This window comes from Furipterus horrens, unplaced genomic scaffold, assembly GCF_987537825.1.
Source record: "Furipterus horrens unplaced genomic scaffold, mFurHor1.1.pri manual_scaffold_5, whole genome shotgun sequence".
NCBI classification, from domain to species: Eukaryota; Metazoa; Chordata; class Mammalia; order Chiroptera; family Furipteridae; genus Furipterus; species Furipterus horrens.
Genome location: NW_028327175.1, coordinates 198,216,625 through 198,346,404, shown reverse-complemented (window position 1 = coordinate 198,346,404; position 129,780 = coordinate 198,216,625). Strand labels below are relative to the sequence as shown.

Here is a 129,780-nt window from a genome sequence, read left to right as displayed (position 1 = left end):
GTTAAATCCAAGGGGGATAAGCCCGCCGGAGCCGCCTCCTCTGGCTGGATCCAGAGCTGGCAAACACCAAGCCTGGGCTCCTGCCTTCTGTCCTGCTGCCATGGCACTCCTCCAGGCCGGGGTCCCTGAGCGGAGGGCTTTCCTCTGACCAGCTCTCCGAGTTCCTTGGTTGACCTTTGCTGGTTTTTCCCAGGGATGACGGATATCCTTCACTGGGAGGCACAGAGAGAAACAAATCTAAGCCGCCTTTTGTGCGCCTGGGGCCTCCTCATTTAATGTGACTGGGTTCTGGGTATGAGTCCTTCAAATCACACACACCTGGCTAACCAAGTGCCCTCTAAACAGCGGTCCCTAACCTTTTGGCACCAGGGGCAGTTTCATGGAAGACGATTTTCCCACGAGTCGGGAGGGGGATGGCTTCAGGACGATTCAAGTGCATGACATTCAAGCTCACCTCCTGCTGTGCGGCCCCGTTTCTCACAGGCCCAGACCGGTCCAGGTCCGCGGCCCGGGGACTGGGGACCCTCGCTATACGGCTTTCATTTTTGTAACCCTTCCATCTTAACTGCTGTGAAAATTAAGAAACTTAGACTGAAACTGAAGTCAGGAGGGTCTGTAAAAGGGGCTCGCACGCCCTACCGCCCCTCTTCTGTTGCAGCAAGACATCAGTTACACAGCCCGACAGGAAGAGGCGAACCTTTAACTTCCAAACGGGAAGTGCGGCTACTTGACTGCCCCAGGAGGAAAAAGGAGGATTTTCCTCTGACCCAGCAACAAGCCTATCCAATGGCCATTCTGCGGCTCAGCCAATCAGAAGGTGCGATCGCCTGGACTCTTCTTTATTCTAATGACCTTTCATTTTTCTCTTGCTGATGACTTCCTTGCCCCACCTTCCTTTCTATAAAAGCTTTCCATATTTTTTTCTAAATTTATTTTTCAATTATAATTGATATACAATATTATGTTAGTTTCAGGTGTACAACATGGTGATTAGACACTTGAAAACCTTACACAGGGATCACCTCGGTAAGTGGAGGACCCGTCTGGACCATACATGGTTATGTATTAACTATATTCATTATGCTTTATATCCCTGTGACTATTTTTATAATTTGTACTTCTTAATCCCTTTCGTTCTTTTCATCCATCCCTGTCCCATCTGGCAACCATCGGTTCTCTGTATATATGTTTGTTTTGTTTTTTGTATTCCACATATAAGTGAAATTACATGGTATTTGTTTTTCTCTGACTTATTTCCCTTAGCATGACACCCCCTAGGTCCCCCTACATTGTTGTAAATGGCAAGATTTTATTCTTTTTTATCAAAAACCATCTTAAGCCCTGGCTGGTGTGGCTCAGTGGATTGAGCCCCTGTCTGCAAACCAAAAGGTCACAGGTTCGATTCCCAGTCAGGGCACATGCGTGGGTTGCAGTCCGGGTCCCCAGTTGAAGGCGCGCGAGAAGCAACTGATTGATGTCTCTCTCACACACCAATGTTTCTCTCCCTCTCTTTCTCCCTCTCTTCCCTTCTCTCTAAAAATAAATTCAAAAAAATTGTTTAAAAAACCATCTTGAATACTCCCTCAAAGTGTACCTCTACTTGCTAGATGAGATGCCACCCAATTCCTGAGTCATTTAAGAAAGCTAATAAAATCTTCAGATTAATTTACTCCGTTAAATTTTGTCCATGAACACCTTTTATAAAGTGAAAATCTTCCAATGTCAATGAAAGGCTTAAATCTTAGTAAATGGCTCCCCACTAGTTCATTATGTAGCTACAACATAAAGTCTAAACAGTCTTCCATGATCTTGTAAGTGTAAGAGCATTTGAGCCTCCCCACATTCCCTTTGTTAATTTTAAAATTGTCATCTTCAACTTGCTTTTGACTAGTAGTCCAATTTGGAAACGTAGAGGGGAGGAAGACCTGAAAAGGTGGAGACTTAGACTTAAGTCATCCAAAATCGTACCTGTTTCGTGGGGGCTAAAGTCTAAGCACGAATGGAACAGAATTCAGAACTCCGTGAAGGCGCTGCTGTTGGGGGTGGGGGGTGATGTCACACAGCCCACGGGGCGGAGGGCGGGGCTGGGCGGTGGCAGTGCTGCCTCCACAGCGAGCTCTTGGATCTTGGACCCTAATTCCTCCTAACAAGGCTAATGAGATCCCTCTTTCTCAAATGACAGGTTTGATCCAATATCCTGTTCCCTAAAGTTTTTTAAAGACTTGTTGTTGTTGGCCTGCATCCGGATCTGGATGGGTTAACGGCAGGGAGTATGCTTGGCAGTCATGTTGTTGATTCTTCTTCCCTGGCTTATGGTTCTCCAGGTTCAGAGTGTTAACTAAGCAAAGGGATTATTCCAGACAAATCGGATTTCCTGGGAAGATTTAGGAGGAAAAATGGCAGAAAGGCCTATGGTCTCTTAGAGACAGAATGAGGGACAAGGACTCCTAGATTCTGCTTAAACCATGAGATGGATGACAGTTGTCACAGGAGAGTTAAAAACCTTTTTTCCTTAAACATATCACTTAAAAATGGGTCCGTTTATTCTCAGTGTTGGACAACCCGGCGCTTGGAAAACATTTATTTTCTTACTTATGTTCTTAAAATATTTTTAAATTCGATGAACAGCAAGGGGTCTCAATCCTGACTCTCAGTGAATACATTTCACGAGACCGGGTGTTTGGGAATAAAACCATCTGCTGAAGTGCAGGCGTTTTATACTTACAGATGCATGTTACTGCCCATGAAGGAGAAAAGATTCTTCCCAAATCTTTGCTGTTCCTTCCTCTGACTTCGCATTTCAGTCCCTTGTCATCCACGAATCAACCCCTGACCCATGCTGGGTCAGCTTAGGCTCCGAGGCCTCCCTGGGAGACCCCTCCCTGGTTTACACGCAGGAGGCTCCGTGGTCTGGGGTTCGTTCTTCCTCCACTGGAGGGGGCATGCTGAGGTCGCTGCATGGTGGGGTGGGGAAGGGAGCCACATTCACTGCAGCCTGCATTTCTCTGCCCGCAGGTGCGACATGTCCAGGATGTATGACATCAAGATTATGACTGCCATTGGTGTTGCCATACTGATTGCCATATTTGTGCTGATGTCCTGTGTCACCAATCTTCTATACAAATTGATGGGCATATTAAAGTGAGTGACATGGGTGGAAGTAAATAATGAGAGGGACTAAGACCCCTCATAGGAGACGCCTCGGGCCGCCCCCTGGCTGAGGTCAGGACCAGGGGCAGGCTTGAAAAGGCACACAGGCAGGTGAGTGCAGACTCCTGGCTTCTCCGCCTCCTGGCTGGGGGCTGTGAGCCCACAAGTGAGTGTCTCAGCCGGCAGCTCTGGGGGTCCCCGCCTTCTGCTGTCACCTGACCTCAGGGAGTTTGCCCTCCGCTGGCTGGCGGACTCAGCACAGCGGCTGGGCCCTGCCGGTGTCCCAGGCCCTGCAGACGGAAGACTGCGGGCCAGGCTGCATCCGCGCGTCTCCCCCTCAGGCTCACTCAGGGGAGCAGGCTGAATCGATCTCCCCTTGCCTGAGCTGGGGGCTCTCCAGGCATTCCCTTCTCGTTGCCCACGGCCTTGGGGACAGTGCGGTGGGCCTGTAAGACTGTGGGGAGGCTGAGCTGGGTGAAGATCCTGGGGACACCTGAAAAGCAGTGTCGATCAGACAAGAGGTAATTAGGTTTGGGGGAGAGGATCCTTCAGACACGGGAGAGACGCGTTGTCGGAAGTGATGTTCCCATTCCGGGGAAGGGAAGCCCGTCGCCTGTGAGCTAGAAGGGCCATTCCAGGACCTGGGCAACAGCTGACCGTGGCACCTTCCAGTCACGCTCTGCATCTAGCGGGCCCGCACTTATCAGCTGGGCGAGCCACCCTGGCAACCCACTGCCCCCTAACTGCTGTAACCCGAGTGTGCATTTCTGGCATCTAAGGAGGAGGAGAAATTAGCCAGGAACCTGGGACCGGGCAGAGAGCTTTCGTCTCAGGCTGATGCCATGTGTTTGGTGGCTCCAGCCCTAACTTCCCAGATACCCCTGGCAATTGGAACAAGTGGACCGAGGAGACGTTTCTAATCCCGTGTGTGTGTCTGTCTTTACTTCAGGTCTCCAAAGCCACCTGCTTGTTTGGCCTCAAAAACTGACCCACTCATGGTCACCCAGGACAAGGTGACCCCAGCCGCCACATCGTTAGCTGCTGGGACCTATCGCAACTTCTACTACTGCAAGGAATGCAACTTCTGTGATGAGCGTGAGTCCCTGCCATTATGCTACCATGATGCATACGAGGGTCTCTGACTTGCTGGCACAAATATCTTCATGAGCAAGACGTATATCTTTCGTAGTAGAATTCTTTTTTATTCAAGTATCTTGTTTATATTATGTACTATGTAATACACTTACATAACAGAAATAAATGTGCTCTTGAAGCTAATCTTCTGTGCCTCTGGTATTTTTGCTGTTGGTCGTTAGAAATGTACTTAACTCTGTGTGTCACCCGCTTTGGGACGTGGCAGCCAGCGTGTAACATTCCGTTCCAACACAAGGAGACGGGGGGTGGGGGGGTAGAAAATGGAGACCTGGAGCGCATCTCTAGCCCCAGAAGGGAAATAGGTGTTGATCTTCGAGTGTTTGCAGCTCCAGACCCAGCTGACCTTCCCAAGCTGGAGCAGTTCGTTCAGGCTCTGTCCTTCTGGGGCTTCATCCACTGTCAGCTCCCGGACGGCGGACGGTTACGCTCCATCGTCCCGAAGGGGAACCCCATGTACCCGGGAGGCAGAGAGGACAGCCATTTGGGACGTGTCTGTGGTTAGGTTACCTGATCTATGATGATGGGGTTGAGCTCAGTGGCGTCAGAGGACATTTGGAGAACCTGAGATTCCTCCTGTGGACGTCCTCCGGATCCTCAGAGTTCCTCCTCCTCCTCCTCGGATTGGTTTTCAACACAGACTTTTGCTGACTCATCTGTCAATGTCTTTAACTGCTAATAGGAACCTTCGCTGAATATCAGAGCCCAGAATTCTTGGTCCCAGCACTAGGCAGGGGGCCCACCCCTGTTGACCTCTGCTCTTTCCACTGGGCCTTCTGGGCGCCCCTCTGATTGCAGGCTCCCCGTCCATAAGCACAGTAAGCGCATCCTCTGGTTAACAGAACCTTGTGAGCGGCCATGTTGTACTGAATGGAAAGAGTTAACCAGTCACAGGTAGCTCCCAGTGAAAGGGGTGAGAAGGACTGGAACTGAGGAAGGAAACCCCTGCTGCCTCCAGGCTGACAGGGAGTGGGGGACGACTGAGATGAGCTGTGGGAGCGGCACCTCCCGGCTGAGAGTCAGCTCCCCCAGCAGAGGGCTGGCTGGTGCGGGGTGGTCAGCGCTTAGTGAGGCGCAATCTGCCGGAAGGGCAGTGGGAGTGGAGCTGCTTCCCCAGAACAGTCCCAGGACACGTTTTAAGGGACAGATTCAAGGCCACATCTTCCCTGAAGCCTGCCGTGAGCTCTTCCAGCTGAATGACCGTCTGTGAGTTCCCGGGGCGCTTTCTCCCTCTCCTGGGGTCTCCTGGTTCCACCGCCTTGTCTTAGGGCTGATGTCAGCTTCGGTTTCCCCGCCTCACCAGCGGGCTCCTGAGAGGAGCTGGGTAAGTACGTGCTCAGTGTCCCAGCTCCTTGAGAACACAGCTTCTCAGTGTCGCAGGTACTGGCTTTGCCACTGCATCACTGGGCATGGGCCCAACACCTGGGCCAGGAACCCAACCTGGAATGGGTCCCCCCGGGTCATGCTGTAGGCCGGGGCCCTTCCCATCCCCAATATCCTAGAGCCCGGGGAGGGGTTCTGGGCGTGAGGCAGTTAGTACATCAAGGAAGGGTTGACAGCAACTAGGACGGGGTTCAGCCTAGAGGACCCAGTCTGTACTTCCCTTTACCGTCACAGGTGTGTGGGGGAGATTCTTTACAAATCGGTCATGTTCCTGCTCAAAAGCGCTAACTTAAAATAAGACCCACGCTTCTCATCTGACCTACAAGGTCTTCACCATTTGACCATGACCTGTCTCTCCTTTTCACCATCATCCCCCACCTTCCTCCCGTTCACTCACATGCAGCACACTGGCCGGACCGCCCTTATCCTGCAGATGTGCCCAGCTGGCTCCTGCCTCAGGGCCTTCCTTGGTTGGCACTTGCTGTTCTGTGTCTCGATGCCCCTCTTAAGTCCATATCACGCATGTGTATCTGCGTATGCTCAAAATTTCACTTAATATTGCCTCATTTGTCACTATTTGTAATTTACTTCTGATTGTCGTCTTCCCCACTTAGAGAATAAGTCCCATGAGGTCAGGGACTGTGTGTCTCGTGTAGCGAACGCATAGTTGTTGAGTGCGTGAGTGAGTGAGTGAGTGAGTGAATGAGTGGGTGAGTGAGTGAGTGAGTGAGTGAATGAGTGGGTGAGTGAGTGAGTGAGTGAGTGAGGCCACGGGTGCGGGACCTCCGCTGCGGGGCTGGTCTCACGTGGACACCAGGATTCCTGTCATCTGGGAAACACAGCGCCTGCGGGACTGGAATTCACCTGCTTCGGGCTTTCTGGACGTAACCGGCTAGAAGTGCCTGGAGGCTGAACCTGGACCTGGACTTCCTTTTTCCTCCCCATCCTGTGCCACCTCCTCCTCTCCCTCGGTGGCAGCCACCTGGCAGGCGTCACAGTGACCTGGCTGCACCTGGAGTAGGCCCAGGTGTCACCCCCCAACTTGATTCTTTGGCCCCCACCCCAAAGGCTTTCATGTTTAGGTAAGAGCGGTGAAGGCTCCCGGTGCCAATGATGTTCCCCCCTTGGTGGTCTGAACAAATCACACACAGGGCAAAGGCCCAAGTCCAAACAGTGCCACCGTGTACCAGGCGTTGGAGGTCCCCGGGAAGAGCGGTAGCTGGGTCCTACCCAAAGGGCTTCGGGGAGTCATCTGAGAAGAGCAAACACTGAAGGGTTGCCGATAATAAACTGGTCACAGCTGCCACACTCTCACACCAATCTACCCGCACGTGGTCAGACCGACACACTTCCCTGAAGGTCACCAGGGAGCTTATGAAACCAGGCAGGCGTGAGAGAGGAGTATAAGGGCCTGCTAGCCCCTCAGGCTGGCTGTGCTCCCCGTGCCAAGATGGGGGCCGCAAGGAGGCTCATCCCCTTGGCCCTTTTAATTGGGTCATGTTTGGCAGAGTTTAATGCGACCAAGTCTGAAGGTAAGGAAATGAGACTTTTTTTTTTTTTCAGTTGAAATAGGGGAGACCTCCTTTCAAGAGACCTCTGCCCAAATTTTAAGCATCTAATATCTGCTGTTTACACCAAAACGGAATATCTACACCTATGCTCTTGATGGGATTTTGAGTCAGGACTAACTTTTTTTTCAGGCCCATATGACATGAAACAGAAAAAAGCACAAAAAAGTTTACCAGGTAATGTCACTACTAAGGATTAATATTTAGGAAACAATTGTGTAAGTGCCCAAACGTATGTGATGTAATCGTAGCAAGCAATGGAAATTTCCACCATTTACTCTGCAAGGCACGGTACACGCACACAGAGGAATAACCTGCGATTCCTAAAAGTTAAGACAGATAGGAGAAAGGTGCCCAGCATGTCCTTTAGGAGAAAAAAAAGCCTACTTGAACTTTGTAAAATAGAACGGTGCTTATGTTTAAAAGATACACATTTGAGTATCAAAAAATTAGCAGGTAGAAGAGAAAATGAGAGGGCCTTGATGTATGTGCGAGAAGTTTTTAATTATATTTGTTTCTGGGTGGATGGGATTATTCTCTAATTGTCTTTGCTTTCTAATTTCTTTATTAATAAACAATATTAATAGTTACTGTTAGGGAAAACTAAACAAAAACTATTGTTATAAGGATATCACTCATCTCTCATGGGTAAAACAGAATAAAAACCGTTGATTCTAACTGGAGTTTTTAACCATTGATCAGGTTCCCTTATGAAGTATGGGATTGTTTTTGTTCACATTCAATTATAGCTGTCGCTGCTCCTCCTCTTCCTCCTCCTCCTCTTGTTTAGTAACGGCTTCATTGAGACATAATTCATATACCATAAAATCCAGCCTTCTAACGTGTGCCACTCAGTGGTTTTTAGTATATACACCGTCCTGTGCACCCATCACCACTAATTCGAGAATATTTTATCCCCCCCAAAAAGAAACTGTACCAATTAACAGTCACTCTCCATTTCCCCCAAGTCCCCAGCCCAGGACAACCACTAATCTGTCTCTACAGATGTACCTGTTCTGGACATTTCATATGAATGGAATCATTCAATATGTTTACAAGGCTCATCTACGCTGTACCATGTATCAGCACCTCATTCCTTCCTCTCACCAAGTAATATTCCGCTGTATGGATAACGCCACGTTCTATTTATTCATCAGTTGATGGTCATTTGGGTTGTTTCCTCTTATTGTTGTTTTGAGTAGTGATGCTACAAACTTGAGAGTACAAGTTTCTGTGTGGAGACACATTTTCATTTCCTTTGGGGATATATGCCTAGAAGTGCAATGGCTGGGCTGTAATTCCAGACCGTTCCCCAGCAGCCGTCCCATCTTACATTCCCGTGAGCAGTGCCAAAGGGTCCCTCCCACCTCCTCCCCATCCTTGTTATTTTCTGCTTGGATGCCAGTTTTTGTTTCAGATCCTCATGTGTGTGAAGTGGGACCTCACTGTGATTTGGATTTGCATTTCCCTGTTGACTAATGATGTTGCGTATCTCTTCATGTGTTTATTGGCCATTTATATCTTTGGAGAAATATCCATTTTGGTTCTTTGTCCATTTTTAATTGGGATGTGCTTTAATTATTGAGTTGTAAGAGTCCTTTACATATCCTAGATATAAAGCTTCTTTTGAAAATCACCTTTTGCCCTGGCTGGTGTGGCTCAGTGGACCGTGTGCCCTGTCAGGGCACAGGCCTGGGTTGCAGGCAGTCCCTGGCCGGGGGTGCACAAGAGGCAGCCGATGAGCTGTCTCTCACACATCGATGTTTCCCTCCCTCTCTTTCTCCCTCCCGTCTCCTCTCTCTGAAAAATAAATAAATAAAATCTTTATAAAAAAATTAAATCATCTTTTTTCAGGCCCTAATATATACTTTATTCTTTTATGCACTGTAGTTAGGGATATCATGAATTCTTGCTCCGCAAGGGCTCACGAAGGGGAACTCGGTATAATAACTGGTGGCTTACTTCGGAATGAGCTCCATTCCATCCATAATTACCAGCATGCTGGTGTGCCTATTCCACGTGGGGGGCAGATTCCCAGGCCCCAGAGGAGGGCAGGGGCCACCAATCCTTCTCAGTGCCACCTCTGTGGCCTCCGACAGGCCAATCCAGCTGCAGGGCCAGCGTGGGAGGCTCCAGCCAGTCGGAGGTGCACAAATCCGTGATCCTGCAGCTCAGTCCCCACGAGAACTGCACCTGGACCCTAGAAAGGCCAGAAAACAGAAGCATGCGGGTCGTCTTCTCCCACGTGCAGTAAGTAGCAGCTCCGGGTTCTAAAGAGGGTGGCTGAGCTCTGGCCACACCAGGGCGCCTATGGGAAGGGACCTGAGGCTCCTCGAGGTGGCGGTGACCCATGACCACGATGTGGGGGGTGATGGCTGACAGTCACCGGCGGAGGGCCTGTGCCCCGGGCTCTGGTCACAGCGGTTCTGTGAGGTCAGTACAAGGACGGCAGCCATGGGGAGGTGGGGAGATCGTCTCAGGTCCTCCAGCCAGTAAATGGGATGCCTGGGGTGGGCCCAGCTCGTCTAGTTCCAGATTCTCGGCCCCAAAACACTGAGCTCATGGTTCCCAACTTGGCTGTGCGTTAGAATCAGCAGGGGAGCGTCTGCAGACTCAGATTCCCAGGCTGCACCCTATGGATCACAGTTCTGGGAGTGGGTCCCAGGCATCATGTTTTCTTCTTGAACTTTAAACTTTTTATTTTGAAATAAATATATACTCACAAGCATTTGGTAAGTGCCCAGGTGATGGCAGTGTGAGGTCAGCCTGAGAGAGGTGCTGCCCTGCCAGATTTCTGGGCTTCGTGAGTACCGCCCCAGGTGGCCCTCTCCACAGCCCTCTGGGGCAGATGCCGTCTGATTCCCACTCAAGAGAAGTCTCTTGACCATCCCCAAAGTCCCATTCTAATAAAAGTGGGGGAGGACGCGCATCCTAGCCACCTGGTTCCAGAGTCAAACACTTAGCTTCTAGGTCTCATTACCAGACTTTCTCCTTGACTGTCAGCTTGGATTCTTCTTCATAATCATTTCGAGCCCACGTGTCTGTAGGCTCCACTAATAACAAGCACTAATGACAGTGAGTCTTTACTGAATGTCGTTAATAGTTTCTGTGACTAAGCAGACTGACGTATAACGAAACCAATGTTACTAAGACTAATTGACATAAAAAGTGATGATGAAACCATGTTGAATGACACATTATTCTAGGACCTGCTGTATGCTCACCCTCTCCCAGTGGTTCTAAAATTAGCGAGTATCAGGGTTTCATAAACCACGACGGCCGGGTGCCACCCCAGATTCCCTGATTCAGATGGGGTGGGTGGGGCCCGAGAATTCCCGCAAGTGACAAGTTCCCAGGTGCTGCTGCTGCGGGCCACGGTGCCACACTCTGACAGGCGTGGTCCTGTACCACTGAGACGGGAATGGGCTTCTGTGTGGCCCTCCAAGAAATGAAAGGGAAGGGGACCTTTCAAGTTTCCTGGAATGGAAGAGCTGTTAGGAAACACATACACTAGTTTTGCTGTGTTAGAAGAGAGGAGAAGCGAGAACAGAAGCGTGGGCAGTGGGAAATGAACATATCACTTTTAGGGGACACGTTCTGTGTGCCAGGCATGTGCTAGGTACTTCCGGTTCAGTATATTATAAACCTCCTCTGCAGTATGAAGGTGGCTGAGATAGTCCCACTTTACAGACCAGGAAACTGAAATCCAGAAAGGGTCAGTCTCTCATCCAAAGTTCCACAGCAGGTAACTAAGGTGGAAGAAAACTTCGGGTTGTCTCCCTTGTGGTTTCTCCTTTAGGTCACCTTGGAAAGGTGTCCCCTAAGGGCATTAAGAGGAACCCTGTCAGAACGGGCAGAGGACAGTCACCCTGGGCTGCACCCTCCGATGCAGGACACGGGGCTGTGTGATGAAGGGGTGATGTGAGGGAAGGAAGGGGCGACCAGGAAGATGCTCTGGTTGCTTTCCCGCGAGAGAGGTGGCCGTTTCCAAAAAAATGGCTCCACCTCAACAGCCTGGGATTTCCGATGACAAAGGACATTCATTTTGAATAAGAAGGTTCTCCACCCAGCAGTCCTGTGGGCATGGGGACCAGGAGAGCTGGAAATCGGGGAAAGGAGAGCGATCCCGGGTTCCAGGCCCACCTTCCTCCCGTCCGCGATGTAAGGCGTGGGCTGAGCGGGTCAGCTTCCCGGGCCGGTGGGGAGGGCTGGGGCTCTCGGTGCTGACCGAGGGCTGCCCCTGGGTGCCGGGCGGCGATTCCGGGCTGAGCAGCGGACGCCCGTGGCCGGCGCGCCCCGGGCAGGGCGGCTCTCTAAGCGCAGGTGCGCGCGGTCCGCAGGCTGGATCCACGCGGGAGCTGTGAGCGCGAGAGCCTGCAGGTGTTCGAGGGCCGCTCCACCCGGGGGGCGTTGCTGGGGAAAGTCTGCAGCAGAAAGGACCACGTTCCGGTGTTTGAGTCGTCCTCCAGCCCGCTGACGTTTCAGATACTCACCGACGCGGCTGCGGTTCCCAGGACCGTCTTCATTTCCTACTATTTCTTCTCTCCCGGCCCCTGTGAGTCCTCATGTAACCCCGCCAGGCGCGCTGCCCGCGGGCACGGGGGCTCCGCTGTCCCGCTGGGTCCCGGGGTCTGAGTGTGGCCCTTCCCAGACGGCTGTGGGTGAGGACCCCCTGGAGGGCCTGGGAGGCGGGCTCCGGGGGCCCCCATGGAGCTCCCGACTGGTGGGGCCTGCACTGGAGCCCATGAACTTCCTTATAACGAGCTCAGGGGTGAGACAGACGGATGAGGCTGATCTGATGGCCGCCTGTGCAGCGCTGCTGCGTTAGAGACCGAGCAATTCTCCAGGTTCAGCCTGTTCAATAATAAACACCCTGAGACCTTCTAACTGCTGGTCCCGGGGGTGCTCCTCCCTCTGGTATGACCCACTAGGTCTGGGTGGGGCTGTAGAGTCCTCGTGCTTAACAAGCTTCCCAGGTGACCCCCGATAAAGACCATCCGGGAGCACATGCTGAGAACCTCGGCCCTCGCCTGGGAACCTAAGGCTACGGAAAGCGGGGGCGCCCAGGACATGGCTTTGCATTCCCAGCGCCTAGATGCCATTGCAACCCCAAAGCAGGGGGCCAGGCTGTCCCGTGGACGGTCCGCAAGCAAAGCTCCGCTCTGGTCTCCTTGCGGAGGCCCAGGGCTGATCGTGTCCCTCTCGTGCTTAAACAGCGGGGGCCTCGGTGCTAACGAGCCTCTGGAGAGGGGCAGCCGCGCTCTCGCCACCTGCACAGGGGCACCTTCTCAGCCTTACCTCCGGCCCCTACCTGACGTGTGTCCTGGGCGTCAGCCAACTGAAAGCATTTACGTCCCCTTCGAAAGAGCCCTCGGTGTCGCTTCGCGGTGTTTCTGGGGAGGGGAGGACCGAGTGGCTTCATGAAGGCTGCATCTGAGCGGAGCTTGGGCCGTGGTGGGACTAGGGGCGGGAGAGGTGGGAACCAGTGAGGGAGGACTCCTGTCTGCTGGGCCCAGCAGCCCGAGGGGACGTGGGAGGGAAGGACAGGCTGGCCCAGCGGGTCCCGTGGTGGCGGCCGGTGAGACTGGAAAGCGAGGCTGGGGCTGAGTGCGAAAGGGCCTTCCGTGCTGGTCCTCAGAGTGTGACTTCAGTTGCTGTGGCTCAGTCCAGGGAATGGAGGGTCCCTACAGCTGGGACAGATCTCACAGTGAGGCTGGAAGAGTATTTTTTTCGGCAACAGCGCATGCAGCCTTATCTGTGTGCCCTGGGCTCATGGGCAGACCCTCCGGCAAGGGAGCAGGATGCACATCTCAATGTGCTGCCGGTCGCAAGAGGGGGATGGAGTAAGACTCCGGGGAGGTGAATGGAGCTCCCACTAATACACAGCCCAGAAATTAAAAGAAGTCTCCATCTTGATTTACATTCCTGGTCACCCCCACGCCCCTTTCATCTCCTCCAGACTGTGGTGGTTACCTGGACACCCCCGAAGGTTCCTTTACCAGCCCCAATTACCCAAAGCCACATCCCGCGATGGCCTATTGCGTGTGGCACATACAAGTGGAGGAAGGTTACAAGATAAAATTGAACTTCAAAGAGATTTTGTAAGTACTGTGGTCCATTTCTTCTGCTGGAGCAAATGCAGGGAGCCCACCTGGCAGGGGTGTGGGCCTGGGGAAGAGAAATTACCACTTGCACCTCCCCCCATAGATGGTGCTTTTCAAAGAACAGGAAATTTAAAGAAACGCCAATACAGTATTCCCTCACTTATCACGGGCATTACGTTCTAGACCCCCCTGCGATAGGTGAAAATCCGCAAAGTAGGAACCTTACATTTATTTTAGTATTTATATGTATTTTAAGGCTTTATAAACCCTTCCCACTCACTTATAAACCATTCCCAGTCCCGTATTAACCTCTCCCACACTTTTATAAACACTACTTATGTTCTTAAACATATTCTACACTCTTAAACCTATGTAACTCAAACAACATACGTATACGGTACCACAAAATCCCATGATATAGCGAAAAATCTGCGATATTAATTAAATATAATAATTTTTAAAATCCCGCGATACAGTGAGGCCGCAATAAGTGAACCGCGATATAGAGAGGGACTCCTGTGCTATTGCATTGAACTAGGTTGACTGTTTTTCTGAAGGTTCTGAGCTCACATCAGGGACTGGCCAAGCCCTAGTCTATCATCATAACTCTGAGGTGCCATTGCAGGGCAAAGATCTTCATCACTTAAGATAGGGATGGTTGGGATTATGGGAAATAGAACTGATTTGGTTTGCAAGCCCTTGACCCACGGCCCTGCCTCTCCAGCATAGAAGCGGACGAGCACTGCCGATTCGACTTTGTTGCTGTCTACGATGGCTCCTCCACCACCTCCGGCCTGATCGGACAGGTGTGTGGCCGGGTGACGCCCACCTTCGAGTCCTCGTCCAACTCGTTGACCGTCGTGCTATCTACAGATTACGCCAACTCCTACCGGGGCTTTTCTGCTTCCTACTCTTCGATTTATGCAGAAAACGTCAACACGAGTAAGTCCCATTCCTTAGCTATTTTGAGCTCTCTTGAAGGTTGGGTACCTAGTAACTGCTCCTTCATCTTCTGGTATGAATGGCTGCCCTGGTTTCCAAGCCTGGGACATGCGCCAAGGGATACACCAGGGTCACATGTACAGGGGAATATGTTCATAATCTGAAGCTGGAGGATCAGTTCTGTGCATTGCTTAATGCAAGAGGAAATTAATGGTTTTATTACCTGAAAAAGATTGTTGCAGGAAATATGGACTGTTTTCTTAAATGCCTTCTGCAAAGCACAATTAAAAATGTTAGATTTATAGATTTTAGCTGTAAACAAGGTCACAGTGAACATTGAAAAATGGCTGAGCAAGTGCTCTGTTATCTCAGGCTTCTGATTCCAGTTTGGGGCAAAATGGGTTTTGCGTTTTTATATATGCTCCTGCACACACGGTTTTTTAAGATCCAGCGCTCCTGGCTGACACACACATGACCATCAACCCCCCTTTCTTTGGACAGCATCCTTAATTTGCTCCTCTGACAAGATGAGAGCCATCATAAGCAAATCCTACCTGGAGTCACTTAAATACAATGAGCATAACTTACAGCTAAATGACCCAACTTGCAGACCCAAAGTATCAAACGTGGTGGAGTTTTCTATCCCTCTTGATGGATGTGGCACAGTCAAAAAGGTAAAGTAGATATTTCTTAAATATTATTTTTATTTTAGTCTATTTCTTTTCTTTAAAGTGAAATATCGATCGCTGGGTGGTGTCAAATGCCAAAGGCAGGTTTGGTGATGCGGGCAGCGTAACGGTCGCTGGCGGCCAGAATGGACTCCTTCCACACCTTCGTGGTTTGGCACATGGTAAACATGTGTGGACATAGAAGTGCACACACTAATTTGTACACAGATGCCAAATGAGTGCCTCCGTTATCAGGGACACTAGAGGGGGCTTATCTTTCCCAAAAGGTAAAGACCTCTGAAAACTCACTGGAGAGAGTGGGAACACTGCAGGGTCAGTAGCTGAACAGCAATACTTGCCTAGAAGATGTTTATGTCTCATATTTAGCAAAACTCTAGCTGTCGCTTTATGACGTTCCTCTTTCTCCTGTAGAGATGGAAGATAAAAACCTTATTTTTATTTTAAACGTGATTTGTTCTACATTTTCTAGAACTTCAAGATATCAAACATTTTCAACTTGTTGGGATACACAGCCTAAAACTTTTCTCTTGTCATGAAAAGACAGGAATCGATAAGGATGGACGTAAACCATTACGACTCTAATTTTTGTCCAAAATGAACACCTGAGCTAGTGCAGTGTGACCTGCTAGGGAACGCAGCTTGGACAGAACTTCCTCCAGGTGCTCTGTCTGCAGCCATCTGGGCCCCTTCCCTGTTGGCCACACTAATGTCGTGCTACCCGTGGGACGCAGTGTGCTATTGGGTCCGGTCCTTATAGGGCTGGAAATTCACCTTCAAAATGGTTTTTGATGTAGCGGAAAAAATTCTGTCCAATTCTTCAGGGCTTTCTAGTCCAAGCTGTACCGCTCGTCACCCACCTTCTCCTCCTGCCCAGACTGTTTCTTAAATCAAACACATTTAATTAACATTTATAGAATTCTGACATGAGAGCCGCTATCTCATGACTTAAGAAAATTATGTCCCTGCCTGCGAGTGTTATTCGTATCTAGGCTCCAAAATATTACTGGACCTAAAATAATGTTTGAATTCCACTTTGTTCTGCAGGTAGAAGATCATTCGATTACTTACACCAATATAATCACCTTCTCCACCTCCCCGACTTCCGAAGTGATCACGCGCCAGAAACACCTGCAGATCATCGTGAAGTGCGAAATGGAGCACAACTCCACGGTGGAGATGGTGTACGTAACGGAAGACGACGTGATACAGAACCAGCGCGCGTCGGGCAGATACGACACCACCATGGCTCTGTTCGAGTCCAGTTCATTCGAAAAGCCGATATTGGAGTCACCGTATTATGTAGAGTTGAACCAAAGTCTTTTTGTTCAAGTCAGTCTGCACACCTCCGACCCACGGCTGCTGGTGTTTCTTGACACCTGCAGCGCCTCGCCCACGTCGGACTTTGCACCTCCAACCTACGGCCTGATCGAGAGCGGGTGTGTGCTGACGCGGGGCAGTCCTTCCTGAGGGTCCCTTTAAGGAAGTCATAGTGTGTGTGTGTGTGTGTGTGTGTGTGTGGTGTGTGTGTGCGTGTGCGCATAATTCATACATATCTTTCTAGTACTACTACCATGGAATTTAATCCATTTAATCACTTTATGGAATAGTTACTGTGCATTGGTTACAATTGATTTAAGTTAAAACATCTCTGTAGCCAGAGCTCATCTCCACTAGAATTTTAAGTGCATTTACAAAATATTTGTTGATAGATAAAAACTTATTTTTTGTCAGGAAGGCTTTATTTGTATTTTTGCTTTTTTTTTTTTTAACCTTTTGGTTATTTTCAACAAAGCCCCAGAACATTATTTCGTGTGTTCCAGGTTTAGAACGTAATATAATGTATTCAGTAAAGTTTATGTGGCATTCTTTAAAAAAAAAAAGAAAGCTCTTTTTTAGAGGGGAAAGTTTTCCTTTTTTTCTATAAGCTGATGGACTTTAACTACGGCAGCCATCCTGCACGTTCATAGGAAGCAGGTAAAGTAAGGGGGCTGAGTTCTGATAAGGTGGGCTTGGTTTTCTAACTAATTCCCATGGACTCGGAAGCTGACAGCGGGAGGGAACCTGATCTTACCCAGAAATCAGACCCCCAGTCCTAGTCACTGTATGTAGTGAGGTAAAGACGTTGCCTATCTAGAAAGACTTCTGGATCCACAAATTAGCTCAAAAAAAACTCTGTCTCATTTTTCAACATTGAAAAGACTGACCTTCTGTAAACTTTCTGACGGTGCCGTGACCTCTGTCCCAGGTGTCCTCGAGATGACACGTGTGAGGTGTATCCCGTGTCCTTCCACTACGGAAGGTTCCAGTTCAACGCGTTTAAATTCCTGAGAAGCCTGGGCTCCGTGTACCTGCGCTGTAAGGTGCTCATATGCGACAGTGGTGACGGGCAGTCCCGCTGCAGGCAGGGCTGCGTCTCTAGAAGGAAGCGAGACACCTCGTCGTCCACGTGGAGGACGGAGGCCGTCCTCGGTCCCATTCGTCTGAAAGGGGATCGCCGTGCAGGTGGAAACCCCGGTAAGAAACCGCCTTTTCATGCCCGGAGAACACATATGGCGCATAAATGTCTGCTCGCATGTAGCCCTTCCCAAACGTGGGCAGGGTAGGGATTTAGGGTAGTTTTAGCAAAGTCCTAAACCAGCTGTGAGTTTTAAGCGCACAAGATGAATTTTTCTTTCCCTTAGCGACAATGCGGAAACCATGTAGAGTTTAAGCGTATCGCACGCTGATCACTTAGCATTATTCTTATGGCTTTTGAGTAAAAATGTAATGTCCTCACTTCTAAACACAACACTCTTCCTTAGCTTCCTGGTTCCTTATTACAAATACTATTGGCAGATAAACAAATGAAAAACAATGCATTTTCACTCCTAAATGAGTATGATAAGATGACCAGCATCCCACACTGTCACCTATTTGGAAAGGATCTATTTTTTAAAAAACAGTGAAAATATTGTATTTTTAAGACAGCCCTGCTTCTTCTTCAAGGAGGTGGCATGGGAAAGAAGCAACAGAAAACCCTCAAGGCTAAGCCGTCATTAAATGGTCTAAGATAAGCCATAATTATATAAAAACTGCTCATAAGAGTTTATCTGATGTGGAGATGATCTTGGCATGAAAGAATCCTCTGCTCTCTTCTTTATTATTTGAATGGATTATGAAAAGAGCATGATTCTGGTTTGTGAAAATATTTCTATGACAAAAACAAAAGAACACAAACAAAATCAAATTCAGTGATTTTATAAACGTATTCACTAAAACTATGGGCAATAGTGAGCACTTGTAAATGAACCTGCCTTTCTATTTAACTCTTTTGCTTGAATTTCACAAGTTTGCACCTTATGTCAGGGAACGAAACCGAGTTAACTATTTAAACAAATAAAAGAATATTTTATCTTTGAAATTAAATATAAACATAGATGATTCCAATATTTGATAATAGTTTGTTTATGTTGTATTGATAACATTTCCTGTATGTTGGGTTAGCAGTACATATTACACATTAATTGATGCATAAGATTTATAGACTACGTAGAGATATAAATTTATGGAAAGTTTGTATTGCCAAGCAATACTTTTCTTTAACTGGTTTTTATCTTGTTTCCAATCGCAGGATTTCAGACCCAAGTGCACGGGGAAGTCCCTCAGAGCCAACCGTTCAGCACCCTCCACCTGTTATCCTTCACGGTCCTTTCTCTGAATGCTGTGATCGTGGCTGTCGTCACCGTGAGGCACTTTGTGACTCAGAGGACAGACTTCCGCTACCAGAGGGTTCAGGACAGTTAACGGAAGGCTTCAGCCCGCGTGAGACCCATTCCTTCCAAATGTAGAAGGAAAGGCGGCCTGACGGCTCCGTGCACCGTGAATAAATGGGGGGCGGGCAGCGCGGAGCTCGTCAGAGCTATAGACAGGTCCCCCTTCCTGTTCTGGTGGTCAGGGTGTGTGTCTCTGCGGGGTGACCGCGGTGAACAAGTATTATCTGTTAGCGCTCATATTCCAAACAAAAGCCACCAAACTATTTAACAAGTTTTAAAAATGTTTTATGTTTATGAAAAAGGATGTTAGCTATGCATTAGGTGATAAGAAAATGGTTGTTGTCACTTAAGAAAAGTAGTCTTCAGTATTAGATGCAACTATGCTCCCTTTTGAAGCGTGTACAGCGGTTATAACTTCTGAAACTAAAGGGTGACAGAGAGAGCTGCCATCTCTGATTTAATGCAGGGTCTCAGCATTTCATGAAGAAGCAGCTCAGAAAGGGCTCTGGCAGGAAGAACCTGACTATCAAAGGAGAGACTTCTGTATATCCCTGGGTGAATAAGATGAAACAATTCTCTCCCCTTTTATCATTAAACAACTGAAACCAAAAGTAGTAGTCCTAACCGGGAGTAGTCTGGCTTACCCTCTCCTGTCTACCGCGGCTGAACAAATATCACTAAAGGCCTCAAGGGGAGCTGATGGTACATGGGTCCCACGTGACACCTAATTTGTTGTCTTGGGTGAACAGCACAGCTCTCTACCTCCTCACCTAACAACACTCATGGTCTCGGGTTCTAACACACGTCCAAACAGTCAGCCCAGGCGCCCGAAGGTGTTCTCCGTTCCCCGTGCACCTGTATTGGGCATACTGTGTGCAGGGGAGATGCACAGTGGGTACAATAGCGCCCCCACCCCCACAGACCATGTCCTTATGGGTTCAATTGCTTTCCAGCTCCAAAGCAAAACAGCTGCCCCCACTTTCTTTTTAATATTTCCGCACGGATCTTCCAAACAGCTCCCCGGGCAGCCACGTGCTTGAGTCTCTTCTGCGTTCATCCGTGGAACCGAAACTAAACAGGCTTCTTCTTCTGATCTCATGTGAGAACACCTGAGAACTTGGCGAGACTAGTCCACCCCTCCATCAGGAAGGGGCTGATGTTTCTGGTGGCCAGGCGCGGGCGTAGTCAGAGGTTCGCCGGGCACCACAGGGTCGTCCCAAGAAAACTGCCGAGCACTGGGTCTCCCTAGGGAGTGGAAAGTCGTACCACCAGGACTCAGAACCCCCTCCAGCGGCCCTGTTGGGCTATCCCAGCACGTTATCGGTATGTTGTATTGCTATGTCATATTATCTTTTTTTTTTCTTTAGTCAAAACTACATTGCAGTGAGTAAAGGTCCTGGATCTGGAGTTGGTGGCCGGGGGTTGTAGTTCTCTTGCTTACCTGGTGGGCTTCCTCGGCCAGATCACCTTCGGCCTTGACCTCCCCCATTTAGAGATGGTAGGCGCCGCTGGGAGTGTAGCATGAGAGAACGCGTCGTGGTCGGGGGAAGAGCAGCCTTTTCAGAGCACGTCACAAACCAAGTCTGACTCTGCTGTATTCAGGAGACATGCTGACCCAAGTGTTTCAGGGGGAAAAAAAAGACAGGCAATGTAATGCCAGCACTTGCAAACAAGATGGGGAGGTCACCACCTCCCCGCTGAGCAGGGTGGCCTGTGCTGCTCCCTCCTGCCACGAAGGTGGAGGTGCCTCTGGGTGCGGCTGGAAGTCCAGGCTCCCTCCCTGGTCTCTTCCCGACATGGGGGGTGCGGGGCAGGCCCTGGGCACCACACGGAGATGGTAAAAGTTCCAGCTCTCCACTCTGCCTCCTCTGACACCACCCAGGGTGGCGAGAGGGAAGGGGCCGGGGGCAGGCCAAAGTCTCGGCTCCCCACTTCCCCTCTGCCGGCTGCGAGGGTGCAGGGCTGCAGTCTCACCTGCCGTGCGTGGACCAGGGCAGGGCTGTCTGACAGCTTCCTGTCCTCCGTGGCTGTGCCGTTGCCGGTCCTTTGACCACAGAGAGCAGGCTTCTCCTGGGGCTTTTTGCCTGAACCCACGGGCGTTTCTGGGTGCCAGGCTTCTCCCCATCAAGTGTGTTTGGTCTCCTGGGGCAGGGGATGCCGGATCGTGGCCGTGGCGTTCACACTTCCGCGTTCCTGAGACTCACCTGGGGGCTTAGGGAAAGGGCACCCCCCCGGCTCCCACGCGTTGATCAACACCCAGAGAACCTGACCTGGAAGCTCATTGGATGCCCCTTTATTTATTCTTAAAATTCAGCCCTTTCATTGTCAATACTTTTCCCATGAGGGGTTTGTTGAAATCCACCAAATGCTCAATTTGGAAGCTGGCAGCCTGCCCCCTCCCTACCACGGGCTGGAGAGGCAGCTACTAGGCAGGCGGACCTTTGGAAGCAGAAACTCTAGCCACTCCAGGTTCCGGGGAAAAGCTAACATGGTCACGTGAAGCCCTTGCGTGCAATAGATGGCAAATGCTAACATTATTATTTCCTGTGACTGAAGGCGAAACGACTTAACTTTTGCTTTAAAGATGCCGCGTTCTTCACACTGCCCAGGAGTTCCGTTCCATCAGCTTTTACTCTGCGTAGCAGGGCACTTCATCAAAATAAACGCCAGTATTTTACTTTTTACCAAGACAGTAGTGAATGAAGGCCAGGTTTGCATGAAACTGAGTTGGTCCCCTCTCGGCCTCGTCTGTCCTCGGGTCACTTGTCCAATTTCCGTCCCTCAGGACTCCAGGGTTTGCTCCCAGGCTCCACCACACACTGCCCGCCCTGCGCCCCGGGGGACCTGACCATCCTGTGTTCTTCTGTCACATGCTAGTCCTTGAAGACGAGAACAATTTCTGGGTGTTGAGGACTCGTATTTTAAATATTACTACTGAGTATTTCTCCACAAGCAAACAAGAAATGTATGTTCAAGTCTGTTTCTTTAAGACAACCGTGAAGGTACTGAGCCTGGCGCAGGCCTTGGTCCATTAAGACAGAAGGAAAGATGCGGTGGGGTGGCCGCTGCCCCCTCTGGGGAGGATGTGGGCACCTGCGCATGTTCTCTCGTCCACAGGTTCCCTAGTGCGTGTGCACCTCAGAAAGCAGCCACGGGGGTTCTCGGGATTTCCTTTCGGAACCTAATTAGCAAACCGCAACGCGAACCCAGCAAAGCCTGGGTCCAACTCATTTCCTTTGAAATAAACAAAACTGGTGTTGAGTGAATGATGCATTTATGTGATTCAGGTGAACAGTTATTAGAGTTTTTTGTTTCTTTTTCTTAATTTTTAAGAGTAGGGGCTTCCTGACTGATGCTTAATTTATTTTCCATAAGATTTTTGGCAAGACCTGAAAATAAATTCTCCCAGCACCAGAGGAATAGAAACAAAAAGACCCACCAGGAGACAGTTAAGGAGACAAGGAGACAATTTTTAAAAATCTTCAAGTTGTTAATGCGTTATAGAGAAATAGCGCTGCTCTTTATAACACTCTGTGAGGTCTGAGACCACGACCAAGTCCTGGACCGTGAAGAACGGGAAATGCAACGTTTCTAGCCTCAAGGAGAGCAACTGCGTTAGAACTCGAGTAATCATGGGGTGGTGAACGCACAATACGATGTTCGGATGATGAATTATAGAACTGTACACCTGAAACTTATATAATTTTATTAACCAATTTCATCCCAATAAATTCCATACATAAAAAGGAGAAGTTTAGTAATCAGAAAAGATTTATTAGCAACAAAGCGCAGACAGGACCGGTTTAGCTGTTCTTTCTTTACACCTCTCTCCATGTGGACAATCTCTGATTTATCAAACCTGTTATACTATTGAAGAGAAATAAACTTTGAACACGTTTATATTTTAGAGGCAAATACATCGCCCTTCAGCACAGACGCGATAGTTGTAACTTCTGGAGATGAAGCCCGCCTGCGAGAACTGCCGGCCCCTTGAGTCCCGGGTCTCACTCCTCCGACGCGGGGCCCCAGCGTCCCGCTCCGACAGCCCGGGGAAGGGCTCGGGGAAGGAGCACCTGACCAGCTCAGAAAAGGGGCGTCCCTTATTCTTTCTGGGTTAGTTGACATAAAACAAGGTAACTCCTCTTGCTTTACATCAAACACTAAATCTAAAGTGATAACCCTAAGAAGCAACAGGCTGGCCCCGACTCTTCCTTCCTATTTCCTGCTCTACTCTACGGAAAACAGATGCTATAACAGTCCCAGTGCGAATGAAGAGGTGCCCAACACTGCAGCTTCTTACCTGAGATAAACAATACAAAAGGTAAACTATAGCGATGTGAATTGAAGGTTCCACATCTTAAGTATCCAATTTTCCAAGAATAATTGGGAAAAAAAATGATCAAATACTCTAAGCATTTTTCATTCTTCTAAGACAATGAAATAAGGTCTTTTTATAAATAAAAATATACTTCTATCAAACACATTGCATTAGAAATCCTTAAAAATTTTAAACAACACAGAAGTACACATAAATTTCTGTAATATTGGAAACAAAGCGACTTAGGACCCAGCCGTGTTCGCCCGCAGAGTACAGTACTAGATTTACAATAACGAGTAGAGCTGAAACGAACGTGGAGGTCACTTTACGTGAGGAGGAGGAGGAGGAACCTCCAATGACATTAAATACTTGCTCTGCACATTTGTGTTCAGGCTCGGTAATAAATACGGAATAAATATCTGCAGCGCGCGGCGCATGCGGAGCACTTATCTTTCTCCGTTTGAAAGCCTGTCTTCAGAGTCGTAACGTCTCAGAGGCCGCCCGGGGCGCGGGCAGCTGGGACTCTGCAGCAAGTCCATCAGCAAAGCGACCTTATTATCTATGTGCTCCTGGAGTTTATAGATCCGCTGGTCAATGTGGTCTGTAAGTTTCTTTTCCATCAGTTCCATATTTTTAGAAAGAATCTTTTCCAGGTAGGCGCAAACACGTTGCTCACCCGTTCTAAAAATAAATTTAAAAACAATATAACAATTATCTCTAATATTGAAACAAAAACCACCAACTATACAACAAGCAGCTAATATACAGCTTTAGGTTTTACATTTAAGTCTATGATCACTTCTCTTTTTTTAATTTATATTTTTAGAGAGAGGGGAAGGGAGAAAGAGAGAGAGAGAAACATCGCCGTGTGGCTGCCTCTCGCACGCCCAAATGGCGGGGACCTGGCCAGCAACCCAGGCACGAGCCCTGACTAAGAATCAAACCGACGACCGTTTGGTTTGCAGGCTGGCACTCAATCCACTCAGCCACACCAGTCATGGCCATCATCACTTTTGAGGATGAGTTAATTTTGGTACAAGGCATGCGGTTTCGATCAGGGCTCCTTCTCACCCACTGGGTATCCAGTTTCTCCAGCACCATGTGTCACAGACTATCCTAGCCTCGCTGAATTGCTGTCGCCCTTTGTCAGACATCAGCTGAGCATATTTGTCTGGGTCCATTTCTGGGCCCTCTAATGGGTTCCACTGATCTGTGCATCTCTGGCAGGACTCAACAGTCTCGAATATTCTCACTAGGTAAGACTTGACAGTGGGAAGAGTGATTTCTCCATTTTATCATCTTTTCAAAGTTGTTTTAGCTCTTTCATCTCTTTTAACTTTTCTTACAATTTTACAAATAATTTTGTCTATGTCTACAAAAAATTGTGGTGGGATTTTCATATGCACTATATTAATTAAGCCTCTATATTAATGGGGAGAACTGACAACTTTACTATATTAGAAACTGAATTTTTAATTAAAAAGTTTCCAAGAAAGAAACATCTAGGCCCATTGGTTTCTCTACACAATCTCTTCTAAAACACAGAATTCATTTTACGAGGCCGGTATTACCCTGACAGAAAGCCAGACAAAGACAGGATAAAGAAAAATAGAGCCCAATATCTCTCCTGAATTAGGTGCAAGAATACTAAATAAAATTTTAACATCTCAAATCCAGCAATGCATAAAAAGGATTCTTCCCTGGGACCAGTGGGATTTATCCTAGACATGCAAGGCTGGTTCAGTGTTGAAAATTAATGTACTTCCCATTGCAAACTGTAGATGAGATCGGGGGATAAGAGCCTGTACACCATAAACAATTAAAAGGTTAACAACGTTTTGATGACTCTGTGGTTCATGGGAACAGCGAGGCCGAATCTGTACTGATGATGCTTCCCACGGCTGCCCCCGGTCACACAGGGGGCCCACCGCGCCCTGCCCGACGCCGGCACCCCTTCCCACGGCTGCCCCCGGTCACACAGGGGGCCCACTGCGCCCTGCCCGACGCCGGCACCCCTCCCCACGGCTGCCCCCGGTCACACAGGGGCCCCACGGCGCCCTGCCTGACGCCGGCACCCCTCCACACGGCTGCCCCCGGTCACACAGGGGCCCCACGGAGCCCTGCCTGACGCCGGCACCCCTCCCCACGGCTGCCCCCGGTCACACAGGGGCCCCACGGCGCCCTGCCTGACGCCGGCACCCCTTCCCACGGCGGCCCCCGGTCACACACGGGGCCCACTGCGCCCTGCCCGACGCCGTCACCCCTTCCCACGGCTTTTACCGCTGGGACCGTTCCCAGCCGGTGGTTACTGACATGAGCACGTTAGCCCAGTGGGCGCTCCCGCCCACCCAGGCTAAGCCCCACGTGTGTGTGAAATACTCACGCGGCGCCGGCGACGCCCTCCCTGGGCTGGGGGACGCTTCCCGGCCGCGCGGGGCTCTGTCCCACGCGGAGCCCGTTCGCCTGGCCACACAGACTCTGGAGAAGAGGCAGCAGCTCCGAGGGCGCCACACTGGAGCTGTCGCCTCTCTTTGGTGAGAAGGGGCACACGGCATTCCTGAGGTCCCTCCCAGGAAGGGAATGGTTCCGTGGCCCAGCGGGGCTCTCCCCGCGGTCTGTGAGGTCTCCTCCGCCGGCTGGCTCGGTGCTTCCGTCAACGCGAGCTTCTGGGTCCTCAGCCCCGTTCCCGGGAGTCAGTCTGGTTCTACACGGGGACGGAGTGGACGGGGCCCTGTCCAAGGCTCCCGAAGTAGACGACGACCACAGGTCAATCACCCGCTTGCACGCAGGACTTCCCAGAACCGCGCGAAGCTGCTCCGCGGGGGGCGCGCCGTTCTAGGCAGAGTAAGTACACGCACGTTACCGATGCTGTTACTGACCCTGACCGCTGGCGTGGGAGTAACTTAGGATCACGCAATGTGAGGTCTTTCATTTGATCTCCAAACGGCCCCATGAAATGTGATACCAACTCTCTAATATTGAGTTGACGAGGCCAAGGTGAAAGGGAACTTGGCCAAGGTCACACACCTGGTGACGGGCTAGAACCAGGCCACCTAACTCGAGTCACGGCTTTTAATCATTTGACTGTAGTTTTTCCTAAAGAAAATGTTACAATAAATATTAACATACGTAGTAAAATTGCATTAGCATAGTTCAATATTTCCACTGCAAGAACAGTCTTGATTTATGGCGGTAAAATGTAGTACTTTCAATTTAGTCACAATAGTTGCTGTTTTTCATAGCATTAAACATTACCTGTCAACTTCACATGTAGTAAGCCAACTAAGGACACCTTTGGGAACTACTTTTTCATGGAGGAAACACCGAATAGTTAAATAATTAAAAGTTTCATGTTCTATGGGTAAATGTGTGACATTCCAATGACTAAAATGAGCTACCTTTGGGCTATGTCTGCATTAGTAATTTGTAGGATAATAGATTATGAATATATTTTCTTTGGGAAAACAGGGCCCTCATTCAATGACATTAAATCACAACTATATGCTAGGCACTTTGATATAGATTCCTATTCAACTTTTCTAAATTGCTAAAGCCAAAACAAAGCCTGCAGATTTGAACTCCAAATGCAGGAAAGGCAATCAATGAAACCTCAGGAAAACAAGCAACCCCAGGCCCAGGGAAGCAGGGAGCGGGCTGGGACTGCTAAGCCAGCTTCCTGGGTCCCTGCGCCCCCCTTCGGGACAGGCCCTGCCCACACTGACAGAGGAAGGTTCTCAGCTGCCTGTGTGGATCCACCCCCCCCCCACCCTCCCCCGCACCGCAGCAGTGGTTCTGGTCAGGAAACATTCCCGTTTTATGCTCAGATAGTTAAATGACTGACATGACATTTTCCAGGGAGACATTCCACAGACTGCTGGTTTGTTGAACAATAAACAACCCTAGAGAACCAGGTGTGTCCTGTAAGGATCATTCCATAAATAGAGCCTGCCCACTTGAAGGTCTTTTATTAGCATGTTTAACAGAAGATTTAATGGGGTCACAACAGGAAGGGACTGACTGTGGGAGGGGGGAGGGGCAGGGGAGAGCAAGGGGGGAAAGATGGGGCAAATGTAATAGAACAATAAAAAACTGGGGGAACAAAAGAAAAATTTACTCTGTCCTTCTGAATTGATTGAAATGCCTAGCAAAGAAACCATTTAATGTTAGGAATTAAATTTAAAAAACTCAAACATTAAAAACATAGAAAAAATAATCTATTCATTTTATTCTTTTTTCCAAAGTCAAGTTTTCAAAACATAACTTGTTGCTTGTATTCAGTAAATCAGTGCATGGACTGATTTTAATTCAGGAACCCCTCTAAGACTTCCAAAATCTCCCCAAAAAATAATTCCTTCTGGTTTTCACACTTTCAGTCTCCACCTCCCTCCACTGGACCCTTCCGCTTGAGCTCAGCGGTCGCGTCCTCGGGCCCCCCCGTGTCCGCCATCACAGCCTGGCGTCCTGCTCCCCTGCCCCACGCCAGACCCCCGGGAGCGCTCGCGGGCGTGGGAGACACTGGCAGCCGCGCTCCTCCTTGTAGCCCCACTACGCACGGCCCCCTCTTCTCTGCGGGCTCACCCTACACACAGCGGGGACTGCCGTTTCCTGACGATGCAGTTCAAACCCTGCAAACTTAAAAGCAGCCGCAAAGCCTGCTCTGACCCAGCCCCGGTCTACGTTACACTTCCCGTCACGTCTCTGCTCCAAGGAAATGCACTTCTGTTCACTTCCAAGCTCATCTGTTCCTTTCGGCATTGAAGACTCAATCCTCACTGTTTTCTGTCTGTGACGCTGCATCCCTCCTAATGCACGTGCCTGACCCAAGCCTTCTTCTTTAGAGGCCTAGGAACGTAAGACCACAAAGGCCCTTCAAGACAGGACACAGGAAATCGACCTTCCATCTGCTGAAGAGCTCACGAGCGCCCGGGAAGGGGCGTCACAGACACTTGCTGAGTGGGTGAGGGCCTAAGTTTATGAAGAGTTGTGAGGATCTTTAACAAAAATAGTTTGTAAGATGTTAGGTGTTCAAAATGTGATGGTTTTGTGGGGAACTGCTCCTTGTGGTTTTGGGAATTGTAGCCCCAGTCGTGAGCCAGGCTGCCCCCTCCCGCCCGGGGAAGCCTTTAAGTCTCAACAGAAAGCCGGAAAGCGGGGCAGACAAGACCGAAGGCCGCTCAGGGGGTTCCCGTGGGAACTGGGTTGAAAGAATGCTTATTATGCCTTAGAGCTTGCCCTGCTTTTCTTATCTCTGAGTTACCTGTAAACAGTCTCTGGCAAGGAATGTACAAAGCTTTGCACCTAATGCCAGTGTGGCCTCAAGATTTAGCAGAGCCTGACACAGACTGGTCACTGTGCCCTCTATATTGGTATCTGTAATCAGTAACTGTCAGCTATAACCCAAGTGCCTAAAAGCTATTGATGATTTATGAACTTTGACCCCGTGTCTCCCATGCACACCCTTCTCAATGAAAAGCATGAGGGACGGAGGTCTTGCGCTTTCTCCACCAGAGGGAACAGCCGCCTCCTTTCCCCCCAGACAAAATACAGCGTCCTGGATAAGTCTGTTCCGCCACGGTCGTCAAACCTCTGCTGGACAGAGCAGTTTCCCACCGAGCCGGGGCGTTAGAGGCAGCTCTGCCTCATCTGACGCCCAAACAGGGACAGCTCAGCCTCATCTGGCGCCGCAACGTGGGACAGACCAGCCTCATCTGATGCCCAACGTGGGGCAGAGCAGCCTCATCTGATGCCCAATGTGGGGCAGAGCAGCCTCATCTGATGCCCAACGTGGGACAGACCAGCCTCATCTGATGCCCAACGTGGGGCAGAGCAGCCTCAATTTTTAACTAAAGGAAATAGATACCAGGCAAATCAGTAATAAAAGTTCTAAGAAAAAAACTTAAGTCAGTATATATTATAAAAAGCCATTAATTTTGAAATTGTTTGGTATCTAGAAAAAGAAATTCCTTTCTACTCACCTGCTGCTGGAATCTAACCATGCTCATCAGCTGCTGAGCCCCAGGGGACAGCTTTGCCCCCAGGGACCCCATGATGGCTTGGACCCTCTCGAGGTCTATCCCCGCTCCTCCTGCAGGAGGGCGTGAAGAATTTGCTGAAGCCGGTCTCACGTGTACCACGACTTTACTGACGAACACACACTGCTTTTCACCAAAGGAGAGCAACTATTATAAAACAAAAACGTTACAGGAAATAATAATAAACAGTAATCACTATTTAAAGTCACTTATTTTTTTGTACAAACTAGCAATAGTGAAGTACTTGGGAAAGCAATATAAACGTTAAATCCATTTTCATTTTAAAGTTCTCCCTAAAATTGTAAAGGTGAGCACTTTTCATTTATTATGAGGATCAGAAGAACTATTTATGTAAAAGAATGTCACTTTCAAACGGGAACGATATAGAATATGCAAAAGGGACTAACATAAAGTTTCATTTTCTTCATGTAAGGAATAAAAATAAACTTTATCAAATGATAACACACCACAGGTACCTATAATTTAACACAAAATAAGGCTATTCATAATGTATTCAATACATTGCAAAGCATGTATTAAAATCCTAAATATAAGTCACTCTTTAGGATATAGGATTTTACGTGAAACTCAGGATGGTCTAACAGTACCTGCTGGTGCACAGGTGAAAAAGATGAGGTCAAGGGTGATTTTCTAATTTGTCAAAGGGTTACCCACTGAGCAGAGGTCAAGCTCGGAACTTAGCTCTTCCGGCTTCTCGAGCAGTGTTCCAATGTGCGTCAGGAACTTATTTTTAACTTCCATTTCCTACTGCCCCAGAACCAGCTTTAGCAGATTTAGAATTTCCCTAAGTGAAATGACTCTGCGCTCCCATGTACTTTCACAGAACGGTTACAAAACTCTTAGTACCTTCAGAGACACATACAGAACCAACCGTATGTAACATGAAGACATAGGTCAAACCATATCCATGATCCAAAAACTCTGAGTATGATACCAAAGAGGTGACTGTCCTCAATAATTAAGGACCCTCCCCATTAAATTTATACTCCTAGCTCCCAACCTCCCTGCTATCCCCTTTCTGCTTTTTAACCTCCGTATCTTTCCTTCCCACTGAATACTGTCCATGTTTTACTCTTGAGTCGCCTGTTGTCTGTCTCTCCCACTAAGCGACATGAGTTTATCATGTGCCCTGTTTATTATGTGGCTGCTAACTACTATGTGCTGCTACAATATCTGTTGTCAGTAGGCATTCAAATGTCTTTTGAATGAATATTTCATGTTAAATGAATGAGTCACTTTATTTAAATAAATTTGGAAGCTATGACTATATTCTCTCTAAAACAATATCTTGGCATAATCAGTTCTGCAAATCTACTACCTGCCTGCTTTTACTGAGATATATTAGAGTTCACAGTTTAGTCCAGGAGGATATTCACAGAGTTGTGTAACCATCACCACAATTTCAGGACATCACCCCGAAGGCAGCCCTACACCACTGGCATTCACTCCCCACTCCCCCGAGCCCCTGACTCCCACCCCCCCAGCCCTTGAAAACAGCTCACTGACTTTCAGTCTCTTATGGATTTGCTTATTCTGGCCGTTTCGTATATAAATGGAATCATACAACATGTGGTCCTTTGTGACCGACTTATTTTATTTCCAAGGTCCAGCCGTGTTTGTGGTACGCATCAGCGGTGCACTGCTTCTTCACGACTGAATACTTTTCCATTGTATGGGTATATCATGTTTTGTTTACCCATTCGTTAGGCGATGGATATTTGGGCTGTGTCTACCTTTTGGCTATTAGAAACGACGATGCCATGAACAGTCATGTACACAGGAAGGGTTTATTTATTTCTTTTTTAGCATTCTTAATTTATCCATGAGTTGGTTCCAAAGAGATAAAGAGATCTGCCCATGGTCACTCAGCTAGTATGCAACCCAGCAGAATTAATATTCTGGGCTTATGACGGCCAGCTCCGGGCCCTTTCGCTAGGTGTCAGGCCCATCAGAAAAGTTAACCTCTACATATTTTTTATAGTCAACACACCAGTCCAAATTCTTTTAACTTCTAGACACTCTTCTCTATAACTTCTCTAATTCCTTTCCATTTTTTATAATATAATGCGGCCAAAACTGCTTGTAGTTATCTTGACAGTATAATTTTATATAAAGATAACCAGGACAAAGCTGGACTATTACCAAACCAAAAGAAAATAAGTACAAATCATACAAAAACATTCGTAGCTGTCAGATTAGTTAAAATTTAGTGATGACTTACCTTGATTTTACAGGCAAGAGTGGAGGGCTCCAACTTTAAATACTTTTTATAGAAAATAGTTTCATGTTCACTAAAAATAAAACAGAATTTAAATGATTTTTACTTTCATTACCACTTTTAATAGCTACATTTGAAAATGAACTGTTCCTAGAACATTACTCAAACCCTGAGACTCAGTTTGTCTGGCAGGGGACAAAGAGGTGTGTGTGTGTGGGGGGGTGTCCCTTCCCAAGTGACTTGGTAACAAACACTGTTTCTCCTCTTTGCACTTTAGTGAGAAAAGTAAATGATACAATGTATATAAAACCATGTAGCACAGCGCATATACAAAAGCTCAGTGAACGTATCTGTTATTTCCAATACGCACAATATGTAAACTAGTCCATGTCTTGAGTTACGCTAAGGAGAGGTTAGGGCAGAATCTTTGTAAAAGAGGCTAAAGAATAAGTCAAATGGCAACAGGATGAATTATGGATTTAACGGGCTGACGTGGCACCGTCTTGGGCCTGGGCAACATGTCATGTCCTCCTTCCAACAAAACAGAACAGAACAGCGGTCAGGGCTGCAGACCGACTGCCAAGCCAACTTCCGGAAAACAGAGCGTGTGCGCTCGGGGGAGGCCGAGAGCGGCCGTGGGGGCCGCCCCGGGTGTGGTGCGCACAGGTCGGGTGACCCCCACAGGCCGGGTGACCCCCACAGGCCGAGTGACCCCCACAGGCCGGGTGACCCCCACAGGCCGAGTGACCCCCACAGGCCGGGTGACCCCCACAGGCCGGGTGACCCGCACAGGCCGGGTGACCGCACAGGCCGGGTGACCCCCACAGGCCGAGTGACCCCCACAGGCCGGGTGACCCCCACAGGCCGAGTGACCCCCACAGGCCGAGTGACCCGCACAGGCCGAGTGACCCGCACAGGCCGGGTGACCCCCACAGGCCGGGTGACCCGCACAGGCCGAGTGACCCCCACAGGCCGAGTGACCCGCACAGGCCGGGTGACCCGCACAGGCCGGGTGACCCGCACAGGCCGGGTGACCCCCACAGGCCGAGTGACCCGCACAGGCCGGGTGACCCGCACAGGCCGAGTGACCCCCACAGGCCGAGTGACCCGCACAGGCCGGGTGACCCCCACAGGCCGGGTGACCCCCACAGGCCGGGTGACCCCCACAGGCCGAGTGACCCGCACAGGCCGAGTGACCCCCACAGGCCGGTGACCCGCACAGGCCGGGTGACCCCCACAGGCCGGGTGACCCGCACAGGCCGGGTGACCGCACAGGCCGGGTGACCCCCACAGGCCGAGTGACCCCCACAGGCCGGGTGACCCCCACAGGCCGAGTGACCCCCACAGGCCGAGTGACCCGCACAGGCCGAGTGACCCGCACAGGCCGGGTGACCCCCACAGGCCGGGTGACCCGCACAGGCCGAGTGACCCCCACAGGCCGAGTGACCCGCACAGGCCGAGTGACCCGCACAGGCCGGGTGACCCGCACAGGCCGGGTGACCCGCACAGGCCGGGTGACCCCCACAGGCCGAGTGACCCGCACAGGCCGGGTGACCCGCACAGGCCGAGTGACCCCCACAGGCCGAGTGACCCGCACAGGCCGGGTGACCCCCACAGGCCGGGTGACCCCCACAGGCCGGGTGACCCCCACAGGCCGAGTGACCCGCACAGGCCGAGTGACCCCCACAGGCCGGTGACCCGCACAGGCCGGTGACCCCCACAGGCCGAGTGACCCCCACAGGCCGAGTGACCCGCACAGGCCGGGTGACCCGCACAGGCCGAGTGACCCCCACAGGCCGGGTGACCCCCACAGGCCGAGTGACCCCCACAGGCCGAGTGACCCGCACAGGCCGGGTGACCCGCACAGGCCGAGTGACCCCCACAGGCCGGGTGACCGCACAGGCCGGGTGACCCCCACAGGCCGAGTGACCCCCACAGGCCGGGTGACCCCCACAGGCCGAGTGACCCCCACAGGCCGAGTGACCCGCACAGGCCGAGTGACCCGCACAGGCCGGGTGACCCGCACAGGCCGGGTGACCCGCACAGGCCGAGTGACCCCCACAGGCCGAGTGACCCGCACAGGCCGGGTGACCCCCACAGGCCGGGTGACCCCCACAGGCCGGGTGACCCGCACAGGCCGAGTGACCCCCACAGGCCGGTGACCCGCACAGGCCGGTGACCCCCACAGGCCGAGTGACCCCCACAGGCCGAGTGACCCGCACAGGCCGGGTGACCCGCACAGGCCGAGTGACCCCCACAGGCCGGGTGACCCCCACAGGCCGAGTGACCCCCACAGGCCGAGTGACCCGCACAGGCCGGGTGACCCGCACAGGCCGAGTGACCCCCACAGGCCGGGTGACCGCACAGCCGTCCCGGCCCGTCCCTCTGTCGGCGCTCAGTGTCCCCATTCCTGACAACGGGGCTGACCCAGCCTGTCCTGAGATCCCCGAAGGTGTAACCGCCGTGCCATCTGGGACGTTTTACCTTCTGCCTCCAAGGCCCGGCACCAACGTCGGAGAACCAACCCACCCGCCCGGCACAAGCCCCGGGGAGGAAAACCACGGCCGCGCGCGCGCGCGCACGGGCGGATCCCACGCACCTGTTCCCCGGCGCTTGGCCCGCGGCCCGGCCCCTGCTGGTTCCCCGGTACTCGTCCCCGAGGTAGACTTCCATGTTTCTGGCCGAACTTAACACGCCAACCGAGGCGATCTCCTCCCCGCCGTCGGGGTCACAGCGCAGGTGAAGGAAGCAGGGCTTTTCCCCTTGGCTGTTCGGGCCCCTCTGCAGAATCGCCGGGTCCTGGCTGAAAGCAGCACCGAGAACACATGGCACCGCGCTCTCAGCACGGCGGCCAACCCACTCCCCAGGCCGCGAGCGTTTCTTGTGTTCACTCGCATTCGCCTCGGGGGTCCCGCGCCTTCCCACGCACCCACCACACGCGCTGCACAGGGTCACCGAGAAACATCCATTCGGACACCACGGCTTCCCCCTGATCATCGGCACCTTACTCCATCCCCCGTAACCCTCATTTAACTGAAAGGTCCCCTGTTCCGTGCGTAAGCGTAGGAAGCACAATGTGATAACAGACAGAATGTGTCTTTTCCAAAATTAAGAGGATGGAGGTTCTCAACTGTTGGACCTTTTTTTACGACCCTTTTGGTTGCCAGGTCTGCGGGCGCGTCCGCTTTGCGAGGGGACAGAGGCGCACCCCGGTTGTCACAGGCGCCCTCAAGGGCTGAGCTGAGGGGCCTAAGGCGGGTGTGAGTCCCCAGGTCACCCGTCTGTCCCCAACGCCTGCGCCCGACAATCCCGCCGCGCAGTCGCCCCGCCCTCCTGCCCCCCGTGCTCCGCCCCCCGCCGGCTCGGCCCGGGCTCCCCGCACTGACCGCTCACCAGCTCCGCCCCATGATCCCGGGCCCAGACCCTCGCCCCTCACGGCCCTCGCGTCCCCTCCCGACGCCCCCAGCAGCGCGGCTGCCACGGAGCAGCCACCCCGTCCCCGCGGGTCAGCGCACCCCGCGGCAGGCGGCGCCAGCAGCTCCTCCCAGTCCGAGTCCCGGGCGCCGAGACCAGCTCCGGTGACGACGAGGAGGCTCTGGCCCAGGGCCCCGCATGTTGCATCCCAGGAAGAAGCCAGCGACGGGCGGCGGTCCAACCGCCCGTCCTCAGCCTCGGTCTCCATTCGGCCGCCTGCAGGCCCGGGCAGCCCCGGAACCTGTGTCCCGGAGCTGGGGTTTCCGCCCGGGCGGAGGGAGGTGGTAACGCCGAGCAACTTCCGGCTCGTCCTGCTTCCTACCTCCCCCGCGCCGCTCGCTCCCGTCCGGAGAGACCTAAGCACGGGAGCGACGCATGCACGTGCGGCCGGATTCAGCAACGCGGCTGCAAACCTGCCGGGAGGCCCCGTCGGTGGCGCGTGCGCACTGAGCGCCTTGTCCGACCGCGGGAGCGGCGCGCAGGCGCGGCGCGGTGCGCACAGGAGCAGGTGGGCGTCTCGCCGTTGCCCGCAGAGAAAAGGCAGGTGTCGGGTGACGGTCGCCGGCGGTCCGGGAGGGCGGACCCAACAAGGAGAGTGTGTCACCGAGCAGGCGTGTTGTCGTCCCCCCACTCGACCCGAAGGACCTCCCCCAGACCCTCCGGAGTGGACGCGGCGCTTTCCCGACGGCGCCTGGAGCGCGCGGCGGCCCGGGCCCGGGCGCGGAGCCGGCGTTTTCTTGTTACTCGTCCTTCCCTGCGCGGGCGCGTGCCCCCTTCGGACGGGGGAGCGGTGGCGCTGGCGGTGTGGGGCTCCCAGGCGGGGGCCTGAACGGAGCCGGAGGCGGCACCGGGGCGGCGGTGTCCGTGGAAGCTTTGGGGCGCGCCGAGTCCCCGCGGCGTCTCCGTCCTCGCTGACGGCGGCCCGGGCCGGGGCGCAGGCGGGATGGAGCCCCGTGCCCTGGGGCCGGGAACCCGGCGGCCCGGAGTGGAAGGGCGGCCGCACCGCGGGACCTGCGCCCCTGGCCTCGGCACGAGCGAGCAGAACGGGGCTGGGGTCTCCGGTGAAGCAGCCCCGAGCTGGGCCGGGAAGGGTCTTGGACAGGAGAGCAGATGGGACTTCGCAGATCCCCGCGGGGAGGCGCGTAAATGGGGCCTCACCACCTCCACCCTTCCTCTTTCTGAGGACGTTTGTGCAAGTGAGGTTTTCATCTTTTCAATGAAAAAGAAAGGGTGTAGAAAAGTGGGATGTCAGAGTTTAAAGCCCTTAATTGTAAAGGCCCTAGTTTGCTAAGTTTTTTTAAAAACTACTCCACTCATTCTAGGTTCTCTAGGTCAGCAATTCTGTCCTATATGTTCTGCTTCCTGTGGTTATAAATTATTTCATTCTTATTAACATATTTGGACGGTCCAAAGAGAAATAGTCTCTTCTTCAGAAATACCAGTCTGCAGTTGGTGCAGTGAGATCAGTACTCTCAGCTGGATTTTGACGTTTTTAATATAAGGCTGACTGACCAGAAGTCAGAAATCTAAAGACTCCGACGGTTCCCCTATTCTTTAATTTCCCCCACAGCCAATAAATCACCAAGTGTGAGGTAGGTAGGAACCACATAACCCTGTCTGGTTGCTGTGTTCAATAATAATTCTTCAACATTTTTGTTTCAGGACCCCTTTCTACTCTTTATTTATTTATTTTTTTTTTAGAGAAAAAATTTTTTTTAATTTTGACTTTAGAGGAAGAGTGTTGCATTTAATATTTGTGGAAAGAGACGCTGAGATTAAGTCCAGCAAGCAGGATGAGTGGCCAGCAACGAACGGAGGGCTATAACTTTCTCTGGTTATCAGCGATTGTTCACAGCCCGACCATTCCTTTTATTGGGTTGCAGAAAAGACTTTTTAAAAGTAAAACTAAATAGAAACTAAAACGGCTTATATAGTAACAAACATTCTTCCACCAAAAGGGATGTACATCAACCTATAGAGCTACAGAACTAAAAGGTTTACGTGATCCCACTAAGAGGGATAAACATTAACCTATAGGGCTATAGAGCAAAGCGCTAAATCACAAAGGTCCAAGGGTCTGTTCCACATCTGATATAGTCGCTAGGGGAGAGAGGAGACACTAATTTTCAAGCTTCTTTGTTCTTAGAGACTTGTAAACCGGCCCCCAAGAATTGTGTGCAGGTAAGGATCCAAGGGTCTGCACCGTGTCGTCGGCAGCCGTCCGTCTCGAGAGACGATGGTGTAGCTTCTTAAGAGTCTATCTGCACCGCCGAGAATGGCTGTGCAGTCCGACTCGGGAGTGACACGGTATCTGTCTCCTCCCGTGTTGAATCGACATCTTGCGATGAAGCTACAGAGCCTGGGCAGGGTGATATGGAGGGTCTGCTGTTGCCCATGCAGCAGACCCCCCCTCTCTTCGCAGCTGAAGGATCCAAGGGAAAGACAGAGTCAATACAGCTTGGCCTCAGGTGCGGCGCAGGAGTTGCCGGTGTTGACTACAACGTCAAACCGCCTTAGGGACTCCGGCTCCGGATTTTCTGTCGGGGTTTACTCCCTTAGCCTTTCCCCTGAAGAGGTATGCCGCAAGGCAGCGGAGGTTTTTTGGAATCAGAGTTTTCCTTCTCTGAAGGGTCTGCACCACAGCCGATGTTATCACTATGGAAAGAGGCTTAGGTCTTCAGCCCCCTTTGTTCCCTGGATCCCTGACTCAGCCACCAGGAGCCGCGTGCAGCTGCTGGCGTCAGCAAGACTTGCTTGCAAGTTCTTGCAGGCTGAGATCGCAGGACACCTGGGTAGGGGGGCCCGCTTGCAGGCCCCCCAGCAGAGGGCTTGTGACTTTCGCCTACAAAGAGAGAAACACTGATTTATTGTTCCACTCATTTATGCAATCATTGGTTGATTCTTGTACGTGCCCTGACCAGGGATGGAACCTGCAACTTTGGAGTATTGGGACAGCGCTCTAACCAACTGAGCTACCTGGCCAGGACCTTTACACCTTTATTTTATTTAAAATTGCAAACAGCTTTTGTAGATATAAACCAGGTTTTACCTTCTTAATCTAAAAAATCAACAACCTTGTTCAGCTTGGATCTACAGTAACGTACACTAATATGAATCAGTAAAAAAGAGTCGATTGAAAAGGTAACCGGCGTGAATCATATCTGGAAACAGCCAGCTTCAGAATACCTGGCTTAAAATAAATTTTTATAATGGACCCATTTCATGGAATTCTTTTATTCTGCAGTCTCGGAATCTTGGCAGTAACTTAAGATTGTTTACCTTTAAGATCTAAGTGAACCAACTCTTATTTTGGTAAGTTAATAATGAAGGCAAGTAGCAGTCAAGCCAAATCAGCTATAGGATGTTATTTTTTGTTACATTTTTATGATTCTTGCATATTCTGGAGAAATAACCCATCAAATTCAACAAAATATGCTCATAGCACCTTTTGAATAGTGCACATTTCCTACAAAAATTATGTTTATGCAAAATTATAGAAACTTGAGGTATGTTTATTAATGTCCTTCCAGGGGTCAGTTGCACTATCGGATTGCAGGGTAAGGGAAAGCTTTAAAATCCCTTTCTACCAATCTTACTTTTGATAGATCTGCTTTTATATAGAACATAATATAAACAGCTGGTGTAAATTTCCTTAATTTTAGTAAAATCTTAATTATTTATATATGGTGTGGATATTTTGCTTTTCTCACTTTCCTCAAATAAAATGAGCTTTTTGTTTTTTGTTTTTTATCACCATGAGATGTCTTTATGTGTGACTCCCCAGCACTTACTACAGTATCTGATAAATATCAAGTGAATATTGAATAAATAACTTTCACAGTGTTAAAACACAAGCCTTGTTGATTAGATTGTTGAAGGGGTTGATTGTTTTAAACATCTTTGTAATTATTTTAAACATATAATACAATGTTGGGAAGTAAGGAAACAGAGGCTCATTGGAAATCTCTAGGAATTACTTTCTTCAAAGAAAGTTGTTTTGGAAGCGTAAGAAACGAAAGAATTCAAATCTGTCTCATCATTGTTGCTATAAGCAGAGGCTGGTGACATTAGGATCCTCCTTTATGTTAGTAAAACTGCTTTGACCTTTCCTCAGACATTCTGGTGGTTCTTAGGATTAGTGAGATTGATGATTATTCTGGGTCTTGGTACCCACGCTCAACACATTTATGTAACTTACGTTCTCAGCCTCACAATACAGGGAGCAGAGTAGTCTTTGGGAATGCAGAAAGACACTAAAAAAAAAAAAAAAAATAGAGAAAGAAAAGAAAAACTAGGTAGTATAAAGACAGTTCAAGATCTGGTAACATCTGAGTACCTGGCTCACAGTTTAGGATAACTCTGTTGTTTGAAAACTCAGCAGGAAGACTGGTAACTTGCAGATGATTCAACTGGAAATTCTAAGAATTTACTGAAGATATCAAATATAGATAGACAGATAGATAGACACCCCCCCCCCCCAAGATTATTCATCAGAATTGTTTGTAATTTTAAAATGTTGGAAACCTAAATGTCCATACATAGGCGAGTACTGAATAAAATATGGTACATCCGTACAATAGAGTCCTATGCTGCCACAGAAAAAGAATGAAGTGATGTAGTGGTTTCCAAGATATATTGTTAATTAAGCAGGAAAAAAGCAAAATACAAAGGAGAATTTCTACTATGCCACCTTTTGTAGAAGAGAGGAGGGGAAATAAACTACAAATGTACCATTTTTTGCAAAAAGAAATGCAGGAAAGATAAACGTGACTGGTCACCTACAGGAACTGGGTGGGAATGGAGTAGACAGGATCTGGGAGAACCATGTTAAAGTTTGGTGTACTCAAAAATATAACAGAAATCAAGGATTAGGGGGAAACTCATCCAAGCAACTTCTGAAAGCAATATTTTGGCTGTATATCCTTATACTGAAGATGAAAGAGCTATATTAACCTTTGATAGGTTTTGCTCAGTGGCATGGAAAAGTGATTTGAATGTGATTCTGTATTCCAGAATTGAGCAAATAAGTACATATTTTGAGGATAATAAGAACTAGGTTTCTCACTGATAGACAAAGGAGTTACAAAGACGGAAAAGAGAACCTCTAAAATGAATACTGTGGTGGTGCCCTGGTATTGAAGGTATCGTGGGAACTCATGATGGCTGGCTGGCTGGATAATAAAGACTTCCCAGCTCTCTCTGAATAAGCAATGACGCATCAGTAACACTGAGCACACTTAGTGCCTAGGTCTTGATTTCTGAGTACCAATCTCCACTGAAAAACAAACCACCCAGAGCTTCTTGGAGAAATGGCTGCTTCCAGAGTAAGGACAGGGAAAGGACAAGATGGACCTGGAACATAATGGAGTGCCATAAAATAAGGAAATGATCAAAAGAATGATGGGGCCCTGACGACTGTGGCTCCGTTGGTGGGGTGTTGTTCCGCAAAGCAAAAGATTGCTGGTGAATTCCCGGTCAGGGCACATGCGTGGGTTGCAGGTTTGGTCCCTGGTTGGGGTACATACGAGAGGCAGCTGATCGATGTTTCTCTCCCTTTCTCCCTCCCTCCCTCCCTCTCTCCCTAAAAATAAAATCTTAAAAAAAAAAAAAATGATGGTAACATAAGGACACAAAAGTTAGCTTGAAGGGCTTCCCACTTTGCAACTCTGAGACAATTTGAGCACCAAATATTTATAGATTCGAACCCATTCAATAAAATCTATAAATTCATTCTGATAAAAATGATTAAATAAAACGTCTTACTTTCAGTAGAACCCTGATAAATGTAGAAGGACAGAGTTATTTAATCACCACTTGAAGATCATCATAGCCATAACTGATCAGATGAGAAAGTAGTGAAAGTTTTGTAGGAAACAGGATATTCTCATAGTTTCCAAGTAGCTCTTAAAATATTAATTTCAAGGGGAAAAACAGGAAGTTGGTTGTATGACAGTGGAGAAACCTGGAAGACACCACCTTAATCAACTGGCGAACATTAGCATCACCAATAGTGGGGAAAACCAACATTCTGCATTTCGTTTGAGAATGTATCACTGAGAAAATACATAACCTAAATCTGATCATGAAGAAACATCAGATACACTCAAAATGAGAGACGCTCTACAAAATAACTGGCCTGTACAAATAATAAGAAACGCTAGCAAGGCATCAGGACATTAGATTAACATAGAAAAGTCAGTGATATTTCTTTCCAAGAGCAGGAAACATAGAAAACATAATTAGTGAGAATACGATTTACAATATTATCAGAGAATACTAAGTAGGAATTAAGTTAAAAGATACCTATATAGAGCATCTATAGGAGAAATTGTAAATTTTTATTAGGAGATAAGTAATTGGACCTAAATGTTGTAAACAGAGTGAGTTACGGGGTCAATAAAATTCCAATCAGAATCCCAAAGAGATTTTAATGAAACTTGATTCTGAAAAAGACAAGATTCATGAAAAATAATTTGTGAGCTGGACTTCTGCTCTGAGAAAGACATTCTCAAGAGAATGAGAAGACAGGCTACACACTGGGAGAAAATATTTGCAAAAGATGTATCTTCTAAAGAACTTATTAAAATATATAAAGAATTCTTGCCCTGGCTGGTGTGGCTCAGTGGATTGAGTACTGGCCTGAGAACCAAGGGATCACCAGTTCAATTCCCAGTCAGGGCACATGCCTGGGTTGCAGGCCAGGTCCCTAGTGGGGGTGCATGAGAGGCAACCACACATTGGTGTTTCTCTCCCTCTTTCTCTCTCTCTTCTCCTCTCTCTAAAAATAAATAAAATCTTAAAAAATAAAATAAAATATATAAAGAATTCTTAAAACAGCAATAAGAAAATGAACCCACTTTAAAAATGGGCAAAAGATATGAAGACACCTCACCTAAAAAAAAAAAAAAAAAAGAGGTACAGATGGCAAATAAACACAAAAAGATACGTATTAGGGAATTTCAAATATAAATAACGAGATACTACTCCGCAACTATTAGAACGCTTAAAATCTAAAACTGGCAACCCCAAGTGCCGACAAGGATGTGAAGCAACAGGAACTCTCACTGCTGGTGGGAATGCAAAGCGGTACAGCACTTTGGGAGACAGTTTGCAGTTTCTTACAAAGCTAAACACGTGCTTTCCGTAAGACGCAGCAAGCAGGCCCCTTGGTATGTACCCACGTAAGCTGAAAACTTACATACACATTAAAATCTGCACAGGTGTTTATAGCGGTGTTACCCGTAATTGGCCAAAAGTTGCAAACAACCAGGATGTCCTTCAGGTGAACAGATAAACTGTGGTTTATGCAGACAATGGAATATTATTCAGCCCGAAAAAGATGTGCGCTCCCAAGTGATGACAAGAAACGGAGGCATCTTCAGTGCGTATTATTAATATGCACTAACGGTCAAAGAAACCAACCGGAGCAGGCTGTCTGACCCCAACCACATGCTTCAGCATTGAGTTATTGGTTGTATGTCCCCCCCCCCCCGTATACGTGACATTTTAACCTCGCTCGTTCGCATTTTGAACATACCATAAAGTATGGTGAAAGCTAGAACCTGAATTGTATTTTCCTACCCTGTATCCCTACACAAGAATTTGTTTCACGTCTCTCTGCAGCTTAGTATTTACTTAACACGAACTACCCACTGTCCTCTGCATGGATGCATTGGAATCGAGGTCTGGGGGTGTTCCTAAGATCCTGACACCTGCTGCCCCGCTCGTGACGCTGGAGAACGGACAGTCACTTCAACCTTCCACCCACCAATCACATCAGAAGGGGCAGCGGAGCCCGCTCGTCGCACTGTTCGTTTCCCCGCCTATTCTTTGGTTTCCAGTAATTGACCTTCCAAAGACCGCTGGTGTGGGGAGAGGTTCAAAGTCTCCTCTGTGATGTCCCTGCGCAGGGGACTCGATCGTAACCAACTAAAGGCACGGATCCTAATGTCTTGCAAGACGATTCTAACTGAGGATTAAAGTCAACTCCCTGACCCTTTAGAAAAACGTCCTGGGGCCGGGAAACGCACCGCCGCGGTCTCCCCCGCCTGAAGGATTAGCCTCACAGCGGGGTCGGCGCCGCGCTTCAGGTGACCCGAGAATCCTTTCGGATTCAAAGGCACGCCCATGCCTCCAAGGCGGCGGCAGGCGGCGCAGGCGGCGGGAGGACTGTGCGCGTGCGCGCGCGAGCGCGGGTGGAGGACGGTTCCGGAGGCCACGTTCCCAGTGGCCTTCGGTGCCTCCCGGGCAACATGAAGGCCGGCAGAGAGGCCCGAGGAGCGCGCGGCGAGGGGCCGCGAAAGCTAGGGCTCTGCGTCCTCTGCGGCCTCCCCGCGGCAGGAAAATCGACCTTCGCGCGGGCGCTCAGCCGCCGGCTACGGCGAGAGCGGGGCTGGGCCGTCGGCGTCGTCTCGTATGATGACGTCATGCCGGACGCGTTCCTGGAGGAGGCGGGCGCACGGCCATTGGTCAGTCCGGAGGGGCGGGGCCTAGGCTGCAACCGCGGAAGGGGTTGGACGGGCTCCGCTGGGTCCCGGGCGACGCCTGGCGTGGGACGCGGGGCCCGGGCGGGGAGGAGAGACTGGAGTCCGAGGCTGGTGGGACTTGTTTACCGGAGAGTTGACTCCATGTTGGAGTGATTCACTGCAGAGCTCTGTGTGCATACATGGGGCATGTGTGCATTGTGTGTCCTGTACAGGGGAGTCTGCCAGGAGAGCGTGAGGTGCCGAAGCCCGCGTGCAAGGCGGGACTCCCCGCAGGCAGGTGTGCTCTTGAACATCCTTTGGGAAGGCTGTCCTCGCAGGAGCTCCCACACGGCCTGTTTAGCATCCGGCCCAGGGCTAATCCAGGTTTTGTGGGGCTTAACGTTGATACACTTGCGGGAACCCCTGTAAAGAAAAAGAGTACAAAACGGGTAGCCGCAGAATCGCGAGGGTCCCTCCCACGCTGCTGAAGAGGCCGCAGAAGTGAAGGGCCCGAAGGCCAATCGTCGTTCATCTCCAGGTAGACCTGGCCCTGCCCGCACTGGACAAGATGGCTGTGTCTTAGTCGGCCACCCGCTGAAGCAATGGGCCTGCGTTTAGGGACTAACGTGTCAAGTACATACTTCTCTTTGAACCCTCAAAGCCCACTCAGCGCGGCGAGGTGCATCCCCTTGGAGACGCACGTGGAAACAGACCTCTGGGGGTGGGGGGAGAGTAGATTCCTGCCTCCCATCTCATGCCCACCGGAGGGCAAATACCCTTCGGTGGAAATATTCGGAAGAATTTAAATACTTATTTTTGTCGTTTGGTGCCCGAGTGTCGATGAATTCACCGTCCGTTTATATGCAAAAGTACAGCCCGTCTGGTGGAGGGGCACGTTTTGGACCGCTGCAGCGAAGTTACATAGTTCCCCATTCTTGGTTAATGATGAGGTGAATGCAGAATCAGGTCCCCGGCAGAACCAGGTGCGCTTAGGTAGTATTGCCACCACTCGGGAGCAAGCTGACAGTTGTCGGTCGTGACTGTTGGATCTGCTGGGCCACTCTTCTGCGGACAAAGGCCATGGAACTCATCGGGTCCCACGGAAGGAAATCTCACCTTTTTTAACGGGCTTCCTTTTTAGTGAGTTTTGCTGACGGATCTGTTGTATGTACTGTAATCTCAGTGACGTGGTAAGGCGTGGACAGGCGGGAGAGGGTCCCTGACCTCCCATCCTTGTCTGTGACCTCCTAACTATGTCAGTGCTCCCCTCAGCCTTTGAGCAGCACAAGGTCACCTGTATTTTCAAGCTACTTACTCTGTTCCCCTCAATCTGCTTCCTCTATCTTTTCTCACCCCATTTCCACCCTGTTGTTGGCCTCTCTTTCTTATCGACCCAGGGACCTTTCAGCTGGTCCTTTTTTCTGGCCACACCTTTTCTCATGTCAGAGGCAAACCAACATTGCTATATCATAGCCAGGCTTACTTATTTTGGCAGGGTACTGATTTTGGCTTCTTGTTTCTCCTGGCTGGTAACAGCGTTTCATTCATTCACTCGCTCATTCAGTTATTCAGTTATTTCTGGAGCACCTGTTGGTGCCAGACCCTCTGCGGGAGGCTGCGGTGCATAGCTCCAGCAGGGACAGAGCTGAGCAAACAAATGTCTAAACAGTGTGAACCCTGCTAGAGTGGAGACCCAACGTGTACAGAACAAGGTGTCAGGATAGCCAAGGGAGCGTCTGAGCTGCCCTCTGCAAGGTGGACACTGAGAAGCCTTCACAGAGGACTAAGACCACTGAGGAGTTTCATAGGAGTACATGGCGACATGAAAAAATCAGGGTTAGGGACTGCCAAACGGTTCAGTATTGCAGGTGGAAATTTTCACGTGGGGCCAGGCGGCAATTAGGCACGGCCACCTTAGCCTGCTCTAAATTGCAATTCTCCAATCTTTTGCAGCCGTCCCAGTGGAAATCGCTTCGACAGGAACTGCTGAAGTACTTAGAGTACTTCTTGCTGGCTGTCGTGAACGGGTGTCAGATGTCTGCCCCAGCCAGCAGGACCGAAGCCATGTGGGACAGTTTTATAGCCTGCTTGAAGGATCAAGAGCTGATCTCTCCTGCAGCCCTCGAGGCCTCGTCCAGCTACCTCTTAACGAAGACTGCTGTTTCTGGACCTTTGCTTTTGATTTTAGATGACAACTTCTATTATCCAAGTATGAGATATGAAGTCTACCAGCTGGCTCGGAAATGTAATTAAAACATTTTTTCTTACACACCCACACATTTATTTTCACATCAAAATCATTATTGTCTTCAGTGAGAATTTGATTGGGTTAGGAGGTTTCTATGACTTTACTTAATTTTATTATTTTTTCTTTTTCTTTTTTAAGTGAGTGAAGTTTTTATTCACTCTCCAAGAAAGGAGAGGGGCACGCACGGTATGGAGAGATACACCAGCACTGAGGGGTGGGGGCTTTGGGCTTTTATTGGATTGTCATTGGACTAAAAAAGGGTGGGGGTTGCTCTTGTGAGGCCCCTGGGCTGTTGGGGCGCAGTGACAAGAGGCTGCAGTTTCTTCCAATGTTCCCTTCTGCCTGTGGCTGTAGGGAGCAGCGAGTCACATTGTGTTCTTGCTTTCCAGCAATCTCCAGTCTCATTAAGAGTTGCTGAATCCTGGGGGGATTAGGTAGAGAGGAAAATATAAATGTTTCGATATCGCTTATGAGGGTATAATTTATAAATTGTTCTAGGGGAAAACGTTCCCTTATATCGATCGCTGGGGGTGAAGTTGGGTGAGGAGGAGGCTGTCTGCAGAGTCTGAAAAGATGGAGGATTAGAATCCTCCCTCCAGACCTCACAGAGACAGGGTTGGGGGGTTAGCCTTGGTCGAGCTTTCGCTGCCCACTGCTCTCCCAGTCATGAGTCTCAGGAGGCCAGAGGAGAGGGAGTAGTAATAAAGAACGTCCCCATACAGGCCACCAAATGTTAGGGTGGTTGGTAACGCGGGCCATGAAAGAATTGACAAAGAGAAGAAAGCGTAAAGTGCTTCTTCACTCTCCAAGGAAGGAGAGAGGCCCTGGTGTGGAGAGAGAGACCAGCCACTTAGTTTTCAAAGCTAGATGCTCAGTTCCTCGAACGGCTTTCCCTCCCGCAGCTGGGATCATTTGTCTGATACGTTTGTGTCACGTTTTGTAAAGTTGTACGCCAGTAAGTGTTGTGGTTTTTCATTGTTTTCAGATTCATTAGGCTTTTGCCAGCTGTTTTTAGATTGTTCTCTCGAGACCTGTTTACAGAGGAATGGCCAGAGACCCCGGGCACTGCCTGCTGAGACCATCCACCTGATGGCGAGAAAGATAGAGGGGCCGAACCCCGAGAAGAACGCTTGGGAACTCAACAGCCTCACAGTTCAGAGTCCAGCATGTTCTTCTGAGGCCAGGTATCCTCCTCAAAGCCAGCCCCCACCCCCCACCCCCTCCCGGGTGTCTCCCTGAGGCAGGCAAAGTGCTGAACGCTTTACCTCTATCCACTTGGTCGATCCTCACACAGGCCTTGGAGAGAGGTTGTCATTTCCCCCTTTGTGTCGAAGAGGAAACGGAGCGAGCCCGGTTAGTTTGTTCAGAGTCACCGAGCTTGGGACAGCTGAGGTTTGAACCCAAGTTTGTTTGCAGACGTGTGCCCTGGTTAAGATTCTGGGCTCTGGGAGGTCAGAGCAGGGATTCAGAGGAGGACGCATCTTGGATACCCTTGCCAAAATGGCAGACTTAAGCAAAATAGATTGCCCAGTAGTTAAGTTTTCCTATAGAAAGAAAAAGAGTGGAGTGGATACTGAACCCTAAGTTTGCCTTCAGCCTCGCTCTAACTTTACTGCTCGTGTGTAGGTAAGGCTTGTGGCTGCGTCAGCTAACGCATTTCATTCATAATCCATGTCTTGAGAGTTCCAGCACAGTGCGTCTAATAGAAATTTCAGTTTCCCTGATGAAATGTTCTGCCTTTCCGCTGTCCAGTGTGGCAGCTGCCAGCCACGTGTGACCATTGAGCAGATGAAATACAGCCAGTGCAACGGGTGACCTGGATTTTAAATTTTAATTACCTTCAACTTAAGTAGGCTCATGGGGCTAGTGGTTCTCCTACCAGACGGTGCAGTCCTAGAGGCATATCGTCCACACTTCCTTAGCTCCCGCCTGTGGCCCGGAGGGGGTCAGCGATTTTTAAAGGCGAATTTTTTTACAACTCATTCTTCAAACTGTTGAGTTCCCAGGATGCAGTTGCCATGTGTTTCATAATATATCCTTTAACATGGTAAAAATTTGGATTTAACTGACTGCTGTTCACGGGGCCTGTAAAAGAAGCTCTCGCGGAGGTTTCTGACTTGAATGTCTCACAAGCGCCTGACACTCTGAGCGGGCGCATTAGCCAGGTGCTCGCCCCTCGTTGGGGAAGAGTTCAGGTTGTCCCTTTGGAAGCGGGTGGCTGGTGGAGACGCTGAGATGCCCCACGGGAGCAGCCTAAGGAGAGCATCAGTGCTTCCAGCTCTCATCGGTTCCTGCTGGAAGCAGGAGGAGGGTCGGCTTCTCCGCTGCCCGTCCAGCCCTCCGCACAATCTGCAGTTTGGACTCGGGTCTTAAGAACCTGGTCACCTGTTCTCACACGTCCAACGCAGTCACAGCGTAACTGAACAGGACGGTTGAAGCCTGGTGGCCCTCTTATTAGAAGGGTGATCCGACAGATGTTCCTTGCCCAGGCTTCTGTGAAATCCTGCTGCTACTCTGGCAGCAACAGTAACTGAGCAGAGACATGTTCTGAGCACAGTTTATGTATAATCTCATTTAATCCTCACAACAAGCCTTCGAGGGTCCATCCAGTTCTCTCCCTTTTATAGATGGGCTAGCGGAGGCCGAGGCAGGCACACTAGCACGTCCGTGCAGTGCGTGGCAGAGCCAGAGCCCCCTCGCTCTAGAACCTGGGCTCTTTTCAGTGAGAAAAGTCCTCTTGAGAGAAGAGATTTAACTCAGTGAGTTCACTGCCCTATATTTTTTCCGTGCTAACCTTTGCACTCTGAGTAAAATCCAGACTCCTTATCAGAACCTACATGTTCTGACCCTGATTAACTCCCCAGCCTCCCATCCTGCCTCTTCCTTTGTGACTTTGTAACCAACCCAGCCACCTCTGTTGCACGGACACCAGCTTGTTCTGGCCTCGGGAACTCTGTTACCTGTTAGCTGCTGTTACCTCCACCCTTCCACGTGTTTATGTTAGCCGGCTCCCCGACCACCCCAACTAGCCACGACACCGTGTGTATCTTTAAGTCAGCACTTGTCACTGTCTGACTGTGTTTTTGGCTTAATTTATTATGCCTCTCTCCTTTACACTGTCTTGGAGAGGGTGGGAATCTTGCCTCACCCCGCTTAGCGGTTTCACAGACATGGTGGTACGGTATTTTTCATATATTATGCCCCATTGATATTTGTTAAATGAATGAATGAATGAATTGACCCTCCATGGGCCGTGGACAAGTAAGGACCGTGGCTGGTCCACGTGCAGTAAATGAGCAGAAGTCAGAAAGTAAGTAGGCAGAAGTCACAGAGTGTCTTTCTTTGGGGAATAAAATCGAGTTCTGGTAGCCGCAAGGTCAACACTTAATGAGGGAAGAGAGAGTCTCTTTCCAAAGCGTATTGATTGGTATGTCTTAAGACATTAATATTTTTTTAAATGAGGGGCTTTGGGGGACTTATGATTTAAGCATCTACATTTGGATTTTGCAAGTGGAAGGCAGCTTGTAAGTCATTTTTTCCCCCTTTTGTTTAGGATCTTAGATTACAGCACTTATTCCTTTAGAATTCAATTTGGTGTTCATAAACACACGTTCTTTAAAAACAGGTGTTTGCTGGAATGATTTCTTCTTCCCCGCCTTCTCTTACAGCCCAGCGCTGACTGATTTATTGCTTACTGCTCTGGAAAATCCAGTAAAATATGCTGAGGACAACGCGGAACAGAAGGTAGGTCTTCCGGTGTTAGTATAAATGAGAAGGAACAACTTTTCGTGGGAAGACCTTTTGAGCCGAGGGGACCACAGGAGCACCCCGTGAAAGGTGCTTCGGCACTGATGTGGCGTCGCATGGCACTGAGCTCCTGACCCCTGGCGGCAGCCGCACTGACATACGTTTTCAGAGGTGCTGGACCTTGGGGCTGACAGCCTGAGACGGGCAAGGACGAGGCTAGTTACCACAGAGACCGACACACACTAGCTGGAGAGCCCATTACTGGACACTTACCAGCATCCCTCTGCCCACATGGGGCCCAGTCACAACTGGATGTATTTCCTTTAAACCCCTCTATGTAACTGTTCTAAAACCTGCATCTGCGTTACACAGGAAACAGACAGAGTTATCTGTTCGGCTAACCTTCTCCATCAAGCTGATCAGACGCTGCGAAGAACTGTCTCTCAGACGATGAAAAAAGCAAAAGGTATGTTGGGTAGGTTCTGTGAACACACGCTTAGCCGTCAGGGACATGCCAGTCAAAAGCAGAGATGCCACCGCACCCCACTAGGACACCGGGAGTCAGAAAGTGGACGTGTTGCTGAGGAGGTGGAATGAAAGCCCTCGCACACCGCTGGGGGGCGACCTAAGATGGCGCAGCTGCTTCGGAAAAGCCTGGCCGCGCAGGGTTACATGGGCCCAGCAGGTCCACTCCTGGGTACATACTCAGGAGAAGGGAAGCATGTTCATACAAAAATCTGTACACAGATGTTTATAGCAGCATTATTCATAGTAGCCAAAAGGTGGAGGCAACCCAAATGCCCTTCAGGGATGTGGTATTACACACAGCGTGGGTTATACGGCCACGGAAAGGGATGACATCAAGGGTCAACATGGATGAACCTTGAAAATTACACAAAGTGGGAGAAGCCCATCAGAACGGCCACATGAGCCCAGTCGTGTGAAATGCCAGAACAGGGGCGTCTAGAGACAAAGCAGATCAGTGGTTGCTTAGGGACTGGGAAGGTCGGGGGTGTGTAGAAGGTGACAGACAGCTGAAGACTATGAAATGTGCTAGAATTGTGGTGATAGGGGCAGATTGTCTGAATCTACTAAAACCAGCGAGTTGTACTTTAAAGGCATAAATTGTATGGTACGTGAATTATGTCTCAAGAAAGCTGTTTAACAAGAAAATTCAGTGCCAGTCACAGCACCACACTGTGACTGGTGGCTGCTGGATTGACCAGGGTAGACACAGAACACTCTCGTGGCCACAGGAAGTTACACTGGACGACTGTGGTAGCTCATATTCCAGGTTCAAAACCAAATCGTCAGGTTCTGTGTTTTTGCCTCACTACCTGTTAGTTCAGAAAGAATGTTGAGTCGATGTCTTGTCAACAAAAAAAAATTCCTTTCAGGCTTGTCTTTGTTGTGCAGGAATTTCATAGCAGGTTATTTCAGTGATTTGCTGTGTCACATTAATGTGATGTTTTGTCCATATATTCTACCAACTCAATTGTGATTATTTATATAAGAATCTGATTGGTTTGTCCAAAGGAATCAAATTAATTGCCTGATGTCATTAGACAGCCCAACTTGATTTAATTTACACAAATAATTTGAGAATATCTTGATTTTAGAAGAACAGGTGCCTCCTTACCACTTGAAGCTTCTAGCAGAAGAACTTAACAAGCTCAAAGCAGAGTTTCTGGAAGACCTAAGACAAGGAAACAAAAAATATCTGTGCTTTCAACAAACCGCTGAATTACCAGATGTGATTTCTTTTTTTCATTATGAGAAAGATAGAGTTGTGCAGAAGTATTTTAAAAAGCAGCATTTAGACTTCTGAATTTCCAATCAAAGGACTGATTTGGGTTAAGATTTGATTACAACAACTTTGTGTTACTGGATGTTTTCTACGCCAAGGAAGTGAATTGCCAGATTTATGAGTCATTCTAAAAGATTCATTTGCTGTAACATTACTTTAGTCAGTCACTTGTCGGCTGCAATGTGAATAATGAAGCATCCATCAGAGGCCGGCTTACGTGCCAAAACCCTTCGGGCTGCGGGGGCCAGAGTCACGGGGCGTGGACCTTAAAGCAGAGAATCTAGAGAAAAGGAGACAATGTGGATGTATGGGGCTGATTTTAACTCCCGTGACACATCTGCCTTCTCACGGGGAAGGCATTCTGCAAATTCAAACAACTGTCACCAATAAAACCTTTTCTCTTAATGTTTTACATACTGGAAAGTTACTTAAAAAAAAAAAAATTGGATCCTAGTTCTCAAAAAAAAAAATCAAAATCATTAGAAAGTGTTATGTCTTTATTCATGTATTACAAAAATGAAGCATCTTTCACAATAGGAACTATTACTAGGTATGGTCATTTCAGCATGGAATCTCTTCCTGGAATCCCTAAACAATATAGTTTTTGCAACCATACTTGATTTGTTTTGCATACAAAATACGTTCTTTACATCAAAGTACATATAAACAAAAACAAGTTCTAGAAATCATATACCCTCTAAGACTATTTAAATGAAAAAAATATCCGTAGCAGGGAATTTTAAAAAAATAATACGTTCATTTGATAAATATTTTTGTAGAACTTAAAATGAGATTTACCTCTGAACATTTTTTTAGCAATATTCCCTTTGTCAAGTTATTCTGCAGATGAATGACAAACACTTATTTCTAAAATGAAATAGCACTGGAAAATAGCCAATGGAATTTTTTCAAAGTAAAAGTGTAGCCTTTACTTGAATTTCAGGAAGTTGTGGCTACATACATTAGTAAAATCTGAAATAAAGTTATTCCGTATTAATGTCTTCACAGTTTCTTAAAAAATATATTAGTGGAGATAAATTATCTACCAACTTTAAAATCTAAACTTATGTTCACTGAACAAAAATAAATTTAGTTTCAGAACATTGCCTGTTAACAGCAAAATACTATAAATATTGCATGTTAAACTCTTCCCAACAACTCAGTTCTATAAAATAGTTGACTAAAAATAAAATTGGATAAATATATTCAATACTTAATGGAAGATACATTTAACTCACAGAAGATTTAAGTAAAATCCTAAATCTTTTTAAAAATACAATAAAAATGTTTCTAAGGTAGATTTGCTTCAAAAACTTTAGTGCATTTGCAAGTGTAGCTTTCAAACATCAACACCTTTGGAATACCAACTGTGCTCTTTAAGTTGTAAGAAAATTAGAATTATACATTCTAGTTTGTAATTATGAGAAAAAAATTGTGTTTAAATTAAAATGCACCTTCAAAATACCTCCATTTAGTTGTCAGGAAAAAATGTATCTGTCACCACTTGGCCCAGAACATAAACTGGTTTTAACAAGAGTTCTTTTGTTTAATGAAAACTTTCGGTTTCTATTTTGGGTATTGCTTTTATTTGAAAAATAAAATAGAGAGGGGGAAAAGTAGAAGCTTCCAAATGACAGCAGCCTCTTTCTGGCAATAAGGTAAATACTGGGCCCCAGCTACACATTTGAAAATGGCTGCACACAACCCGATCTGAGCAGTGAGCAATTCAAGCAACAGTGAAACAGGATTGTAGAATTTTAGCTGCAAAAGCCTCGGCTTTGGCAGGAACGAGGTATAGTCTGGAGAGACTCTGAGATCCTGCTTCTTTGAACAATGCAATTGAGGTTAGGTTGGATATTAAACCACAAGACCTCATTTTAATGGCTTTCTAGCCTTTGGGAAGGCAGACCCACTAACTTGTACTTGGGGGTTTTTGTGTACATATGCCACCAATATTTCTCTTTTATTTACTCTAAGAATAGTGGTCGTTTCTGGTTAATAAATGCTCGATCTTAGGGCATTCTCTTTACAAAGCCAATTCAAAACACTTTCAGACTTTGAACCAAATTAAAAAAATTTTTTCAAAGTACACGGAAACGAACAGTTAGTAACAATATATTTTATTGTTTGACCAAGCTCTGTTCAGAGTAAGCTAGTTATTACACAATATATAAACAATAGCCTCCTATTCAAAATTACTCTAGATTTATTTAGCAAGTCTTATTTTTGTAAACAAGTATCAAAATGTTTAAATGTATTTTATGTCTATTTTGACATTTTGAAGTCCTTTCCTACCAAGGTGACGACTCGGGCAGTTTCCCTGTAGTTTTGTCCCTGTGCGGGGAAGTCGGGAAAACGGCAAAGAGGCGTCACAGCTTCAACTCACCCGAAGAATCTCAAAAGGCCAATTCCGAAGCAGAGACCAGAATTCGTTTTGGATCTGTGTTCTCAGTGTTAAAAATATGACTTCACCATCACATTTTCCCATGTGTTTCTATACCCACCTTTGGGGGTGGGGTGGGGGTGGTAATTATGGACAACAAATGGATACAAAGCAGGAAGAGGAAACGTGGGAGATTCTTCCTTAAGGGCTGCATTTCCTAGGAGTCAAAAGGCTGATTTCCATGGCAGCTCTTTGGTCATCAAAGGAATAGGAAGAGCAACAGATTCTTGGTATCATTATCAACCTCCCCTGACGTCAGTAATAACATCAGAATGAAGAATTTAAATATAAGGTTCAAATTAAAAGAACAAAAAAGGTGTTTTCAAAGATAACCTTCTGATACTTCTAGCGTTCTCATGTATTTACCTGTCATTTAAAAAATAAACTAGAAGTATAAAAAGAAATCAAGTGGAAAACTGACATATCTTTAAACTAGAAATTGAATAAACCGGTTTTTAAATATTAAATTCCATTTTCAATGTAAAGCCTGGTTTCATTTCTTTTCAGGACTTTTCTCTCATATTTTTGTAACTTTAATTTTAAAAGAATTAACTGTTTTTACATTTCTCCTTATGGAAAAAAAAGAAAGGTTTACTATACACTGAAATAGCTTTACCATTGTAAATTGAAATGAAACTACTAATTCAACTTAAACTATGTGAACTAAATAGTATTTCAACTAAGAGCAATTTTAAAGGCTATTCCTCTACTAAACACTGAAATAAGTTGTAATAAATTTTGTGAGAAAGTAATTGGTTCTACTATTTTGAAATATAGTAAAAATAACATCCAGCTGCAACATACATATTGAAACATCAAGAGTATCAATAAGCTTTGACGTTTATATGGACCATATCTGTGGGAAGTTTAAACGAACACCTTTAAGATCAAGATTGCACTTCAATTCTCAAATGTCTAAATGAAAGCAAAAAACAGACACCAATGTGTCTAACTGTTCTAATATATAAATGACCCTGACCAGACTGTTATGGAAAAAAAAAAACACTTTGTTTCCATTGTCAAATTTGTTTTCTATAAATATAATGTATAAACTTTAAATTATTATACACGTTATTAGGGATGGATCGCTCCCCCCACCACAAAAAAAGAAAGATGACGAAAATGACACAATGCAAATGGCAAAACCAAAGCAAGCAGCATGTGATTGCTTCCCATCAGTGCTGGTTATGCTGCCCTCTTGCAAAATGACAGGCAAAATCATACTTGTTTTTACATTTGCATCCACATATGTTACACTGAAAAGGATTTTCATACCCATGACATCCCATGTGAATAGTGAAAAGGATGTTGTCAGCGAAGTACATGTCGCAGTGCTGGCAGTGGTGCAGCAGCTGCGGGTCTTGCGCCGGCAGGGTCGGCGCGGGGGTGCTGGGCTGGCTGTTTCCTATGCTGGGCGTGCTCGTGTGGGCGCTCGGCTCACTGCTCGGGCCTGCCACCGGGCTGTAGTTCCTCTGACTCAGTGGCGGCCGAGGGTCGGGGCTCGTGGGGGCGGAGCTCTGAGGGACACTTGCTGTCACGGCCGGAACCACCGCAGGGCCGGAGGGCTGCTGCAGCAGGAAAGGCTTCTCGTCCGGGCAGGGCACGACATCGGGGGAGGCAGGGTTTTGGTTGTCAGGTGGCAGACTGGACAGCTGTCCTGCCAGAGTGGAGAGCTGATTTAAAGGGTTGTCAACGAGGAGTTCTTGGGGGTCTCTTGGCAGGCCACCGGCTGAAGTGGTTTTCGCCATACTTTCATAGGAGTCAGTCTGCATGTTTGAGATTTCATGGGTAAAATCATTCAGGTAGTCTGGCTTCTGCACCACCATGGAAGGCGGGCTTAGGTTGATTAGTGCTCTTTTACTGTAGCCCAGATTGCTCGTTTTCTTCTGTAAAACCCCCCACATTTTCTTGCTGCTTAAGGAAGACCTGGTACCTTTAATTGGTACCATTTTATGTTTGCGCCTTCGATGATGGGACAGGTTACTCCGATCACTGCAGCGGAAGGAACATAACTCACATTTATATGGTTTTTCTCCTGTATGGGAGCGCATGTGGGCTTCCAGGTGACGCTCATAAGCGGATGCAAAGGGACATACGTGACATCTATGAGGTTTTTCACCTGTAAAAAGAATAGGAGAGAAACTGAAAGAGGAGCTCATTTATGGAATGTTTCATGTTTTGTCCATTCATTAGACTTGAAATTGATCAAAAATAAAATGCTTTTCAGAAATTCACATTTGCACAAAAGATTATTAAAATTTGTCAAGAAACCTGCAAACAAAGCTTCAGGACTCATCAGCAACAAGTTCTGAGATATACAGAAATAATCTATTAGTCAATATAGTGTAAAAATTATGGCTTCAGCTGACATTTGAAGAAAGAACAGCACAACTGATAATATTCCCTACATGATAATGATTTTACCAAAAGTATGCCCGAGTCACATGTTCATGTATGTATCTATACATGACCCTTATTCATACATATTTACACACAAACACAACCATTCCTCAGGGAAAAAAATACCCCTTCCTCAGGGAAAAAAATAAAAAACACCTTTAAGATGTCCTTAGAGCCAACAGGAAGTTCAGAACTGAGCCGGGCTTGTTAGTCCAAGTGTGAGTTATGTAAAGCGTCCCCGGGATATGAGCTCGGTGTCATTCATTTAAGCACGCGTACCAGCAGATGCTCTGTGGGGCTCTGGGGGCACAAAAACGTCACTACACAGCCCCTGTCCTCACGGGGTCTTCAGGCCACCACACCAGGTGGGAAGCCAGTGGGGCACACAGGAAGAACATCTGATCTGGTCTTGGGCCAGGACACGGGGTAGTCGGGAGGGCTTTGCAGCAGAAGGCGTCGCTAAGGTGGGATGTGAGGGTTAGCAGTGCAGTCTGCGACCACAGAGAAACGTTCTCCTGGGTCTGCAGTCCGAAGGTACTTAGTGAGGGTAAAGATAAAAACACCCTATCACTTCATATTGCCTTCAGCACTGACCTGCCCAGTCTGAGCAGCAGACGGATGTTGAGATTATTCAGATCAAGGAGAAAGATGGCTAAGGAAAGGGGGCCCCACTTCCTCTCTGTATGTTGTAATGCTGCTGCTTTGTAAACACGCAGTAACTCCCCCATTTACTCAGACCTCGTGTCACCCTTTAGTTTTAGAACTATCAGAACTGCTCATGAGACAGACGCACCACCCTCCTGGGCCCCGCCCCTGCCCGCAGAGGCCCTCCGGCCCTCTCGGTCACCTGTGTGGATTCTGATGTGCTCGATCAGCCGGGCCGTCCCCTTGCTGGCGTAGTTGCAATACCGACACTTGAGCTTCCCATCGAAGGTCCTTTCGAATCCGTCCACTAACACTCCTGAGTTTTCATCCAGGGAGACTTCGACAGATGGGTGATCCAGTCCATTCTGATCGCCATCTGTTCCAGCTGTAAAAGAAGTATAGCAAAAGAAATGATGCGTCGCAGAATCAACTCAATGTAGCACTTTAGTCCTGACTGGTAGAAAATCTTTCATAAAACAATGGTTTACCTAGCTTACGCGCAAATCCTATCAGTCCTCAACATGCTTTCGCAGAACAGCGTTATCCTTGTTTGACAGGTGAGGAGACAGAGGGGAGTAAACGGTGATGTCTTAGCTACACACACGTGTTTAAGAGTCTGGCTACTTCTATATACAAACTGGGAGTCACGAAAACCTCCGCAAATCCGAACTGTTTACTTCAGCCTAAGCCAATTAATACCAAGCTTTGCACTGTTCCACTCAGTACATGTCCTAGATTCTGGGTTGCATTTTGGGCCTTAAAATTCTAGTCAAGCACCGGAAGAAAAAGACTGTATTTGACTCCTCTGAACGTTAGAACTTTAAGAACTGGAGCTGAAAGGTGTCTGTTTGGCTCTTTGCTCTTAATCTAATCCAATTATTTCTTTGAATCAAGAAACCGAAGGGGCAAGTGCTCATAATCAGGAAACCCAGCACATGGCAGGACCCTACCTAAGTGTCTGGAGGGAAATTTTTATTCCTACAGCTTCAAGGAAACGCACCTCTAGCCCATCCCCAGGAAGCAGCAGCGCTGATATCAGGAATTCAAGCAACACCCCCCAAGAACAGAAGTGAGTGCCGGCTGGTGCAAGGCCCACATGCACTAAGGCCCCCGGAGGCACAAGGCTCAGGGTCCCCTCTCCCCCACTGCCTCCAAGCCAGTGCTCTCAAAATGTAATGTGTATGTTAATCCCTGATTCTGATTTAGTAGATCTGAGGTGGGGACCAACATTCTGAACGTCTAACAAACTCCCGGCTCCCTGCTGCTGGTCCCTCGACTACAAGGCCATGATCCATCAAGGTCAGGGGCCAGGCAACTGTTCCTCTGAAGGACAGACAGTGAATACGGTACTTTAGGCTTTGGGGACCATGTGGTCACTATCACAACTACTTAACTCTGCAGTTGAGGCTCAAGAACAGCCACAGAAAACATGTAAACAAGTAAGTGTGGCTGTATTTCAATAAAACTTTATTTATGGACGCTGAAATCTGAATTTCATATTACATGTTATGACATTATTCTTTTGATGTTTTCCCAATCATTTTTCAATGCAGACACCACTGAGCTTGCAAGTCATACAAAAACAGTTAGCAGTCCAAATGGGCTGTCGCGTGCTAACCACGGAGTTAGGTCAGAATCAAACTGCAGTGTGTGCGGTAAACCAACCAGACTCAGGCAGCCCATCGGTAGCAGATCACTGCTTTCTCTATTCCAGTTTTCCCTCCTACACAGGTAAACCTGGTCAGCCCTGTCTTCATTTTAAAAGAAACGGAAATCCTCATCTTGTTTCAGGTCTAACCCAGATTTCCTAAGGGCTGAGTCCTCTGTGTACTGAAGCTGAGGCTTGACCTGCTGGGGTCCACCGTCCGCTAACAGCACGTGGAGGGCAGGAATGATATTCAGAACCCCTGATCTCCCAGCCAAACCATACAGCATCTCTAGACCATGGTAAGTCCCTGGGGAGTTCCACTCTCCATCAGCAAGAATCTGACATGTTTAAAGAAAGCACACTGCCTTGTCTCTTGTTGGGAAAAAATGGAAAGATTCACATTAGCGAACAATGGCCTCTGTAGTATGGATAACTCTACACGAACATTAACCTATTATAAAGAGCAGATTAGTGACAGCATTAAGATGAGTCTACCTCCCTGAAGGGCCTCCGCCTCCTTGTCCCCACTAACTGATCCAGAGATCATGTTGACGTGATGGGTCTGCTGGGTCAGGTACTCCTGGAAATCTTTCACAAAGTCCAAAGGCTCTGGTTTCTTCTCACCCATCTTTGACTTTTCTTTTTAAGTTTAAATTTCGTTATACCTAGGGGAAAAAACAAATAATTTTACACCATTTAGAGAGACCCAGTGCATACTAAAACAACAGCAATCACAAAAATGACTAACGTGCAAGGCACCACACGAACAGAAAACACAGCCCCTGTCTTTGAGTACGTATAATCTTCCCAGTGAGCTAGAGAAGACATATGCAAAATGGTGGAAAACTAATATATTTAAATACATTGCGATTCAAACTTAAGTCTCAGAGGATGGAAGGAAATTACAAAGAAAAAAAGAAAAAGAGAAAATAAATCCAGATTAAAAGAACAGGCACATCAGCAGGGCTTATCAATGGAGACAGTAAAGCCAAGTGGCTCAACAGAGCTGTTAGAACTTTCTGGATGGCGGACACGCTGCACCTGCCTTACCCAGTACGGCTGCCACCAGCTGCATGTGGCTGCTGAGCACTTGGAATGTGGCTGCCACCAATGAGCCGAGCTTTACACTATATTGAATTGATTTAACTGAAGCAGCTGCACACGGCTAGGGACCACCGTCACGGACAAGAAAGGCCCTCGAGTCTCAGGGGTCACGCGAATGGGTGCGCTGGGAACAGCTGATCTAGAACGGGGGGCGGCAGACCTTCCTGTGACGGCCACAGCAACGGTGCACGCTCTGCAGGCCACACAGCCTCTCAGAACCACTCAACTGCCACTGTCGCTGAAAGCAGCCACGCGCCGTCTGTACCAGAACGAGGACGCCTGGGTTTCAGTAAAACCAGAAGACAGGCGTTGCTGGTTTGGCCTACAACCTCTGCCCTAGAAATCCAAAGCCACCTCCACCACCCCCCGGCCTCCCCTCCTCACTCCGAGAAAGGGGGACGCGAAGGAGAGAGAAAAAGCCCCCGATGCTGGCAGAGTCGGAATGTCTGCTGTGAGAGTCTGTCACCCCAAACTACACTAGTTCTCACACAGCTTTACGGCCCAAACTCACAAATCAAACCACCAAAAAGGGTTCTCCTAAGAACAAAATTAGGAAATTCTAGCACCTGGAAGGCAAAGTCTTTTCTTCCAATAAAAATATTTTTATGTAAAGGGAAAGGCTATGAAATGAGAGGGTTTCATAAAAGTATTTTCCAATAAATAGAAGCTTGACCAACTTTTTTTTTTTTTTTTACTTTTAGAGAGAGGGGAAGGGAAGAAGAGGGAAACATCGATGTGCAAGAGACACATCAATCAGTTGCCTCTCACACACCCCCAACGGGGGACCTGGCCCGCAACCCAGGCCTGTGCCCTCACCGGGGAATCAAAGCCTGCCCATGCTCAACCTACTGAGCCACACCAGCGAGGGCTTGCTGACATTTTAAGAACTAAAACGTCTATTTTATTATATTATTATTATTTTATCATTACTGGAGGACATGCTTATTGATTTGAGAGAGAGGGAGAAAGGAGGAGAGAAACCTCGATGTAAGAGATGGAGAGAAACGAAGATCAGCTGCCTCTAGTAGGCACCTTGACCAGAGACCAAACCTGCAACCCAGGCATGTGCCCTGACAGGGAATCGAACATGCGACCTTTCAGTTTAAGGGACAGCGCTCCAACCAACTGAGCCACATGGGCCAGGGTTAAAACCTGTTTCAACTGATTAACTACAAATCTACTGGACACAGACTGAACCTTGATCATGTTACTACTACAGACTGTCAGACTACACAGCAGCAGAGCGACAGCCTCGGGAACTAATGAAGAACACGAAGCCTGTGGCTTGGGTGGTCGGAGCATCATCCCATGCACTGAAGGCAGCAGGGTCAATTCTGGGTCAGGACACATCCCTAGGTTGCAGGTTTGATCCCTGATGTTTCCCTTTCACACTGATGTTTTTCTCTCTTCTCTCTTCCTCTCCATACAATCAATAAATATACCCTAAGGTGAGGATAAAAACAAAACACACAGTTTGCACAGCTGCCTTCCCCCATCTTACCGGTGTTTTCTTCTTGAACTGGTTCTCTGTTTCCTAATCATTGTAACATTGTATCACTATTTGTTTTCTGACTACAGTTGATTCTACTGATTATCTGTCCTTTAAAATTTGCCCTTTTGATTAGGAGAAAAGTGAGACAGCTCCAGTGAAAAAGAGTATTAATAATAAGCTCAAGAACAATATTATATTGTAAGGTTATTTATCAATAAACTGAAAGGAGGAAAAAAAAGGCAACCCAAAACACAGAGGGTGGGAGAATTATAAAAATATGCATAAAAAGTTAAGAAATACAGTAGACAGAGGTGTAGAATGAGTTCCAGAAAGAGAGAAAAAAAGAAATGGTTTTTAAAAGAAATAACGATCAAGGAATTTCCAGAATGAGAGGGATCACAGTGTAAAATAGAATATATGATAATAATACTTGGGCACATTACTGTGAAATTTAAAAATCTCGAAGACAAGGAAAATTATACAACACTGTCTAGAGAGAAAAGGCAGCCCACACACACAAGAAAAACAATCAGAATGATATGGGTTATCAATGGCAACCCTAGGTGCAAGAAAACAACCGTGGAATTGTTGATTCAAATTTAGAATGTTTTAACTTCAAGTTGAAAAAGGATAGCTTCCAAAACTCTGCAGTTACGGATAGAAGTTAGATGCACGGCCTTTAGAACCAAGAACAATACAAGAATGCTCGCTGTTGCTACCGCTATTTTTTACTGACTTATTGGGGTCACACTGGTTAATAAAATTATATAGGTTTCAGGGGTAATACTTTATAATACATCATCTGTATACTGTATTGTGCTACTGCTATTCAACATAGTACTGGAGGTAGAGGCCCCACAATAAAAAAGAAAGGAGAGGGGAGGGGAGGGGAGGTGAAAGAAAAGGTATGAAGAATGGAGGTAGAAGATTTAAAAAAAGATGATGACAACGACCTAGAAAATTGTTTTATAAATTGTAAAAGCTCTAAGGCTCCATCCATAGCTTGTCGGCGTTCTCACTGTAAAAGTTGTGATTAAGGAAGAAACGGGGGGGATCCGGTCAAGATGGCGGCACAGTCAGGCGCAGTGCGCCTCTTTGCACAACCACATCAACGTCACAACTAAAATACAGAGCAACCATCAGCCAGAACCGTCAGAAACAGAGCTGAAATGGAAGTCTGACAGCTGCGGAATTAAAGAAACCACGCCCATCCAGACAGGCAGGAGGGGCGCACACGCGGATCAGGGTGGCACCACACCCACGTGCGGTGGGTAAACATTCGGGAGGGAGATCTCGGGAGGAAGGACTCCCAGCCCCTACCAGGCCCCCAGCCGAGGGTTCCAGCGCCAGGAAGGTAAGTCCCCACAACTTCTGGCTGCAAAAACAGGGACTGAGTCGGTGGAAGAAACTGCTGGAGCCCCAAGCAGTTCCTCTTAACCCGCACACGGACTCACCTGCTCAGAGCCGCTCCCGCTGAGCTCCCGCACTAGGGTGGCAGCTTGAAAGGCACCAGTGGTACACACGGAGGACCTGAAGTGTCTGACATCAAGGCAAGCAAAGGCCATTGTCCCTTTTCTAATCCCTCCCCGCACGGAGCCAACCAGCTGGTGCCATACCTGAGGCTCCACCACCCTGGCTCACACTGTCTGACGCGCCTTGGAGATCCCCACGCAACTTAAGGCCCACCCAGGCTGCTTTTCCATATGACTGGCTGGTCTTGACTCTCCCTTAACTTCCTAAATCCCCTCAAACCGGCGACAGCTGGCCTCAGTGAGCCTCAGGCCCGGCACTAGCAGCAAGCAACCTAGATTCACAGCTTGGCTTCACCTGGGACTCCCCAAGCCCAGCACGAGGAGCAGCCATCTCAGATTGCTCTGTAGCTCAGGCAGGGTGGCCCTGGGAAAACACAGGTGGGGGCTGACCCTGGCCTGCATCACCCAGCAACCCCCAGGGCCAGCGCACCCAGGGGGCAGCTACAGACCACGTCAGAGCACCACCACCTGCCCCTGCACAGCTGATCCTCCACAGAGGGCGCAGGTTGGTGGTCAGTGGTCACGGCCAGTCCTTGCGGCTGACTGGCCTGGGTAAACCCCTCCCATTGACCTGCCCACAGCAACCAAGGCTAAATACAAGAAGGTGTACTTGGCCCACATGAAAGGCACACCTTCAGTAGTACCCAGTTTGGGTGATGGGGAGGCTCTGCCACAGGACCCCACAGGACACCTACTACATTAGGCCACATGACCAAGACACAGAGTCAAAGCAGCTCTGCCTACTACACAGAAACAAACACAGGGAGGCTAACAAATTGAGGAGGCAAAGAAATACGGCCCAGATGAAAGAACAGAACAAAACCCCAGAAAAAGCACTAAACAAAACAGAGATAGCCAACCGACCAGATGTAGAGTTCAAAACACTGGTGATCAGGATGTTCAGAAAAATGACTGAGTACGGCCACAAAATGAAGAAGAGAAGGTTACACAAAGTGAATACAGAAAAATATACAGGAAACCAGCAGTGATGGGAAGGAAACTGGGATTCAAATCAACGATTTGGAACAAAAGGAAGAATAAATATTCACCCAGAACAGAAAGAAGAAACAAGAATTGAAAAAAAAAACAAAACAAAAAACAAATGAGGAGGCGCTTAGGAACCTCTGGGACAACTTTAAACATACCAACATCCAAACCACAGAGGTGCCAGAAGGAGAAGAGGAAGAGCAAGAAATTCAGAACTTACTTTAAAAAATAATAAAAAAAAACTTCCCTAATGTGGTGAAGGAAATAGACATACAAGTCCAGGAAACAGAGTCCCAAACAAGCTAGACCCAAAGAGGACCACACAAAGACACATCATAATTAAAATGCCAAAGGTTCAAGATAAAGAATCTTAAAAGCAGCAAGGGAAAAGCAGAGTTTCCTACAAAGGGGTGCCTATAAGACTATCAGCTGATTTCTAAAGACACTTTGCAGTCAAGAAGGGACTGGCAAGAAGTATTCAAGGTGATGAAAAGCAAGGACCTACAACCAATATTACTCTATCCAGCAAAGCTATCATTTAGAATGGAAGGGCAGACAAAGTGCTTCCCAGATAAGGTAAAGCTGAAGGAGTTCATCACCACCAAGCCATTATTATAGGAAATGTTAAAGGGACTTATTTAAGAAAAAGAAGATCAAAACTATGAACACTGAAATGGCAACAAACTTACAACTACTAACAACTGAATCTAAAAAAAAAAAAAACTAAGCAAATGAGCAGAACAGGAACAGAATCATAGGTGTGGGGATCATTTGGAGGGTTATTAGCAGGAGGGGGAAGAAGGAGAATTGGGGGAAGAGGTGCAGGGATTAAGAAGCATAATTTGTAGGGACAAGACAGACAGGGAGATGATAACAACAATATAGGAAAGGGTGAAGCCGAAGAAGTTACACGCACGACCCATGGACATGAAGTGAGGGGGGTGGGGTTACTGGAGGGAAGGGGGTACTGGGCGGAGTGGAGCAAAGGGAAAAGAAATTGGGACTACTGTAACAGTATAGTCAATGAAATATACTTAAAAAAAAAAAGAAATTCTGGTATTTCCCTTGTAACTTAGCATCGTTTCTAGCCATCAGTTCATAAAAACAAACAAACAAAAGAAAAAAAACCTGATGTTCCCACTGGAAAATGTCTGAAAGTACCTTGACAGGCTTCACTAAGCAAGAGAAATCTTACCAAACCCTGCCTAGACAGCACACTGCTAGGGCACAACACGTGGCAACGCAGAAAAAATGCAGCAGACTGCCAGGACGAAAGCAGAAGAACATTTTTACACAAGCATCTCAAGTTCTAAGAACACAAAGGAGCCTAATTACAGAGGGTGGCTGGCACATTTTGACAGTCTTGGCTGTTGTCACGCTGTCACATTACAAATTTCACTGTGCTCCCTGCCATAAAGTGTGTGCTTTTCAATCATAATGCATGATGGGCTTAAGAAGAAAAATCCCAAACGAGGGATGCTGATGGAAAAAAGGAAAATAATGTAAACATGAAAGAAAAGCTTTTTTAAATTTATTTTTTAAAGATTTCTCTTATTTATTGATTTTCTTAGAGAGAGGGGAAGGGAGGGAGAAAGAAATGGAGGAAAACATAAGTGTGTGAGAGACACTGATCAGTGTGCCCAGACTGGGAATTGAATCTGCGACCTTTTGGTTCACAGGCTGATGCTCAACCCACCTAGCCACACCAGCCAGGGCAAGAAAACAATTTTTAAATTAGTTTTAAAGGTACTGATACAGCCTGTAACCTTAGACCTACATCACCCCTCTCCCACGCACACACGCACCCGCGTGTGCACCATGACAGGCCCTTGCACCACCCTGGTCCCTGCAACCGTCAATTGTGAAGGAAAGGCGCCTAAATCTGAGTGGAGGCTTTGGTTCGAGACCCAGGTTTCTCCAGCTCAAGTCAGCATATCTAAGCCCAATAAATAGAAAATGAACAATAATTCCAAGAAAACAAAGTTTCATGATATTGAAAGAAAATACAGATTTTATATCCAAACACTCTTTCTGTCTTTAATAAAGTAACCAACAGCCTCAGGACTAAAAAGGTTAATCTACGAACTCCACAAATTAACTGATATCTGGAAATGCTTCTAATATGCCACTAAATTTTAAAACATTTACAAAAATAACGTAAAAACCTACTTTGGAAATAAAAAACTACACAAAATTTCAAGGTGTAAATTTATGTCATCAGAAAAAGAAACATGTTTAAGAATTCTGCACTTTTACTATAGATTTGGATGGTGCATTCCAAGCCTGATCTTTCTGTAACTGATATCTAACTATATCAATCAAAGAGAGTAATTTTTCCCAAACTTTATGAGTAGCATTCCCTATGATACAGCCAAATTTCTGAGTCCTCCCTGGGATTACTCCGATTCAAGTTAGACTGGGCATTCCATGGCATGTTGGTGTATGTCTACATAGAAACTGACTAGAATATACCTCGGTTATTTTTATGTCCATAGTTTCTCCCAAATTATCCACTCAAGACTCAAAAATGAGGTTCTTACAAAACAATCAGAGGCTACTCACCCAAGTGAAGGACAGGCGTATTTGAGAAAGAAGCTCTGATATCCCAGAGAACGTGAAGGCCTCTACCTTTAAGCAGGCAACCGTAACCATTCTGACCTTTCTCTGGTTTCTGATAAAGCATTAGTTTGTATGATGTCTCCTGATCTTTCCTCTTTAGTCTCATATTGTAAATGGGGAGGTTTTGATCAACACACACACCACCCCTCACCCCCCCTTAGCCAGAGGCGCCATGACGCAAATCCCAGGGCACCACAACCATGACAGAGGTAATGTAAGAACCAGGAGAGGCTCTTTAGCCTGCATTCCTTCCAGAGTCTATGTTTTCTCTCTAAGCTACAGGAGACTTTTGAGAAAACATGATCAGGGAAGAGCAGAATCTATTTTATGCACCCAACATTTCTGAGAAGGGTTGCTAATGATGAGGGCGAATCCTCGACAGCGAACTTGCTTGTACAGTAACTTAATTTGGGGGTTAGGGAGGCCTCCACATATAAAGTGACTGCAGTTCAACAGACGTGCTGACCTGCTTAGGCAAACAGTGACGGTCATGGGAAGACGTACTGACAAATGAGGTCTGGGGTGTGTGGGGAATCACAGGGCCTTCGGAGAGAATCAGAACCCATTTCCTAATTACAGAACTGTCAGAAAACAAATTCTTGAAGGCACAAAGGGACATCAGGAGGCTCGGGGAAATCAAAAAACATAAAAGTAAAACATAAATAAATACAAGTTAGAAGAAATCCAAAAGCGGAGTTACACAATCTAACCTTGTCACCCCAAATCAGTTCCTCCTTTTTCTTGCCACTCCAGCATCGGTGAAATGTAGAGTAATTGAAGTTTACTCTGGAGACGCACCAGGGGACTCCAAAAGGCCATGGAGGGAATTTCAACTCAAATGGAAAAGCCACACAGAGGTCTGCAAAGAAAAACACACCACAAATCAAAACCTTTATGGTAAAAAATTTAATTAGCACCTATAGGTTTAATAAGCTCATAAAATAACTCGCGCCAATTTTCCCAGGACCAGTAAAGCAAACCAACAGATAATCAAAGACCAAAACAACAGTCACTTCAACAGAAGCTTCAAAGGATCCCCAAAGAATAACAACATGCACTAGTGTGGCTCCTGTTATTTTTCAACTGGGGGGGTTTCATAAGACATCATTTTCAGCAACTTTTTTATCGTGTTTCTAAATTCCAGTTACTAACTTCACGTGATCACAATGCGCTGCTAAGAGGGTCGGGCTTCCTGCCAGCCGAACACCTGCGGTGGCAGGAGAACAAGGCATTAGGGCAACCCCGGCACACCCGGGCCCCCACCCTGATCACCCTCTCGCTGGCAACCAAAACACGTAGCGTTTTGTGGGGAACACTGGACCCCCCAAGGCGCGAAAAGCCCCTAACGTCTCCACGGGCCGTAACGAAGGCCCCGGAACAAATGCACCTGCCGGCGCGGCGGCAAGACGCGCTATGAATGAAACCGGACGGAGTTCGCGACCGTCCTCGCAGACGCTTAAAAAGTGGCCTTGGAGTTCTGCTCCCTCTCATTTCTTTGCGCCTCACGGTGCAACGCGCCTTGATTGACCCCGTCTCCCGCTCGTCACTACTCCCGGGTTCTGAACAGCCCCCCAAGGGCGCAGCGGAAGCGCCCGCGTGTAGTGGCCACTGCGACTGGTTTGACTTCGGTCCAGAATATTGTCGCCGAGAGCTCAGAGGCGCATCGCTCGGCTGCTCGCGCCCCAGTTTACGAAGTGACCTAAGCCCCGCACGGACCCGAACAGCTCGTCACCGCCAGGTCCTCCCCAAACCCCCGACCCCCCGGAATGAAAGGGCACAAGCTGTACAGACGGACCCGAGCAGGAGCAGCCAGCGCAGAAAGGACGGAGGTCTGCAAAGTCCTTCTCCCCGCGAGTCGCCCGGACCCGGCGTCGGTGCGGCGCCCTCACCAGTGATCGCAGCACCGAAGACCGGCGCCTCGCCCGCCCCAGGCCCCGGAACCCGCGCCCACGGCACGACCACCTGTAAGAGCCGGAGGCAGCTCCCGACCCCCGAGCCTGCGAGCCCCTGCCCGACGGCGCCGCCACCGCGGGCGCCGCTGCCCCGGGAGTCCCGCGATCACAGGCACCGCACCCTCCGCAGCTGGGCCAGGAAGGCCCCCGGTCGTGACCCTACCGACCGCCGGCCACGCCCTTCCCTCCGCTGGAGCTGAGTCCCGGGCGGGGTCAGCCGGTCCGCCGCGATCCTGCCTCTCTCGCATGCCGCAGCTCCGCTCCTTCTTAGCCGTCGTGCTTAGCCGCGTGACTACCGGCTCGGACGGCAGCCTGCTACTCACCACCGGACAACCGCACCGGGTACCGCCCACCGCCTTGTACAACGCCGCTGCCCTCGCCGCCGCCGCCGCTCTCTTCGTCACCGTCGCCGCCGCCGCCGCCATGTTTGGAACGTCTCCGGCTCTCTTCCCGCCCCACTGCTCCACCAAGTCTCGCGTGAGCGGTGAGTAGCGCGAAAGAAGAAAGAAGGTTTCTGTCTCTCTTGGGATTCCGTAGGCTGGAGGGGGCGTGGTCAAAGGGTGTGGGGTGGGTGGGTACGAAGGGGCGGGCGCAGGCACGGAGTGGGCGTGGCCCTGGGTCCAAGGCTCCCAGGCTGTGGCTTGCGGCGGGCCGGGAGGCTTGGAGAAGCGGTTTTGCTCGCCCCGGAACGCCACTCGGCCTGCGGCACCGATGGAGCGAGCAGCGGCTCGGCTGCTGCGCGGCAGCACGCTGGTGAGTGCGCTGGCGGTGGGCGTGCTGGGAGCCCGGGACAGCCGTGGCCCCGGCGGCAGTCTCCTAACGGGACTGGGGCGCCCGTCCTTCCGCGGGGTCAGTGTCACCGCGGGCCGACCACGACCGCGACTTCCCTCCAGGTCTCCGGCCGAGCCGACCTCCGCTTCTGTGCGGCGGGTTGAGAGTGTCAACTGGTTGAGAAGGGGGCCAGGGGCTGGCCTAGCAACCTCCTTTAAGGAGCAGGCACCTCGCATGGCGTCGGAGAGTCACAGCTGCAGGTTCTTACTGGGCCCGGGGGCCGCCGAGTTTCGGATCTTTGGAGGCGTCTTGCAGAGATGCCACTCCTCCAGTGCCACCGTTAGCCAAAGGTTATATCTCATGCCCCATGCCTTGCCAAAAAAAAAGATCGTCAAAACGTAGGCACAGTTCTGATCACTGTTGCCCTGTCCGCCGTCCCACGGGCCTGCGGCAGAACCAGGAAGGGGCCTCAGGGTAGGTCGGTCGGACTCTGCAGTCACGACGAGAACTCCCGCTGGTTCCGGTCTCGTCGCTGGTGCCCGAGCATCTTCATGGGTGGGCCGACCTTGGCACGGGGGCGCCCGTCCCCGCCCCGCTTCCTCGAACTGGAGCTGAAACCCGGCTCCCGGGGGTACCCACCTGTTGGATCTAATTCTGCTCCCCGGACCCACGGTGGTTCTCCAGCAGTTCTTGGGTCTGGGTTCTCTTTACATGAAACATCCCTGCTTTCCTCAGCCCTGCGCGCTCTGGCACGCTTTCCAGAACCCCGAGACGCTGGATACACTCCGTTTGTCAGCACCGTCCCTGGGGCCTTTCCCGCTGCTCTTTACTTTATATGTATATATATAATTTTTTTTTTATTTGCTTAATGAGTTAAAAGCTATTCAACTGCTGCCCGGAGGCCAGACTCTTTATGTCTCATTGGGGATAATTAGTTATTTGATATTTACAGCATTAAGGTAATTAGTCCAACAATGTCAGCATATTGTAGCAAAGAAATACATCTTTACGGTCACTCCATGATACCATTTTATAGTTGTTGTTTAATAGTTCGGCAGAGACAGCTGCCTGGGTTGCACAGGCGTGACTTCCTGTTCGCTTTAGAGCCGGCGTTTGCGGGGCAGACGTGTTTTCGGCGCTCTTCCAGCATCCTTTCATTCCCACCGCCGTCCTACAAAGCAGTTTCTAACTGCAGACGCAGAGCCGGAAGTTGGATAAGGTTCAGTGGTTCGCTCGAAGCCCCTCAGCTAGAAAGTAACAGAGCTGGTGTTCTGACTCCGGCCTCATTTAAACTTAACCTTCACGCCCTGATGCCTCCCCGCCTTCGTTAGAGATACCAGAGGCCTGTTTTGTTTGCGGTTGTTGTTTTGTGGGGGCTTACCGTCCTCCGTAGCTTTTAAAGCGCTTTTACATGTCGGGTAATGTAACGGAAGGGATGGTGACCGTAGCTTAGTGGCTAAGAATGTGGGGTCTGCAGCCTGATTGCTTGGGGTTGAACCCAGGCTCTGTCACTTCCTAGCAGTATAGTCTTGGGCAAGTTACTTAGCCTCTTGGGGTCTTAGTTTCCTGATCTGTAAAACGATGAAAATAATAGTACCTATACCCGTAGGTAGCAGTGACTTCTCTTCCCAGACGAGGAACTGAGGGCAGCGTTCAATGTCCTCGTGTCACACAGCGTCAGGGTGAGACGCTGGCACTCGGCCCACGCTGCCTTCTCCCATCCTTCTGATCCTGAAGATTAGCACTCACCTGTGCGTTTCGTTTGAACTGAACAAGGAATTAACTGCCTTAAGGATACTTTTCAAGAATGATTTCTTGGAAAGTAGCAAGCTGCCTGAAATGCTTTGAAACCGTTGGCTGACTAGGTCATTTCCCCACAAAGTAGGTTTTTCAAACAAAATGCCCTGTTGTAAAGTTACAGATCCCTAAGACTGATCAGAATACCAGCATACTTGGCAGCGAGCAAAGGCACCCCCAACCTCGGTGTTATTGCTAATGGGCTCTGCCTGTATTAATAGCTTGTGTTTCCTTAATATTTACAACGTGCCAAGAGCTGTTCTAAGCAACTACTATCTCATTTAATACTGTTGTGCTCCTCATTGTGCAGGAAAAGAAACAGAAGTACAGAGGAGGGCAGTAGCTTGTCTAAGGTCGCCCCTCCCAAGGGGTGGCAGAGGTGACTCAGACTTGAGCAGCCCGACTCCAGAATCTGTGTTTACCCCACACATGAACAGCTTCTGCCTAGCTACCCAGTTCTCTCTATCCGGATGCCAAATATATGTCCAAAAAGAGTACTGATGGCTCCCGATAGCACAAAGCTGAACAGGATTTACGTCCCGTCTTGCAGTTGCAGGAATGTGCCCGGGTAGCCGGTGTGGTGAGCTCGCAGGGCGCTGGAATGGATTCAGATGGCAGTTCCTACCATATGAATGGGTTGGTTAGGTCTGTACTTGTCCCTAATAGCAGCGACTGTTGCCCACGGCCCTGGGTTGCAGTCCCTTTTGTTTACCAAGGCGCAAACGTTCATAATGTGATTATGCACCTGTCCTGAAGAGTCAGTGTTTCTTAGCAAATGCAGATACATCTTTGTTCCCACCCTTCTTTCTCTCTGGCTCCAGGAAGGTAAAGTCACCGTCAAGATCTTCTCTCTGGCAGCCGTAAGATTCTTTCCCCTTTCTCTCAGGTCCTTTGCGCTGTGAAACAGAACTGTACCTTCCATAGCTGAAAGCCTTTAAAAAGAAAAAAAAAAGTTTTATGGGCCATTGCTAGCAAGAGAAAGGACCAGGTCCTGGGGTGTGAAGTCATAAACCACCAGCAGCAGGGCCAGGTGGCAAAGGTAACAGTCACCCTTCCTGGAGTAGATGAGCACTTTCATACATTTGGAAAGAAAGATGGGAGCTGTTTTGAAAGAATTTACATTGGCTACAAGTAAGGAGGTGGGGGTGGGCAGGAAAAGGTGAAGTGGGTGAGTTCTGGAATAGGAGCAGCGTCCCGTTTGCTCCTTCAGATTGATGGTGGGCAATAGCATGGAAAGTTTAGAGGCTCCTTGACGCCTGGCTATTCTCTTTTCGATACTAATCCTGGAAATAGCCACAGGAAGTTAATTGAGAGATTCAACATCTGCTCAGGAAGGCATTCCTAAATTAGCAAATAATATCAGGCAGTTATCACACTGTATATATTCATGGACCTTCCTGAGGGCATTCCCGTTTTCTGGGAAGGCAGCCATGCCTGAAGCTACAGAGAGTTAAGAGTCCAGCGTTTCCCAGATGCCTTTGCTGCTGGAGCCACATTCTATCTCAGTGAGCCCCTGCAGGACCCCTGAAGGGTGAGTAGCTTAGGGGAGCAGAGGGACGTGACTGATCCTCTTTGAGACCTTAGACGTTAGAGAGTGTGAGTAAAACTTATCACTGGGAGTTTTAATGTGTATATTACGTATAAACATTAGAGAAATAGTAGGTGACAGCCAAAGCCATCACAGGTGGGTACGGGACATCTCGGGGAATGGAAGCAGAGGACCAGTTTGAGCCTTTGGAGTGCATTACAGAGCATCTGAGAGAATGTTGAAGAAAGGCAGAGCAGAAGGCAGACCAGCACAGGCCATGCGTTCCGGCTGCCGTGCCTTTGGGCATGTTCTTCTGTACGGGTGTCAGTGGTCTTTCCGTCAGCCTCCCCCAAGAGGCCTCCTGTGGCGGCCCCGTCTCCCAGAAGTTGCTGCTTTTAGTCGGATAAGGGAAGCTCCGAGAAGACTTCTCTGCATCTGTTGAATCTCATGTGCCTTCAGCTTAAAGTAATCTTCATGCCAGCTCTGGGGTTCCTAGTGGGTCCGCACACCGCGATGGGGAGATTCCGCAGGCACTTAACCGTTCGCACGCTGAAAGACATCTCGTTTCCCGTTTCTGACCATTATGAATAAAGCTACTGTGGTTTCTGGCATTGGGTTTTGTTTCAGCTTAAGTTTTCATATCTCGGATGAATACTCAGGAGTAAAATTACACACACTGCTCAACTGTTTTCCAGGGCGACTTACCATTTTACAGCCCTACCATCCGGGTATGGGATCCAGTTTCTCCTCATCCATGCCAGCAGTTTGCATCGTCATTAGTTTTTTTTATTTTAGCCACTCTACTGATAAGTGAGTAATTAGATCTCACTGTTAATTTACTTTTAAAATATCCTTGAATTTCCAGCAAGATTGGAGAATTAAGACATCCTGGTTATTTGAGTTGAAAGACCCTTCTTTTAAGTGTTACACACATTTAATTGCATCATTAAATAATATTGTTTTCCCTTTCCTGGGTCCCTAAAGTTGATTCAGTGGAAGAGGACATTGAAAATACCATTAAAATGCTCACCAAGGGTGTGCACTCTAATCACCAGGCTTAGGATCACGATATGGTCTTTGTGGACTAATAAGTCAACAAGGACTCAGAAATTCTAATATTAACTTTGTTCATGCATCTGTTATCTTTAGCCAGTATAAAAAAATCACATTACATGGAAAACATGAATGAGGGAAATACTACTGGTGCAGATCCCTTTATTATCTTCTATTTAATTAGAAGGGCATTCTAATTAAAAGCTGGATGCCGTCACTAAGGATTGATTCTGGCAACATAAAAATCAAAGACGTACACATTATAAAACAAAACTAGAAGCAAAGAGGGGTGACAAACTCCCAGCACCAAAGAGCTAACTTCCTTCATTTATACAGAGCTGGAAATGACTAAGAGAAAGAAATTGAATAGGAACATGGGCAAAGGACATGAGTTAAAACAACAAACAGAAAAAGAAGTTCAGATGGCTCTTAAACATATGAGAAGGTGCTCAGCCTCTTTAATAAGAGAAATAACAAATATGAGTACATTGTGATACAATTGTTCACCTATCAGCTGGATGCAGAAATACAAATATTAGCTGGCAAGCTGGTTTGGCAAGGTTCTGGGGCAGTGGTTCCCAACCTTCCTAATGCCGCGACACTTTAATACAGCTCCTCATGCTGTGGGGACCCCCAACCATAAAGTTATTTTCGTCGCTACTTCATAACTGTGATTTTGCTCCTGTTATGAATCATATGTAAACATCTGATATGCGGGATGTATTTTCATTGTTACAAATTGAACGTAATTAAAGCATAGTAATGAATCACAAAAACAGTATCTAATTATATATGTTTTCCGATGGTCTTAGGCGACCCCTGTGAAGGGGTTGTTTGACCCCCAAAGGGGTCGCACCCCACAGGTTGAGAACCGCTGATCTAGGGAATGTTAAACAAACAAACAAAAGTAACTTCCATGGCTGCTCTTTCTGGAAAGTAAGGTTTTACTGAGCCAGAATGCTAGCCAGGAAGAAGACGGGGCGTGGGGCGGGAAGTCTATGCCACGGCAGCGTGGCTAAGTGGGAGAGGACTGTCCACCTTCCTAAAGTTTGCGCGCACTTTGATACGACAGGTAGAGGGAAGGGGAAGGAAAGGGTGGTCGGAAAGGATTTCCAGGAACTCTGGTCAAAGGGGTGGGAGACCTGGCAGGTGTGGGATAGGCGCCGAGGGAGTGTTCACGCCTGTGGGTTGGCTGGGGCGGGGCCTTTTGGTAGCTGGGCCGAAGCCATTCACAGTCTCACTGTCAGAATTTTCCCCTTGTCAGAAAACAGGCCCCTTAAACATTGGCCAGGGGGAATTAGGGTGGTTTTACTGCTGCGTGCCCGGGCCGGTGTGGCTCAGGTGGTCCACGGGCTGAAAGGTGGTGGGTTCGATCCCTGGCCGGGGCACGTTCAGGAGACAGCCAGTTGCCGTTTCTTTCCCACTTTCTCCCATCAGTGTCCTCCTTTCCCCCCACCCCTTTCTTTCTAGAAGCAATGAAAAAATGCCCTTGGGTGAGGATTTTTTAAAAAACAGAATGGGTTAACTGCTGCAAAAGACAATTTGGGAAACTATAAGAATTTTTAATTCACGTTACCCCTTGACAACAGAATTCCTACTTCTAGATGGTGTTACAGAGAGTGAGCAGGTGTGAAATAACGTGTCAAAAGTTACTCATGGAAGTGTTCTTTATTTTCATTTTGTTACCCTAACAAATAAAAGGTCAAAGTGAGAAGCACCGGTGTTTGAAATCCAAAAGAATAGCTATTCAAGAAGCAGTGATTCAGACAGAGGCCCTAACAGGTCCCCAGTTAGGGGGTGAAGAGACAGGGGTATTCAGGAGAAAGAGAAGGGGAACACTTCCTTGACTGGGAGGAAGGAATTTCTATGGGTGTTAATAAGCTAAGGAAGGAATTTCTGTGGGTGCGAATAAGCTAACAGTGATGCTAATTCTAAAGAATGTCTTTACTTTGCAGCCAGGTGGTCATGTCTGCTTTCCTGTGAGCCTTGCCAACAGTTGTTTGGGGAGCCAGTCCCAAGGTCATTTTGCCCAGATTAAACACAAAGAATTGAGGAGTAAGACCTACAAAGCAAGTCTTGGCGTGTGTGACTCCAGCTCCATTTTGAAGGGGCTCCATTTATATAATTCTTCACAATTTTTAGAGAGTTTCTATTTTGAAATATCTAATTAGGTTCATAGGAAATTGCATAAATAGTAGAGAGGTCCCCCTATCTATCATCCAGCTCACCCCATGGTTTTGTCTTAATAGTACAATCATCAGTGCCAGAGAAGGAAAACTCTGACTCCAAAAAACCTCCGCTGCCTTGCGGCATACCTCTTCAGGGGAAAGGCTAAGGGAGTAAACCCCGACAGAAAATCCGGAGCCGGAGTCCCTAAGGCGGTTTGACGTTGTAGTCAACACCGGCAACTCTTGCGGCGCACCTGAAGCCAAGCTGTATTGACTCCGTCTTTCCCTTGGACCCTTCAGCTGCGAAGAGAGGGGGGGGTCTGCTGCATGGGCAACAGCAGACCCTCCATATCACCCTGCCCAGGCTCTGTAGCTTCATCGAGGCTCTGTGGCTTCAGCTTCACTGGAGAGTGCAGATAGACTCTTAAGAAGCTACACCATCGTCTCTCGAGACGGATGGCTGCCGACGACAATCATCAGTGTAATGAAGTCCGAAACCCAAAAGGACAGTTTGGAGAGCTGCCGGGAGGGCTGTGCACTCAGTCCTGGTGGCTCTGAGCCCTGCCCCAGTACGTTGCCCTGGGCATCGTATCCGGGTAGTAAGCTGTTCCTCTGGGCTCTGTGAACGGCTCCGGCAGATTAAAGGAACCCAGGAAGGGGGTCGTGAGAACCTCCGATCTCTGGCTGCTCAGTCAGAAGCGCAGGTGACAACCGGGACTTGTGACTGGCACCTGACAGGGGTCTTGTGGGACAGAGCCTTTCAGCCGTGGGCTCTGGCACTACCTCCAGGTAGACAGTGTCGGAGTTGGGTTGAATTGTAGGACCCCCAGCTGGTGTCAGGGACCTGCTTGTTGGTGTGGTGGGAACCCCAAACGTTGGAATTGGCCTCAGACTCTTTACAGGTAAATCAACCACACTGAAGAGGGTGCGGAGAAAGAAAGAAGCCTCAGAAACAAAGTGTCGCTGGGAGAAATGAGACTCTTCCACAGGGTCGTGAGCAAAGTGTTTTGTGGGCCCACACCCAGGAGACTGGTTGGCGAGGTTTATTCTGGTGGAAGGTGGCCACTGGCTTTCCAGTGCCCATCACCGTCTGTCCTGCCACGGAGAAAGTGCAGCCACGTCTGTTTCGTAGTAAAGCTGCGTCCTTGGGAGCTCGCATGGTCTGCGGGCCCACGTGGCTATCAGGCCCACACGGGGCATGTGTTCCCTGCCCGGACGAGTGGGGCGAGTGCAGGTCGCAGAGAAAGAGGTTGCAGTTGATTGATTCTTTGTTTCCCTGGGGCTGTAACCAGGCGCTTTTTCAAAATAACCAATCAACTTCCCAAGCTTCCCGCCTCGCCCTCCCTCGCCACCGCCCCTCCCCTAGCCAGTGATCCCTCTCCCAGGTTAGACTGGCAGGCCTCTACAGTCAAGCACCTCCCCCGCGCCCCAATAATCTGGTGTCCAAAACAGGGAGGAGTGGTAATACCCTTGGCAGAAAAATGCTGTAATCCCTGGAGTGTGTGAAGCTAAGCAAGCAGGCCTGTTCTCCCTGGTTTATTAAACTCAATGTCCAATTCCCTTTGTTTCTTCCCTTAATTAACTGCCTATGGTGAAGGGGAGCAAAGTTTGCCACCCCAGCATATGCTTCTTGGACACAAGGATTATTTTAGTCTGATTAATCTTAAGAAACAGCAGACATGGGGGAAGCTCTGAAAACCGGGTAGAAGAGAGCCTTCCTGAAGGACACCAACGTGTGTGGTGGGAGTCTGTGAAGGGGTGTCCCTCCCTGTACCAGGGCGGCCTGCCCTGTTGATGGAGAAGGCCTGGGCGTCGCGGGTGACCAGGGAGCCACCTACTGCACCTGAGAAGCTCAGGGGAGGCCTGCGTGGCAGCCTGACAGACTCAGAGACCTGAAGGAACCACACAGGCTGGTCTGAAATCAAAACTTTCTGGCTAAAAGTGAGGCATGGCGGGTAGTGCTTGTCCCAGGCTGGTCTTTCTTGACAAAAGTCAAAGTTTACCTGAACTGAGTGCCTATTGTCTTTTTAAAATCCTCCCTGGAAGAGATTTTGTGTGTGTGTATTTTTAGAGAGAGAAGCATCAGTAGATTGCCTCCCGTGTGTGTGTGTGTGTGTGTGTGTGTGTATTTTTAGAGAGAGAAGCATCAGTAGATTGCCTCCCGTGTGTGTGTGTGTGTGTGTGTGTGTGTGTGTGTGTGTGTATTTTTAGAGAGAAGCATCAGTAGATTGCCTCCCCTGGTAGACTGTGCTCAAACCTGCAACCTTTTGGTGTCTGGCATGGTGCTCCAACTGAGCCACCTGGCGGGGCCTGCGCATTGTCTCTGCACTAGGACAGATAACACACCTTTGGAATGTCAGGGTAATTTCCTTTTTTCACACTCCTGGGGCACGATCTCCCACCAGAGCAGGAGACCACAGAGCCTCCCATTGTTACGGTTATTGTGTTCATTGTTAACTGTTAACTCTCTTAGTCCCCCCTCTGTGAAAAGAAGCGCATTTGTTGGTTTTACTCTTTATCCAATCCTGGGGATCTCTTTGATTTGCTTCCTCCCGCCTCCCGATCTATCACCGGTGGATTTCGCGCAAAGGCATTACATCTTTCCCTTCGACTCTGATGTAAGAAATGATGGTGAGCAGTCTCTCAGTCTGTGGAGATTTTGCATCCAGGCAACTGTCATCGGTTTGGCTGAAATAAACTCATAATAAAAATTCCTACAGGTTTGGATATTTCTTCTGTGGACAACTTAAATCTACATGACAGTCTCACCCTTGAGTGCCGTGCTTTTCCTGGTCACCTCCTGGCACTGCTGTCCACCTGCAACGACTTCCCTTTGGGGCTTAAGGTGCTGGCGTCTGCCCCTTTCAGTCTCTTACCAAGTATGCAGGGCGGGTACGGGTCCCTAAACATTAGTTGGCTTTTCCCCTGATGATGATCTGTCTGAGAGCAGCGTGATTACTAGACCAGCCAGAAGAACTGCAGGGGCAGAAGGAAGCTCCTTTTTCTGCCCCAACGCTGGGCTCTGTAGGCTGAAGACAGCAGGAGCTGTGCCCTGGCACTGCGGGTACGTGTTAGCACTTCCGTGTACTGGGCGTGAATGCGTGAATTCAGCCTGGAGGGCACAAGTTACCAGCAAGGGCTCTGCGGTGCTGGACTGGAATCAAAGTCACACCCACCCACGCGCGCACACCTCTGCAGGGAAAGGGCTCCTGTGGGATCCAGTGAAAACAGGGAGTCAAGGGGAGGCATTCTTGTGTTGTGTCAAAACGTTGCCTCTGGAAAGTCTTGGTGGCTTTTTCTCTGTAGGCTGGCCCGGCGTCTCTCGCGTGCCTTCCTTTGCCTTCCGTTCATTGTCAAAGCTTCTAGACCTGACGCCCTGTAAGGGGGTCGGGGCCACCTTGCATCCCGAGGAAACACCGCCGAGAAAGGTTATGACTAACACAGCGACTGAACTTAATGAGTTTAGCAAAAGATTGACCAGAACATTCAGCAGTCGGAGGATCTTAACTGGTTTTTGTGCCCTGGGTGAAAGGTACACATAGCAGCGATTTTCAACCTTGTCCGTCTCACGGCACACGTGACCTAACCGCTAAAATTTACGGCACACCCAAGAAATAGATTTTTTGGTCGATTTGCCAAAAAAAAAAAAAAAAAAAGTTATTTTGATACATTCACACTAGACAGCTATTATTATATTTGCCACTGTCATTTTTTAAAATTTGACAACCTAAGGGAAAAGAGGTCAGTGCCCCTGACTGAACAGTCAGGGATGGCACGTTTCAAACATTCTTGTGGCGCGCCAGTTGGAAACTGCTGGTACACAGCGATGTAGTGACGCTTATAGACCTGTTCTCAGAATGTTTTAAAATGCATACATATGTAGGATTACTAAGGAAATAAATTATAATAAAAGTTATAGAATTTTAATTATTGTAATATGTGCTTTTTAAATAAGATCTGGCAGCAGTTTCGATAACTGTAATTTGGGGGGGGTGGAGCGGGCAACAGGTTTATTGAGGGAAAGGGGGGAGGGGGGGAGGACAGGCAACTCCTGGACCGACTCGAGGGCCCGTAGGAGTCACCCGAATAACTATAATTCTGAAGTAGTAATGAGCACCAACAATATTTCAAGATATTTGAACCAACTGTCATGTGACATTAAAATATCTGTAATTTCTTTTGGTGACAGATGACGCCTGCCACTACCGTCATCCATTGCCTCGAAAATGCTAGATTTCAGTTGGAGATTAGTGCAATAAAGATATAATTCTAACCCCATCCAAGTTCAGTAGGTTTGAACATCAGACTTCTTTCTCAGTGCAACAGAACTTGGATGGGTTGAGTAGGGAACAGTCTCAGGTCCTGAAAAGTACCTGGCAAGGCATAAATAACCATTACTCCACTCAAGGAGCAGTTGCTGCTCTCCACAAAAAAGTGTGATGATAGGGTTATAACTGGAAAATCATCCTGATGGAGCGGACACCGGAGCCTGAGGTCAGCCCCGAAGGGCAGGGGACCGTCCAGGCAAGGAAATGAGACGTTTCCTTTATCAAAGACCGTCATTAAAGGGAATTTTTTTTCTGCCTCCAGTTCTTTGCTTTTGGTTAAATGGATTCCATTCGCTTAGCCTATCACCGCCATATTTTCTGACGAGCATTTTCAGTAGCCCCACTGCACCTTTTTATACTAGCTCATACTTTTTAAAGCACGTTTGCTTCCATTACGCCATCTTGTGAATCTAAAATAATTGCTATGTGTTAAACAGTCATGAACTTTCTCAGTAGCAACACTGAGGGTAAGCAGGTCACCAGAACAGCTCAACGGGGGAAAATGGACATTATTTTAAGACCCACTGGCTTCTTTCAAGTTTCTCGGTTGTGGGTTTTCTGTTAAAGATAAACTTCGCTATGATGGTGATACATTGACTGGAAGACACAGAATTCTGGAGTGGGTTTAGTGAAGTAAATAATCTCCCCTAGGAATAAGAAATGTGGGTAATGGATTGCAGTGCTTGAAATTTTATAGGCAAGGTTCAGGAGCATTTTGTGGAGAAGACAGCGGGCTCATTCCTTCATCCAGTGCGTGGGGAGGGGCCCTTGCAGGACTCCCCCACCAGCCACCGAGCAAAGTTGCACCCACACCTCCCTCCCTTCTCTGTAATGTCACTCCTGCTCCCGTTCTTCCTTCCTGCTTTGTGCCTGCCACCACAGAGCGCCCCCTCCGTAGCGACACTGCTCCCCTCCCTGCACCCCTTCCACTTCCCCCTCTTACCTCTCTTCTCCCACCCCTTCTTCTGCATTCTTCCCTCCCATCCCGTTCAGTCCCAGCCTGTCGTGAAGAAGACAGCACCTCATGCGGCCCCTTCCTTCGTTCTACTCCAACGTGTTCACGTCCCAATTTTAACAAGAAAAAAATGTTCCATGCAACTTTGTTTCCTGATCCTCAAAACAAAGCGAAATTAAGTAGAAAAATTCATGAGTACACAGTTTTCTTCTGTCTGGCCAATGTTTCTTTTCCCGGTTAAACCCAGAGCAGAACCATGTGCTCCTAGGCACAGAGCTGCAGAGGCCGACATGTGTGTAGGAAAGATCACCGGTGCTTTCAAACGTGGCGGCTTGTTTCTTCTCTCTCTTCCCATGAGTAAGCTTTTCCGTGTATTCAGTATAACCCAGACTCTTGAGAAAATACACTGCAGTGATGAATACGTTTTATTTTTAATCCTGTATTTGTTCTGTTTTTCTTTAAAGATTTTATTTCTTTTTAGAGAGAAGGGAAGGGAGGGAGAAAGAGGGGGAGAGCAGCATTGACATCGATCGGTTGCCTCTCGCGTGCCCCATCCCGAACTGGCCACAACCCAGGCTCGTGCTGTGACCAGTGACCTTTTGCTTTATAGGAAGACACCCAACCAACTGAACCACACCAGGCAGATCCAGTTCTTTGTTTCGTGACAGCCTGTTCCAGGATGTCTTGTTGGCGTGTCCAGATCATGTCTCAGAAGCCGGGAACGTTCTCTTTTGCTTTGTACATACCACGTGCTCACAGGCATTTGCCGGGTGCTGAGTGCATCTTCTCTTAATTTTTGTTGAATAAAAGGAAAGCACTGGTTTTTTTCTGTGCAGCTTTATTGAGGAATAATTTACACATCATAAAATGTAGTCTTTTTAGGTGTATAACGTAGTGATTTCCCATAAATTTACTGAGTTGTGGAACATTTCATCGCCCAGAACCACTTCCAGCCGGAGCGCTGCAAGCATTTCGACGATATGCAGTACTGGACGCGTCAGCCGGGCGCTGACCTCTTCTCCCTTAGGCCGTCCGGGGCAACGATGTCCATCCGGTGCGAATGTATCAGAATTATAACTATGTTTTGTCCGACGGGCAAAAAGCCTGTTTTTTGGTGTGCCGCACAATTTCAGCAGTGATTAGTTTCTGTGTGCCGTGAGATGAAAGAGGTTGAAAGTCACTGCCTTGGGAAGGTCACAGTGTCCCTCCACAGTCTCTCCTGTTCTCACCTGGCCCCGCCCCTCAGCCCTGGCCCCAGGCAGCCGACTCCTTTCTGTCTCTGGACTTTTCTGGGTTTTCCTATAAATAGAATCATATGACATGCGCTCCCCTGTGGCCGGCTTCTTTTTTTTTACTTAGCATGTTTTCAGGTTCAGGAAGTGACTAATTCCTCATTTGTTTCCCCTGTACTAAAATTCTACAAAAGAAACTTGGAAAGGCAAAAGGAGCATTTAAAATTGGACCGTCTCTTTTTTCAATAAAATTGTAGCAAACCCCTTGTTGAGGAGAGCTGGTAAGCTGAAGGGTTGGGGACCCTGTGACCGGGAGCTGACTGCCCTCGCAGCAGTGGGACGAGGCAGCCGCTGCAGCAGCTCCTGTTGTGACCCCCTCTGCCCAGTCCTTAGCGGTCACAGTAGAAATAACGTTACGACACGTGCTTTCTGTGTGGACCATCTCGTTAAGCCTCACGACTTCTCCGTGTCTTACAGGGAGGGAAACTTAAGACTGAGAGGTTTTCTCTGAGGTTCAAAGTCTCTTGGCCAAGGCCACAGAGTTGTTTAATGCTCATGCGGGGCGCGAGGGTGCGAGCCCAGTTCTTCCAGACTCCGGAGCGGGTTATCCGTGGCCTTGTCGTGCTGCGCCGCCTCTCGGGCACGAGGAGCCAGGGAAACAAAACCAGCCGGGACTTAAGGATGCGCTCCGTCTAGGGAGTTCTGTTTCCTTGAAGGTAAAAGTTAACTGCCTGGGAAATGTGTGTATTTGGAGCAGCTCGTTGCCAGAGGAAGGAGTTCTGTTAGCGAGCCGATGTGTGTTTGTTCACAAGACAGTGAATTTTCAAAGGGGCCCGGTTACACTCCCCATGTTGGTGGCACACGGCGTACGAGTGGGTTATAAAGTTACTCCCAAAGAAATGGGTGTTCTTGCACGTCTCTTCCCGTGTGTGTGTGTGTATGTGTGTGTGTGCGTGCGCGCTCTCTTCACCGGGGACTGTTTTTATAGCTCAGAAGAAACTTCCCAACTTGCCTGCGTTCTTGGAAGACTCCTTCTCGTGCCCTGAAATCTTCCCAGTCAGAAGCTGTCCTCAGTATGACCAGTAACGGGCTGCACTGCGCCCCCCTGCAGACATTCACGGACGAGGAGATGATGATCAGGAGCACAGGTGAGGGGGCTTCTCGGCTGCACCCCGTTATTCCTCCGGCCACGCGTGGGGTCTGCAGTATGAAATCGCGTGACATGTGGCCTCGTTAGTGGATCGTTCATCTATGTCTGTGAATGGAATTTTTTGACGTTAATTTAAAAGTTTTTTAAGCAATGCCTGTCAATAGAATAAAGACTTACCAGTATTATTTTTTTCCTGCAGTTAGAAAATTCGCCCAGGAGCAGATTGCGCCTCTGGTTTCAACAATGGATGAAAATTCGAAAATGGAGGAATCAGTAATACAAGGATTATTTCAACACGGGGTATATAGTTCATAATTCTACCAATTTCAAACTTTTGTAAATACTTCCTAGGGTTAAAATGTATGCATACTTTTAAATTTAGGAACTGTAATGATAGCATAACGAACTCTTCATTTCCTAGTCAAAATTATCTGTGTTCTCTTTTTCATTGAGATCCTAAAGTTTTTTTGTTTTTTGTTTTTTTGTAATGGAATTAAAAATTTAAATTAGAAATGCTGTGCCTTTTAAGTAAAAGGTTAGAAGCAAGAGAGATTTATTTAGACCATCGGTACTTGTCCAGGAGCTATTTTGTCCCCAAGAGACATTAGGCAATATCTGGAGGCATTTTGGGTTGTCACCACTGGGCATGCTCCGGGCATCTAGTGGGGCAGAGGTCAGGGACACTGCTTGAGCGTCCGGCAGGACAGCCACCAGGACAGAATTATTCAGCTCGATAGTGCCGAGGGTGAGGACCCCTCCCGTAATAAAACATCACAGTATCCCAAACATTCTACCTGAATGGCATGGCAAACCTTGAGGCAGAGGCCATGTCTGAATTCCACATTACCCAGGGCAGCTGACTGCCAGCTTTTCAAGTCTCATAGCTGGTGAATAGAAGCACAGTATCTGAAACAGATAAAAGCGGAACTGCTCTGCTTGCGGGTAGGAGGGGAAGCCATCTGCCTGGGGGCTCCAGGGAGAACATTTTGAAAGTTATGGCACTCATCACTTTGCCCTTCTCCATAAGTTTGAAGTACCTATTTTTTTTTATTTTAAATACTAAGGATATCTCAGAACTAATAGCTCCTATTTCAGATTCATTGGCTTAAATCTTGTTGGTTATATTGTTGGAAAAATAGCCTTTTCCACTTAAGTAAATCGTTTTATTTTTTCCTGTTTTAAAGGGACTAGATTTTTTTATACCATGAGCAGCAGTGACTTTTCCAACTTTTAGCAATGAAACTCTTGGGAAAATGGAATCTTAGGTGGAGCTACAGTGGGTCACGCAGCCCCCGTGGGTCTGTTTCTCAGGCAGGTTTCATCTTCACTGTGTGCAGACCCTGGAGGCTTCCCGGAGGAGGCTTCCCGGAGAAGTCTTTAGGTGTCCGGTTGCAACATGGCTCTCCCAGGGGCTCGTTCTTGGTTGCCCGCAGCAGTGAGATGGGGCATCCTCGGAGGGTCTGCTTGGTTGCACACCCTCCACCAGCTCTTCTCAGCTTTACCCGACTCCTGACTCCTGACTCCTGTTGTCACAGTGTGGCCGCCTGACAAAAACAGTATTTCCACTGTAGGAGAAACCAGTGGCTTTTTTGGGGGGGAGAAGCGGTGTCCGACAGCCGTTGGGGGTATAATCAGAGAGTTACCCTGTCCCCACAGTCTGCAAGCACACCCGAGCCCCCCAGTTCTGCCTCATCGCGCGTCATCTCCAGCCTTCTGACGTTCCCCTCCTCTCCCTGTGGGGTCCTTCCTTCACGCCAGCTAAGTCTCTGAGTGGCCCAGCAGTTGCCAGAGAGCCTGGGGCCGCGTTTGGGCGTGCCAGCGGGCACCTGGGCCTTGTCCGGTGTGCTTCTAGGAAATGCCTCCAAGTGTTGTCTGCCGACCACCTGGACTTGCTACAGTGGCCCGGAAAAGAACGGTCATTTCATTGCTTCAGAGGGAAGGTGGACGGGCCTGGCTAGATGAGATTATGCCCAATGAAACTGCATGTCCCCACCAAGGGTTAGGCGACTTTCTTCCGTGTCCTCGTTACACTGACATCAGTAAAAAGGGGGCCATGTTGAAAAACTGATACTGGAAATCAAGACTTCTGATTTGAGGTATGTTTGCATGCCTCTCGTCCAGGTGTTTAATGATCCGAGCAGCGAGCTAGACTCCCTGGTGCCTGCCGACAGTCTCTGACTGCCCAGGCCTCAGGATCTTAGACATCCTGTGACTTAAAAAGAATCTTGCTGAGTACCCCATCTTCCCTGACATTGATAAGGAAATCAAACAAAACTAAGCACAAATGGTGTTTAACCTTGATTGCTTTCTGTTAGTGTTTAAGGAACAGTGCATCTCTTCCATAGCCTTAAAAGAATAAGTGATTGGATCTCTGTTTTTCTGTTTTTGAATCTGTAGAGGATATATAGACTTGTTTATCAGGAAGCTTTCTCTTCAGTTAATCCTTTAAGCTTCCTCTGTTGTAAGTTTCAAGTACATTGTAATCATTCCTGGAATGTGCCTGGGAGCTCATTCCTGGCCCCTCCCTGTTGATTAGCATATCTGCAAAATCCAATAAAAGGAAGGGGCTTGCGCTGCTCAGGGCTGATCCTGCCTGCGCGAGGGGCTAGTGGCAGCCCTCCGACCATCCCACATTCTGTCTGCTGGAATTACTTGCGTGCCCTCAACCACAAAGTACTGCAACAGAAAACCAAACCAAAGCAGCACCTGCAGTGTGTAGGCAGACAGCAAGAGTTCTTAGCTGTAAAGCTCATCAGAATGTATTTATGTCAGGTAGTTTCTCATGATTCCGTCCCATTATCTTTCACAGCATCTTAGCCCTCATTTTTATTTTTTAGATCACACGTGGAAACAAATAAATAGTTGTAGCCTTTAGTTATTTCATCCTTTTCAAATGTAAATAGTTTGTTTTATACATAAATAAAATATGCATATAAATTTAAAATTAAGAACTTACATGGTCACAATTTATGTTTTAACTTGTTCTTGCAAGATACTTTACCATATAAAAATAGCTTTCTGGGTGTGTGCTTGCTTGTCGTCCCTTCAGTTGATGGCCGTGGACGTGGACTCCAAGTATGGAGGCACGGGGGCTTCATTTTTCTCCCTCGTCCTGGTGCTGGAGGAATTGGCCAGAGTCGATGCCGCCGTGGCTGTGCTGTGTGACGTCCAGAACACGGTGGTCAATGGGCTGGTTAGGAAACACGGAACGGAACAACAGAAGGCTACCTATCTGACCAAGCTGGCGACAGAAAAAGTGAGTTGCGATGAGCTGTTGAAATGGATTTAATCTTTCTAACGTTTAATATTTTAAGGAGAAAAGTCACCATAATGTTGACTTTACTATTCCAGACCACAGTGCAGCACCATTGACTAATCAGGTAATAATCAATCAATTGATGCCACTAGAACTAAAATAATACTCTGCCTCTCATTTCCCATTTGGAAATTTCAAGAATAACTGTGAGACAATAAAATTATTATTTATTGCCTCAATTATATTTTCTGATATCTTCATTGGCGGTTTCATTTACATTGAGCTGTCTTCCTACTGTAGTTATTAGAACCAATTTAATTAAACTTAACATTGAATATGTGTACTAAGGTCTTTGAGCCTGCCTTAGACAAATCGGGTATTTTGGGAAATAACACTGTTGGAGTCCCATTACTGTTTTGATAAGTACAGATTTTAAAAGTAGCTACCCATTTGATTTACAAATGTTTATTTTGCCATAAGTGAATATTTGTTATGCAGAGTGTAAGTACAGTTATTAATCGGGGATATTTTTCCTTCCATGTGTAGGTAGGAAGTTTCTGCCTTTCAGAGGCTGGAGCGGGTAGCGATTCGTTTGCTTTGAAGACCAGAGCAGATAAAAAGGGAGATTTTTATGTCATCAATGGCTCGAAGATGTGGATCTCCAATGCTGAGCATGCAGAAGTCTTCCTGGTGATGGCAAATGTGGACTTCTCCAAGGTAAATTTGAAAACAAAGTTTCTTCTCTTCCCCTCCCCCAATCTCTTCTCTTCTCTTGACATTTTTTTTCATACTTGCATTTTCTTTTCAGGACTTAGTCTTAAAGTCTTCGTTCTCCTCAATACTGAAAATGTTAGACAATTGACATCTTTTCATCCTCTTATTTACTAACCTCCTAAATATTGTTAATGTAATTACTGTGCATGGAGAACCATTTAGAATCTCCTAATATGTCATATAGGCTGGTAATGTTTAATTTTGTAGAATTTCAAATTTTGTATTTAACCATGAAAATTTTAAGTACCTATCTAGTACCTTTAGTTTTAAGAATATTTTATTCAGTTGGAAAATAGACATATGGCAGAATCAATGTATTTTAACTTTTGTCTTTTTCTCTAATGTAACATTTAATTGAATTAAAGTTTAAAACTTGGAAGTGCTTAATAAAATTAAATATAAACTGTGGCGCTCTCATGATCATATAATACTGCAGTGTAATGTAATGGCTTTAATATCCCTAATGGTTTCTGCAAAAGGAAAGGAAATGATGAAGCTCTTGATTTTGAATCTGATGCCCTCTAGCCGTTCTTGCTTCCTGCACACACGTCACAGTTGTGAGTCCGTCTGCGTCCCTGCTGAAGTTTACTTTTAGTTTTCTGTTTACTTTAAACTCTTTGGAAACAAGGGAGCGTCTCAATCCGAGTGGTAATAACATTTTATATCTTCCTCTTAGGGGTATAAGGGCATTACCTGCTTCATAGTCGATCGGGACTCTGAAGGCTTTCACATAGGAAAAGCAGAAAACAAACTGGGCATCAGAGCTTCTTCCACCTGCCCGCTAACGTTTGAAGATGTCAAGGTGGGTACCTTCGGGTCTCCAGTCACATTCCGACGGGTGGGAAATGAGCTTCGCATGGGACCGTAGATGTGCAAGGAAGGGCCCGAACATGAAGCGTGCGGCGGGGAGGACTTGGTAGGACTCTTGAACGTTGTTCTTAGGTGAGGGCGTGACTCCGTGTCCTTGCCACACGCGTTCAGGCTGGGAGTGGAAGCCTCGCTGTCCAGCGGCTTGACCTCCAATACCAAGAACGAACCCCAGTTATGATAAATCGGATCCTTGGAAACCAAACACGCGCGGCTTCAGGGAAGGAAGCCCGTGTCCAGTGCCCCAGGGGCCACCAGGTGGGGCTGTTGCTCAGTGAGAGAGGAAACCAGAGCCTGGGAAGGCGAGGAGAGCCCCCTGCCAGGGGGCGTGCGCCCAGGGACTGTCTTCACACGTGTCCTCTGAGGCCACCGGTTCTCCAGCCGTCTTCCTTCTTCCTGCGTTCTCTTTCCTGCCCGCTCCCTCCGCTAACTGTCCACGTTGTAAAGCTCGGTGTGTTTTTTTATTGTGTCTAGTGTCGATTTTTTAAATTTATGAATAAACATGATCTTCTTTCCATTCTCGTCCTCTCTGTGCGCACGGGCAAGAACACCCACACCTCAGTTCATTTTTATGAGCATAGTAGCCTCAATAGAAGGAGGACTGCTACCCCTGCTTGCCGGGTACTTACATACTTCGTGTGATTCCTCCTGTATCTCACACGGTTCCATGCAGACAAGAACTGGGGAAGCGTTGCCCGTGAGAGTTATTGATGAGTTGTAGGAGATTCCTCCTTCTGGGCTCCTTCGTTCCCTCGGCCCGTGTCTGCCAGGCTCGGAGGGCACACGGGGTTCTCTTCCCTCCGAGAGCGTGTGTAGGAAACAGTTTACTGAGGGACACGGACGTAGACGAGGGTGTCCTTGGAGCTGAAGTATTGCGCTGGAGGAATGTCACACAAATGTGGAGTGTATGTGCATTTAAAGATACAGAGTAAAAATAGGTCACATCAAATTAAATTGAGAAATAACTGCTTTTTTTTTTTTTCAGGTTCCAGAAGCCAATATCCTGGGGCAAATTGGCCATGGCTATAAGTATGCCATAGGGAGCCTCAATGAAGGCAGGATAGGCATCGCTGCACAGGTTGGTCACGTCTTGCCGCTTCGCTGGACTCTTCCCCAGTGTGGGTCAGTTCAGATGTAGGAGGGGAAGAAATGCAGTGACACCAACGAGTATTTGGAAGCTTGCGGACACAAGATGGCGCCCGCCCCTTCCGTGAGGTGGAAGAAAGGCTTCCGTGGATTCTTTAAAACCCCACTTTGATTGATTATGTAAGGTCCTGAAAACCAAACAATGGCTTAGTGGGAACAGTTTTTCTGCCTTGAGAACATTAAAGTATTAGCCAATACCTGCACTGGTAACTTCTAAAATATATCATAAATATGGTATGTTTTTTATCCTCAGCTGCGGATGTGTTTCTGTTGATTTTTAGAGAGAGAGGGAAGGAGAGATTGAAAGAGACAGAGAAACACTGATGAGGGAGAAAAACATGGATCAGCGGCCTCCCGGAGGCACCCAAACCCACAACCTAGCACGTGCCCTGATCAGGAATCGAACCCTCAACCTTGTGGTGTATGGGACAAAGCTCTAACCAATGAGCCACCCGGCCAAGGCGTAAATACACTATTTTTCTTAAACATTACCTTTTCAACAGACTCATAGCTGTCAGCGGGGTGAGGGTGGGGGGCTGGGCGAAAAAGGCGAAGGGATTAAGCCAAAACAAAACAAGAGAAAACAAAGAGAACCTCATAGATAGTCAAGAGTGTGGCCATTACCACAGGGAAGGGGGTAGAGGAGGCAAGAGGGGTGAAGGGAGGATGAATGGGGATGGAAAGAGACCTGACCTGGGGTGGTGAACACACACTGCAGTATACAGGTGATGTGTTATAGACTCGTACACTTTGAACCTATGTAATTTTATAACCAGTGTCACCCCAATACATTCAACTTTTTTTAAAAAAACAGCTTTTCAAAGCATGAAATTTATTCTGGAAGAAATTGTTAAAACTAAGAATAAGTAATACTGTACTACGTAGTAATGAAATATTTGTTGCTTAGGGTTCTGCATCTGGAAATCGGGCAGGTTTTGTGTGCCTGTGACACTTGAAATAGCCACAGTGACACAGATACATAGATGAGAACTATGCAATTTTTTGCCATATTGGCCCTTTGTAATGCATATTACATATTTATTTTAAGTGATATCAGTTACTTTCTAGATGAAGAAAATGGTCTTTTGTTTTATTATAAATTATGTCATTTTTGCAGAATATATTTATTTACTTTTCATCAGTGAGTAACAAAAATTCAAAAACTGAAGAGCTTTTAGATTTTGAAGATGTTACATATATATTAACTGTTGGATTAGTTAAATGTTGTAGTATTACTCTAGATTTTTTCACTGCTGTTGTTAATTTGCTAACAAAATATTCATAGATCATAGTGCATACTTCCCCACAAAACTAAATGTTACTAAAGGGAATTGGCTCATCTGTTCTTTTTAAAATTTTTCTGTGATTCACCTTCATCAAATATGGCATTAAAACTACAGTACTGGATCTCGTTGTTCCCAGACATATAAATAATATAGATGTTCTGGTAGTAAAATACACAGCCTGTGCTTGGGTCTAATTCCTCCATGTTATCTTCTAACCTAATTAAAAGTTAAGGTCATGTGGTGATTGTTTCTTGGTTAATAGTGTGGGTGCCTTTTAGGGGAAGAGGCACACGTAACAGTGAACAGAAGGTGTCCATCCGCGAATCTGTAATCGAAGAGAATTTGGTTTTCAATATTTATAGTGAAAACATTTTAAAGAGGTGGAAAAGCCTCTTTTGATTGACATCTGATCATTTTAATTTCCGTGTCAATGAAGGATATTGTTTTAACGGACTATAAACTTTAATTATAAGAGTATAATGGCATCCTCTTCTCTCATAGCCAAGGGTGCTATGAGTCTTCCTCACTTAATCGGGTTCCTTTGGGATTTTGTTCGTTTGTTTTTGTCCTTTAATTTTTAGCGTGATATTCTGTTCTCCAGAAAGTTCAAAATAAAAGGCTAAAGGAAGATGTGAATGAATACTAATGAAATATTGATGTTTGTGGGCATTTCCCCCAAAAGCTTTTAACTATTGATTCTTTTTCCCTTTTTCTGAAACCTACATAGTTTGACATAATTAGATAGTGATTTAATGGCTACCTAATGTTGAAATTTAGAAACCGTTTCTAAGCTTATATCGTTCAATAGATATGGAGATTGGTTAGCAATGAGAAAATCCAGCTAAAACTGTCAGCCCGACCTGATTTGTTCTTCACACATGCAGAGTAATGTTTTTTCCACATGCTCTCTCCGAGTTGTTCTCAACTCTTGCTCTGCATTAAATCACCTAAGGAATTTCTAAAATGCTGGTGCTCGGGCCACACCCCCCGTCACTCCCCATGTCTGGACTCGGTTGTTAGACCCCCACGCTGGTGTTCCGTAATGAAGTGCCCCCGGCGGTTCTGGCTGCAGCTGGGTTCGAGAAACACTGCCCCTTTCTGGTCCAATGCTCTTCCCACTGAAGCTCTTCTTAATCCTGCCCAAATGGACGAGAAGACAGAAGGTTAAGAAGTGACCTTCCCCATCTGACTCCTGGAAGGACTACGGGGAGCTGCTCTGCACCCTTTGAAGCCAGTTCTGAGCAGAGTTTCTGGGGCCCCCTTTATTGCCTAGGGAATCAGAGCGGAAAGGAGGCGTTTTCTGCAAGGTAACCTGGTTATGTGCGTATAGCCATGCCTGGAGATTCACCTCTCTGCTGCAGTTAGATATGCTCATTTCCATGTGAAGTCACTCGTTTTCTCCCGGTTACTGGACGTGGGGTTCTACAGAGCAGTGGACGAAGGCTGTTAACATGCTCCTCACCACCTCTTCCCTCCCTGAACTCTTCAATGTGCCTGCAAAAGGAAGTTATAACTTGAGTAATTAAAAGCATAAACATAACAAGTAAGAAATTCTGATTTTTTTTTTTTTTTCAACAGATGCTGGGATTGGCTCAAGGATGTTTTGACTGCACTATTCCATATATTAAAGAAAGGGTGCAGTTTGGAAAAAGACTATTTGATTTTCAGGTATCTAATTATTGGTATCTTCTTACTGTCCTGGACTCTCCTGGCTTCCTGTTGATGAAGAGCAGTGTTACAGAGACGTGGAGAGGGGGAAGACTGGGTCTCGGGGCGTGAGCCTGTGAAGGCCGTGGCCTTCCCCAGGGCCAGAACAGCCGTCCTCGAGGCCCAGCTGCAGCATGATCCAGGGTATCTGGGTGAGGGCTTTGGAGCTGGCTCCTCGCAGCTCTGTAAGGTCCAGGTTATGGGGTCAGTAGGCAGACGTCCTGGGTTCGAATCCTGGTTCCTTGTTTTACTAGCTTTAGACCTCAGACAGGTTACCTGAGCTCTCTAAGCCCCAGCTGCCTCGTCTGTAAGATAAAGATAATGCTGCCTACCGTCTGGAGTGGTTTTAGGCCGGGCAGATGTGTCAGGTGTTCCCCATTGCCTGAGTTTAGCAAGTGTCCAGGAGATGTGACAGTTATGGATCAGGCCAGAGTGGTGCAGTATCCTCAGAAGACTCCACTCTGTCCCGCACGTCCATCTTCTAGAAGGCACACTTGGCTGCCATCAGTGCAAGTGAGAGTCTCTTAGTCCAGCACGTTGGGTAATACTGGCCCGGTCCAATGGCGTGGCTTGTCCGAGCTCTCCAGGCCATTGGGGCGATAAGCAGTCTTCCTGTCCACCCACATTCCTGTCCTCAGCAGGTCATACCAGGTTGGAAGGCAGGAGTGGCAGCTTACCAGGCTTACTCAGGCACATCACCTAATAATCCGGAAGAATTACTGGACATGTTTGCACAATCTCCCTCTAAGCAGCTCTGGGCTCCGAGTACAGCTTATTGCATCACCAGCTCTATCCTGCTGGGTCACCTTCAGGTTTATAATAATGACCAGGCATCACACAAGCACACGCAGATTGCATGTGTGTAGGGATTCTAACCGGTGGGTATGCACAGTCAGTTCAAGGCCCGGAAAGAGGGAGCAGAGCAGGCCTGGCCGGGGTCTCCTGCGCCCTGTACATGGAGACTGCGTTCCCAGAGCCAGACAGCTGGTAACGTGTCAGAATTACAGGCTTTTTGGAGTGGCTTCTGGTCTGATTTTCACTTTATTATACTGGAATGTTTTCTGAGAGCCAGTCATCACACAGACTGCAACAAAGAGGGCAGGACGTGAAGACAGTTTTAAGCGAGGCAGTTGGTCTCCTTTGCACACAGGAAGTGGTGTTTTTGTTTACTTGCGGGGGGAGGGACCAGGAGTACTAACAGGTGTACATCGGTCCCTCGCTATATGGCGGTTCACTTATCGCGGCCTCACTGTATCGCGGGAATTTTTAAAAATATTGTATTTAATTATTTATCGCGGATTTTTCGCTCTGTCGCGGGATTTTGGGGTCCCGTATACATATGTTGTTAAAGTTACGCAGGTTTAAGGGTGCAGAATATGTTTAAGAATGTAAGTAGTGTCTATAAAAGTGTGGAAAAGGTTAAGGGACTGGGAAAGGTAAATAAGGGACCGGGAACGGTTTATAAGTGTGTGGGAAGGGCTTATAAAGCCTTAAAATACATATAAATACTAAAATAAATGTAAGGTTGCTACTTCGCGGATTTTCACCTATCACGGGGGGGGGGGGGGTGTCTAGAACGTAATACCCATGATAAGTGAGGGAATACTGTAATGACATTTCTAAAGATGCCTAGTGTGGGTCATTAAGAGATAACTCTTAGAAATTTTATCATGAAAAGCAACATTATTAGTTTTATATATCTATGTGAAGCTTTGATCAAAGTTAGTAGAGTTTTTTTCTAGCTGCTTTACTCATCAGAGTGATTTGTCTTTTGCGTTCCTGTGATCATATCTTTTCTCTAGACAACAAGCTCCTTGAGGGTTGACTGTGCAGAATCAAAACGTTAATTCAAGAAGAAAAAAAAAATTCAAACTTTTGCTTTGCTGGAATTTTGTTCAACCTCAATCTGGATCATAGAAAGGGTTGAAAATAATTATTATATATAAATCAAATTTTTAAACCTAATTTTGTGATCATTCATATTTTTAAATCTTGACAGTTATAAAGAATTACATGAACTTTGAAAAATTCTTAAGTAGTCCATATAGTATCATATTCCAGTTTAGACTGTGGATTTTAAAGCATTTTTACAAAACGAATGTGAATTTCCTTTGGGGGGTGTGTCTTGAGTCTGTTAGTGGTCTGTACGCAGGCGGGCTTTTGAGGCTAAGCTGTGATCACAGAAATCCTGGTTCTCTGACTTGGGCCTCCATGTCACAGGGGCTCCAACACCAAGTGGCTCATGTGGCCACGCAGCTGGAAGCTGCCAGGTTGCTGACGTACAACGCCGCTCGCCTTGTAGAAGCCGGCCAGCCGTTCATAAAAGAGGCAGCCATGGCCAAATACTACGCATCGGAGGTAAGGAGAAAAGAAACAAAACTCCAGATGTGTTTCCTAACCTCTTCGCTAAGAGTGCTGGTTGAGCACTGGTTTGTTTTTCAAGTAAAATAGCAAACTTGACGGTGCCTGCAACAGGATAGCAAACAAAAAGCGAAGCCTCCATAGGAAGGCGCTTTAATTCTGGGAGGCCCCCGGGTTTTCACAGGATCTTAAATGGAAACCCAGGTGCTCGGTTCAGGTCGAAGACCCACCCGTCATCGGTGCCCAGATGGGCCTCCTCTGAGTGCCGTCACCCACGTGGTCCCAGGTTGGGGCACAAGGAGCGCCGTGGCAGTGGGTGTGAAGTGGGAACGCCGAGGGGGGATTGCCCTGTTCTTGGCGCGCTCTGATCGTGCGTGTGCGTTCTGTACCGAACACAGCCTTGGGCCGGAGACCTTGGCCACATCGCTGGGCGCCTTCCCAGCCCCAGCGGTTCCTATCACTCATTCCAAAGCTTCACGGGGCATTTAGTGTCTTCACCTCGTCATTTAACGTAACCTCCTGCCCCAGCCCCCCGTTTTGAGTGCCAGACTACCGGATTATTCCCATTTGGGCTGCCCGCTGCCGTGCACCCCGGCAGTGTTTACGGCGCCTAAGTTGCGTGGTGTCACCTGGTGACGGGCCGCTTGTTCTTGGCTTGTTCTTGGCAGATCGCAGGACTGACCACCAGTAAGTGTGTCGAGTGGATGGGAGGCGTGGGCTACACCAGAGACTACCCTGTGGAAAAGTACTTCCGGGACGCCAAGATCGGTAAGTAGGCTCTTCCCGGCTGGTTGGTTCGCTTCTGCAGGGCTTTGGGCTGCTGTGCTGGGCTGGCACTCTTTGTTTGGTACCTAAGCAGAGGCCACTTTCATCTCTGCAGGAGTACGTTCATTGGTTCCCCATTTCTGTGGCCGGGCTTTTCCCCCCACCTCTTCCTTCAAAGCAGTGGATTTATATTTTAAAAAGATATCAAATTGCCTTTTTAAATGCCTCAACAGGCCTTTTGGTCAAACCACAACAAAATCTGTCTTAATTTTTCTTCTGCTAAAAATGTTAATGTTCTGGGTTTGTCCCATGCTGGTCTCTGAGACTTAGGTTTTAATTTTTGAAGCTAAGTGCCCACCAGCCTGAGGGCCCGGATGCTCCGCTCCCGGGCGGGACGGGGAGGCTGAGCGGGGTCCGAAGCCACCGTTCGTGCGTGGCGGGCCCAGCTTTTGCAAGGATGGGTCAGGAACGGAAGCCTTCCCCTGTTTATTGCCGAGTCTGGGATCAGGATTTAATGTCCAAGTGGGAAGTTGTTATCCCTGAAGCGAAATTACTGTCAGAGCATATTCGGGGGACATGGAGTGGCATTGCTAGGGACAGTTTTGTGGCAAATGCAGAGGCAGTGTTTGTAGAGCTGTTTCTCGTATCCACGCCTAACCGTGAGTCCACTCCTATTGTCCCCTTGTGTTTAAGGTACCATATACGAAGGAGCTTCAAATATCCAGCTGAACACCATCGCGAAGCACATAGATGCGCAGTACTGACAGCCCCAGGAGTGGGGCCTCTCCCTGGGGTCCCTGGTGTGAAATTTTAAACTGTTGTGCCTTTTGTGGGGAGTCAGCTGCCAGACCATTGAAGTAATTTATTTCAGTCCTTAGTCGTGGGCCTCGGGGTCGACCTTTTCTGTGTTACACTTCAGGTCTGCTTAACTTGGGCACAGGAAATCATTTTTAAAATTTGGGAAGAAATACATCCATATTGTCTTGAGAACTTTTTGTTTTTAAGTTTTATAGTTATTATTCTAGCTCCAGGGTATATACAAGTTTCACTCTATCAGCACATAGAGACATGGATGGCTATTTTATATTCCTATTCAATCTATTTGTGGCACTCACTAGTCAGAAATGTTTGTTAACTTGGCAATTCTGCAGGACAGATGGATTCAGTTCTAAGCTGCTAAACTAGGTAGAAACTGATAAAAATTTTCTTTAGAAAAAGCCAAAAGTTCTAGTTCTAAATACCTGAGAATGGGTGGAAAAGAAGGGGAAAGCTCTGTAAGTCATATAAATGAAGAAAACATTTAAAAAAAATAAAGCAGTAGAATTTGTGATGATAAATGACATGTGTAAAAGAAGCATTTTGTGATGGTTTCAGCAGATCATTTTAAAAACAAGCCTCTGCATTGGTTCCAAATGTAAAGCTTAAATAATTTGGTGTATAATCAGAATATGTTTAATATTGTAATATTCACCGTCTCATGCACTACTTTTGAGCAATGCAATTTCTCTCTGTTAAATTGAATACCATTTCCTCAAGCTCAGTTACTGGGCTTTATCACGACTAGTACTTCGGAGGCTGTGTTCCGTTTGGTTCAGTGGTTCTCAAGAAGGAGAGAGCTTGTCCCCGCAGAGAACGGTATCAAAATTTCCTAAAGAATGAGGGGTGGAAGGGGGCTGTATAGTTTGAAAAAACATATTCAGTAATATTGAAAACATATATAAATAACTTTCTATATTAGAAAACAAAAATGAATTTATTGCTCTACAGTACAAATTCTAGAAAGGCAAAGGTTAACAACATATATGGCTGGTGCTGTTTCATCATATTGGGGATTCCCAGACGAGAGAGACCTCTCTAGAGTGCATATCCTGGGCACCCTGGGGGCGAGGGAGAGGCAGACAATAGAGAGGTGAGAGTTTGATATTTTATCAAATGGGGTACAAGATGTTGAAAATGTTTTGAGGCTCATCAGTGCTGTTGAATGAGAAGCATTTTAGTACTTAAATGAAAGGATAGTGCTTATTAAGAAAACTTGGGATTTTCAAGGTAGTTTTGCTTTGCAGTTTCATGTTTATTGAATTGGATTAATTTCTGTAATGCAAATCATAATTCATAGTTAAATATTCAGAACTGTGTAAATACAATTGAGATAGAAATTACATTAGAATATTAGGAAGAAATAGGGGCAGATTTAGACCTTGGAGCAAAAGGGATAACATCCACTTAACTTTGAAACAGGGAGATGATGGAAAGCCACTCAGTCAGTCTTTCAGAACAGAAGACAGTGTAATCTGATAAGCAAAGTAGGGGATGGATGAAATGCCCTGAAAGGAGGGGGACCTGGGATTATGTGAAAGGTGGACTTGACAGATAGTGGAGGTAAAGCCAACATTAGTAAAAAGGATCTCAACTTGTGGAATTATAAACGTGTGAAACTACAGTAAGCCGCATTGTTTAGATTAGCAGCATTAGAGAGCCTTGCATGTACACCTAGACCTTGAATTTACATTTAGTATTGATAGAGTTCTAATTGTGTGTATTTTTTTGTGCGTGTTCACAAAGAACAGTTGGAAAATTATGTATTATGCTTAATATATATACCTATCTTCTTCTGTTAGTGAATTGCTATGTGATTTCCCAAAGATGTAATGGGGTTTCCCTGTAGGACTTACATTATAGCTTTGCTTAATAACCATGATCTTGGTGTCTTTAAAACTATCCATCTTGACTTTGTGTCAAGTGGCAGGCGAGTTTGTTTGTGCCCTGAAGCCTAGCATTATTGCTCGTTAACTTGAGGATTGAGCGCTTGTGAGACTCAGAAGGTAAAGACTTGAACGGAAGCACCAAGATACCTCTTGACTATATTTGATGGGTGGTGCTGAACTCAACCTAGCTGCCGAGTTAGTATTGTTAGAGGTCTCATTTTACAACGGGAAAATGGATTGGTGTCAAAGAAAGTTAAACCTAGAAAGACTTTAGAGACCCATCCAGCCAACTCTCCCACTTTAAAATGAAGGGTTCCTAGCCCAGAATTCTTGCTTGAAGTCATCCATCCAGAAACAAACAGGACAAGAGTCCAAATGCCCTGGCTCCCAATTCAGTGTTCTTCCTACTCTTTAACATTGTCTCTGTTCAACAAGTTTGGGATGTCATCCTTCTTGTGTATTTCAGTCCTCTTATTGTTTTATTTTGGGTTTAAATGAAGAAGAATGAACACTTCAGAAGCTTTACAATTGGTCAGTGTCATTGCTTACATATATGTATCACCTGCCAAAGACCGCAGCTCTCCTTGGGTATAGCTGTTATGTCAGATGTGAAGGTTATTGTGTGAGATAAGTTCGTTTTAGGATTATGATTTATTTTTTTAAGTATTCTTTTATTGCTTATGTTGTTACAGTAGTCCCAATTTTTCCCCCTTTACTCCCCTGTGCATGGGCAACAGCAGACCCTCCATATCACCCTGCCCAGGCTCTGTAGCTTCAGCTTAACTGGAGAGGACACTCCAGCGTCATCACAAGATGTCGATTCAACACGGGAGGAGACAGATACCATGTCACTCCCGAGTCGGACTGCACAACCATTCTCGGCGGTGCAGATAGACTCTTAAGAAGCTACACCATCGTCTCTCGAGACGGATGGCTGCCGACGACGACTCCCCTGTGCCCAGTACCCCCTTCCCTCCAGCAATCCCAGTCCCCTTAGTTCATGTCCATGGGTCATGCATAGAAGTTCTTTTGCTTCACCATTTCCTATATTATTCTTAACTTGCCCCTATCTATTTTGTACCAAGCAACTATGCTTCTTAGTCCCTGCACCATTTCCCCACTTCTCCTCCTTCCCCCTCCCAGCTGATAACCCTCCAAGTGATCCCCATACCTATGACTCTGTTCGTATTCTCATTTGCTTAGTTGGATTTTGTTTTTATTTTTTAGATTCAGTTGATAGTTGTGAGTTTGTTGTCATTTTAATGTTCATAATTTTGATCTTTTTCTTAAGTCCCTTTGACATTTCATATAATAATGGCTTGGTGATAATGAACTCCTTTAGCTTTACCTTGTCTGGGAAGCACTTCATCTGTCCTTCCATTCTAAATGATAGCTTTGCTGGGTAAAGTAATCTTGATTGTAAGTCCTTGCTTTTCATCACCTTGAATACTTCTTGTCAGTCCCTTCTTGCCTGGAAACTTTCTTTTCAGAAACCAGCTGATAGTCTTATAGGCAACCTTTTGTAGGTAACTCTATGCTTTTCTCTTGCTGCTTTTAAAAGTCTCTCTTTATCTTTAACCTTTGGCATTTTAATTATGATGTGTCTTGGTGTGGTCCTTCTTGGGTCTAGCTTGTTTGGGACTCTGTGCTTCCTGGATTTGTATGTCTATATCCTTTGCCAAATTTAGGGAGTTTTCCTTCATTATTTTCTCACATAAGTTTTCAATTTCTTGTTCTTCCTCTTCTCCTTCTGGCACCCCTATGATTTGGATGTTGGCACATTTAAAGTTGTCCCAGAGGTTCCTAAGCCTCTCCTCATTTTTTTCAATTCTTGTTTCCTCATTCTGTACTGGTCCACTGTTGTTTTCTTCCTTATGTTCCAAATCATTGATTTGAACCCTGGTTTCCTTCCATTCACCATTGGTTTTGTGTGGATTTTCCTTCGTTTCATTTAGCATAACCTTCACTTCTTCCCTTATGTGTTTGCCATACTTAAGCACATCTGTCGAGCCTGTGAGCATCTTTATCACCAGTGTTTTGAACTCTTCATCTGTTAGGTTGGCTATCTGCTCATTGCTTAGTTCTCCCACTGGAACCTTGATCCGTTCCCCCTTTTGGGCCATACTTCTCTGTCTCCTCATCCTGACAGGCTCCTGTGTTTGTTTGCCTCTGTGTCTTAGGTAGAGCTGTCACTCCTGTTACATTGTAAGGGGCAGAGCTTTAGGGATTCATCAGTACAGGGCAACCTGCCTTCACCGCGTTGTGGCGCTGTATGTGGGTCCAAGAGGGAACAATGCCGCCTGCCCAGCACTCGCCCCTTTTCCGGGCACCTCTCCCACTTCCGCACTGGACTGGCGCCCCTCTAGATGCTGCCGTGGCCATCCCCAGAGTGGGTGAGTCTGCGGACGTTCTAGGACCGTGGGGGCCCTTTAAACAAGCGGACTCTGCTGAGACTGGCAGTTTCTTCCTCCGCCCCAACCCCCGCTGGTTTGCACAGTCAGAAGCAATGAGACTTGATTTTCCCTGGTGCTGGGACCATGGCTGCGAGGTCTGGTCTCATGCTGGGAGCGCTCCCCAGGTGTCCATCCCTAGTTTTTAAAACATGAGACTGCACTTTCCATCGGTCTGCCGCTGCCACCGCCACCACACCGCATCCTCTCTACCCCGGCTCCACCCCTCCTTCCTGTCTGGATGAGTATTTCTTCTTTATATCTTTGTTTGGACTTCATGCAGCTAGATGTTCTGGAATTTCTGGTGGTCTCTAGTTTTGAGGTAGTTGTGTTCCTTCTTAGTTGTGGAGGGAGACCCAGTGTGTCTGTCTACGCCTCCATCTTGGCCAGAAGTCCCGGAAACTTTCTGTTGTGGCACTTTTTACTCAGTGATGCAGTATAGTCTAGGCTGTAGGAGGTTTCAGCCTGTCTGTTCCCCCTTATTTCCTACGTTATCTGGGTATCAGTCCCTTTTCTCTTTTGTCATTCAGTGACACGTGACGGAAGGTCACTGTGTCCAAGAATCCAAGGTACTATGGGGGGGCCAGGCTGCCATGCAGAGATGAGTAAGACCAGATCCTTATGGAAATGTGTGTACATCTCAGATGTCGTTTTTCTGTTCTGAGCGCATCCTCAAACAGAGACTGAGTAGAAAATGACCAAGGCCAACCCTGCGCAAAAGTATTTCTTTAGAGCCATTCTAATGATCACAGTACGTGCTGACATCTCTTGAGCTCTCATCATGTGCCAGCCATTATTCTGTGTTCTCGACACACTTTAACTCACAACAACCCTATGCAGCAGGTGCTCTTATTAGCCCATTTTACCGGCAGGGAGACTGAGGCAGGAGATATTAAATGAGGTGCTTGTTGGAACAGAAATGGGATTTAAACTCCGGCAGTCTGGCTGATGGGTCTTTAAGGTCTGGTAATCTTCAGGAGCCTTCCAGTGAAATGCACTACCAACTAGCCCTTTATTGGCGAATAATTCTTCAGGGTTGTGTCTCAGATCTTGCTGTGTTTCAGATCTTTTCAAACAGAGAAGCCTGCTGAGAACAGGGCCTGCCAGACAAATGGGCATGGGAGCACGTAGGTGTACTTTGGGAGAAAGAACAGGGGAGGAGGTGGAGAGGGCAACAGAGAGATAACACTAGAGGGGTGAGAAAAGCACTATGAAAAGGAAAATAGGGAAATACAAAACAAAAATTCATTTCCTTTAGAGTTATCTAAAAGCTACCCTGAGGTAGGAAGAATGACAACGTGTGATAAAAATCAGAGTGGGTGGCTACAGGGTGTCTGATTTGCAATGATTTGTATGGATAGCTACAGTATAAAGGAAAAAAACCTAACTTTACAAAAGTTTGGGGTTTTTTTGAAGAACATAAGTTGAAAACAAAATAGGAATATAGCCAAACATAATTATACTTACAGGTATAAATGGGTTAAAATCACCTATTAAAAATAAAAGATGTCCCTGACTGATGTAGCTCAGTTGGTTGAGCATCAGCCTATAAAGCAAAAGGTCACCAGTTTGATTCCAGACCAGGACACATGCCTGGGTTGTGGGCCAGGTACCCCTGTCGGGGCATACATGAGAGCCAACCAATCGATGTTTCTCTCTCCCTCCCTTCCTCTCGCTCTAAAAAATAAAATCAGTAAAATATTTTTTTAAATAACAGGTGTTAAGACAGGGCAAAGGAAAATTTAAACCCTAGCTACCTAAAGTTAGAAACACCTTAAAAAAATAAAAAATCAGCACAGGAAAGTTGAAATAAAGACCAAGTACTACACAAAGGAAAGCAGGAATAGCCATGTTGTTATCAAACAAAACGGAATTGAGGGCAAAAATAACTTTAAAGGACAAAAAAAGATGTAACAGAAAACAGAGTTTACCAAGAAGGTCCAATAGTCACGTTTTTGTCCCTAACTACGTAACGGAGCTGTATGGAGCAAAACAAACAGAAACACACTGAGAAGCATCACCACGGCCATCCCACAGGCATTGACCCAGGGACCCACCAGCCCGCAGAGATGGGAAACGCAAGAACACGTTGGATAGCTAATTCAAAGGTTGTTAGGCGGAGGAAGAGCTTCTTGGTTCTCTCAAATGCAAACGAATAGTCAGAATTTTGCCACGAAGTAAATTTCTACAAACTTCAAAAATACAAAAAAAAAAATTTTTTTTTTTATCCTCACCTAAGGATATTTTTTCATTGCTTTTTCAGAGAGGAGGGGAGAGTGAGGGAGAAACATCAACATGAGAGAGAGACAGATCAGTTGCCTACCATCCGCCCGACGGGAGAATTGAACCCACAATCTTCTGGTGTCTTTAGGGCGTTCCAACCAACGGAGCCATCCGGCCAGAACCAAAAAGACAAGGTTTTACAGGCAACGTTCACTATACACAATGGTGAATAAACAACAGGATGTAAAAAAGCTAACCATAACCTGAAAGATCTTTGGTTCGATATAAAATAATATCAAGCACAGCTTGGCGACAAGGATCATGGGAAGCCGGCCGTCTGTCTCGCTCAGCGCTCCTCGGAGGATGGACAGGAAGGCGGTATTGTTTGTAGTGGTGGAGAAATTACAAATGGCTTAGTGAGAGGATAAGTAAGTCACGGCAATGCACACTCCAGTCCTAGGCAGCCAGTTTAGAGAATAAGATCTAGGCCTAGCAAGCGCCTCCTGCCATTGGCTTTTATGACATTCCCTGGAGGCCCCTCCTCCCCAGCCTGTCTTGGCTCCGCCTTCTCGAGTTCGATGCTGTTTCCAGCCCAGCCCTCCCAGGGTGCAGTGCGCGGGCAGGAAGTTTGGAGCCTTGCGGACCTGGCAGAAGTTTGACGCAACTTCCGGCCCAGCCCTCCCAGGATGCAGCGCGCTGGCGGGAGGTGTGGAGCTTCCGGGTCCGGCGAGAGGCGGCGCGCTGAGGCCTTTGCCTCGGTTTCTCCAGCTGCGGAACGGAATGATGGTGCCTGTGGCATAAGGATGTTGTGAGGAATAAACGAGCGACTCCAAAGTTAAGCAGACTCGCTACAGAGAAAGTGCTCGCAATATAGCCGTGGTGGGAACGCATCGCCCGGAGTCGGGCTGCGCGCGGAAAGGCGGCCGCCCCGGGGACCCGGCGGTGTGAACTGGAGAGCCAGCGCGCAATGTCGCCTGACGAGGAGCGGGAGAGGCTCCTGTGTCACAACGGGGCTGTCCTCGCTTTTCAGTTGTCGGAAGGAAGGTTTGCAGATGCAGGGCCGGCGGGGGTGCCCGTGCTGCGTGTCCGGACACTGGTGTTTGACGGAGAAGCGGGTGCGTTCGTGGAGCGGTCCGCCGGGCTCTTCCGCGTAGGAGAAGAAGACGCCGACCGCCTGAGGCTTGTGTGTTGCCGCTGTGTGTCGGACTTCAGGACCGGAGCGAACCTCCCCTCTGTGGTGATACAGTGCAGCGAAAAGAACAACATTTTTAAGTATTTTCTACTGTGTTTTCACAGTCCCAGTAAGTTTGAAAAGCTTTTGACTTTTAGACTAGGCCATGAGTTGGACAATGGCGTGAGGGTCTTTAATGGCCCTTTAGTTTTGTGGAAACATGTCAGTACATTCTTCTGTATCTCTCCCCAAACTGGCAGAGTTATTCCTCTGTCTGTGCACTTTTCCTCTATTGAGTGGGCAGGAGAGATTGAAAATCTGGGTATGGTTTTATTAGGACAAAAGAAATGTCATTTGGCAGAGGAAGAAGGCACCCCGGAGCCTTCAAAGTCAGATTATGCGACTCGGAGGACCACGTTCTGTGCGTACGTACTTGAGCGTGAAGAGGTGGTGAGTGACACGCACATTATCCCCCCTGCTTACAGCGCCGTAGTAACTCACGTGCTTGTCTGCGCGGCTGAGTTCGTCCACAACCAGCTGCGAATGTCTCTGGTTGCAGTTACTCGAAAGAATCAGCTGATTTCCTTCCAAAATGGGACTCCTAAAAGTGTGTGCCAGCTTCCATTTGGAGATCCTTGTGAAGTTCAGCTTGCGGATTCAGGCCAAGACCTCCTTTTCATTGTGTCCTCCAGGTCCAGTGCCTGTGCTGTTCGGGAAAAGAACTTTCAGGTTGCTGCTCAGTGGGAAAAAGTCAGCTCGGTACTCATCGATGACTTCATCAGAACTGGAACAGAACAAGTACTGCTACTTTTTAAGGACTCCTTAAATTCAGATTGCCTGAGTTCATTTAAAATAACAGATCTTGACAATATAAACTATCCAAGTGAAGCATTGGATTACAGGGAAGATGACTTACTTGAAGACAAACCAGATCATTGTTATTGGGTGATTCCAGCTCTGGAAAGAAGAGTGAAAGTTGGTTTGACGTCTATTCAGGAAGTACAGCGGCATCTCTTGCTTAAGGAAAAAGTTATTTTAAAATCTTACAAAACTTTAATGAACCTGCTTCAAGGAAAAGAAGACAGTACAGCGATTGCAGAGGAGGACTATCTTGTTACTCTTTGTGGTAAAGAAGATAATCCTGTCCATACCTGGGATGAAAAGTCATCAGACAATACTCAAGATTCAGAACAGCTAGTAGAGAAGATATGGTATCGTGTAATAGATGATAGTTTGGTTGTTGGAGTGAAAACCATGTCTTCTCTGAAACTGTCCCTGAACCAGGTGACTTTGTCATTGTTAATGGATGAACCCCATTGCTCCAACTTTCGGCTTGTTAAGTGTCAAAATAGGCTGGTCAAGTTGAGTAGGGACTCTTCTCCAACACCATGCCCAGTGCCATGTGAAGTAGGATCAGAGGCAAAAAGGATCAAGATGACTGCTGATAGTGAGGAAGAGGAGGAGAGCTTTGTTTGTGGACAGCCATCTGAGAAAGAGTGTGTAGAGATAATTACTGCTGTAACATCTCTTTCACCGCTTTTAGCACTCAGTCAGTTTTGCTGCATCGTGCTGCTACAAATTAGGGAGAGAGAAAATGGCAACTGTTCTGAACATCGTTATGTTCCCTGTGGCAGGCTTTTTTTAAGTCTAGAAGATTTTGCAAGTGGGAAATACCTAGTAACATTTCCAAAGAAACCTATAGAACACATGGAAGATCTCTTTGCACTTCTTGCAACGTTGCACAAAACTTGCCTCCAAATCACATCACCCAGCTGTGCCCTGACTTCAGTGAAGGCACGGCTCCTAGAACACATGCAATGTGAAGTAATCAAGGAATTTCCTGACATTTGCTTTTGTAAAGGGCCAGAAGGTTTGGATGGGACACTCTTCCACTGGAAACAAAGGACAGCATTTGAAGGGATTTTAATAGTCTATTCCAGGAATCACACAGCTTTGTTGCAATGCCTTCATGAGCTCACCAGAGTTCTCCCTGTAAACTGTTTCTTCAAAAATCTGAAATCAGGAAGTGATGACTTCTTGAGTGATCGTTTGGCATTAACTCTGGAGAAGGAATTGGTTATCCTTGGTTCTCTTTCTCCTGCCTCAGTTAGGGTTGACAACAGCGTGGTGCAGGGGTGTGCAACAAGCCGAGAGAAGGGTGGAGGTCTTGCTGCTTTCTCAGACAGAACAGAAAACGTCCATCCATCTCTCAGAGAAGAGGTTCAGAGAGAAAAGCAAACGCTGGGAACGAACCTAAAAGTGAGTGGCGCCCTTTATAGAGAAATGACTGTGAAATTAGCTGAGGTTCAGCTGAAATCAGACCTTGCTGCACAGAAATTGAGTGGTTAATAATTATCACCTCAGTTCGATTATATTTGAAAGTATTTTGTTCCTGCCGAAACATTTTGGTTTGACTTGCTTTTGTTTCGTGTTATATGCCTCCTTCATAAGAATAAAAATGAGGCTTTTCGTAGAAAAATAATAAGATCCAGGTACCGAGATTAAATCATCACCAAGTTGTCTTATTTTACAAATTCCAAATCGCACAGCATTTCTGCAGAACAGTAAAAAGCCCTCATTTTGTAAGTCCAGGCATGTATATAAGTTCTTAGAATGAGCTCAGAAAGTCTAGTCACCACACTAAGCTGCAGTGCTGGCCGCTCTGGGACTCAGGGTCCACAAGGCAGCCATGGGGTCGCTGGCATCATCCCTGCTTGCATTTTTATAACAGGATACAGTGGTGCCTGTGTAATTGGAGTTCAATGCAATGTTACTTCTATGATTGAATATAAAACTAAAGCCACCAGGAGGGTTACAGGAGTTTTTCACTTTTGTGCGTTCATTGTCTTTTAACCGATTTTCCTGCTTTTCTCAAATAACCATAGCTGAGGAGGCAGCTTCATTCAGCCCCAGGGGAGACTAGACTCTGACTCAGAGGGGACTGGGAAGGACCTGACTTCTGCGGGGAGAGAGCACAGAGCAGGTTTAAATGTCCACCCTGCACAGAGCAGGGGGTGTCTTGCTTTGCCAAGCCTGGTTTCCGCCCAAGGGCTTCTGCACTGGTCTTGGGATTAGCATCTTGTCTTTACTTGTAATTTGATTTTATGTGATTTGACCTGAAGTATTCAAAGGTAATATTTTCTTATACATAAATACTTGTTCCCAGGAGGAAAAAGTTCCGAAGTCCTGAAGTCGCAGGTTCGTAGTTCAACTTGGGTGGGCGCACTGTGACTGCGGGCCAAATCCAACCTACTGCTTGTGTTTGTTATGACCTGGGAACTATAATTTTTTTATGTGTAAAATGGTGCTTCCTTTGCTTTCCTTTTGGCTGGCTCTTCCCTCTGGTTTTCTTTCCTTGAAGTGGGAATTCTACCACTTATCAAGTTTCAGCTGTGGCAGCTCCTCCGTTCCCTACCCCAGTGTCTTCACTGTGCTTTAGAATAACTGAGTCCTGGGAGTGTAGGTACAGCTCCTTTGCACGCGAATGCGCCCTCTTTCCAACTCAATTGATACCCAGTTACTTTACTGACAGAGGCTAAGGACATGCCTATTGATTGCTGCTGCTAAGCTCGCTATAAATGTATTTTGAAATAAGGGTATTTTAAGGCCGAAACAACCCTGCACTTGCCCAATGGGCCAGAAGTCTTGGGACTTAGATTGAAATGTACCAATAGTAAAACAGTTGCCACATAGAGAAAGACATGGGTGGGTTTTTGTATTCCTCACCCAAGGATATGTTTATTGACTTGAGAGAGAGAGAGAGAGAGAAACCTTGATGTAAGAGAGAAACATTGATTGGTTACCTCCCATACGTGCCCCAACTGGGGAAGGAACCTGCAAGCCACGTATGTGTTCTGACCTGGAATTGAACCCACAACCTTTTGGGGTGTGTGTGTGGGATAACACTCCATCCAACTGAGCCACCTGGTCAGGCCAGGTGGGTTTGTTGGTTTGTTTGGTTTTTATTTAAACAATGTGTAACAAATATAGGCTCTGTTCATTTATTGTCATGTTCTCACAAGACAAGTCGTCATTTGGGGTGGGCATTCCTGCTCCCTTTGAGTTACCACACTTCTCACCTCATTGACCCTAAATTGATACAGATGTTTGCATCATTCCAGTTAGCTTTTTGGTCTGAAGTTTCTGTTTGGTCTCAGCAATCCAGGGCAATCTCCAGAAGAATAAAAATTTCACAGCAGGTTTACGTTATCACCTCTGACTAATGTAGCCTTTGGAGAACCTGCACCCAAGCTCAGCACCACGGTGTTCGCCCCTGGCCCGCAGAGGACGGAATCACACGTCGTCACAGCAAAGCCAGCGTGTTCCCAAGGCAGCAGAGAGGAAGTGCTCTCCAAAGAAAAGCCTCGTCCTTCCGTCTGTTCAGCAGAAGAAAGGACTCGCGGTGGCTGGTTGGCTGGTTTTGAAGCCTTTGTTACTTCCCTCAACACTCATTTCTCTCGGGTCCTTCTGCAGTTGTCCTGCTCCCCTAACTTGTCATTTTTTTGGACCCTAGTTCCTCTACCACGTTTACTACCTCTGCTGGAGGGTTTCCTCCCCAGGACCCGAGGGTAACTCCAGCAGCCTGCGTGTGCCCTCTGCGGGCCCCTGATGTTCACGGGGCCGGAGCAAGCCCACAGCTGCAGGCTCCACTACGGTCTTCCTGGTTTTGATCAGTGATTACAGTTTCAATTAATAAAGAGGGTGGAATCTCAGGGATTTCAGCCTCGTGTTGCGGATTTGATGAGAATGAATGGTTGCCATATAGATTTTCATTGTTCTGTCGGTAATTAAATTTTCCTCAGATAAAGAATGTGTGGTGTCCTGTTTGTGCTCGCTCGATTATTACGGAGTTTTAAGATTTTACACAGGCCACCTCTGAAGACTTCCTACTCCGTGCTCTTTCTAGCGCTTTCTTATTTTCTAACCTCTGCTTTTGTGTTTTGTGTTTCTGTTATGATCTTATATGTACTTCATTATGACCCACGGGATTTTTAAAAATATTTTATTCAAAGCATACAGAACTAGAATGTGTGTTCATCAAAGAATGCAAATTAAAGCGGGCACGCGTGGTCTGCAGCAGAGGCGTGCCTCTGCTTCCCGGCCTGGAGAAGCCTGGGTGGGCAGGCGCGGGGCTCGAGAGGAGGTGCAAACCATTCCCCCCTTTCCCATCCAGCTTTACCGTAAAAGCGGTCGATGTGCTTTGGTTAGAGGTGAAGGTAAGCCTAGGAAAGGAGTCTAGAATTTTCCTCAGTGAGGAAAGGGTGAGGTGGGGCCTGCAGCCAAGGACTGTTAAACACTGGCATTCAGGTGTGGGGTAAAGGGAAACCAGAAGAACAGGCCAAGGGGCAACCTCAGGAAACAAGCCAGTCCGGAAATGCCCGCTGATGCTGCCCTGGCCGCTGCGGCTCAGTGAGTTGGGCGCTCTCCCTCAAAGCAAGAAGGTCACTGGTTCGATTCCCAGTCAGGGCACAGGCCTAGGCTGCAGGTTCGATCCCATACGCAGGGTAACCGATTGATGTTTCTCTTTCATATAGATGTTTCTCTCCTCTTTCGCCCTCCCTTCCCCAGTGATGCTGAGTGGGGTGAGAGTCCTGGCCCCGGAGGAGCAACATATACCCAAGAGCAGGCTCTGGGGCTGCTCCAGGCAGTGATCCGATCGTTGACCTAGATAGAGCTGAGCCCTGAGTTCAGAGGCTGCTAAGTACAGTTTGAGGGAGAACTGAGTTCCTATCATTAGGGAGGAAAACAGGAGAATTATATCAGTTACATTTATATCTCAAATGTACCCAAATAAGTTTGGGGGATTAAAAATTGTGAGGACTTATGAAATTAGGAGGTGCTTTTTTTTTTTTTCCTCTCTGAATGAGGGAGACTTTTGAGATAACCAGGGTCAGAAGGGAGAAGCCAAAATCCTGAAAAGCTTTGATGGAATTTCCTGGTTTGGGATAAGAAAGGAACTTTTTCATCTGCTATGGACTGAATCTTTGTGCCCCGCCCCTCAGATGCATGCATTGAAATCTTAAATGACGAGGTGATGGTATTAGGAGGTGGGGCCTGTGGGAAGTGAGAATGAATAGGATTAATGTCCTCAAAGGAGCCACCCAGGGAGATCCCTAGCCCCTTGGGCCATTTGAAATCACAGTGAGAAGACTGCTGTCAGTGAGGAAGCAGGCCCCCCTGGGGACCAGATCTGATGGCACCATCATCTTGGAATTCCCAGCCCTGGAAACAGTGAGTAATAAAACGTTTCTTGTTTGTAAGCCCCCAGTTTAGCCCCAACAGACTACGACACCTCCCCTGCTTCAGCCTCCAAAAAAGCTGAGCCCAGGTGCTGGCAAACATTTCTGTAGGATAGATGGCCGGATGGGAAGCACTGTTTGGTTAGTGCCTTTTCAGAGTGGTGTGTGGAGGCCCCGCCACGAGTGGGCCTCCTTCGCCTCTGCCCGCACCTTAGTCCAAAGGCATGCTCTCTCCCTGGGGACAGTGCAGTCACCTCCCCAGAACCCGGTCACCTCCCTAGCAGCCTGAGACTACCTTTCAGACGTCAGTTGGATTATGTTGCTCCTCTTCAACACGTTCTCGGGAACTGCTGTCCAGTGTGACAGCCACTAGCCACAGGCGGCCATTTAAATTTAAGTTAGTTAATAAATAAAACACAAAACATAACCCCTTGGCAGCACTAGCCACATTGCAAGCGTGGGGCTTGTGGCTACCGGATCAGGCTGCACAGCTGTGGAGCGGCTTCATTGTCGTGGAAAGTTCTGCGGGTCTTCACCGCCGTAGGAGACACAGCGGCCGTGCCCACGGGGTCCAGGCGGCGTGCAGAGCGCCTGCCCAAGCAGGCTGGACTGGTCTCCAAGACCTTGTGGCTTTCAAGTGGTATGGCGGGGTTGCTTGTGGGGCTCACTGTTTCCCTTTCCTCCTCCTCTTCCCCCTGTCCTCACCCCTCACAAGACTTTTGTCCCTGTTGTCATCGGGCAGTGGGGACTGAAGGAAAGAGGGAACAAGTCCAAGAGGGAACAAGGCTTGGGGAGAGATCAGGTTGCCCCAGATGAAAGGGACTGCCCCAGGCTGGTAGAAGACAGACCTTCGTGCCCCCCGTGTCCCCGAGACTGGCACCCCGGGAATGTGTGCCAGAGGAAAGGGTGGGTGGGGCCCCAGGAGGCTGGTGGCTGGGAAGGCCCTCTGGCCTCGCAGAAGGTGCTGAACCTGCAGCACATCCCAGATGATGCAGCGCAGCCAGGGTGCAGGCAGCTCCTGGGCCAGGAGGACAGACTCATGGAGGCAAGCTGTGCAGTGAGGGACAGAGGCTCCAGGAGGGCCCTTTACTCTTGGCTCTGCTAAGACCCACCCCCAGAACCCAGACACAACTCTGGGGAAAGGAGCCCTGGGCAAAGTTGGACAGCCCCCCACAACAGTGCGGGTGGGGCTCAGAGGTGACATGGCACTGACTGATGGTCCAGAGGGTGGAGGGTATGCTTCTGCCCTTTTGAAGAACGAGCTGGAGTCCGGAGGTGACAAGGATCAGGGGACAATATGACTCCCTTTTCTAGGCAGTCCCAGTTTATGCCTTTTGGCTCAAAACAATTTTTAATAGTGCCACCTGTCACTTTCAAAAGAGCTTTCCAATTTGGGCGGTAAATTATAAGGTCACCAGACTCTGGCCAGGTAGCTCAATTGGTTAGAGCGCCATCCTGATCGGCCAAGGCTGCCAGTTCCATCCCTAGTCAGGGCACGTATCCAACCAAGGATGCATCAGTAAGTGGGACAACAAACTGATGTTTATCTACCTACCTATCTACCTCTCCTTCCTCCCTCTCTCTCAAATCAATTTTAAAAATATAAGGTCACCATGCATGGGTACCTCGTACTTGGAGCTGAGAAGACTGCTGGGGGCAGGACCAGCTACCTCCCCACAGGTCTCAGAAGAACCCCAGTGTAGTCAGTGGTCTTTAGTGAGAGAGGGGGTCACCCCCCCCCTACCCCAGTGTGGAGGACAGGGTGTTCACCTCCACAGAGCCAGAGCTGAGGTTCCTACAAGGAAGGCAGCCCAGCATTTTGCTCCCAGCTGGACACCTTATTTAGCTTGTGGATTGTTGGTTTTTCCCATAAGAACAGGAGAGAAAAAGACTCAGGACACCATGGGGGAACCGCAGAGGGGGGCGAGGACCACCCCGTCTCGAGTTCCCAGTTCCAAAAGGTTACGGAAGATGGGTCCCCTGGGTGCCCACCGGCCCGAGAATTGGCACAGGCATTGATGAGATTGTGTTACATGATCTTGCCGGAATCCCTTCTCTTGAGGACAGCGAGGTATGCACCAAAGAGGAACGAGCCAGCTGGAAAATGTCGCCACTCTTGCAAGAGACTGGATAGCAGAACTGGCTCTGGCCAACCCTCTTTTGGAGTGTGCACATAGAGAAGTTGCTAGAACAGCCAAGTCAAGGTGGAACAGCGCCTTGCCCAGCCAGGTGAGGAGGCAGAGGTGTCTTTTTTGCTCTCTCTGCTCTCTCCCTGACGCCCCAACCGACTCCAGCACCGGAGGGGGAAAGGAGAAAAATCGAGAGGGACCCTGCACTCCGCTGCCTCCGACACGCACACGCGCGCACACGCACGTACAGCAGGCTGACTGAGTCACAAACAGGCAGGGCCAGTGCCGGGGTCTGGGACACAGTAGTTTCAAAGTGGACATGAGACAATAGTTTGTAAGTCTTAAATGAACTGAGCCTGTTCAATGAACCAAAAGTGACTGAGAAGCCATCACACTGAGCTGAGATCTGTTATTGCCAAGAGCTACCGCCTTGTAAGAGCGACAGTTTGGGCGAATGATTACCAGAAAACATCTCCAAATATTGCGACTCAATAAGCTTGTCCCAGTCAAAACTTTTAAAAAAGTGCCATTTCCTGCTGGTGGATGGAGCTCCACGCCTGCCAGCATGTCATCAGGCTACCTACCTCCTGGGACCTTTAGCTGCCCAAAGGTACCCGATCCTTAGATACCTGGCTCTGTCCTCTCTGCTCTGGGGGGCTACCTGTGGCTCTTCAAGGGATGTCCACAAAACAAGCTCAAGATACCCTGAAAGGTCTTCTGAAAAATCTTGTCATTGTCGAGCTCTTGTGACACCAGGATTTGCCAGCTACCCCCTTATTCACGTCAACGGGACCCGAGCCCAGGGAGCCAAAGCCCTTGCTCTCAGGATCATGCAGCCAAGAGCCTGGGCTTTGTTATCAGACTGCCGGGCTTGCGCGTCCGCTTCTCACTTCCTAATTGTACAACCTGGGGTGGGTTCCTTACCCTCGCTAAGATCTGTTTTTCTTTATAAAATGGACATGCTGGTGGTACTAGTGCCCACCTGGAAGGCTTGCTGTAAGGAGTCAGGTGCACAGTGCGTGTAAACCCCCAGAGAGTCCCAGGCGTGTAGTAAGCCAGGCAGGTGACGTTGGCTCCTGTCTCCAGCTGGGGCCACGGCTGGGTCTCCTGGCTCCTCCTTCAGTATTGTCATCTCCTAAAGTCAAACCAACTGCCGCTGCGCAGGTCAGAGTGTCAAGTTCAAAAACTTCCCAAGTCCCACTTTTTCCTGTGGTGTAGCATCTCTCTTCGCCAAGGGCAATGCCCCGAAGTGCTCGGTTAGAGGGTGGCCTTCAAGGCCACGGCCGCGTCTGGCTGTGCAGCCAGCAGAAAATGCAGAGCCCGTCAAGCACCCTGGCTTCCCCCGACAAGATGATCTGCATGGCATTTGGGTCAATCAATTTCGAGATAATGATTCTCGCCGCAGCGCTGTGCATGTCCAATCACGAGGAATAGGGGCCCCCAATTGATTTCTGTGGGCTGGCTTCATTTTCGCAGAAAGCTTTTCAGGTTCAAACACTGGCCGGAGCCAGGGTGCTGATAGGAGGTGGCATATTTCCATCTACTTTTGCCCGGGAATGCCTGGCTATCACCGTGCTCTGTTGAATAAAATTGAAATCATCAAGCCCTTTGAGGCATTGCAAGGACATTTTTCAAGCAGGACTTTAAATCTGGGGGGTGGGGTGGGGTGAGGACACAGAGCATCTGCCTGGAGGAAACGCACACACATACACACACACACACACACACACTTTGTCTTTTCCAGAATAAATTTCTTCCAGCAACACAGTGAGATTCAAGAAGCTGGAGGCTCTTGTCCTGTGCAATGTTTCTACCTCGGTGTGTGGACTTCGTTTACATCAGCCTCAGCATGAAAGAGTAAGAAAACCTAAATGTATAGTTAAAGGGGTAATTAAAAAATAGGCAAATGCCTTATTTCTCTCCGAAACTGGTTGATTGATGCCTTGTTGTGGGTTTTTTGAGAACACAAAACTATTAATTTATGTGCGCAAAGAACAGCGAATTAATCCCAAAGAGCCCTGCAGCCTTTAAAGACCTAAATCCTATGTTGAGCTCATTTAAAACTTGCATAGGAAATTAAGGTAGAATAAAGCCCTTGAATTTGAAAAGTGCATCTATGTTGCCGTCCTTAGGATATCTGCAGGGTCATTATTCAGAAAGGTTAAGGAGGACTTTATTTTTTTATACTCACTATGTATTTCCCAGAGCCAGCTCACCATGGTGCATTTCAACTTAAAAAGCGAAGCAGATGACAAAGGGCAGAGGGGAGCTTTTTATTCACGTCCCACTTAATTTCCTTGCTGCCATGCCAGTCCCAGCTTAATGAATGTAATTGCTACCTTTGATGAAAATACTATTATCAAGATCACACATTACACTGGAAAACAGTTTTTCTTTAAACACAGCGACTGCAGTCTCTAATTATGCATGTAACAAGTGTCTCCCGAACAAAAGAGCATGTTGTCTACAATTGCTAGGAATTGGACCAAGGCAAATTTGAACAAAGGACAGATTAGATTCGCTCCCGGCTCCACAAAGCCCAGCCCTCTGATTAATTTCCTGCAAAAACTAAAACAATTCTCTTAAAAGGCGCTCACCCCCCTTCTCCAGAATGATCCATATGCCATTTGGGTATTTCTATAGGATGATAATGGCCCCTGATTTGAACTTGTGTTAAAAAATAAGAAAGGGCTTTTATGAACTTCCTCTTTCACATGCAAATGAGCAGCACACGATCTTGAGGAATAATGAGCCCCCCAAAAAGTGACTTTTCAGGAGCTATCAAAGAGCCCGCTGGTAGGAGAGAGTCTGCATTGAGCGTGTTCAACCCAATTATTTTCTCAGTTTCAAGAAATGAGGCACCGTTGAGAAAATACTTGCCGGGTCTGTTGAGACGAAATGACACCAGCTTTTCTGGAGTTGCTTTTCCTAAAATACAGACAGTTTCTCGACTTATGCATAGAATTTATTAAATGAATTCCTAATTAAAGTACACTTGTTAGGTTAGGGAACACTGGGTTTTATTGCAGTTTGCAATTAGAGTTGGAGGCTGCATTTAGCAAGTAATTTCTTCACGCATCACATGCGGCAGAGGGGCTAGCTGACCTGCAATACCTCAGTTCTGCGCCCCCAGCATTATTCAGACCCAGAAAAGAAAAGCCAAGTTAGCTTCCAAAGTGATATTAGTTCCAAGTATGAGGTCTGGAGTCCTGCTGCCTGCCTTCAAATCTCAACTCGCAATTTACCACTTGTGTGATCTGGGGAAAAAAAACTTTTCGTTTTTTTATCTTCACCTGGTGACATTTTTTCATTGCTTTGAGAGAGAGAGAGAGAGAGAGGCCTGGGGGAGAGAGAGAGAAAGAGAGAAGGAGAGGGAGAGAGAGAGAAAAACACCGATATAGAAGAGAAACTCCACTGGTGGTCGCCCTCAGAGGCTCCCGACCTGGGACTAAACCCACAACATAGGCATGTGACCGGACCAGGAATCGAACATGCAAACTTTCGTTTTACAGGACAACACTCCAACCAACTGAGCCTCACCAGCTAGGGCAAACGTCATCTTTCTATATCTTACTTCCCCACTAAAAGGGTAGTGAAAATGAAATAATACTTGTGGCCCGTTTGCAACAATACCCAGCATGTGGTGAACACCCAATGCATTTTGCTTACCACTCCGGTTAGTTAAGACCTGGAAGACGCTGGTGTTTAATGAAACTGGTTTCCCAGAGTCCTGCTCACTATCTCCTCGAGTGCCCTGGGAAGACAGCCCAGGAAGTGTCATCCCAGACTGAATCCTGCAGCCCCAGGGATGAGAGGGCTGCCTGAACCCCATCTAAGGAGGTTCTGCTTAAATCCGGAGCTCTGTGGCAGAGCTCTGCTGTGTTAGGCTTGGCCCGGTTCTTTTCAGACTCATCTTACCTCCGATGCGGTCCGGGAACCAGCAGGGACAGCACCGGATGAAGCTCGTTGCCTCCGCTGCTCCTTGGCGGAAGGGGGACCTGGTTGCATGACAGGAGGACCACCACACCTAGGTCCTCGCTAGGCCAGGACTCATCACCTGAGTCCCCAGTCATGTAGCTTCCGGAGGGTCACGGGAGCTGTCCAAACACTCACTGCTCACTACAAAAGTAGTGCCCACCCAGGTGTCCCTTTCTACTAAATGTTAGTGCCCATCTCTGTCGCCTATGCAAAACCCATATAAGTTGATGGCAAAGTATAAATGGCTTGCACAGTACAACTGCCAATCGTGCCAAAAGGGCGGGGTTTCGTGAAGCCATGAAATGATGCTGGAGAAGTGTCTGAATTCTACACAAAGCCCTTGACAGATGAGGGTCCGACCGTTGTTGATGCGAAGGAAAAAAGTGAGCGAGGGTGACGGCACAGCAGACACGCAAAAGAGAGTGGTTTGCAGGCTGTGGCCTGAGCTGCGCCCTGTGACAGTGCACGAAGCCTCTGGGTAATTGTGCAAAAAGGACACTCCGTGAGACCACGCGGTGAAAATCAGCCACAAAGGACGGCCCCCCGAGTGAGCCATCGTGCCATTAGCTTTGCTGAGGACAATGCTGACCTGATGCTCCCAAGTCAATGTTTGAGTCAATCGTGGCTCAGTCTAAGACGATAGCTGCAGGTATAGCCTTGACTTAAAAAAAAAAGGAAAAAAATTTATTTTAATAAATCCTAATACAATTTTTTAACGTTTTAAGACAAATTCCACAAAAGCCTCTTCTGTTTTCACCATCTCCTAGGAAAGGAGGTCCCTGTTATAACAGATCCATTTCAAGTGGGCTTTTTCCAGCAGCAATTTTCCTAAAATGACAATGACATGGACCGCCATGTGCCAGGTTGTCAGGTGGCATCTCGGAATCCCTGGGACAAAAGGCACACAGTGTTATATTCGGGGTGCAGAGCTGCGGTGCCCCATTACCTGTGTTATCCGGCAGGGAGAGTCTTTGCAATTTGGGGCTCCCCACAGCCAAGGACGATGCAATTCTCCACAGCTGGTGGTCAGAAGGAAGAGCGCCCAGGAGGACTGGATTTGCACCCAAAGTTCTGGGGCTGAAAGTCTTAGACTTGAGGGGTTGAGTGGCAGCCAAGGGGGCAGCCCCAGGTGTGGCCTCAGGCTGGTCACAAAACCTGAAAACAAAGCTCTGCAAATACCAGGCAGGTTCTTGTCCTACCTGCAGCTCCTGCCCCCCCCCCCCCAGGAGCAATGGAAAGGGGCCACCACGTGCTGAGAGTCAGCAGAGAGACCAGAAAGGCCACCAGGCACACAGCAATTCTGTCCTCGTCCAGGGACCCCGTGGCCCTTGCAGCACGTGTCTGCCCCCTTGGTCCCAGCCGCAGCCCTGAGAGGGAGGCCTGCTGAGCGCAGAGGCAGAGGTGGAGGGCTGGGACTGGGCCAAGGGCAGCCAGTGGCTGCTGGGACACAGGGCGCTTTGCTAGCCGGTGGGGTGGGGGGGTCTCCCTTGAAGACCTGCACATCCATCACTTGTCCCGTTCCTCTTGCTGCCTGCAACTCTGGAAATTGGCTGGAGTGATCGCTCTGAGGAGCCCCAACAGGGGACAGCATTAAAGACAAGTGAGCTTTGAGGCAGCATCTCTGAGTCTTGATGGGGCCGCAAATGACCAGCCATTTCCTGGTCCACTGGTTAGCAGAATTAGCATACTGTGAGCGGGAGTGGTCTCCATCTGCCTGCCGCACTCCTCATTACCAGCGCCAAGGTGGAATCGGCACCTGACCTTTGAGTCCATGAAGGGTAATGCCCCACACTCCCGAGCAGACATGCTCCCCTAGGCGGGCCGCGTGGTGGGACCCTGGGGCATCCTCGGCGGGCCCACGAGGCACAGCCACATGTGGGGGAGCTGGCATTTAAGGAGGGCTCAGGGTGAAGGCGGACCCCGAAAGGAGAAAGGGGTGAGGAAGGGCTCTGGCCTCTCTGCTGGCTCAGGGCGCTGTCTGCTGGTGTCTGTCCTCTCCCCTCTTCAGTAAATGAGGGGTTGTCCCTGCAGGTGGCACGTCCTCTCGGGCCCTGCTCCAAGGAAACCTTTTCCAACACTGTCTTTGCCTGTCCCCCCAGCCCGAGGGAACCAGCCACAAACCCTCCCTGCCCCCCCCCTCCACTGTGTCTCGGTGTCCCCCACACATAACTGAACACACTCACTGCAGTCCTAGGTCTGCTCAGTCTCGGGGGTCTCCCCTTCCCTCAGCAGCAGCTGCTGGTCCTGGCTTCCTCTCGCCACAGCCGCGGCCTGGGTTGGTGGGCAGAGTCCCCTGGGGACAGAAAGACAGACGAGGCTGGAAGATGCCTCCTCCCTGTGCCCCGGCAACAGGCGCCCAGGACATCCGCCAGCGGCTCCTCCTCAGGTCGGCTGGCTGTGGCCCAGCCTGTGGCTGGTGCTTGCTAACGGCCACTGAGCCACGTTGCTGGGACGCTGGATGGCTGGGGATCTGACCACGGCCGGGCTTCTTAGGCAGCTCCACAGGAACCCAGGTCATCCCACAGTTGCCGTAAAAAATGACAGATGTCCTTTTAAATTTGAATTTCAGGTAACCGATGACTAATATTTAAATGTACGTAAGTCCCAAATATCGCATGAGGCATGCTTATGCGGAACCAATGATCTGAAATTCAAATGAAGCTGGTGTCGGGGTGGGGGGGTGTTTGATTGCTTGTTTTTGTTTTTATTGTTTTCTGTTTTTTTTGTACCTTATTTTGTTAGTTGGGTTTTTTTCCTAACCTGGCAACCTACCCTTCCCTCTTCCCACTTTGCCAACCCTGACGCCTGTCCTCAGGGTGACGTCAGAGTCACAGGAAGGCTGCTGGAGCTCCAGCTTCATGTCTGGGATCCGGGAACGCAACGAGGGAGAAGGCGGAGAGTCAGAAAGACGGCCGCCCCCCTTCCGAGTCAGCCTCTTCTAAAGAGAGTCCCTGACTGCGGTATGCGCTGGTTCTCTGAACTGTTATTTATGCTGTTAGGTATGATAGGTATTGTGGGTATGTAGGGAAATGTCCTTCTTTGGGGGAGATGCATCCTAAAATATTTAGATGTAAAATGTCGTCATGTCTGTAATTATTTTTAATTACTTTGGGGGAAGAAAGCAAGTATGGCAAAATGTTAACTGTGAAATCTGGTGACGGTGTGTATGGGGGTCCATTCCTCTAGTCTCTCTCTCTCTCTCCCTTTATGCTTGAAAATGTTCTTAATAAAAAGTTTATTTGTTTGTTTGTTTCCAAGGAGAGATTTCCCATAATCCTTGCCCTACGACTTTTGCTTTCTCATTGACCCGTCCTTGCAGGAAGGGAGGCTGGGAAATGTAGTCCAGGTTCTGTCGATGAGAAGAAGGGGAGAGTGGGTGCCAGGCAGGACCCCAGGACGCAGTTTCTCAGCTCCCTCTGCCCAGCGCTCAGAGAGGCAGGGGCCTCAGTGTGCAAAGCTCTGCTTCAGCTTCCTGATGGAGCCAGCCCCTCCGGGTCTCACTCAGCCTCCTGATGGTCGAGCAGCGACTTCATCACAGCCGACCTCTCACCCCAAGGTGGGAATGAAGATGAGCCCTGCTGAACCCCACACCTGTGCACTGCACAGCTTGTTCCCTCTGCGTGATCTCTGCCTGGACCCCCGAGTCCGCCTCTGTAACGAACACACGCTGCAGCTCCTGCCCCTTCCCATCGAGAGGGACTTACTCTCCCCGGGTCGCTGTGTTGCCCCCACTCAAGTGTATCCATCTCACCCGGACGAAAGATCTTTGAGCGGGAAGCCACATTCCGAGATGTTGTCCCAGGTAAGACGACTGGGCAGTCTGCCTGGCGTCCCCAGCTGTCAAGTAACCAGGAACTAACAGTACCCGGTGTGGTGCTGGGTAACACAAGGCTTCGAAGCTGTGCATAAATGTATGCTCCGCTGCGCTCTGCACACTTGGCACGTAGTAGGCCTGCTACGAAAGTTTGAGGTGGGGACTTGGGAGGCCCTCTGGTCCGTTAACGAATGAATGGGTAAATAAAAGGCGGTCCGCTCACGCAGTGGATATCATACAGCCGCTAAAAGGAACGAAGCACTGACACAGCCATCACGAACAGCCCTTAGAAACGTGGCACCAAGTGAAAGAAGCCGGTCACAGAGGACCACTTACTCTGTGATTCCGTTTTCATGAAATATCCAGACTGGCCAAATGCATGGAGGCAGACGTAGATTAGCGGCTGTCCAGGTCTGGGGGGTTGAGCAGAAATAGGGAGTGACTGCTAATGGGTATGGGGTTTGGGCAGAGGCAGATTAAGGTCAGTTGAGGCCCCGGGTGCAGAAGAAAATATTGGGCCCCTTAAAAAGAAAGAAAGAGACAGGGAGAATAAAAATACATGGTTTTGTGGGGCCCTTCAGAAGTCAGGGCCCAGGGCACGTGCCCAGTGTGCCCGCCGTTAAATTTGGGCAGGATGATGAAAATGTTCTAAAATGAACTGTAGTGAGGGCAGCTGATGTATTAAAATTCATTGAATTGTACACTTTGAATGGACAAATTATATGATATGTGAATTATATCTCCATAAAACTGCTTAAAAAGTAAAAAAAATAATAATAATGGCACTCTGATAATGGGAGATACTTTTATCAGCAGCAACACAATCTACAATGTGTGGACACCCAGGAATGCCTCAGTCGCTACGCAACTGGAAGATGCCCAGCATCCCCTGGCTTCCAGAAGCCTGTCTGCATGGAACGGGCCGGGAAGGAGCCCTGCCTGGCTCCTGCCCAGCAGCGAATGGGCTCAAGTTAACGGGCCTCCACTTACATATATTGATCGTTTACCTCCTTCTGTTCCCAGCGCGAGATCTATGAGCGAGAAGAAAGGAAAAAGGAGTTCAGGTTTAAACTCTTATCACTAAAGTGAGTCTCCCTCTACATTAAAAAACTGCCCAGACCCTGTGGCAGGAATGGGCTCTGTTCTTGGGGCATAAATTTGTGTGTGTGGAAAAAAGACTTATTGGTGAATTTAGCAGTATTTTTCGTTCAACTGGCAGTTGCTAACCATTACACCAGTATTTATTTGATTCTTAAAGAGTACAAAACCATGGACCACAAATAAAGAAGATGGAGTAATAGTTTGTGGCTGGGCCACTAGCTTTAAACTTGAAATGAAGTGTCCAGTTTTGAATTACTGTGTCCAACCACCATTTGTACAGTTTGAAAAGTGGGGGCATTTTTCCAGGCTGTCAGTGTGACTGGAGTTCATTGCCATGAATGATATCGCTGAAGGAGCAGTTGTTCTGCTCTGAGCGCCTCACTCATGACCAGAATATATTAAATGTATTAATCTGGGCCTCCAGGCGTAATTTAGGAAGGCCCTCTATTTGACACATTCCTGTACATCCTTGTTTTATAGCTTGCTCCCGCAGGTAACCATGTCTCAAAAGTCTTGCTCCTGAATGAAGTTAAAATTACATGTCACCCAATAGCATATGCAGTTTTGTGGCTTATTTTGCTGTCAAAATTACCACCCTGCAACAACATGAGACGTTAATGGGGACGTGGTGTGATTTACCTCAATGGCTCGGGGCTCGGTGGCCAGAGGGGACTCCCTGCAACCAAGTGGCCACGTGCTTAGGGAAGCTGGGCAGCCTCAGCCCTTAGTTCAGCCTTTAATACCCAAACCATGTCACCGAACATGGCAGGCCTCTCCTGGAATGAAAATCAACGGTGTTTGAGATACTCTGCCAAATAATTGTTAAGCTTGTTTTAAGTCAGTAGGGAAATATATATATATTTCAAGCAGATTAATCCTCTCCCGACAGGAAGGGCTCACCCTGTTTCTCAGTCAGGCTCATGACAAAGGTCCATTAAGGATGTGCCAAGATGTCACATAGAAATGCCTGATTTTAAGGCTAATAGGAACAGCCTTGATATGCAATTTGATGTGATATTTTTCTGCCCTGACACACCAACATCTTTGGAATGTTTGTTATGTCAGGTAACAAGAGAAGGCCACAAAGCCGAAGTGTGCCTTTTAATAAAATTCTGGTTTGCCCAAGCTGGAAGAGTATCACATGTAGTTTACAGCTGCCCGGGAGTCTGGGTCAGAAGCCACATTAGGACTTTCATGGGTCTTAGGTGCTTTAGCCTTTGTGGGCCTCTTGCTCCATGATATATATATATTACACACACACAAACATATATGTAAAAGTTTAGATATATAAATATGTATTATATGTTACATATTAAATTTTTTTTTTATTTTATGACTGCATTGATATGAAGACAAAATCTAGGTGGATTTATTGTTATATAGCCTTTACTGTTACATTAACGTTTTTGCCTCTGACTTTAAAAGAGATGAAAATTAAGACAGCACAACAGCCCCAACCCGAACTGCAGGATCCAGACTTCAGGTCTGTCTCCAGGGGAGTCTTGCCTTTAAGGCCGGGACAGCCTGGCCATGGCAGCTCACTGGAGGGGCTTAGATGGCGGGCATCCACTCCCCGCAGCCGGGCCCAGTTTGCTCCCCATCCCTGGGGAGCATCAGACACGTTCTCCCTCACTGGCTGCCTCCCACCCCCTTTTATTTGTCTTTATTTCAAACAAATAGGCCAGGGCTGGTGCTGTGGCTTTTCCAGTGCACTTGAGAGCTGGGGACAGTCCCCGGGTGCAGGGACGAGGTGCCCCCCCCCCACCGCGGGCGTGGTTGGCTGGGACGATGGGAGGGGGCGTTAATGACGAGCCACCATAGCGAACCCCTGACCTCATCGACCGAGTTCCCTCTCCGCAGCCGACTCTCTGCAGGAGCTGGAAGGGCAGCCATTGTCCCCGGCCGGCCGGTCTGCCATTAATAATGTTTTCATCCGTGACAGTGACAAACCTGTGGTACTTGAGGAGAGTTTATTAAGGTCAGTCTATAAATAAGAATTAAATTTTTTTTTTAAAAATGGGTTGACACAGATAAACAGACAGATGAATGAAGTGATTGGGAGAACAGACAAGGAGGTTGAAGAGCCCGGCCCGGAAAACGAGCCTCACCCCAGGGTCAGAGTTCTCGAAGCCGCCTCAGGACTTGGGGGGCTCGCGAATCCGGGCCTGGCTGACACTTTCTCACGGATGCCGGTTCTCTGAGCTGGCGAAAGGAATTGCAGCCGCTTCTCTGTGTCAATCCCATAACGGAAGGCTGGTAACCTGCAAATGGGTGTCTGTCCTCAGGCTTGCGTGCAGATGGCCTTTCCCAGCTTGCCTGGCCTGGCCTTGTCTACGGAAGGACTGAGCAGAACAGCCAGAAGTGTGTCTGCCCACAGCCTGGTCCCCGGGCTCCGAGGGCCGGGTCCCCTCCTACAGCCTGCGAGTCCTTGGCGGTGGGCACAGGACTGCTCACTCCGTTTCTCAGCCACGTGGTCATTCCACGCAGAGCTCTTCTGCACATACGCACTCACTGGGCCCTCACAGGAAGCCCAGGAGGAACTCGGGCAGGTTTGGTGACCTCCATCGGGAAGCCGTTCCCGACACACGAAGGGGCAAGGCTGAGCTGAGGCCGCCCAGGGCCTCAGAGAAGAGCCTGGTCACGGCCCACTGAGCGTGGGGAGGAGTGGGAGAGGGCGGTGGGTAAGACGTCCGGGCACTGCGGGGAAGTGGGACTTGGTTGGCGTTCTGCCTGCCAGCACGCCCATCGGCACCCAAGACTGCTCACCTCGCCTTCAGCGGTGACCGGGGAGGGAGCGTCATGGTGACCCTGCCGGGCTGTCAGGCCCTAAAGAACCTTCGGGACCATCACTTTATTAGGGTTTGGGTCTGGTCAGAGTTTTATGCCACGCAAGGGAATGTCACTGTGCCCCCTCCTTCAAACAGACAATTAGATTAAAGCACCTGTGGTACTTAATTCTCATGGAAGCAGAATCATCAATAAATCAGAATGCCCCAATAGGGAAGCAGATGATAGACAGGGTGCTGAGTTCCCCTAAATGTTCTGCTTCCCGTTAGCTCTCAGATCCCCCAAGCTCTGGTACCCAGAGATGTGGAGCTGTACACAACTCCCACCCACAAGCAGGGAGACAGACTTCGGAGCCCTAGAGGAGAGGGTTCTGCTATTTAATTCCATTTGGCAAAGGTCTCGTGAGCATATGTTCCATGCTGGGCCCTGAGCCAGGAGCTCTGAGGTGAGGCCAAGGGGCAGTGGCCCCAGTCCCTGAGCGTTAGGGGGAGAACAGGCACGTATGTGACTAGTTGTGACATGCACTGAGAGAACCGTGTCATCTGCGGGGACACTGTTCTATTGCGAAGACCTCTACTGGGGGCAAGGAATTTTAGGAGGTCTTCCCAGAGAAGGTGCCCCAATGGGACTGAGCCTTGAAGGACAAGTGGGAAATGCGGCATGGGAAAGGGAAGGGCATACAGGGGGCATGTTATGGGCTGAGTTGTGTCCCCTTGAAAGTCCTAACCATCAGTACCTAGAATGTGACCTATGTGGAGATAGGGTCTTTAAAGAGGTAATTAACTTTAAATGAGACCACTAGGCTGGGCCCTAATCCAATATGACTGGATGATTGCTGGAGAAAGTGATCTGAACTCAAAGTCAAGACCAGTTGGAAGATGTTTTGGAAGCTCTCAGTTGACCTCGTAGGCTCTGTGGTGTGGGAGAGGGTGGTAGGCTGAAGAATAGCCCCTGAAGATATTGGGTTCTAATCTTTGGAACCTGAAAAATTTCCTGATTAGGAAAAAGGGTCTTTGCAGATGTGATCTAGAAATGGGGAGATTATTCTGGATTTTCCTAGTGGACCCTAAATGCAATGACATGCATCTTTATAAGAGGGAGGAAGAAGGGGAATTTTTAAACACAAAGAAGACAATGTCAAGACAGAGCAGAGAGAGACTTCACGATGCTGACCTTGAAGATGGGAGTGATGCGCCCACAAGCCAGGGAATGCTGGCAGCCACGGGAAGCTGGAATTAGCAAGGAGAAGATTCTGCCCTAAACCCTGGAGCACAGCCCTGACAACACCTTAATTTCAGCCCAGTGACAGTGACATCAAACTGCGGGCCCGCAGCACTGTCAGAGAACAAATTCTGTTGTTTTAAGCCATCAAGTCTATGGTAATTTGTTATAGCAGCGACAGGAACCGCATACCGAGAGGCAGGCCAGGAACCTTGACTCCCTCTCCGTGAGCCTCAGTTCCGCCTCCCCACGTGCAGCCCCACCGGTGCCTCCTTGTCTGAGGCTCAGACAGCTCTGAAGGAGCCCCATCAGTTCGACACATGCATTAGGGCCGAGGGGCAGTCGCAGCAGTCTCGCCGGGCCTGGGAGCTGCGGCGCCATCCCCAACTGGCTTTGTTTTTGGAGAGTCTGAGCAGCCCAGAGCACTAGTGCCCACCTAGACATTTCCATTTGTTGCACCCAGTTTGGTAATCAATGTGGAGGCCCTGGAAACGCACTGAGAGGGGCTACTGAGACAGGAGGAAAGGCCCAGAGAGGCCTCTGTCGCCTCCTCTCCCCGATGAGCACCAGCGATGTCCTGGCCCCTGTGTGTGAGGAACTGAGGCGCAGGGAGGAAACAGACATGGGGGGCCACGGGTAGGTGCACTGGAGTGTACCTGTCAGGAGGTGGGGGGACTCTCACTTGACAGGGACCTCCAGGCAGCCCCCACTCAGTGGAGCGGGCTACTGGGGACATGCTCACGGCCAGCCGTGGGAGTGAGTCCAGGCTGGGAAGCAGGCAGGTTCTGCAACCCTGGTGAAGGACATTATAACTGTCCCCACCCCTGTGCTCTCTGACAGCAAAGCCTCTGGGAACGCTCTCCTGGGTCCCCGTCACCCTGCCTCCCTGGGCCTCGCTAACTTGCCTCCCACTCACCCTGCCTGGTCGCCCTCACCCACAAGATCCTCGCTCACTGAAACTCTGTATTTTTTTCCTTCCTTACTGCCTGTGTCTCCCCCAAAGAATGTAAGTGCATGGGGACACAAGGCTGTCCCATGTCATGTAGAAGCCACTCAATAAATACTGAATGAGTGAGTGAGTGAAGGACAAGAGTAATGAGAGGGGCATTCTACACATAGAACAATCTTCTGCAGATGCCAAGTCAAAATAAAATCTCAGCCAGAAAGTGAGCAAGCAGACATGCCCCCCTTCTTCCTGATTCAGCATACCCTGGGCTGATTTCCAGGGCTCTCTAGGGAACTTTCTGGAAGCTTCCAAAACAGGAGTGAGGACAATTCCTCTCTCTGCTTCTGGTCTTGAAGTCTAGGGACAGAGCGTCAACCAGGTGTCACTCTAACGCAAGGTGGGCTATGATGATGGCTGTGCCTGGAGCCCGACAAGGCCATGGGAACGGTGGCTGGAGGGACGGGTCCAGACTGGGCATCCTGAGAGCCCTTCACTGGTGACCTCCCAGTGTTCAGGTCAGAGTCCAAAAGGCAAGGAGGCGGGCTTCTTTCTAAAAACGGCAGCCATATGTCAACCCATAACTCCATGGTCACTGGTGAAGCTTGGCAGCCCCTGAGCTTCAGGACCGCGTCCGCACAGCTCGCCCTGGCCTCTGTCCCCCTCAAAGCCGGGACTCACCCCGGGTGCCCCTTTCATTTCCTCCCATCATCTGATTCCCTCGGCCACATTTGAAGCAGCTTGAACTGGAAGGAACGCTTCCCTTAATCACCCTCTGAAAATCTTTAATTGTTAAAATTCTTCTTTTGCTGCTTCAAGTTTCATTATTTTTAAACAATCCAATTTTACGGGCATTGCGTCCTTAATGCGACCTAATTATGGGGGATGTTTTGGTGAAGAAGCCGCGGGCTGCTTCCCCTGGGGGGCTCTGCCCTCCCCGGAAGGGGCTGCCGCAGAATTTTCGGGGAGTCTTACATCATTACACACTGTAATTGCACGTGTCTTTACTGGGGGCTGCAAACATGCCTCGTTACAAGTAATTAAATTAGGCACAGCCAGAACCGCCCCGAGGAGGTGCGCACCTTAGGTAAGAGCCACCAAGGTGTCAGGTCCAGAGCTGCCTTTCCTGACCTGCCAGTCCCCTCCTCTCTGCTGTCCTCTGACACGGAGCAGGGGCATTTGCGAACCTGCTTGACTCCACGTGGGTGGGCTGGGGTCAGGAGAGCTGTACTTGAGTTCTGGCTCTGCTTCCTAACCAGCCATGCCCCCTTGGATGGGTGATGCCCTTTCTGGGCTTTGGTTTCCTTACCTGTAGGTTGGAGGTAATGATGGCGGAGCTGTGGGGATCAAAGGAGAGAGCGGGAGTAAACCTTTTCAAGCTAGAAGGACCAGATACACGGCTCAGGTACCCAAGCTTCCCTGGAGAATGAGTCAGAGGAACTGGAGGCCTGGCTGCCCCCGACAGCTGCCCACGGGCCAGGCAGCACCCTGTCCTGTTCTCTGCCTGGACACCCCAACACCCTCCTGCCACTTCGGGAGCCCACTGGTCTCTGGGGCCCCAAGATCAAATGTCCTCACATCTGCTTTGATTCTCCTTGCTAGTGACCAGAGACCTGTGACGTGGACATCTCAGAGACCCCAGTGCGTGAGGCGTGGAGCGACGGCCCACGCCATCCAGCCTCTTTGTTTTTACTCAAAGGCAAAATTCAGCCACGTGGTGGGTGATTCACAGAAATCAACCCTGTGGATTTATCAGTAGCTTCGCACATCACAGATTCGTTTCAGGTTTAAATATATGCATGTGCGTATTGACAGGGCCATTGTCCTTAAAGAAGGGGGCACTGCACATGGGTTGCGGCCACCTTTGACATCAGCGGGTGCCCACCCACCTGCATCCTGGAGTCGCTTTGGAGCTATGGTCACCTGGCCATCTTCGCAGATTCTACCTGTATTCCTGTACCTCCGCATGCTCTGCTTCCTGCGCGTTTATTCTCCGGTGGATAGTCACTCTTGTTCAGGGAATGACACGACTTACCGGAGACCCCTTCAGATGCCACTCAGTGGGCCTGGAGGTCACTAAAGACACCAAAGGAACGCAGACCACAGTCCTATCAGACACTCTGGGGAGCCGGTCAGAGATGCTATGACCCCACACAAGAAAGCTAGAAGCTAGAGCAAGAGGTGACCTCTCGCGACAGAAGGCGAGAAGGAAGGGACAGGCAGGGCTCTGGGTGGGGGCTCTGCTGAGGTGCGGTCCGCCCTGGCTGCTCCGCTGGGTGGGCGGGCGTCACCGTCAGACCTCTGTGCGCCACAGGCCGCAGGGTCCCCCAGTGCTGGGTTTGGCTCCCGGCCCCCTCGAGACAAAAGGTGCTATGGCAACCGGAAATGATTGTTGTGCTTAATCATTCCTGACACCTGAAGGGTTTGCTGCTGAGGTCACCAGGCACAGCAGGGAAGCACACAGACCCGGGGGACAGCAGCACCACCTTCTAGCTGGAGGGTGACTGGGAGCAACACCGGCCTCCTAGAGCCTCAGCATCTTTATCTCTTAAATGGGTCCAGCAGTCATGACAATTACAGTGGAAATTTTGTCATAGGGTCATCGTCAAAATTAAATGGAGCCCTGGCTGCTGTGGCTCAGTGGATTGAGCGTCGGCCTGCGAGCCAAGTGTCGCTGGTTCGATTCCCAGTCAGGCCACGTGACTACGTAGCACGTCAAGTTCCCAGTTTGGGGCGCAAGTGAGAGGCAACCACACAGTGATGTTTCTCTCCCTCTCTTTCTCCTTTCCCCTCTCTCTAAAAATAAACAAACAAAAATAAAAATAAATTAAAAATAAAAAAAATTTTTTAAATAAAATTATTAAAAAAAAAAAAGATTAAATGGGGTCATCCAGGGAACTTACCCAGTCATACAAAGTGTTCAATATATCTTGTTACTTACATCCCAAAGTGCTCTCACTTGTGTTCATCACAATGTCTCGTCGTGGGAACTTTGTGAGTTTGTCATTATTGTGACTCTTTCACTGATGAGGAAACTGGGGCTCCACAAGGCCCCCTGAATTACTGGGCCACTGGGCAAACAGGGGCTGGGGCTGGGGCTGGCCTCTGTCCCCTCTGCACTGACAGAGTCACCCTGGATCTTCGATGTGCATCACAAGTTCGTTTTCCTCGCAAAACCTCTTCCAGAGCCTAGCAAGCCAACCAGCAGGACCACTGCGTGCTGTCAATGTCACAGAGGCCGGTCACATGAGGTCATAGGTAATTACAATGAACCAAGTTAAAAATTCAGGACCTCAGTAGCAGCAGCCGAATTGGGTGGTACTGCCTGTCCATAGCTAGAGACGGTTCTGAAGGACAACGCGGGACCCTCCTCTCAGCCCTGCCTTTCTCTCCGTGTGCCAGAAGTTTCTTTGGCTCAGAAACGGAACCTGTTCCATCAGCACCAGCCACCTGGAAGCTGCGAGGGTCATTCAATCTGCAGCCAATCTCATAGCAACGACCGAGATGTTACCCTTTTGATCAGAAGGAATAAAATCCTGCCAGGGCAAAAGGGAAAATTCACTCATCAAGTATTGTTTAAATTATTTGAAAATATACTGCATCTGTTTAATGTTTAAAGCAAAAGAAAGTGGCAAAGTAACCGAGCATGAGATAGCTTTCAATAAATAATCACGGAATAAATAGGAATATTCGCATGGGAGCCCTGGAAATGCACGAGTAGGTTGGTACCGATAAAATGCAAAGGATAAAAATAAAATACAATGCAGCGGGAAAAGTATTTATATAAATCATGAAAATGTAAAGAAAGAAAAAGAGCCAGCTGCCCTGGCTCACATTTGGAACAAGGTAATATGAGAAATATAAGTCTGCCACCAAAGACTGTATTAGAAGCTGGGAAATAACGAACATGATTGCATTGCCGTTGTTCCGAGGGTGAAATTTACAAACGATTTACTGTAAATGTTTACCCAGTGTACAATAGG

At 48.2% G+C, this 129,780-nt stretch overlaps 7 protein-coding genes across 12 annotated transcripts; 5 read left to right on the top strand and 2 right to left on the bottom strand.

Annotated features, from left to right (window-relative positions):
• The first annotated feature begins 212 nt into the window (after positions 1–212).
• On the top strand, positions 213–4,428 carry LOC150010751 (protein FAM24A-like). 2 transcript variants are annotated; one of them, XM_090278725.1, is made up of 4 exons: positions 213–817; positions 969–1,026; positions 3,016–3,141; positions 4,100–4,428. In XM_090278725.1, the coding sequence occupies exons 3-4, from the start codon at positions 3,023–3,025 to the stop codon at positions 4,290–4,292; spliced, it is 312 nt and encodes a 103-aa protein (XP_090134851.1). In that variant the 5' UTR covers positions 213–817; positions 969–1,026; positions 3,016–3,022; the 3' UTR covers positions 4,293–4,428. The 2 variants fall into 2 exon arrangements, with proteins under 2 accessions (XP_090134851.1, XP_090134852.1); XM_090278726.1 differs by lacking the exons at positions 213–817; positions 969–1,026 and having other exon boundaries at positions 2,946–3,141.
• Positions 4,429–7,076: 2,648 nt separating this feature from the next.
• CUZD1 (CUB and zona pellucida like domains 1) lies at positions 7,077–19,351 on the top strand. Its single transcript, XM_090278728.1, has 9 exons — positions 7,077–7,217; positions 9,353–9,503; positions 11,594–11,808; positions 13,213–13,354; positions 14,082–14,299; positions 14,801–14,973; positions 16,033–16,424; positions 17,234–17,502; positions 18,599–19,351. The coding sequence occupies exons 1-9, from the start codon at positions 7,136–7,138 to the stop codon at positions 18,769–18,771; spliced, it is 1,815 nt and encodes a 604-aa protein (XP_090134854.1). The 5' UTR covers positions 7,077–7,135; the 3' UTR covers positions 18,772–19,351.
• Positions 19,352–23,450: 4,099 nt separating this feature from the next.
• LOC150010749 (ATPase PAAT-like) lies at positions 23,451–35,133 on the bottom strand. 2 transcript variants are annotated; one of them, XM_090278722.1, is made up of 6 exons: positions 34,845–35,133; positions 33,929–34,132; positions 31,333–31,402; positions 29,034–29,237; positions 25,442–25,893; positions 23,451–23,739 (listed from the first exon to the last, which is right to left on the bottom strand). In XM_090278722.1, exons 1-6 carry the CDS (start codon positions 35,009–35,011, stop codon positions 23,505–23,507), a joined length of 1,332 nt encoding a protein of 443 aa, XP_090134848.1. In that variant the 5' UTR covers positions 35,012–35,133; the 3' UTR covers positions 23,451–23,504. The 2 variants fall into 2 exon arrangements, with proteins under 2 accessions (XP_090134848.1, XP_090134849.1); XM_090278723.1 differs by lacking the exon at positions 34,845–35,133 and adding an exon at positions 34,723–34,832.
• Positions 35,134–42,989: 7,856 nt separating this feature from the next.
• PSTK (phosphoseryl-tRNA kinase) lies at positions 42,990–58,523 on the top strand. 3 transcript variants are annotated; one of them, XM_090278721.1, is made up of 6 exons: positions 42,990–43,271; positions 45,222–45,513; positions 46,502–46,700; positions 49,185–49,260; positions 49,636–49,729; positions 58,350–58,523. In XM_090278721.1, exons 1-6 carry the CDS (start codon positions 43,056–43,058, stop codon positions 58,367–58,369), a joined length of 897 nt encoding a protein of 298 aa, XP_090134847.1. In that variant the 5' UTR covers positions 42,990–43,055; the 3' UTR covers positions 58,370–58,523. The 3 variants fall into 3 exon arrangements, with proteins under 3 accessions (XP_090134847.1, XP_090134846.1, XP_090134845.1); XM_090278720.1 differs by lacking the exon at positions 58,350–58,523 and adding an exon at positions 53,370–53,911; XM_090278719.1 differs by lacking the exon at positions 58,350–58,523 and adding an exon at positions 50,883–51,475.
• On the bottom strand, positions 54,254–68,317 carry IKZF5 (IKAROS family zinc finger 5). 2 transcript variants are annotated; one of them, XM_090278717.1, is made up of 6 exons: positions 68,212–68,317; positions 60,072–60,096; positions 59,988–60,004; positions 58,702–58,845; positions 56,761–56,943; positions 54,254–55,632 (listed from the first exon to the last, which is right to left on the bottom strand). In XM_090278717.1, the coding sequence occupies exons 1-6, from the start codon at positions 68,315–68,317 to the stop codon at positions 54,689–54,691; spliced, it is 1,419 nt and encodes a 472-aa protein (XP_090134843.1). In that variant the 3' UTR covers positions 54,254–54,688. The 2 variants fall into 2 exon arrangements, with proteins under 2 accessions (XP_090134843.1, XP_090134842.1); XM_090278716.1 differs by lacking the exons at positions 59,988–60,004; positions 60,072–60,096; positions 68,212–68,317 and adding an exon at positions 66,651–66,761 and having other exon boundaries at positions 58,702–58,871.
• A 171-nt stretch (positions 68,318–68,488) lies between these two features.
• Positions 68,489–96,373, top strand: ACADSB (acyl-CoA dehydrogenase short/branched chain). The gene is made up of 11 exons (XM_090278715.1): positions 68,489–68,645; positions 82,713–82,872; positions 83,074–83,174; positions 85,924–86,130; positions 86,677–86,847; positions 87,581–87,706; positions 88,757–88,849; positions 91,782–91,871; positions 94,131–94,268; positions 94,940–95,039; positions 95,730–96,373. The coding sequence occupies exons 1-11, from the start codon at positions 68,604–68,606 to the stop codon at positions 95,798–95,800; spliced, it is 1,299 nt and encodes a 432-aa protein (XP_090134841.1). The 5' UTR covers positions 68,489–68,603; the 3' UTR covers positions 95,801–96,373.
• A 6,975-nt stretch (positions 96,374–103,348) lies between these two features.
• Positions 103,349–106,764, top strand: LOC150010745 (Fanconi anemia group B protein-like). Its single transcript, XM_090278714.1, has one exon. It carries the CDS (start codon positions 103,382–103,384, stop codon positions 105,932–105,934), a length of 2,553 nt encoding a protein of 850 aa, XP_090134840.1. The 5' UTR covers positions 103,349–103,381; the 3' UTR covers positions 105,935–106,764.
• Positions 106,765–129,780: the final 23,016 nt, after the last annotated feature.

Bases quoted from the DNA above. Each gene is read 5' to 3' on its own strand.
- LOC150010751 (XM_090278725.1), top strand. From the start codon at position 3,023: ATGTCCAGGATGTATGACATCAAGATTATGACTGCCATTGGTGTTGCC. The intron at 3,142-4,099 runs GTGAGTGACATG...TCTTTACTTCAG, and splicing joins AAATTGATGGGCATATTAAA to GTCTCCAAAGCCACCTGCTT.
- CUZD1 (XM_090278728.1), top strand. From the start codon at position 7,136: ATGGGGGCCGCAAGGAGGCTCATCCCCTTGGCCCTTTTAATTGGGTCA. The intron at 11,809-13,212 runs GTGAGTCCTCAT...CATCTCCTCCAG, and splicing joins TTTCTTCTCTCCCGGCCCCT to ACTGTGGTGGTTACCTGGAC. The intron at 14,300-14,800 runs GTAAGTCCCATT...TTCTTTGGACAG, and splicing joins TGCAGAAAACGTCAACACGA to CATCCTTAATTTGCTCCTCT.
- LOC150010749 (XM_090278722.1), bottom strand. From the start codon at position 35,011: ATGGAGACCGAGGCTGAGGACGGGCGGTTGGACCGCCGCCCGTCGCTG. The intron at 34,133-34,844 runs GTGCGCTGACCC...TGCTGCTTTCAG, and splicing joins CTGGCGCCGCCTGCCGCGGG to CCAGGACCCGGCGATTCTGC. The intron at 25,894-29,033 runs GTGAGTAGAAAG...TACTCTGCCTAG, and splicing joins TGGTTAGATTCCAGCAGCAG to AACGGCGCGCCCCCCGCGGA.
- PSTK (XM_090278719.1), top strand. From the start codon at position 43,056: ATGAAGGCCGGCAGAGAGGCCCGAGGAGCGCGCGGCGAGGGGCCGCGA. The intron at 43,272-45,221 runs GTCAGTCCGGAG...AATCTTTTGCAG, and splicing joins AGGCGGGCGCACGGCCATTG to CCGTCCCAGTGGAAATCGCT. The intron at 46,701-49,184 runs GTATCCTCCTCA...CTTCTCTTACAG, and splicing joins GCATGTTCTTCTGAGGCCAG to CCCAGCGCTGACTGATTTAT.
- IKZF5 (XM_090278717.1), bottom strand. From the start codon at position 68,317: ATGGCGGCGGCGGCGGCGACGGTGACGAAGAGAGCGGCGGCGGCGGCG. The intron at 56,944-58,701 runs GTAGACTCATCT...CTTCTTTTACAG, and splicing joins GGCGGAGGCCCTTCAGGGAG to CTGGAACAGATGGCGATCAG. The intron at 55,633-56,760 runs GTGACCGAGAGG...TTCTTTTTACAG, and splicing joins GCACATCAGAATCCACACAG to GTGAAAAACCTCATAGATGT.
- ACADSB (XM_090278715.1), top strand. From the start codon at position 68,604: ATGGAGCGAGCAGCGGCTCGGCTGCTGCGCGGCAGCACGCTG. The intron at 86,848-87,580 runs GTAAATTTGAAA...TCTTCCTCTTAG, and splicing joins CAAATGTGGACTTCTCCAAG to GGGTATAAGGGCATTACCTG. The intron at 94,269-94,939 runs GTAAGGAGAAAA...TGTTCTTGGCAG, and splicing joins CCAAATACTACGCATCGGAG to ATCGCAGGACTGACCACCAG.
- LOC150010745 (XM_090278714.1), top strand. From the start codon at position 103,382: ATGTCGCCTGACGAGGAGCGGGAGAGGCTCCTGTGTCACAACGGGGCT.